The 144,179-nt window shown below is 37.8% G+C and overlaps 6 protein-coding genes across 6 annotated transcripts in view; 4 read left to right on the top strand and 2 right to left on the bottom strand.

Moving 5' to 3' along the window:
* Positions 1-14,885, bottom strand: part of LOC139147764 (uncharacterized) — a 23,144-nt gene extending 8,259 nt beyond the window's left edge. The window contains exons 1-13 of the mRNA XM_070718959.1: positions 14,709-14,885; positions 14,017-14,127; positions 12,600-12,842; positions 11,431-11,569; positions 9,674-9,896; positions 7,690-7,888; positions 6,934-7,109; positions 6,395-6,640; positions 2,141-2,352; positions 1,754-1,874; positions 1,389-1,580; positions 864-1,025; positions 642-692 (exon numbers count right to left, since the gene is read on the bottom strand). Coding sequence (XP_070575060.1) covers positions 642-692; positions 864-1,025; positions 1,389-1,580; positions 1,754-1,874; positions 2,141-2,352; positions 6,395-6,640; positions 6,934-7,109; positions 7,690-7,888; positions 9,674-9,896; positions 11,431-11,569; positions 12,600-12,621 — 1,743 coding nt within the window. The 5' untranslated portion in view covers positions 12,622-12,842; positions 14,017-14,127; positions 14,709-14,885. The remainder of the gene's footprint in view (positions 1-641; positions 693-863; positions 1,026-1,388; positions 1,581-1,753; positions 1,875-2,140; positions 2,353-6,394; positions 6,641-6,933; positions 7,110-7,689; positions 7,889-9,673; positions 9,897-11,430; positions 11,570-12,599; positions 12,843-14,016; positions 14,128-14,708) is intronic.
* Positions 14,886-47,516: 32,631 nt separating this feature from the next.
* On the bottom strand, positions 47,517-77,268 carry LOC139147762 (uncharacterized). The gene is made up of 6 exons (XM_070718957.1): positions 76,912-77,268; positions 75,316-75,385; positions 50,939-51,101; positions 50,176-50,299; positions 49,438-49,722; positions 47,517-49,138 (listed from the first exon to the last, which is right to left on the bottom strand). The coding sequence occupies exons 1-6, from the start codon at positions 76,950-76,952 to the stop codon at positions 48,811-48,813; spliced, it is 1,011 nt and encodes a 336-aa protein (XP_070575058.1). The 5' UTR covers positions 76,953-77,268; the 3' UTR covers positions 47,517-48,810.
* A 134-nt stretch (positions 77,269-77,402) lies between these two features.
* Positions 77,403-86,279, top strand: LOC139147763 (gamma-glutamylcyclotransferase-like). Its single transcript, XM_070718958.1, has 3 exons — positions 77,403-77,743; positions 81,759-81,928; positions 82,381-86,279. The coding sequence occupies exons 1-3, from the start codon at positions 77,636-77,638 to the stop codon at positions 82,658-82,660; spliced, it is 558 nt and encodes a 185-aa protein (XP_070575059.1). The 5' UTR covers positions 77,403-77,635; the 3' UTR covers positions 82,661-86,279.
* A 10,184-nt stretch (positions 86,280-96,463) lies between these two features.
* LOC139147044 (uncharacterized) lies at positions 96,464-104,595 on the top strand. The gene is made up of 4 exons (XM_070717895.1): positions 96,464-96,654; positions 97,102-97,348; positions 102,532-102,689; positions 103,657-104,595. The coding sequence occupies exons 1-4, from the start codon at positions 96,464-96,466 to the stop codon at positions 103,931-103,933; spliced, it is 873 nt and encodes a 290-aa protein (XP_070573996.1). The 3' UTR covers positions 103,934-104,595.
* Positions 104,596-104,694: 99 nt separating this feature from the next.
* LOC139147761 (uncharacterized) lies at positions 104,695-113,340 on the top strand. The gene is made up of 6 exons (XM_070718956.1): positions 104,695-104,808; positions 105,502-105,529; positions 108,034-108,642; positions 109,116-109,721; positions 112,355-112,951; positions 113,139-113,340. Coding segments are annotated over exons 1-6 (1,935 nt in total). The 5' UTR covers positions 104,695-104,715; the 3' UTR covers positions 113,141-113,340.
* A 4,296-nt stretch (positions 113,341-117,636) lies between these two features.
* Positions 117,637-140,381, top strand: LOC139147760 (vitellogenin-like). Its single transcript, XM_070718955.1, has 23 exons — positions 117,637-117,922; positions 122,725-122,888; positions 123,387-123,665; positions 123,999-124,157; positions 125,274-125,449; positions 125,966-126,015; positions 126,645-126,742; positions 127,046-127,212; positions 127,640-127,805; positions 127,987-128,094; positions 129,787-130,014; positions 130,345-130,568; positions 130,988-131,100; positions 131,674-131,786; positions 132,328-132,471; positions 132,942-133,258; positions 133,882-134,058; positions 135,240-135,330; positions 135,999-136,105; positions 137,605-137,750; positions 138,065-138,223; positions 138,821-138,982; positions 139,588-140,381. The coding sequence occupies exons 1-23, from the start codon at positions 117,874-117,876 to the stop codon at positions 139,689-139,691; spliced, it is 3,501 nt and encodes a 1,166-aa protein (XP_070575056.1). The 5' UTR covers positions 117,637-117,873; the 3' UTR covers positions 139,692-140,381.
* The last annotated feature ends 3,798 nt before the right edge of the window (positions 140,382-144,179 follow it).

Raw genomic sequence — 144,179 nt, 5'->3', positions numbered from 1 at the left:
TAAGTATGGTCAATTAATTTTTTAGAAGTCATATTTATTGCGGCTTTGCTGCCTTTCAAGATCTAATTACTAGCATGTGTCCAATGACATGAACAGTTTGAGAAAATTCGGCTAAATTTTCCGTAAAGTAATCAAAGTTCGAAAATCCAGGATTCATACATTATTTGACAAAACAAAGCCAAAAAGGGTCAGATCCTACGAATATATAAGAATCGATGAGTTACTTTGTTGGTAACAATTGAAATTTTTTAAAGTACACTTGAAAGCGCAGCAATCATCCGACTGGTAACCGCCATGAAAACACATCAAAGTAGGCCGCACATATATTGTACCGTATGCCAACTGGACAATTATTTATTTTCGTCGAGTGTTCATTCAACAAGTTCGATTACATATAAATTGCATTTGATACCAGAGTATGTGAGCCCTGCTGTGAAAGGTGTTTCATTGTGGCTTCCATTCTCGGCAAAGTTTGAGGTCATGGGTAGTTATTACAACTTGAAGTTAACTTTCAGCAATTTTAAGTGTATGTAAACGTCCAATCGTATAAAAGGCGAGCTACGATAATTTACGTATCAATTTGAAAACTTCAATAAGCTTTTCTTTTCAATATGTGCGATATGTTGGAGTATCTAACCTACCTTAGCCACACCCGAAAAAGTTATTGGTCCGTCGCTTGCTGCGTTGGAGCGCTGTAAGAGAGTTTCCTTTGTCAGTTTATCATGAATATACAAGTGAAAGTTGCATGTATCATAAAATTATGACATTGGACGTGGCCTCATATTATGTGAATGAAAAAAACACTCCAAGCGGTCATAAATGTTGTTTAAAACCTCAAGCACATGATAAAAATCCTATCTTACCTCTCTGCGCTTTCTTCTTCTCAAGACAACGATCACAATCAGTACAACTACAACGACGATGATGACAATTACAACAGAAGACCCTCCTGCTATACCTCCAACATTCGATCCAGTAGATGCCCCAGCTTGCGCCTTGGGTGCCGCTGTTGATGTTAATAAAATCTGCGAAAACATTCCAATTTTGCAAATTTTAAGGATTTATATTGTTCAAATATGCGATGGAAACATATGTTTACACAAGCGCCGTAAATACGGCATGTACGAAGAATTGACACTTATTTTAAGACACTAAAATTTACGACTTACTGAAGTTAACCATAAAACAAAATTCCTGTTTAACTTTCACATGACTGTTTCCGTACCGATTGTGTAATTACTAAGATATAGAGATGGTTCGATGCACTAATTGAAACAATTTTAGTTACGGAGGAAAATATTTCTTGCTTCTAATCACTAAATTATCTGACTAAGTATGTCTTTAACTTGTTTTTAAAGGTATCAGGGAAGATATATGTAAGAACAAACCTCAACTTGACCGGTCGTTTCCAGCATTGCGTTATTTACCGCTGTTACTTTGACGATGCACTCAGTGTCACCCGTGGGCAAGTCAGGAAGGTCCCTGGAATCGATTTCGATCAGATAATCGAGATAGAAGCAAACGTCTATCTCCGGAAGGCACGTACAGGTCAAAGCTGTGCACGGTTTGTTCGGGTTGCCCTAAAACATAAATAATAAGGTTATGCTCATAGGAGGTATTTGTGGTTTGTGTTTTTGACCATGTGAAAGTTGATTTTTGTTAGATGTCGCAAAAGAACAAGAAAGATATGTTTAGATAAGTTTGATTATTATTTGCAAGTTAGTTACCAGAAGCCTGAGGGATATCAACTCACCATGGGTGTTGTCTCTCCTATCTTTCCTTGACCGTACAGACGTGTTGTTTCCGTTTTATCAAATATCTGCCATTTGACTTCAAGGATACCACTGTCATCATCATGTGTCTTCACCAATACCCTAGAAAACGAATGGCCTTGAATTCATTAACCTCTCCTTCTCCTTCTGTTATATCTCTCCTTTATGTATTTATTAAAAGAAACGTGTCTGTCCAATAATCCGCATAGTTTTATAGATCTTGTAGCAAAACTGATGACATCAAAATGTATCGCAATTATCGCTTCAGCAATGAAATACAGAAGTGGTAATGTGTTTTACCGGCTCAAATTTATTCTCACACACAAATGAGTCAAACTGACATTTTCTGAACAGACAGATAAACTCACCCTGATCCAGAAGGCGCCATCTTCTTTCTTCGAAATGTCGTGTTTCTGGTGTTTGGGTCGCCAACAACTGTCATACTACTGATAGTTGGCTGTGTTTTATCAATGTAGAACGTTGCTTCGTCCTCTATGGTGTTATTCATCACATCAAAAGCTTTCAACCAAACGGTGATGAATTCGTTATCATCATCGGATATCGTGATCACGTGACTTGTCTGAGGATGTCAAAGAGAAGTGGATTTTTACATCACCGACATAATTGAGGTTACCGCTACATCTATTGCCATACAAAATCCTCGTCAACATAAAATAATTTGACGCAATGTATTGCAGAATTAAGAGCCAATGTGAGGCAAATGGCAATTATTTCTCCTTTTGACAAGAAATGGTAGAGTAGAATTTATTCTTACGCGAGTTTTTCTCTGAATCAATTGTCGTTTTCCCTCCTATATATGATGTTCCAAAGCGTATGGAAAGTTTTTTCAAGAAACTTATTTATAATACACAATATTTCAATATTCTAGCCCTTGGCTTGATTGATTATTGGAATATCTCGCGTAGTATCACCGATTCAAGGTAAAAGCATGAGAGCAGCTTTCCTCCATTTGGAGTTTAATCTTCACGTAGCACCACGCAGACTGAAATATTCGCATGGGCCCCCTTCAAATCCGTCTGAGTTGGAGGTGACCCATGTGTGACCACAGGGGCTGTCTACATGTCCGTCCCCAGGGGTGGGTAGGTGTTTCGTTGTATCGCTAATAAAGATATATTCTACCGACCTTTGGTGTTTCGGTCTTAACTTGGCACTGCCCTTGACAATCTTGCGTATACGTTTTGTCAACATGCTGCGTCTATTACCTGATGAGTTTGAGTGCCTAATTAGCCAAAGTAATCAAGGGTGAATTACTAATCTGTGGACGCTCTCACCAGATTATCACCGGATTAAATTTGACAAAGTCAATAACGAACGCACCAGCAAGGTATAACTGAAGAAAGGGCTGAAACTCTCAAAAGCCGTGTCCAGAGGTGGTCCGTAAAACTAGTGGACACTTTATATTCATGTATTCATAAACAAACAGAAGGCAAAACAAACTTGAAATATTCATTTGTAAACGAACAGGTCGGAAAGGAGGACCTCCCAGGAATGCGTGGTATGTGTTCAACACACCTTGGTAACGTATCGGAGATGTGTTTATACTCTTCCTGCTGGCCCGGCAAAAACCACGTTGGTCAACGTGCCTAACACCGCATCGAACTGAATCAGACTTCACGGGTATATTGAAAAATTCCGTGTTAGTCGAGAACAAGAACAGAAAAGACTTTATTAACTCGACGTTCGAGCTCGCCTTCAACTTGTCCAGTTTATCAACTGCGTTCTTGCAATACGAACACTTTTGTATTAGTCTTTTTTTTTCAAATAACAAAAGACATGTTTTACATACGACCGATCATCTGCAGTACAAGCAGTGTTGTGGGTTGGTGACTACGTACTTGCAAATGTTATACACCGCGGTATTTTGCTTTGAATTTTTCAATTGACCCCATGTGCTAAGTTAAAACACAAACAAGAAGGTCGAGTGTTCTCTCTGCAAATCAAGAAGTATTTCGAACACGAACGATTCGGATATCTTGACCTCAACATTACTAGCTACGCAGCTCGAAAGTTATGCTCGGAAACAGGACGGGAACATTAGTCAAAGTCGGATTTTGCATGGAAAGCATGCAATGTACTGCATACTGCTTATGCTCCCTTGGGTCTGAGACTCTCGCCCTCTCGGCCATAAACGTCATTGAGCTGCCAAGAAAATGATTGTGCAGTCGCGTGAATCTGTGTATATTTTGATCATTATTTTATCAACTACTCAACTACCTAACGCATCAAACAAGGGTCATGTCAGGTTCTTAGGACATTCTCCAAAAGACATATAATCGATTAGTGTCGCGGAATGATTTTCACCAGGTTTGAGAACTAATAAATAAACGGTCGTCAGTGTGTCTTCGCATATCAAATCGACAAGTGTATTACTAACTTCGAGGGATCACATCCTTCACTGTAAAGTTGTTTTTATACAAAACACATTTTCGAGAAAGCTGACGTACAAGGGAAAGACACAACGACTGAGTCCGACGGAGGCATAAAAAAACCCAGTGCATTTGTGTCCGATGTACACATCTCTGTTATTCCATTCTATCAGTCGACGAAACCTACGTCAAATTGTAGTGAACTCCGAGCAAAGTCCCACATAACATGTAAAGGCGAGCCAGTGGCCATATGATGATGGATTGCATAAACTTCGAAGTCTAACATCCTTAACTGTAAAGCTGCGGTTTTTATACAAAAACACATTTTTGGTAAAGCGAATGTGCGAGGGAAAGACACCGTGATCGCGCGACTGAGTCCGACAGCGGCGCAAGAAGTGTTTCCCCGACAGTCAGACATATAAAGTACGCTATATCATGCATTTCTAAAGCGTGTCCAAACGTTGACATAAAAAGATATGTCCAAAACTACAAAGGTTTTGTATAGTTATTACATTGTTACGAAAGGTTTCACACGGGTTCAAAACCTGACATAAAGATATGGTGTCCAAAAAATTCTTTTTATTCAGCTGACTGATTTATCGTCTTTGCTATGGCCTAAACATCCCCGTTTTCGTTCGACAAGACTGTGACATCAGTATCTCCCCAACGTATAGATCAACCTGGTTGAGTACTACTATGCTTCCAATGTGTCTTCGCAGCTTTCATCTCGTCTTGAAACGAATAAGCATATATAAGGCATGAAATACTTTTGCCGACTAGTCAGTTTTTATGTTTACAAGCGGCGAGTTTCTTCCGCAAACGATGACTGGCTGTAGTCAAAAATACATGGATTGTCATGTCCGTGTTTATAAACACCGATGAGCTTGACCCTCGATCCCAAAGCATGTTGGCTAATTTGTTTACCTCTATCGATCATGTGGGCTTAAACTAAACATTTCTAAGGTTAAAGGTTTGTAGTTCCGGCTTCCGGTCTGACGGACCACATCGGGACACTGACTCCACCTCTTCGATTAGCGTCCTACAGCTCAAAGAAGCAACCGACGAAGGCATAGATTTGCCTGTCCCCGTTTAAACATGTCAGAAAACTGTTGACGTTCGAAAAATTAGGAAATGTTTATTGTAAAGTAGATTTCTGTGAACACGGCTTTTGAGAGTTTCAGCCCTTTCTTCAGTTATACCTTGCTGGTGCGTTCGTTATTGACTTTGTCAAATTTAATCCGGTGATAATCTAGTGAGAGCGTCCACAGATTAGTAATTTACCCTTGATTACTTTGGCTAATTAGGCACTCAAACTCATCAGATAATAGACGCAGCATGTTGATAAAACGTATACGCAAGATTGTCAAGGGCAGTGCTAAGTTAAGACCGAAACACCAAAGGTTGGTAGAATATATCTTTATTAGCGATACATCGAAACACCTACCCACCCCTGGGGACGGACATGTAGACAGCCCCCTGTGGTGTGACTGAATATTTCGATCGAAGCACCAAGAGACATTTTACGATGTCTATTTTCTAATTTTAGGCATGACTCTAATGATTTTACACATAAGTGTTTCACACATCAGCAGCTGTTATGTTAAGAACGTGATGACTTTGAATGTAAGAAACAAGTGCAAACCCTATCTTCTAATAGTTTGAAGAGAGGACAAACGAGGGAGGAGATTGATTGATGCAAGAAAATAATACACCACGTTATCCTTTGTTACCAATTTGAAACAACTTTGTTGTCTGTTTTTGGTTTCTAAAAAAGTTCCCTTAATGGTGATACCGTGCTGAAGTCTAGTGTGTAGCTTAGGCATATGTTGCTAGACCAGTGACAGATGATCGCAATTAATGTACCAATGTACCCGGATTCTCCACTTGGGTGTCTCACAGGACATCGGGAAAAAAGAGATATGCTTTTACACTCATTGTTAGTCAATATGCGTGTAGTACGTATACAGCACAACTCATACTCACTGTGCGTGATGATTCGCCAGAAGGGGTCAATTTTGCAAATGAAACCACCGCGTTATTCGTTACTATCATATGGTTTGGCTTCATTGCGTTGTATGTAATCTTTGGCTAACATGAAGTGTATAAAATGTGTATTAAAGTATGTAAAGTATGTAACTCTCTACAGATGATTCGATGTAGTACGATAAAGTTTGCCTTTAGCCACATAATGGTAAGAGTCATACAAAGGGTATTATAATTCATTGTGATACCCACACTTGCCTGTCCGAGATCAATCCAATCTTCGGGGTCAGTACTTCCGGAGGTAGACTCAATAAAGCCAAGCTTGTACCGTGTGACGCCATTGTCATTCCGTATTGGTTCACGTGACCGGGACAATGGTGGCTGCCCCGTCTCTTCGTCGTACAGCCAACGGGATGGCTCGCCTTCTTCGATGCCGTTCAAGAATTGCCCATCGCGATAAAATGAGTTGTAAAAGTGCCCTTCCCAAGACACTGTGATCTGATAAATGAAACGTTATTATAAGCTTATTATACGACGTGCCATGTTTCCTATTTTTCCTCTATGATACAAGTTTTGGGAGTTGAGGAACACATGCAATCGAGCTACTAAATATAGACGCCTTCTCACACGTTCCGAATCGATTTGAATTATGGACCACCACAGTGTATTCAGGATGAACAGAAGTGGAGTAAATGTTTTACTATATCTAAAGTACATCAGAAAATTTTTCTCCTTCTGAATTAAGTTGTATTGTGCATTTTTGAAGGATAAACTACACTTTACTTCCATACCTTGCCTTTTGATTTATTCAACCAAACAATACCAGAGTTTTGATGTGCCTCCGGTGCTGCTATGGGATTGTTTTCATCCACTTGGATGACGCTGCTTTCGTCAAATATGAGAAATCGTCTCGCTCTGGCAACATTACCAACAGCATCGTGCACACTCAAAATGATAGCGAAGACGCCTGTAACGGAAATATATCTCGTTCAGTAAGGTAATGCAATAGTGTCATACGCTTTCAAAATGTACCATCTTATCACAGTGGCCAATCATTGTGAAAATTATGGCAAACTGCGGTAGATTAACAGATTTAGCATAATCTATTCATTTATTGATTTGTAAAACGTGGTGTATTGCCCTGAGGGAAAATCATACCCTCTCTGAGAAGAGATCTGTAACTGTATTAACGACATTCCAGAGTGTACACATTTCCACTTATAGTGAACATGTACCATTACACGTCCCTTACTGCTGACGTCACATTGGAAATTGATTATGCCAGGTCGTCTAGCAACATCTGCAAGCTTTCTTTCTTCTTTTGGTTTTATCATAGTCTTTGGTGTGAAATCCATATTGCATGGCTTTACCTCGAGCAAACACAGATTTGTGCTTAGAGACTAAACTTTCTTTGTAATTCCGTTCATATGATCAAGGAAAGCTAGCATGTTTGTCGATTGTCTGTCTGAATTAGTGTATATTGTAATGTTAAGAACTTCGGAGTTTTTATGGGTGTGATTACCAAGTATATACGACAAAGCGTATACCTGTATCAGGCAGTCTGAGCTCTGCACTGGAGACAGAAGCGTCGATATTTAGCGCTGCAGCGTGAGAGGTAGTTGTTCTGATGCCGAGGAGACTTTCTCCAGTATCAACACTCAGTCGAAATGCTTCACAATCATAGTGATGAACACCGGCAGGGACATCAGTCCAGTCAGACGGTTCCCATGTGACGGTGACGTCACGCTTTGATAAGATGATAAGAAAAATGTACAGTCGAGGCGACATTGACTACATGAGGTGAGTCGACCTCTGGACTAAATGATAATTTTATCCTGTTAACACCAATGCAATAATATCAATGAATTGAATGCACATCCAAAGCATACCGTAACATACAGATCATGCAGTGTATGTGAGCTGAGTTGTGAAAGGTGGTTTTTATGGTCCCGCCAGTCACGGCAAAGCTTGAAGCCATCGATGATTGTGCTTTGGCATAAATGTTCAGCAATTTCAAGTATATAAATTGACAAGTCGTCCAAAAGGCGAACTGCATTATTCTGAGAGGTAATGTGTGTTGTACAAGTTACGTATTACGACATAAGTTATATTACTTCACTTGCTTTAAATAGTTGTTGCCATAAAACAAGTGACCCAAAACGTTGATACAATTTGACAGTGAAATTAGAACTATTGGATAAATTTCTCTATAATAGTGTAAGTCACTCCTCATTCAAAATTCCTATTGGACTTTTTAGAAATATATCTCAATAACTGTAACCAACACATAAGAAATTGTGATAATCTTAAAATTAGCATAAAAATAGCAAATGTAAAATGTAAACCTAAAAGGCATGCTGGTAAAGAATAACCCTTCACCAAATAACTTAAAGCCCACTAAATGCACCCATAAACAAAATTTCAGTTGACTCCGAACTGCAGTTTTGAGAAATCGTGTTCACAAACAGAAAGAAAGACAGACATTGTAGTGCTACATTAACTTGCGTGTGTTAATACTTCAGCTGAAAATGATGACTTCCACAGTACTGTAGATTTCCCATAATGCATTATGATTTGTATCCTCGAAGATTCCTGAGTGAAGTCCACCCTGTCTCCTATGTGTAGACAAATTCACAGACTATTTATCAAAATTTTGAAAACGTACTTTTATGCACACCATTCTTCTCAATTCTCATTTTAAATGATTTTGAAAGTTATGCATAATTGAGAGAGGGGATAGCATTTTTGTAAAATTTGCCACAGATTGTGTCCTCAGCCATACAGAATAATGTGACGGAAAGTAGGGAGACTAGTTGCACCTGTTTTATGAAACAAAAGGATATTGATTTTTTGCAATGGAAGTGACAAAAGAAATCTGCATGCTAAGTTTTCTCAGAGAATGACCCCTTCAGTTCATCATAACTTGCTGCCCAAAAAGCAAGGCATTTGTAGTACCTAAAGAATGTGACTTTTATTGTTGTTTAGTGGTTATTTTGAACTTTTCACTGAAATATCTAAACGTACTTTTACTAGATATTATTTAACAATTTTTCTGATGCTTCACATTAGTGCTTACATGCAGAACTGAAAAAGTTTTTAGAAAAGTAACCTTCAAGGATACAAATCATAGAGAATTGTGGGTAATTTATTGTACTGTGACTTCCTTCAAACTTATAAAACTCGCATTTTCATTCAGCACTTAAGTTTTTGCTGATATTTAACTTTTGTAATTTTTTTAATGTTTTTTTTTATTTATTTTTCATTGTGGGCATTTATAGCCTGAAATAAAGATTAAAAATAAACAACAACAACAACAACAACAATAATAATAATAATAATAATAATAATAATAATAAACCAATTCCACAGTCAGTGTTCAAAGAGATGTGCAAGACGTACTGTACTTGTGTTGGTTAAATGTCAATGTTGTCTTGTTTAATATGAATTTCGCCGAAATCTTAATGATGATTGCAAAACCAGCATCTCATGATACAAAAGGTTGATATTTCTTATAAACATATTTGTACTCACATGTCTTTTATAAGGGTTTCCGACGTCCAAGATCCTCGTCCTGCAATCGGATGACGTCACAGAACAGTGTTGTGGAGGTACGAAGTCGAATGAAACCTCCGCCGTCCTTTCAGTTCCCACTTCACCGTAAAATTGTGCGTCGTCGACCGTGACGATATTCAGCAAATCATAGTTGTTTATCTTTATGTATCCGCCATTCCTTGCTGTGAATGTCAGAGATACCCTTGTGGAAACAAAATAAGAGCGACATATTCTTGTACTGAAGTAAACTTAAAATGATATGAGATGTAAAAATTAAGCAATAGATACCACAGACAAATAGTATAGACAGACTGGAAACGCTGCATGCCTTTTGTTCCACGGTCGTCTCGGTAGACTATTGGCTTTTCATATTAAAATGAACTTCAAAGGTGTTAAACTTTTTGGAGGCTTTGTTTGTGATTGATAATTACACGAGATTATGCGAAAAATACGAGATGGCATCGTGCTGCCAGTCGCGTAGCAACCATAGTTACTTTGTGAGCTCTCAGGCCAGAAACACTGCTTCACGCCAATCAAAACATAACACGCCAGCAGTTTCATAAACATGCCCTTCCTTGACGCACGTGTAAAAGACGGTATGACTAACCGTAAACCATTGAGTAAAACCAGACAGTATCGATAAAAGACTTTCAAATTTGGTTCAAACACACTCATTATATATTCATAAAAATATGAGAGGAATTTTTAAAACGGTAAAACTGACTTTCCTGAAGCTCAAAACACTCCCGTTTTCGCCAGCACGTAAATTCCGCTCAGCATCACACGAAAACAACAACACAAACTTTGCCGAATATACTTTCGCTTAAAATTTGGCGAAAATCCGAAAATTACCGAAGGATGCATGGTCGGCACTCTTCGGAAAAGAGAGGCGAGAGCAACCTGAGGCGAGGCGAACATGGATGGGTTACGTAACCGCTTCACGCCTTAAACAATACCCGTTGCGACTCTGTCTATGTTTCTCTGTGTAGATACTTAACAATTCATTGACCATCTAAAGAAGGTAGCAGTTGTTTAATTTGTCCTTCATTGCCACGACAGGAACCCCTTCATTTGAAAACTTAGAAACGAAAAACAGCCATTGATATGTTGGTATCCATATCAAGTGTTTAATATCTCTCCTTTTTTAGTTTGTTTCCATGACTCTAGGTACGGCACTTAGAAACAAAGCAAAATCAATTTAGCTTAAGGTAGAATGCTCCTCAGGGAAAGATATTCGGACTCTCAAACTCTTAAAAAACTGTTTTGGTCTACGATTTGTGGGGGCTCATTTTGAAGCTCCAGGGGTGATTCAAGTCTTCTCCAGTTTAGTTTGTAAATATAGAAAATTTTCCTTCACCCCAGAAAGTTAACATAGTGGTGGCGGCTGCCGTTTTGAATTTCAAGTGAGGCAAACTGTATTGCTAGTACAAAATTTTGCACGGTGGCCCCTGGATTTTTAATTATGGTTTCGAAAGGGTATGGTTCCAAGTCCCTCGAGGAAAGTTTGAGCAAAAGTACAAATTCCTTCGATTTCGAGGCTCATACTAGCTTTACGGTATTGTCCTTCGATCGTTAAAGAACTGACGGTAACGGTACAGAGATGACAGAGAATACCTTTGCACTTCCTATTTTCTAAACTGACCGCAAAAAAAACAACAGATGTACCAACGGCTGGCATTTTCATAGCTTGCATTGTGTCTCAATAAAACGAGATGGGTTAGCTTTTTATTGCTTACTTGTCATTGTGTTTGAACTTAGTAGATACATCGATTGAGTGGTGGCAGATCCTCCTAGGCAATTCTGAACGCGGTATGTTCAAAATATGCGACTCTTCTCCCAAACAAATACCCTCACCACTTTCTGCTTCAGTTTGATCTGTGCAGAAAAACAAGCAAGAAACATTATGTTGACATTATCGGTTTAGACAAATCAAATGAAACCATCGCGAAAATGAATAATGGTCATGACCATTAATTCATTTTCGCGGTGGTTTCATGTATCGTGTCTAAAATTTGGGTCAAATATAGGTATGGTCACCCATTCATTTAGTATCTTTCACATGTCAAACAATATAAGTAGTATCTCGTTTCAAACAAAATTCATGAAAAATGGCAGATTTTGTCCCTTTAATAATGATTGTGTTTTAAGAGATTGTTTCGGAAACGATAACAAACAACAATATATGTTTGAAGTATATCTAAGAACAGGAAGGTACTCTACACCTTGTGAACATGAAAATTTTACGTGAATGGCTTTATTACGTGTCAGTTATGAATTCCTATATGTAAAATGTAAATTGTAGCTTATATGATTATTTCAAGAGCTGCAACATTAATATTCCTGATTTGATGATTTCGTTTATCTGTAATCTTTACATGCCCTCTCGCCTCTTAATATAAGCTACCCCCCTTTCCACCAAACTGAGTTGTAATAGTACTTTCAGATGTAAGGTATCCCAACATTGGAGTTAACTTTTGCTTTCACCATAGAGCCTAGGAGTCCTAGTGTATGTTTTCACTTTTAAACATGAAATTTTAGACAATTCTCTCTCGTAAAACAAAGTATGGTAAATATTAGGGATCGCAGTGAAAAAGTTTTCACCCTATGAACATTACTTCAAATATACCTGATTTGACATCCCATGTACCATCTGTTCTGCATATAATTGCTTTTTGGAAATAATCTTACAAGTCGTTGAGGAAAACCGTGAATTTCTCTCAATCTTTTAAACTCAATTCGACGCGGCAGCTCAGGATTGTAATCTTGTCGGCAGGGCATTATGAAATTCAAACTGTGTGAATGGTTCCCTTCATTGAGTGCAGCAATATAAATGTATTCATTGAGTGCAGCAAAATAATTTTTTTGGAGATAAGCTGTGAAAAGGGAGCGATATGAATTTCATTACCTCGCATCAATTGCCACCGCATTACTGCCGCTACAATGCCAAACCCTGTTTCGTTCACGTAATATGGTCGGTTTATATCTTCAACAGACGGATCGTAGCTCACTGCCCACTCGACTGTAAATGAGTTTGTGTTAACGCCACAATATACAAAGTTGTCACCACTGCAGTCGAGTGCACAACCTACACCCTCAGTTGCTGCTAGAAACGTAGCAGTACATTCTTCAAACGTCGGCTCATCTGTAACTGTGGAGAACATCGCAGCAAACAAAATTGTTATTAAAAATGATTATGTTCATTGCATTGTATACTCTGCAATGCAATAAAGTACAAACCAAACACCAGTTAATGAGGGAGACTGTCCTCTATCATGAAAAAACTTCTGGTATAATTTTGAACATCATATTTTAAAATATATTATAATATATTATAATTTGACGTCGTATCCTTTGCTAAAAAGGTTCATTTTATGTCACTGTAAATTCCCCAAGTCGAATGTGAGGCATGCAGTTGATGCTAGTTTTGCTTAAAATTAATTATCAGAGTGATTGCTGGGAATAGACACACGAGTGCCAGGACACACACACGGATACAGCCCAATCGCTTTGTCCCCTGAGCTTCATATTTCGAAACTTACATGTAATTTTCTATATGGAATGAATTCTTAGCATCCGTGTTTAGTTGTTTTTGTCCACTTGTTCTCCAATAAGTATATGGTAACCCTGAAATGTATTTAATCATTGCAGTTCTCCAATATTTTCATCATGTTTGTGAGATATTTCATTTTTTTCCACGTGAAAATTTAATTATTTGCAACTGGTGAACTTTTCCAGAATGCAAACATCTGTGAAGATGCAAATGCGATATCACTAAATTCGGCACACGGCACTTAAGTGATTACACTCATATCTTAGATGATTTGAAATTCATATATTAATAAGCATTTAATGTGTATGTTTATTGAACTTTTCTATTGAAAGGCAATATCTATGAAAATGAGTCGTACACCCCGAAAACTCTTTAAGATTTTTCGGGGATCATACATTACTAAAACGTTTCAGACTTTAAGCAAACTATGCTTTGGGCTCAGAAAATTATGGGTAATTTTGGAGCGCTGTTGCTTAAGAAAAATCTTCACATTGTGTTTCACGTTAAGTATACCAATGATTTCAGTCTATTACATGTGATATTATTTGATGTTATTAAGAGGTTAATGTTTCACCTGACGTGAGGGCCGTGTCGTTATTCACTTGGTCCATCAATTTGCGTACTGAATGTATACAATTAAATTTAGATCTTAGGTTTTTTAACAATCTCATATCAAGGTTATTTCTGTTAAACTTTCGCACACGCCGTCTTTGTTGTTGACGTCTTTGTCTTTTGTTGCTATTTTAAGGTCCATATAGTTATGCATACATACTTTCCAAGCAATTCGGTCCAGCAAATCCATGTGCACAGGAGCAGGATGACGGTGTGTTTGGACAGTATCCAGGGTAACAGAACTTGCTGTCAGGTCTCCAGGAACAGCGTTCTTTGCAAGGAAAATATTTTTAATAATTGAATAAAGAATTATATAATAAATCTGATTTTCACTAAAATTTCAATATAATTGTATTTTTGGTAGAAAAGAACAAAAATGATATCCGCTTGGATCCTAGTGTTTTCATGGCAACTTTGTGGTTCAAAATATCGAATGCCGTTGAAAATGGCTAGAATGCTGAAAAAATCACAATATGGGTTTGATGGGCCGCAGTAAACAAAACTTAACCTTTATATCCATGAAATGAGTTTCCGTGGTAACCATTTTGTGGCTAGAAATGTTAGTTTTTCGTTACCTTGCCAGAAACAGCTTTTATTTTCGCAAAATATCAAGTATCTATAGTTTAAAAACTTTAAATTCAACGTCCATTTCTATGCCATTTGAAATCAAAATGTACTAAAAATCATCATCATCATCATCATCATCATCGCTGCAACATCACAAACTGTTAATGAAAGCGACATAGTGAACATCTTACAAACCATATGAAAGAATGTTTGTTTTTACAATAACATTGATGAAAACTTTGTAAGTTTATAAAATAGAACATCATTCAAAGAAATTAGACTTACGTTCACAGGCCCTATTTAGAATACCATATCTGTCAACGAGCGAGTACGCTTGTATTTCTCCACCTCTGTCATATTCACATTTGTAGCACTGTTGGTCCGTTGAATTTGAACATCTTGTATTATCACAGTAAGGAATTGAAGCACACACTGCATGGTTGATAAATGAATAAATAAATAAATAAATAAATAAATAAATAAATAAATAAATAAATAAATACATCAATGGATTAATAAATAAATAATGTCGCATTAATAGCATTTCCGATGGATACGTTGTATTATTGTCGAGGAGGAAATCTAGACATGTAACTTATTTGCATGTTTAACGACATTCCTATTAGATAGATTTAGGTCTTGAAAGAGAGAAATTTCATATGACATGAATGATAGCATTACACAAGTGTATACTGCAAATGGGTTGTCACTTTGTCGCTCTTGCTATAATCTAAATTGCTCTGTAGACAATGAATGTCGCCCCAGGGCTGATAAAAATTTGCTAACTTTTCGTGCCATTGCAAACTGTTTTTCTACAAAATATAACATTACAACTTGGATACGTCGATACCAATCATACAAATTGTTACGTTTCCAGTGGATTATGTGCGTACGTTACCTGTACATTGATAGGAGGAACAATACCCAAGGCACGGTGCAGTGTAGTATTCGTATCTATATCCTGTCCTGTAAATTGTTTCTTGTCGATATCGTGTGCTGAATAAGAAATATTGAAATGTTGATACAGAAAAATTCAAACAACACTAGGGTTACTTTAAATCTATAGTTTTTCCGAAGAAGACATACGTTATCATGTTTTAGTGCAATTTCTATTATCTACTCACTGAAGCAAAATATCAGGCCTCGAGAAAAAGATCGTTTGGTGCACCGTTACTTGTGGGCATTTGAATTTCAGTCCTAACTTGGATTAAGTTGTCGACAATAACAATGAACCTCAAACATAAGTACAAGTACGGAAAAGAAATGCTGTATATTTCAATTTACTTGATAAGTGGAACACAAATATTGATAATAATGCCACAAGTTAATTGTTATTGGAATGATAAAAGTCTATCATTTGTACTACCAGTGTGAAGATATAATATTGCCACTGTTACAGAAGTTCGAGGAAACTTCATAAGTTACCTTTTGATCTGCTTGAACTCTGTTTGAGAAGTCATATTCATTAGATTTTATCAGAAAAATAGCCATAATCGAGAAAAAAAAGTCAATCAGTCCAAGAGATCAAATGCAAATTAAATGTTTCATCTCTGGTCAAATTTGATAAAGTATATTTATATGGTCGCTGAATCTAGCAGATCTCACAATCCACAGAATCAATATCGATCGGAAAATGTTGGCATCTAATGGTATTGAGTTAATAAATAATACGAAACATGGTTCAAAATAACACTTCGACTCAAATTGGTTGCCGTCCCTAATACCCAAAAATATATTCTTCACTTAAACACACGAACACGTTGTATAATGTATTCGACCGCATTGAATGCCGATGGTAGTATGTTCCTAGTTTAGAATGAGTGATTACCTGTAACGCGAGCATTGGACAACACAGGTAAAGCAGCAGTATAAAGAACGGTCTGTATATGCTTGATTGTTGGTAGCTGGTTACTGTATAACTCTCCTCGCGCCGATGGTTGCAACTGTTTGGCCTGAATATGAAGACAAGAGGAAATTCAAGTGAATCGATAGAGAACACAAAACTGGAAGGTCACTGATATAAACTTTAAAGCAAATAGTTTATTTTTAAAAGTTGGGTAAACATAATTAAGAACTCCAGTTTTTATAGGCTCGAAGATTCCCTTAAAGGATGTAGCAAACAGCGTCACTGTTCTGACCAATTCATTCGATGCAGGTAGCACAATATACTGTTTAGTGATGGCATTGAAGAACAAACAAACACACAAACAACACCTGATCAATAATTTACCAAGATTGTTCATACATTCACTGAAGTATTCAAGAACCCTTATAATGATTCGCACTCGCAATTAATTGACTTATTCAAACGAATGTCGTTGAAACGAGATTTTACAAATATTTTCGATTACAGACATTTTATTGATATTAACCTGCATTCATGTATATTCTATAAAATATTATTGCATGAAATTTCTTGCAATTTTCACATATAGATCAGTCACAAGGATCGTAGACATGGCAGCGGAAATAAACATACTCTTTAACAAGTGATATTTTCAATTTTAAAGGTTTTTATTTACTAAGAATTGTCTTTTCTCACTTTCATAAACTACTTAATTGCAATCCCTTGCCAAACACATACATAATCAGCCTAAAACATTGCCTAATGACCCAACGTGTTCATCATATAACAAAGTTAAATAACCAGACTAAGTCAAGATTTTTTAATATATGATTAAAGTGAAATCGCGGGATGTCAACTGAAATATTTAATCTCTAATAAGGTAGACAATTTAGGCCATTAGGCACTTTATGCACATGGACTGGCCCGAATCGCCACCTGTGTGACGTAGAACAGGACGGATAAGAAATCCGAATTACCCCTGTTGTACGTCATCAACCGGAACTTTTTTCGTGCATAGTACCGTTCATACATGCAGGCGTCGCGACACAAACAGATTTGTTGTGATCGATACCGTCACTAGCTCGCACTTTATTTTTTCAAAAAGGTGACCCGATAAATAAGGACATGGAAACATAGAAGGCATATTTGTCCAACGAAATTTCGAGTCGCTAAAACTAAAGCTTTTCCTGAGAATCGAATGGAGATACCGATGATCGTTTCACATTATTTATAATGGCTCAGTAACGTCGCGGCTCCAGTCGAGTCGTGTAGGCTCAATGTGGACGTCGTACCTGGCGATCCCGGTTGGCGATAAAACCGAAACCTACACCTCAACGTAAGTTAAACTGAATAAATGAGTACAGTATAATCTTCGGGAAAGCGACATAGGAGGCACAAGCATAAAGTCATTCGACTAACAACGATAAATTTCCTTCATCGCACAAAAAATCCGTAAATTCTCGCTCGGAATCAAACTTGCAGCGCGGCATAAGGCTGTAGCGAAGACAAGCTGTCGAGCTGTGTGCAGCGCTGTGGAATCCCATGTACTTCGAAAGTTGACTCAGACAACACTCAAAACAGAGTTTCCGTCAAGTAACAAAATTAGGATGTATCCACGGGCGAGATATGTGTCACTGCAAACATCAAAGTCCGTAAGACGAAAACATTGACGACCGAGATCGGGATTGACGAGTTGACACCGGCAGACACCGGTGACGGCAACGTTGTGGGCACAAACATGCAATGAGTGTGTCATCGAACGGAATCTTTCGCGCTCGCAAAGGTCGTAAACTTGTGTGATATTTTGAAAGCCACGGCATCTCTGAGAATGAGAATTATTGTTTCGATCGTGTCGTTGCATTTACTTCATAAATCTATTTGTAAATATTCTAAATAACTCTGAATACTATAGCTATCCGTCGCTAGCACGGTGAAAGCTATGTCCGCCGATGGCCAACTTGCCTTGGCATCGGTACAGCGCGAGACAATGATTGACACGTTCACGTGACCGAATCCGTATGTCTGGTTGGTGGAGATACCATTTGATGTATCAAATTTCAGCTTGATGGGATTTATGAATGAAAGTATCTCCTGGGTGACAGGCCGCTTTACTCATTAAATGAAAGTAATCCGCGTAAGTAAAACACAAATCGCGACGAAATTCTTGCAATTTGTTACGATAATTTTGATCCATCTACGTCAAAAGAAAAATGAGAAGACTGTTCATGTGATAAATATATAATGCCATAGTATTTTTCTCTCTTTGACGTCATCGTATACTCGTGTTTTCGCGGAGCCGCACAACTTCTCGTCGAATACCATGGGATTATATATAAGTACGTGGACTGATAATACTACCGTATGGTCAAGTATCACGAATTCAAATGAGAATTTTAAGTTGAGGGAGAAGAGATTGAACAGGAAAAACAGAACAGTCATTTCCCTCTGTGTTTCCAATGATCCTCTGTGGCTCTTCTACACATGACGTTTACTGTTAGTCTTACTAACTTCCACATGTGCGCCACAAGTGGTTATATGTAAGTGAAGATTTATAGTGTACAGACTTACTTTTTGGCTCACATCACCATTTAAATGACTATTCCTGTAAGATCTCATCTGATGATTATTTCAACATTTCGACTGTTACTGGTTACCTTTTGAACAAATTCGCAATAAACCTTATATGCAATATATTTGAATAATGATTCTCGCAATATTACAAGCTTGTTTCTGGTGTGAACTTACCAGTCACAATGCACGGCCACTATGATGCTGAGCAAGATGAACTGCAAACTCTTTCCCATCGGCATCATATCTTACGTCGTACAACCTATTAGAAATATGAGTCTTCATAAGTAATAAGGTATTTGATAATATAATGAGAATATATAAGGCTCTCACATTGACAGACCAGGGGCTCCTCTTTCACCTTATATGTTTCTAGTTGTTTGCGAATTTTATCCGTTGCCATTCGTCTCAACGAATGCAAGTTGGACAAAACGAGTTAGATCTTGCACAATGCGCATGCAGACGACAACTTTAGAATTTCAAGTCTTATCGGATGGGCAATCTGCCAAAGGATTTCTCGAAATAGTAGTCACTTGGCAACATCACCGGCCTGAAAATCATCATGTAAAAGCACTCTGATCATGCAGTAACCGACATTATAAGAGCAAGCCATTAAGAATTTCATGACCCAATCGACCAATTCCGAGGGTCTATGTTTGAATTAACTAATCGCATGAGATGGAAAAGCAGATGAAATGAACTATATTGAGAAGTGGAAGTCTGAAGTCTGCAAAACAGTGTCTCAATCTCTGGAAGATGAGAATTCTTACTATTATGGGAAAAAATTCAAATAGTTAAACTTATACTGTATTTTGTCCCTCACCAATTTGCCTGAAACGTATCTAAAACAGTTAATACACTTAATACTTGAATTTCATTTGGAGCGGATTAAACGAAGTACTCTTGTTGATAGCGTTAGTAAAGGTGGTTTTGCACCTCATTTAAGAATCGTGGTTTTAGTCTCGAGATGAAATGGCTGATTAGGTACTTTCAACCCAATCGAAGTGGATGGAACGCCCGCTCATATGTTTTGGGTTCGCTCATTTAGTTTTTGCCGAGTCATTTGACGTTGAATTTTGATTGAAAGAGCGCAAATAATGTGAAATGACGTTTTAACAGTATATTATTGATAGGTGTATCCGTTCTGCAATATGTTTTTCATTCTTTTTCTCTTATAATCGAATTTAGACTGCGATAGTTCAGCAAAAGCTAAATGAGCGAAACCCAAAGTATATGAGGGGTGTTATGGACAACTTTTATTATAAAGTTATTATCTTAACAGCATCAGCAATGTTCATGAAAACTTTCTCTTTTACTAGCTCCTACCATTTAAATTACTGTATCTCCACCCCATTACTGATGGTTGATAAGCTGGCCACCAAATCCGCCTTGCTTGGCCCTTTTTAATTGTCGCCTTGTGAAGCTATTGCTCATAAAATGTTGTGCAAGTCATAAAATACAGTTTCTCGAACATTTGGCAGTTGTTCATGGAGACATCCGAGAATATCAGCTCAAGTTTCAAATTTTCCCCTGCCGTTGAGTTATAAGTATATCATGCTAGCTGGCATCACAGAGCTCCTTATGAGCTAGAGTAGTTTAACATCTTGTCGTTAGTGATTCGATTTGGTCTAGTCAATTCAGATATATATATATATATATATATATATATATATATATATATATATATATATATATATATATATATATATATATATATATATATAACTAATTAGAAATATTCATCAAATATGCAAATTAGGAATTTGCTGAAGTAAAAATGCCTTAAGACTTTCAATAATGTTATATCATAATATCTTTAATTTACATTTCAAGTTTCATTAACTTTGGTCGAGTCAATTCAGATATATATCCTTAGTTAGCAAAATTCATCAAATATGCAAATTAGGAATTGGCTGAAGTAAAAATGCTTAATGACTTTCATAGTGTTGAATCATAGTATCTTTAATATACATACAAAGTTTTGTCAATTTAATCAAGTCAATTCAGATATATCCCTAATTAGGAAAGTTCATCAAATATGCAAATTAGCAGTACTCTTTCATGATACTGCTTAAGATCTTTCACGACTGATGTATCCTGTTGTTGTGATCAACATTTTTGGCAAATCTCATCAAATAGTTTGCAGTCGTTCTCAATGTATATCCGTTTTTCTAAAATCATTAATCATGCCAATTATCAAAAAGTATGCAAGCCACACCCACCGAAATCTAATGAATTCTTGCCAATTGCAAACTGAATCTATACACCATATTTGATTCTGATCTGGTCAGCCGTTTTTGAGATATTGGCTAACAGACAGACAGATACACGGACACACGGACAGACAGACATCGCTACGACATCAGCTCACATATGTGAACACGTGAATAAAAACAACAAGATTTCCTCTGTTGGAAACTTTACTTTGTGAGTGGAACAAAGACGTACTCACAGACAAGAGACAGACAGAAATACACTTACACAAAGAGATAGACTACAGGAAGAAATAGTCACGACACAAGCTTGTTTAGTTGGCTAAGCCCACGGTGATCGATTACAAAGCTGAAAGTACGGTTAATGCACGGACAGTGAACGTCCAGGGGGTAAAATTTCCGCCCTGTAGCTCTCCAAAATTACCCTCTGAAAATTCCACTCCAAAATTACAACAATGCAAAGCAGTCAACGCCCTATGATATGGCATGGTGCCAAACAAAGTTTCCTGTTTTCTAATGCTTGGTCTAAATTCAAAAAGCGAGTAACAATGGAAAGCACAAACAAATGAAATTTTATTCACCCTAAGTTTGTACTGGTGAAACGTTTCTACAGAGATATATGCTTATCAGTGGATTATATACGTCCCCGATACTTAGTAAATAGTCTCTTCCTTGAAACCTCGAAACTTTCTAAAAGCAAGCAGAGTTTAACAGTTTTAAAGTTTTAAACTGTGATTAAGATTGTTGCTAAATACTAAATAGATTATATAAGCATTGATTTTATGTATCTTATTTTGGGAACGTGTCGGGAGAATCAAATTGTACAACATTGAATTGAACGATTTCCCCATCCTAGCTATAGCAAGTTTATCGTAAAATGATACGTGCCATTAAATATACCCGTGAACAGAGGCGTGTTTCCGTTTTGTTGTGTAAATAATATAGAACCTTTAACAAATTACTTAAGGTGAAGTACTACGAATTACGTCAAAATTAAGTTGTGGTGTCATTTTCTTGAAACTTTGCACAAATATTCTTGGAAGTTGTGCAAGTGCAAAAATAAATAAAAAATGGGGGTCACCATGCTCGTTTCCATGGAAACGGACGTTAAAATGGCGTCGTTAGAAATAAATAAAAATGATATAATTCACTTAAACTAAAGAAAGCAATTATAAAAAGCTTAGCAAATGAGTTAATTTTAATAAATACCAAGACTTAAGATCCATATCAATCGAATGTATAGTTTTCATGATGTTTGTAAAGAAAATTCTACATAAGTATCGATTTCAAAATGACGATATCGAAATTATATCACTACATAATTTTCGAACTTTCTTCCTGTCGCTTTGAATGGTGTCATTTTGACCAAACTTGGCGAATAAAACCCTGACATAATACCATTTAGTTTACACTTTTAATAAAAGGGTGTCACCACGCTACTTTTTACAATATATCCAGGTGAATGAGTAATATGCGCCATGTAAATGGGAGAGAAATGTTAATTTTTCGCTCATGTTGAATAAAAACCAGCTTCCTAGGGGTCAAAATATGACAAGGTTATAGGTCACATGTATTTCTAAGAGACTGGGTCAAAAAATTGGGTAAAAGCGCAATTTCAACAATGACAGGTGATGTTAAATACATGCGCCACAAAGTAAGGCCAAAGTAAGTAAATTCTTTGTTTTGCGTCCACTCAAAATCCTAAAAGGTACGCGGGTAAGCGGCTAAAAAACACACACAGAAAATTTAACACAAAATTTGTTTGCCTTTATTGGACAATTTTTCTCAAACCACATGAATACTCCTGTCACAGTGTGACACACTGTATGATCACTGTATTCATTTTCATAACAAATGGATCAAAATAAACAGTCAGTCTTTGACGTTTGCTTTTCTCTTATTAGTTTTAGATTTCTTTCTTGTGCATTCAAAGTGTCCACATGTCAATACCATTGCCCAGCAATTTGACAGCCTTGACAGTTTGAGGAATGGGTACACTATAACAGTATATAGTAGCAGTCTTTGGTCCTCAAGTTCTTGTACGTTTTTTTCAAGTTTCTTGTAATGCCTATGCTCTGATGGAATGTCATAGTTTTGCTGAAAGGTGTCTGTTTTGAAAGAAAACACAAACAGAAATGGTAACTTGTAGCCCCCGCATTCAATTTTAGAAAGATGGGGCATCAGAGAGAAGAAGAAATTGATGATATAATTGACAAAAGTATTCCCTGTAGCTTCCTCTGGACTATCCGTAAAACCAGCACCTTTCCTTTCCATCAAATAAAAGAAAGCATTTCGCAATTGTCAGTCTCCACTCCAAATTTAGGTGGAAGCTTCACATCTATATTTATTGCACTTTCAAAGTACCACACCCCAGATTGATTGAAAAGATGAAGTAGCATGGCATAAATGGAAATATTCTACAGTGGGTCAAAGCATGATTGACAAATACAAAACAGCGAGTAGTCATAAATGGAGCATCATCTGAATGGAGAATACGTCACAAGTGGTGTCCCAAAGGGTTCAGTTCTTGGACCAATACTCTTTCTAATCTACATCAATCATACTGGCGGTGAAATTAGTTTTGAACTCAAAAATTTACTGACAATAACAAGACATATCATCCCTTGCGAAATTGTAGTGATCCTTAAATTCTATAGGCTGATTTGGACAAGCTACAAAAATGAGTGAACACTGGTGGACGCATATTGGCTACAACAGCCCCTTCAATAAATACTCAATGAACAATATTTCACTGGGACGTACAACTGAAGAAAATGATCTACTTCATTCTAACTTAAAACCTTCATGCAAATGTGATAGGTTTGCAAAAAAGCAAACAGAATGTTGATCTCATCAAACGATCATTGTCGATCAAATAAAAAAATGCCATGATTCTTTGTCTTTACAAGCAACTTGTGAGACCACAGCTCGAACATGCAGTACAAGCTTGGTCACCATGGCTACAAAAGGACATAAAAATCTTAGCACGGCAAATAATACCTAAACTCCAACACTACAATTATCAAAATAGACTTAAACAGCTTGGTTTAATAACACTTGAACAAAGAAGAATTCGCGGCGACATGATTCAACGCTAGAATTAGTTATCAAAGGCCATGCGCGACCACTGTAACCTTTCACTTGAGTTAGCAGCCGACTCGAGATCTTGAAGACACTGTCCCAAACTTCATAAACTAAAAGGACTTTTTTCAGCAAGAGTTGTGGACACCTGGAATAAATTACAAGCCGATGTCATTAATGCAGAAAGTGTGACCTCCTTCAAGAGCAGCTACGACCGCCTACTACAAGTTTGAACTTTCACAGGGGGATTCTAATGTACTTTCCCCATACCCAAACTGAACAAAAAAGTACGTAAAGGCCTTTCGTTTGCAGGACTGATCACTGGTTTATTTTTGCTTCAAGTTAAAATGGACGAATTAACCAAAGTTTTGGCAAACCTGAAAGACCGATAACTAGGATAGGCTTCAACACTTTCCGATTTGTCCGTCTGCCATACTCTCTGAGTCGTGGTACCCAAGTCCAATCGGCCGACTGAATCTCTGTCTGTTCAAGTCCCGATTGCTCGCAATGACCATGCCTTCAAGTTGCCGTGCAAAGGTTTCCTGTTTTTTAACTTCGATTATTTCCCTGCTTTCGTCCATTTTTTATCGTGACGACAAAGCCACAACAGGCCTAGGCAAAGCCACAACAGACAGGGAGAACGTAAGGCACCGGCGTGAGGCTGAAAGTATCGACAGGTGTAAATGTGTAGAGAGTACTGTTTTACGTCACCGTATGGTCCTTTAGTGAAATCTGACTGTCGTAAAGGAGTGTCTCGTTGCAAAGTTAAAAGCCACGACTTGTTTTTGCGATAAAATAGCGCCACCAACGGCGAAATTTTGAAAGGAAAGTTTGTGTTTTTTTCCCGCAAAATCTCCAAAAACCTAGGCGCGCGCGGACGCAAAACAAAGAATTTACTTACTTTGGCCTAACCCATTTGCGACAGGCTGGAGTTAAATCTGCGCAGAAACGTTCTAAAGCGTGTGCGCGTCCGAATTCGTCGCCCTTACCTTAATGATGTTTGCAACCTCTTCACTCTACAAAGGTTTTTTTATACCTATGTTTGATTGTCCATGATTTGTGAAATATCCACATTTGTGAAACACTGATTAAATTGGACAGTCTCTTCCTTGAAGCCTTCTTTACCTTCGGAAAAATCGGACAAGGATTTATTTGTGTTTTTTTCCGGAGTTCAGTAAATTTACTGGTCACAAATAAAATGGCGATGACAAAAACGTGTGCGTGATATCGTAGACGGAAGCCTATAAGTAGTCGCTTGCTGATCTGTACTATTTTCAGGGCAAAAAACTTGTCTTGACTGATTTGATTTTAAAGTTTTCAGAAGGGAAGGTAATTAGGGTGGAATGAGCCCCGGGACAAATATTCGGACTGCTCTTGCGGTAAGAAACATTTCATCATCTTAGTTTTTTTTTTGTTTTTTTTTTTGGTTTTTTTTTGTTTTTGTTTTTGTTTTTTGACAATCGAAAAATTATAGAGTAACCACAAAGTAACGGCCATTTGAAATTTCAAGTATCGGTAAATGTTATGCATATTATTTCTTTAGTACAAACTCTGCACGATTGCATATTATTTCTTTAGTACAAACTCTGCACGATGACCCCTAATTTTTATTCTTGATTGCGCAAGAGTACGGTTGAAAGTTTGCTTGAGTAAAGTTTAAGTAAAATTTTATGTCATTCGCTTTCGAGGCACACACTACCATAAACGCTTTCACTTCAAATCACAATCTCGTAGAATTTAAGACGACAGTATTTTAGGCTTTTTAAAGCTTCGTCGATCACAAGCCTGGACATTTTCCATTCCTTCGAAGTTAACTTACTGACCATGAAAACGACATCATCAGCTACACTTATGCAAAATTCCAGGTAAACTTTTCAAGGTAAACGTGATGATCAAAATTATACTCGAGCGGTCGACCGATATCAAGATCGTTTTGAACGAGAGTTTCATGTGGATTAGAAGAGGCGTGGAGTGGAAATCACTTCAGAATTCAAGCCTTCCTTTCGATGGATTTGGCAAGGAGTATGCAGGGCAACTTGAAATATCCAAATACTTAGAATACGTATATAATTGCTACACCCTCACACATAATTTAACCATAAAGGCATCTACATAACATGGAAGTCACATCCAATTTCTTTTACTAAATTTTCAGGTATCGCAACCTAAAAATCATAAGTTATGTAAATTAGTCATATTTGTGCAAGCTATCATCTCTAAAAAATGAAATAACATTTACAATCAAATTCAAAAAAGTGAAATAACAGCTACAGAATTTCCTCGGCTGTAAACTTTGCTTTATGAGTGGAACAAAAACTTTCTCACAGACACGAAGACAGACAGACACACATAGATACACTTACACAAAGAGATTGACTACATGAAGAAATAGTCACGACACAAGCTTGTTTAGTTGGCCACGCCCACAGTGTTTACAAAACTGAATGCGCGGTTTATGCACGGACAATGAGTGTCCAGGGTAGTAAAATTTCCGCCCTCCAAAATTACCCCTAGAAAATTCCATACCACAATACAAAGCATCCAACGTCCTGTGATATGGCATGGTGCCAAACAAAATTCCTTGTTGTCTTTTGCTTGGCCTAAATTCAAATAGCTAGTAGCAATAAAGACACGAACAAATAACATTGTATTCACCCTAAACTTTGTACTGGTGAACCGTTTCTATAGAGATATATGTTTATCAGTGGATTATAATACGTCCCTGATACTTAAGCAAGATTCTCTTCCTTGAAGTCTCAAACTTTCTAAAAGCAAACAAAGTATATGTAAAATCTCTTTTTAAAGTTCGTGAAACTTTTCTTGTATAGACTGACGGTGCCAAGCAAGCAAGTATTCAATAAAATCACGGCAACTTTGTATCTTTTATTAGGTGAGAGGCAAGGGGAAGAAGTTAAAATTAACTTAATATGCAGATTCGATTTCAAATTCGTCATTTAAAGGCAGACGATTGAGTGCGCACGTTCTCTTTACAGCATCAATCATGAGGGAATATTTTCCCATTCCTTCCAGTGCGGACGAAGATATGCGTTTTCATAATTTCTTACTATAGAGTCTGCAAAGAGTGTGGGGGGCTCGATGCGAAAAGCAGAGCATTGTAAATAATAACACAAATTACTTCAAGTACAAAGTAATAATATCTTTTACTTAAGTTTCATGTATCCTGCAATCTTCAGACAGAACTCAATGTTGAAATATTACACCCATTTTTGGTATTGCGCGTTATATATATTTTCTGTCTTGTTTATATACAATACTTCAAACAAAAAATAGATAAATGAAGAATACACCAATTTCAATATCGATCCTCGATTCCGTGAACATTTGCAAAACATAGACCTTGCTCTAGGTTACATGGATGTGAATCAATGATTCAAAATGTAGGCCCCACCGGCTGTCAACTTTGCAGATTATGTATTATTTCTACTAGTGTATAATGTTTTATTTTTACCAGTTTACGGAAAGTGCGATCTCTAGCTGGATAGCTTCTATCAAAATCTGAGATACCCAACATGTTTATTGAGAACACGATTGGAACTAATTCGGGATAATTGGATGGCGAAGTAATGTCGGTTTAATCTTCAAATGTCATCTCATCTGCTTTTCTTACACACTAATTTGTAATATTGCAAAATTCAGCTGTAGGACATCTAACACTTTTGAGAAATTTTAGAAATATTGAGATCCAATTATCCCAAATTAGTTCCAATTGTTCATGTGCCAGTTGGCGTGCGCAGCACTGAAATGAAGTCTGAGTTTGGAATATTTAAAGTTACCTGCAGCAGAGATTGGTGGGGAGCTCTCTCAACGACTATACCGTCTAGCCTGGTAAGAATTATCCACACCGCACTGCTGCCACACTGCATTTCATTAATACAAGTCATGATCATTTTATAACTTATTACGGGTGTTGCTTACAATGCAATCAAGATGATTACTTTTTTCAGGATATGCAAATCAAAGTCAGACTTACATTAAGTGGTCCTAATCGGAAATCAGCGTATTAAATGCCATTATCTGACGTACACCTGACTTTCATCATAATTAAACCTACCTTTGACCAATATACCTGAGAAGTCCGATAGAAATTTTGCACGTTAGATCTTGATATTATATATTATTTTCTAAATATATGGGTTATGTGCCCGAGAGCAGGTGACAATCTGTCCGACGCAAGGAGGGCAAATTGTCTTATGCGAGGGCACATAAACCCATGTATTCAGGTAATAATATTTTTATTACATGCCTCTTCACAGTTAACGTGTGGAGCGGTCGCAGTCAGAAAAATGTAACAACTTAGCCAGCTATTGAACCACTCTTTTTTGAGAGTGGGGATTTAGCCGTGCGGTTCTGTCTGCTGCCTCTCCGCTAGGCGACTGATGCCGTATGTTGTGGGTTCCAACCCGATTGAAAACTAGCCGTAATAATTACACGCAGGGCATTCTCAAACACTTTTTTTCCATTATCGACCAGCATCAAACAGATTTTAACGAAAGTCAAAAGAACAGTGTGCGCATGGATATTTTACATCTAGCGTTAAGCGTCTACTTTGACACCAAAAACGTCAAAGAGCTTCGCCTGACCGGGTAACTATGGAAACCGGTCAGTACATCGTTCACACAGTAAAAAAGTACCGTAACAGCTATTGCATCCCTATATTTTTTCTGTTAAAATTCCATTTCGTATTCTAGGGAACCCAAGGCTTCTGAAAAATACAGGTTTGTTATCCTATTGGGGGTGCACGTAGACCCCCTCTAGCCACTGCCTAATTTTAGGCCTAAGTGATGACTGGAAGAAAAATTCAGCCACTGACACAGGTATATTCACCTACTCAAAAAACAGCCTAGACAAAGGCCCGTTGTGTTGGCTTCGCCCCATTTTACAATTCCTAGGGTTCTAAAACATCCGATCTCCAGGTCTCCAAAAAGTGACCCCTAGAAAAATTTCATGCCCAAAGTACCACAAAATGGACAATCTACGCCCTATGAGTATGGCATGATGCCAAACTTCCGTGTATCTTACCCTGGGCCTAAATTAAGATTGCAGACATCGACAGCATATACGATATTCTATTCAACGCTGTGCAGTGAACCGCTTCTACAAACGTTTTGAGTGGAATTTGTCTGAACAACACCTAGCTCATAATGCAGAGTCTCTTCCTTGTGTCCTTGACCTCCTCTTATGTCCCTTAAAATGTGATATCTCCCGAAATTCAGTCAAAATCTTCTGGAATGTAATGACGATGGCAAACAAATGTGAGTGATATTTCTCAGTTGGAATCTACTGACTAGTCGATGGTGCTTGTCATCGATAGTTGATGAAATCATGGCAGCGGAATTTTTTTCTTTTTTGGGGGGGCGGAAAAATTACTTTATATGCTGCGGATATACATGAGATTTTGGTTCAATGCACAACATATAGCACGAAGCGTATCAACGTTTGTTTTTTAAGTTGTTTCCTCCGTAATTTTAGCACGAAAAGGACAAAGCACAGGGGTGTAACCTGCAGGGGACAGGTGACCTTGGAATTTTCCACACTGTCAATATGTAGATTACCCAAATACCATCTACGCTGGGTTCTCTCCTCCACCCCCACCCCCAGTAATTTGGTAAGGCTAACGCCATGGAGCGGGATTAAATCTAGAACGATCGACGTCTACTGGAAATCCAGCACCCGGGATCCCGGAACCGAGCATCGTTGACGCGAAGGACACGTAGCATGGGTTTTGGGCCCGATAGTATGGCAGTGGAAGCAACGTATACGAGAAAAAATGACGCCGCTGATTTCGACGAAGCGCCAGCCAAATCCTCTAATAAGGCAATGCTTAGAAAAGTGTTAAATATAAACGTATACACTAATCGTATGATGATCGCCATATACTTAATAATTTGTTTAGTTTTAACATCGATTTCTGCTATCTAAACTCTCTGTCTCCGCGTTAAAGGTAGAATGCGCCTCGGGGACAGATATTCGGGCTCAAACTTTCACAATTCTTTTCCGGTCTACCACTTGTGGGGGCTCATTTTAAAGCTCTTGATGTAGAAAAACTTTCACCGCCTTAGATTTTCAAAAATCGAAAATTTTATTTTTCTCCATAGAGATAACACAGGTATGGCGGCCATTTTGCATTTCAAATGTCGGTAAATTTGGGGTAATTTTTTTTAATAGTACCAAAATTTGCTTGATGACCCCCCGATATAAATTCGTAGTTTGAAAACTTATGGCTTCCTTGAGGAAAGCTTGAGCAAAAGTTTAAGTTTTTCACTGTCGAGGTTGATACTACCTTAAGCTCGTATGGCAGTTGAGGGACGCGTTTCATTACAGGTAAAATAGTTTTCTTTTACCATGGCCGACGTTTATTCTTGTCTAATCAGAACGACACATTTGCTGGACTGACAGGCTGATGTGATACAAGATTTAGGGAACCCTATGCCTGTTCTGAGTGTTCACGTTTTCTTACTGACAATATTAATATGCACTTGCACTTCGGCGTAGAATATTTAAAGCCAAAAGTCAATAAAGAATATCATAGGACTTTTTGACGCACGACGTTTTGTCAGATTAGTTCAGTTAGAAAAATGTTTCAATTTTCCAGTTTCAGGGCATACTATACACAATATCTCATCTATATGGGTGATCCATGGTACGTAAAAGTGCATGCACAACATGGCTATGTCTTGTCAAAACGGCCTATACTGATCTACAAATTCTACGTAGCGGAACACAACGGCGGCTTTACATTTGCTCTGGAATGAAGATCACACTTTTTGGTTCAAATTTAATTCCCATTATTCAAGAATAGAAATCGTTTCTTTTTGGAGCGAGCAAGTTTAAACAAAGAGTTACTGTACTGCTGAGCAATAGATTTGACTTGGGAAAATGACTTCAACGCAATTGCTACAAACTAGATTCAATAATGACAGTGCCCCATTTGACGAGAACAGAAGTATGTTCGACACATAAGATATGGAAACTATCACAGAAGTTACAGAGATGAAGATATTTTGCCATAACTTGAGATATTTGGCGAAAGAGATGGAGTGTGTTGATTGCAAAACCAAGCAATCGAATCTAAGTCAATCAAAGGTCATTAATATGGCAGTAGATCTTGTCTTTTATGAGTATCCTTGGCATGTCACTGAAATCACGACTCACCCATGAACAATGCATGGAAGTCACGAAAACAAGTTGTTTGTTTTCACGCAAACCTGCTCAAGGAATTTCACATTTACATGAGCACAAAACATCATGGAGTGATCACGCAGAAGTTCTCAAAGCTGCATCGCTCTACACCAATCAGACTGTGGCTGTAAGCAAGATATCACGAAGTGATCACGACACAAAAGTATTTACATTGTCGTCACTCTACACCAATCAGACTGCAGCTCTCCCGCTGAAGGGAAAGTGATAAATGTTGCCATATTTCAGTTGAACTTAAATCTGACGAACGGATGAGTTAAGCAATGTTACTTTCTCGTTTCATCAAGAGGTAGTTTTTTTTGGTTTTTTGTAGGGCGTATAAACCGTATTTAAAACATTTTGACGATGTAGAGATACATTTAAAACATTGCATAGTTTTTCAGTAACTGCTTAGTGGGCTGCGATAAAAAGCCATTTGACATAAAACGTTTACCTAAAATTGTTCAAATTTGTTACTTTCTCGTTTTCATCAAGAGGTAGTTTTTTTGGTTTTTTGTAGGGCGTATAAACCGTATTTAAAAACATTTTGACGATGTAGAGATACATTTAAAACATTGCATAGTTTTTCAGTAACTGCTTAGTGGGCTGCGATAAAAAGCCGATTTGACATAAAACCTTTACCTAAAATTTGTTCAACCGCAGAAGCAGAACTCTACGTCAATGGTCAAGCTTTCAAATCTTTTGTCGACACCAGGATCAATTCAGAGCTAACAAACAAAAAAACTATCTGCCATAGCTTTTTAAGTATACGTCACCAATATCGTTCGAAAATACACGAGTCAACGACACGATATCGAGAAACGCGAACTTGCGATTACAAATATATGCATGTTCTCCTAGCGCGCCAAAGCAGTGAGCACAGAGTATTGAAACCGTCAACTAAAGAGGTCTATTTACAAAAAACACCGCTGACATAGTATTGGCCTATAAGTTTGGCTATTTAAATTTAAATGCCCACAAAGTCTACACAATCGAAAATCCTATAAGGACACCAGGAAATAGACTTTGTTCTTGTTTGTCTGAAATCGGAGATTTTGTTCCAGTATTCAAACTGTTCCCTGTCAGAATCCGGTCCGCTATTTTGACATCTGACAGCGAATGCTTCATTGCTCTCATTTATTTCACCGGTATTTGTCTTGAAAGTATTCAGAGGACAGAGTGCAGATCAAAAAAAAAATTTCAGGGTTTTGGCCATGATTCTACCTTAACAATATACCGTAGAAACCAACACCCTGTCAATGCAAGTTGGCTAAATGACAGCGCTAGCTCTTGTGATTAATAGCAGCGTGCGAGGAGTAAGAGAAAAATCCTCATCCTCTTCCGACATATTTTGAAAAATGCCCCCGAAAGCGAAGCGTGACTTGCAATTTCCTTCTACTTATTGCAAAAACTTTGCATGGGAAGTGTCGTGACAACACAATACTAATATTATATCACTATCCATTTCTGAACAAATACCTCAAAAAACAAAGAAGATTCTCAAAACTGCTGCTAGATATCATGCTAACATGATTTTGAACATGGTCAAGTTTATCTGAACACATAAAAAGTTTATAGTGAACGTTACTCACATTCGATCACGTACCACCAACCAATATCTCTCGCTGCTAGCGTTAGATGATGTTAGCACTTTTTTATTTCTCTAGGCCGTGGGGTGGCCTTTAAATTGTTTTGCCTTCATTGGAGAGGCGTCCATCATAGTGATCTTGTTGACATTTTGCAACATGCTTTTGGCCAATCAGCATTATGCATTCTAAATATGGTTGCTAAACGATGATGACTGGCATGTTATTTAGCCAGTTACAAGCTTTCTAGTATAATGTAAACTGGCCCGCCTCTAAAAGTCAAACTTGTGTTAACGTTCGTGTCCACAACATTGTCCAACGACGTAAAACTATTGGCTACTCCTTTGACGTCACAAACGACCGTTTACAAAATAAGTAAGAAAAAAATATCTTAGACCTGGATTTTACTACAGACAATAACGCCTTTTTAACTTAGGATCGAACACTAGACCTAGCGGCTTACGTGACTCGTCAGTTTTCACGTCAGAATTCGAAGAGAATGTTACAGATTTTACTGTTTAGCTTACTTTTAGGGGGAAAAGACTTGATAGTTGTGCAGAAAAACGTTTGATGGGTTTTGCCTACATTTTCGTCCACAATGGTATTGTTTTGATAAGAAGTGTAATCAAGCATTTCAATTGCTGTTAAAACTTTGAGAATCATGTTGATGTCAAGTACTTTGTTTTTCCATTATCAGTGTCCAATTTATGCCAACCATGTGGTAGACAAAATATCGTGTGTATCCATAGGTACTTTACACTTTCATTTCATTGTCAGTTGCAAATTTTGTCTGTTTCGTGGACGGTTGAGGCGGCGCCTGCCAATCATATGTGGACATACAGCAAAGTAGAGATTACAAGCATTGATATTTTTTACGCGTTTAAGACTCTCTGATGAAATCACCAAACCAGTCCTTTTCAAATGTCCATCCTGTTCAAAAACCCATCATATTATGCGTTTTCATACTGCAAAGGCTGCTTCCATTCTGGGCAAGTCTACCAAGGCTTGTCTTACCAAACCTTTTACCAGCATAGATTGAACAACAGATTCCTACGATACAAGGTTGGCTATGAAATTGCACAAAAAATGCTAACAATTTAACTCGGTTTCTGAAAATGCTTTACGAATTAATACAAAATCATCTGGAAATTTGTATTTTTTCATAAAGATACCCTTCATCTCATAAGCATCGATTTGGACTGACATCTCAGGAAACCCCTAAATGGCAAATTTCCACATTATGATTTCATTCAAATTTGGACACTGTTCACAAAGTCTCAAACACAATAGAAAACATTGAGAAATCCATGCTTACCAAGGGCTTTGTGGGTGATATTCAACATTCTGCGTATATTGGAGCGATAAGCGTCGAGATACAGTAAGTCGATCGTTCAGGTTTGAAATAGTGTATACTACAAATCTTCAAGTGCACTAAATTAATATCGCGTTGATTTTAAGTATAAGTTTCGCGCGAGAATATACACTGCTGTCAAGGCTATTCATTTAGTACGGCTTACCCCTTGCCAAGTCCCCGACTGTGGTTTCCAGACGCAGGATCGAGCTTGTGAACGGCGTTCTTTCAGTCGACGCTATCAAAATGCACTGCCCTCGGTGTGATTTTCGCAATTGTCTCCGCTTTTTTATGATACCACGCACACAATATATAGAGAACACATTGGTGGCGTGACTGAAGTAACGCCAAGTAGCAGAAGGCAAATGAGTAATCTATAAATTTCCTTCCAAAGTCATGGAAAACGGGGTGTTTTGTTCCATGTAAGTGTCATTGAAAAACAAGAAAAAGAGGTTGCGTTTGAGTTTCCTACTTTCAGAACTAGTTCAAACCTGGGTTCAAAAATGCAGTAAGCTCGTAAAGATATCATTAATCAAGAATATGCCTCGGGGACAATTACTCCAATTTCTTTACAAACTTTTCTAGTCTTCTGCTTTCAAAGACAAATTTTAATGTTTTTATTTTGACGCAAATGATGTGTTGATTCAGAAGCAAACGAATTTTTTGCTGGCTTTTTTTGTGAAAATGGAAAATATAATTTCCCACGTTAACTCGGAGATGGTGGCCATTAAATTAATTAAACAGTCTGTAAATAATAGAGTATTTGCTTCGGCAGCATCAAAATATGCGGATTTCCAATCTTTGATTTCGAGAAAAGAAAGGTTAAAATTTTCCTTGAGTGAAGAGTGAGCAAAACGTTAACGTTTTCAGTTCAGAATGTACACCTTCCCTCGTGGGTATTTATATTATTTCGTTTTTCTTCCATGAGTCTAAAAAGGCGTCTTTTTTGTTGAAAAGCTCCCGCGGTCCGAATAAGATATTGTTAAATTCTGCCGAAGGGGCATTGATACCCATACCCCTCTGGACTGCCACTACCGGCAGGTAATGGCATCTACACTGTACCTGTATGGACTTTGCGACCGATATCGAAAATATATTCCTTTAGACCGGTACGAAGGGTCATTGACGAATTCGTGGAGATAAAATATACGATAAAATACCACTATAAAGGCATTTTCCATGGAATGATCCTGGCATTTCATGAATATTTAGTCTTCCAAGCACATTCCAGTCGATAACAGAGGCTCATTTTGAACTTGAAATCAACAAAGAGTTTCAATGTCTTACAAAATGTTGCAGGTGGGAAAACTAGCGTGCCGTGCAACTCATCATAAAAGTTCACAAACTTTAAGGGAGACAGACCTCTGCTATTACAATGCCTAATACAATGCAACACATTTTTTTCCATATCGCTTGCATAAGTGTGACATGCCGCTGAAACGGTACATAAGTATATACTTAAGACTGAATTGTAGACTTACCTTTTCACGACAACGTACACCACTCTTGATTCGGCCTTTCATTAACTCTGGAAGTTTTCCGAAGGCCACAGAGCTTTTAAAGACATACCGATATGAATATAGGTTGGATCATGCATCGTGATTTATCGGCGTATTTGAATCGTGTGTTTATTTTAAGGAGCTGTGGATAATTCGTGGGACGGTTTCCGGGAGGGAACAATTCCCGACCTCAAATTGTCACACTCGATCATAAGGAAATGTATCTGTAGTAGCAATTACCACCAAAGTAGGTCATCCATATATGCCTATGCTTGATTTGAAATTTCCGCATCAAGTAAATAGAATAGCCATTGCTATGAGATGACCTTGGGCAAAGTGTCCGAAGAGACATTTCCGTGTATTCCTTTGTAAAAATCTGAGGTCGGGAATGTTATGGCATAATGGCCGTAAAGTAGGTCATCCGTGTGTCAAGAATGTACTTGTGGCTTGACGCGAAATTTCCGCATAGCGTTGGTTTCATGCCTTATTTTCAACGATAATTCAGGTGGAATGCGCCTTAGGGACAGATTGTCGGTTCGTAACATTTTACAGTATTTCACTAGTACGCTGTCAGTGAGTGCTGATTTTGAAACTTGTTAAGTAAATGGAGTTTTGGCCTTCTAGTTTTTGTAAAAATCGAAAGTTTATATTTCCACTCAGAATTAAACACTGTGATAGCGGCCATGTTGAATCGTAAATGTCAGTTAATTTTGCGTAATTTGATTCGCTATTACCGAAATTTCCATGGTGACCCTCCTTTTTATTCGATATCTTGAAAAAGAATGGTTTAAAGTTTCACTAAGGAAATTTTGAGCAAAGTTGCGAGAGCGCAGGCGCATTCTACCATAAAAGTGCATGAACCTTGGGTTCAGTATACACATCTGCCGCAGAGCATTCGTGTGGAACTATTAGGTGACAGGCAGCCGCCCTTTCAAAAGATCAAAACACAACATGAAAAACTTGATGGAAAAATACTATTTTCATGACTTTGAACTCATGAAATTGTCCTTGTGAGAACGAGAACTGTTCTACTATTACCATGAAAAGTGTAAAAATGTATATGCAACTATGAAACACTTTTGAAAACTCCCTGGTTATATCGTGATTTTGTCTGAATGGACTCTGAAAACGTAAATTTGAAATTGGCGATCACGGATTAAATTATAGACAAAGGACCTGAGGATTAATGCTTAGGCTTTTTACAGGATTACGATCACAGTTAAACCGGAAGAAATTATACGCTGCTATAATGTAAACTTGAAATGTATTCATTTTACAAGAAGTGTCAGAGAAGGAATAATGTTTTCATTACGTATGTATAGCTTATGTATAGCTTTACAACGCGTTGTTGTCGTGTTCAACAACTAAAAATGAGTCGCTATGACAAGACTGTTGCCTAGTATTGTGCGTGTTGATTTCTGTGTCGAATTGGTAGCAAAGGTACCCGTATTTATTTATTTATTTATTTATTTATTTATTTATTTATTTATTTATTTATTTATTTATTGGGCGGCCTAGTTACTATACAGTAATTTTCATCTGCGCTCATACAGAAGAAAATGAAAAACAAAACTAGAAATCACAAAAACAAGTACGAGGAAAGAGAAACTACAGGCGAACAGTCCCTTAACTTTCAATTTAAATTTGAACGTATATAGGCTAGAGGCTAGATTCTTGTTTGATTTCTGTAGGAAAGGCATTCCACACTTAGTATCACGGAAGTGAAATCTACGTTGAAATGTGTTGAAATGTAATTACATCTTGGTATATACCAGTAATGGCGATAAGCTGACCGTGTGTTATGAACAATGCGATTGAGGGTAAAGAAATTGGATAGATATTGTGGACAAATACACTTAAATATTAAAATTGTCGAAAAGCTACAAAATACGCCGTTTCATCGACGTGACATTAAGCGAAGGAAAATCAAACGGAAGTTCAAAAAGTGTACGCAACTCTTTGTTTCTGTGAAACTTTGTCAACATTTTTCCTGTAGCATTACCCATATAGGCTATACACAACAATGGTCAAAAACACTCTGGAACAGTCCAAATTATAGTATTTATGTATCTATGCATGCATGCATGCATGCATGCATGTATGTATAGGTATATGTATCTATGTATGTATCTATGTATGTATTGTATCTATCTATGTATCTATGTAGGTATTGATTTTCATGATGTTTAACCTTCATTAATATTTACCATTATTAACATTGAACAATGACGAAGTTTTATACTTCATTGTTCCAAAGACATTTTAGCAGTTAAGGTCAACTCTTTACAAATCTGTATCTCTTCAATTGATTTGATACAGCCTTGGGTTTGTAATGAAAACGAAACATTACCAAACTCATGACGTCATACGTGTATTGCCAACTTGCTGGCTGATCGCGTTAGCCTATATTCCCGATTTAGTTTCCAGCAGACAAAAGATGATACATAAAAAATAGAAACGAGGGGAACTATGTAACGATATTAACATTTTTTGAAGTGTCTAATCTCTTCTAAACATGCTCATTCAAGACTTTCGAAGTTTAGATTGTAGCTTTCTCGGGATGAAGTGTTACGAAACTGACATGGTGGGGAAGGACAACAATCGGACTTTTCGCAATAATAATCTTATTAGTACGCAGAATATTTATGACGGACACATAAAGCCATCGCTACAGAGTAAAATCGGCTTTGGTCCAGTGGTTGCCAGTTTTTTCCTACTAAAAACGTCACACAGTCTCCATTATAAAAGTGCACAAATGAAGTTCACTGCAAGGATTGAGCTTAAATCCCCACCCCCACCAATAAATGTTGATCTCTTGAACTATTTGACAATCGGAGTTGATCCTGTTGAATTCGATGCGATAATGCCCTGGTGAAATATTAATGGATTATGATCAATCAATCCTATGTGAAATTCTGTAAATGTCAATCCTTGAAAAGCACAAAGCCACCTTGCATCACAGCGAAGCAATGAGTAATTCACCATTTAAAAAAAACAGGGAACATTTTGATTTTTTCCTATGTAGGCCTATGCAAAAGTGTACGTAAATAATTAGGAGGAAGAATATGAACGAAGTGTTGGTAATGGACGAGGACACTTCATCAGAAACATAAATACCTTTTTTCTTCCAATATATCCATTTTAATGTAATTTTTGGCGCTACATGATGAACGAAGAATTTACAAGTACTCGACTTATTCTTACCAGTCTCATCGAAACTCAACATCGAAACGTCGCCCCTAAAATTATCACCGTATGAAATTATGTTCGCAGAACTATAATTCACTCAAACTACCATTTTGTTAAACACATTAAATTTTAATCGTTTAAAGACTTGAGTCTAATGATTCGGACATTAATTATACAAGAGAACTATAATATTAACAAGATAATCAGTAATTAGCTCTGTTTTCTGCAATCAGCCTACTGTGATCTAATCCTCTCATCTGAACCCGGAATCTGAACGCTTCATTGATCGACATATCAATTTGACTTTATATTCAGTCTTTCATCCATGAAATCTGATATACATATTTCTTCTGTAGTATTTGGGTTTTTAGCATCGTCGGCCAATGTTCCCGATCTAAAATGACAATCATCTCCCTTGAATTCAACATATAGCACAGACGACTTCTTTAACTGGAAGGCAGCAGCATAATACATCAACAGTAGAAGAGCCGGGCATCCCCTACCGTCTATGGTTGCATGCCGTGCCCTTCTTCAATCACAGGGGGCAGATGAAAGTTCCCTGGGGTGGGGAGGTTTTCTTTGTGCAACGGTTTACCTTTAATATTTGATTTATTAATTTTGACTGTGATATTACAAATAAAGCTTTCGACTTTAAACTGTCTGACTGTGTTTCCAATTCCTTATCTCCTCTTCAACCATAGCACATACCACTCTAATTGCTGCGCAAACACATTGCCAACTTGTTAATGACTGAGCGTATCAGCGGATTAGCTTATTAAGTCAACATCACAGCCGTCCCACACGTAGTGAAATAAGAGGTGGGTTTACACGTGTATTTTTTAAACCTGAGGGAATCTGATTAGTCGTTCTGTAAATATTCTTTATCAGCGATCTAAGCGATCTCACGTTTACATGTCATATACAAGGTATGAATTTAGTTCGGGTCAAGCGCCCTCAGCGATATCTGGGCTAGAGAACAATCGCTTGCTTGCAATGGCGGACCCACACATCATGCAGCTGCTGTCTACGCTCTTTTTGTGTTCTGTCAACCAATCCAGACGCCTTCGGCGAAGAAATTTACTAGGAAAGAATATTGTTGGCCTCGCCCCGTCTGATGTCATTATCTATTTCATGTTAAGATGAAACACCTAGACAGACACCTACAATACAGACTCTTATACGGAAAATTGAGACAATCAAGTTCCGGCCAATGCGACACTAGTAACACTGGATTTCCATGAACACGAATACACCACATTATGAGGCAACTGAATCAGTTGGCAGAGCATTAAATCAGGAAAGATCATCAAACAATTACATAATCAAGTACCCAACAACGAATACATGATAGCTCTGCTAGAAATAATCTTAATAAACAACACATTTGAATTCAACCATGAATTCTACCGGCAAATATGGGGATGCTCTTATACGGAAATAATCTCGATGGGTTGTTCGCCAGAAATAGCAGATATTAGGCCTTCATTTCACGAGACAGAAATGAGAATAATACTGAAACGCAAACAACAAATACCGACCTGGCTGAGGTTCAGGGACGATGTTTTTCTGATTTTCATCGGAACACAACACGAACTCAATGAATTCATATCAAACATCAACAAAATGCATCCTACTTTCAAATTTTCGTTTGAAAGCTCCTCTCAAGAAATCACATATTTAGACCTGACTATCTACAAAGGTCGTCGGTACAACAAAGAGAATATTCTCGACATCAAGACACACACAAAACCAACAGATATTTTCCAGTTCTTACAAAGAAACTCATGCCATCTGGCAGCAACATTCAACGGTCTGATCAAAGGTGAAACATTACCATACATCAGAACACGTAATAACGAAACTGATTTTACACAGAAAGTCACACAATTTAGTGAAAAAAAATTAGTGAAAAATTACAAGATCGACAATATAAAAAAAATGAAATAGAACGCATTATCAGAGAGACAGATCATAAAAGCAGGAAAAGACTGCTTGAACAACAAAAAGAAACCAATAACGCCACCAACAATACAATAGTCTTCATAACAACGTATAGCCCGTACATCGACACGACAAAATCAAGAAGGCCCTGACATAAAACTGGAGTGAACTTGAAAAAGACGAAACACTAAAAAAACTGTTCCAAAACCAACCAATAATCGCATATAGATGGAACAGAAATATAGGCGACACACTTATAAGCGCCAGACTTCATCGGATACTTTCTGTAACCATACTACCGTATACAGGCGACATACGGTTTCTATTCCCACTATATCGTACCCGCCATGGCTAAGCGACATTTTACATAAAACAGCCAAACATGATGTACACTTATATTATACACAATATCATACACAAAACGCAAACAACCAAATATGAACGATGTGTGGAGTTGCTTTCCCTTTACTATCAGTTGCTCTCCCTTTACTAACAACACATCGTAAAATGGCATCGTTTTTCTAGCTCTGCCACTATGACGGTTGTTGTCGGACACGGACTTGAACTGAGCTCGCAACCGTTTGATTTTGTTGTGGCATTGTTCCGCTGTCCTCTCGAGTCCCTTCTCCCTGGCCTTGGCAGCGACGTCTTCATACACTTGCGGTTCCCTCGACGTGCCGTCCATCATACGGATGACGTTTTCGTCTCTCCAGATTGAAATTAGTAGCCTGATCTCTTCCTGTGACCAATTGTTGCCGCGATCGCGAGAGCTTCTTACTTGAACACCGTCCATTGTGGTAATGACCGAACCGAAGACAGGATATAGTTCGGCGTTTAGTTCGGTGTTCTGGTCACACGTGTAAATAGGCCATTGTTTAGTACGGAGCACCGAACCTGGACCAGCCCTCTGACACCGAATTAATTTAGTTCTTTGTTAGTTCGGTGTTGTCTGTTCACACGTCAAACTGACACAGGTTTATATTTATTCCGGTGTCTACTCCGGACTTAACTCCCACGTGTAAACCCCCTAAGGATGCGTGTGGGGCGGCTGTGATGTTGACTCAATCACTTAATCCGCTGATACCGACAGCGGATTAGCAAGTTGGCAATGTTTTCGGAGCAATTACAGAGGTGTATACACAAGTTGGAGAGGAGATAAGGACTTGTCGGTAATATATAAAGCAGTCGACGGTGTGGAGTCGAAATCTGTATTTGAAATACCACAGTCAAAATTAATAAAATTACTTGTAGTAATAAAGAAAGCAGTCAGACGGTTTGGACTTGAACTTTATTTGAAATATCACAGTCAAAATTAATAAAATAAAATAAGGTGAATCGTTGCACAAAAAAAACTCCCTTCCCACCCCAGGGGACTGATTTCTTTCCCCTATGCTTCAATCTACAGGGGGAGTACAAACAAAATTTTCAGATGACTACGCTTACTTGCCATATATAGTGCTAAATCACGATGAGGCCTGATGCAGACTAACTGTACTTTTTATAGGGGCGGACTCCTTATTTTGTCAGGCTTACACAATAGCAAAAGAATGTTTTAGCACGTGACTCTTGTCTACTGAACAGCGATACACCCTCAGACTTTGACAAATATAGCGACGAGACATAAGGCAATGTCCAGAGACACTTCGACGTGACGCATTACTGCTTTGTTAGCTGCAGTGTGAATTTTGATATATTTTCCTGTATTTTTGTCTAACTCAGCTTCTGCTTCTGCCTTAAGGGGCGCTGCACCCAACACAGCGTATTTTGCTCAATATCAACTTCATTGCAAATATTCATTTAATTTTAATAATTTATTATCCAAGATCAAAATATTGGTTGTAAGCGTTCAGCTTTTAGCTTGTCAAGCAGTCGTACGTTGCGTGACAAAAAAAAGTGTTAATTATGCAAATGTATGCACATTACCAAATTTCCAGGCTTCTTTTTTCTCCCAATTTAAAGATACCCGAAGAATTTAACTCCACTCAGGCTGAAATTTCACATTATGTTCTTTAAATGCTCTACAACAAAATCGCTATTTTATTTGGCAATTATTTTTTAAAATTTGAATAAGAGGCAATTTAATTTGCTATCATGTTTTTAATCATTTTTTGAGTGTCAGTCTTTAAACCCATGCCATTTTGGAATGAGGATAGATAATGCAAAATAAAAGTTTTTTGTACAGACACTTTTGCTTCAAGTGAAATATTTATATTTCAGAAAATAGTATCAAGTTTTTTACTTAAATTATTTTTTATTATTAATACCAAAGTTGAGGGTTTTTATTCAAAATATACATCCCTTCATCCTTCGAGTAAACTATTGCTACCATACCAAACTTTAGATTCTCTGCTTTTTAAAAATATATAGTATGAGGGGGTTTCCTATAGTCATCTTAAATGAGAAATATTCCTTTGAAAAAAACAAACTGCGTTGGCAATGTGCAGCTCCACCTTGACCATGTCGAAATGCTACAAATGTGGACAATGCACTGTTTGAAAAACTAATACCTTTATAGTTGAATGTACTTTGGGAATAAAAGACGAAAGTGGAATTTTCCAACGACATGGAAACGATGACAATATTTGCAAAAGTTACTGCTATCGTTATTTTCGTCGCCTTTGACGTAAGACCCGTATCAGCTGTATGCTGCCTGGCAAGAACAACGCTTACGGTGAGCGAGAGTCGTTGTCGGTATCCCATGTTGATTAACTAGTTGACATTTTCCTGATTGATAGCGATGTTAATATTTTCTGTACTGTATACCCGTAAAAACAGAAATTTTGATAGACCGCCCCCAACTTGGAAAATGTAAATATCAATACATTTGTTTGTATGATTTGCGGAACAGCAATAGTAAAGACCTTTCAAATCCTGGTTTACCACTGCCAGATTACCCATCAGTTGTCTCGAGCTCACGACGGTTGAAAAAGGTGGAACAAATAAAATGAAATTCAAAGTCACAACAAAATATAGATAGAAAAACTCACCCTATAACCAGAATCTAACATATACTGTTAATTTGGATAGGTATGGTTAAGTGTCAAAATGGTTATTGAACTATAAGGTAATTAAATATGTATTCTGTGATAATAAAAGGTGAATTCACAACAGTTCAGATGGTGTCTGTTGACAGCACTTCTCTATAACCCAGCGGTCCTTCGACCTCTGGTAACAACTCTCATATACATATATATCAAATTGTACAATGTTTTTATAAAATCTTACCATTTTATTAATCTACAGTATTTTTCATTCTTTTCTATTATTTTTGTATCGATTCATAACTGCACTAAATCCTTCAGTATATTTGCAAAAAAATGAGTAGGCCCCTCTTCCTCTGCACATTTTGAGCAACCGCCCCGCCCCCTGTAGCTTTCAAATTTTTTTAGTGACCCCGCCTCCTGTGATTCCTCTGACCTCATTCACGGCTATATATAATGACAGCTCCAGAAACAATCCTCTAGATGAAAGATTCATCCTTGCGCTGCGCGAACTCTGTCTCTCTGTCTGAGGTCGAGGAGCGCCAAAGCGCCCGCACGCGGCTGAATATTTCCGTCTGGTGACATGGTCTGGTGATATCCTATCTTTCAATCCGATCACTGTTGCTGCCAACAATCAGATGAAGTATCGGAAATTCATTGCGTGTGCTGTATGTGGGAATCATGAAATTATTATTTGTGAACGTGTTCTGCATATAAATACTTACAAATACTGATTTGTATTTCGAGATTGGCTTTATCAAAGCATTCTAAATCTCCGAGAATGATAGCTGTGATATAACAGCTACGAGGATGATAAGCCTTTGGCGTAGAAAAGTTTGTTTTCAAATTTCAACTCCTACTTTGCATATCCGATTATCCTACCAGCTGCTCCCTCCACTTTTAACGAAAAACAAATTTTTCACCTGACGTGGAAAATCAAGCTTGCATCTTAAGCATTATGGGTATTAATATCAGGAGTGTATTGCATAATTACAATTAGGCCAAAAAAAAAAAATTGTGTGTTTCCTGTAACATGCTCTTCAGAAATAGGGTAGGTAGGTCGGAAAAAAATTTTTTTTGGTAATTTTTTTTTCTCTGCAAAAAAGAAAATGTGAAAATTTTAATACCCGTCGACAAGGGTCAAGGCATCGTCACTGTCAACACAAAAGATTACATACACGAATGCAAAAGACAATTACGCAACACTCAGTATTATACACAACTAGACAGTGACGACACAGAACAAACTAAACAAAGTACACGAACTATTAAACAAAATGTACGAGAACAAACACATCGACCATGATACTTATAAGTATCTCGATCCAAAAAACATAAAAATCCGTAACCCCGCATTGGTACTTATTGCCTAAAATTCACAAACCGCCGCCTGAAAACTCAACGTTTGCAGGGAGACCAATATTTAGTGGCTGCTCCAGTCCCACTAACAGAATTTCAGAATTCCTGGATTACTTCATAAAACCACTGGTCCAGCAACAACCGTCAAATATAAAAGACACAACAAACTTCATACAAGAAATAGAAAAAACAAATTTCCCCCAACATGCATTTCTTGTAACACTCGACGTGGTGTCGATGGACACAAACACAATTCACGACGAAGCGATTCGGCTAGTCAGTGAAACATTAAACTCACAAACCTCGCTTCAAACAAATTACGGCATCAAAAAACCACCCACGGAAGACTTAATAGAAATGCTTTCACTAATTCTAAAACACAACAGTTTTGAATTTAACAAGCAATATTTCCGCCAAACCCGTGGCTGCGCATGGGATCGAATGCTTCGCCAGAGATAGCAGACATTGCTTTTCATGAACTTGAAAAGAAAATAATCGTAAACAACCACAACAACATTCACTTCTGGAAAAGATTCAGAGATGATGTCTTTGCAATCTTTCTGGGAACACAAACCGAACTCACTAACTTCATTCAAAAATCCACACAATGCACCCAATGTTTAAGTTTTCATACGAAAACTCAACACAAGAAATTACATTCCTAGATGTAGTAGTTTTCAAAGGTGCAAGATACCACAAAGAAAATATCCTCGACATCAAAACACATACTAAACCAACAGACACATTCCAATTTCTACATAGAGAATCGTGTCACCCGACAGCAACATTTAATGGCTTTATCAAAGGTGAAATCCTTAGATACGCTCGCACTTGAAACAACAATAACGACTTTACTAAAAAAGTCGCTTTCTTTTGAAACAAACTACTCGACAGAGAATATAAAAACAATGAAATCACGAATATAAGAGAAAAAAAATAAACCACAGTATTCGTAATACACTAACAAACTGTACAAGTACACGTAAAGAAGCAACAAACAAACTCATCTTCAGTACAACATACAGCCCTTACATAAAAACAAAAGATCTTAAGGGAAGTCTTTTGAAACATTTGGCTGGACTGGAGAAGGACTCAACACTAAGGAATCTATTCCCAAAATCACCAATCATTGCTTACAAGAGAAACAAAAACCTATAAGACACACTAGTCAAAACAAAATTTACAGAAGTAAAGAAACAAAAACAAACAAACCAGACCACCAAACGGACTCACAACGAGACCCAAACATTGATATTCTTGCTTCGCTATTCGAAGAGAAAGACCACTAAAATACATTAAAATAAATTTTCACAAACACAACTAAGGAAAGAATCTACATTGCGACTGATGAGAAACCACACTCGGGTTTCGAAACGCAAGCGTCAAAGGGCCACTCTATCAACTTTGTAACACCATAGGTCCGGCTGCGTTTCGCCATAAGCTTTCCCCACACCATGGATGTAAAAAATGTATTTTTTACATCCATGCCCACACAATCAAAACATTACAGTTCACACTAATCCAAACTTCCCTACAAATATCCGAGGCGAAACAAACATGTTCATTAACACAAAAAATCGGATAAAAATGTAGGAACACATTTTTGAAACGAATCAAACACAAACTCGACACAAAAACATTTTGGATAGTTAGGTGGGGAGCCTCATACTTTTTACAATCGCCATAAGCTTTCCCCACACAAACAAAACATTACCGTACACACTAATCCAAACTTCCCTACAAATATCCGAGGTGAAACAAACATTTCATTAACACAAAAAATCGGATAAGAATATAGGAACACATTTTTGAAACGAATTAAACACAAACTCGACACAAAAACATTTTGGATAGTTAGGTGGGGAGCCTCTCACACTTTTTACATTTTTTCTTGAACGTGATCGCATTTCTCACATGTTACGGAAAACACGCTTGCACAAGCAGTCGCTATTGTTGTTTGATGACGTCATGAAATCACGCGTGATTTAAAACTTTTCCCAGCCAATCTCGCGGGATTTGTTTTCAAGGTCCAAAAAAAAGTTTAGGGTCGGGGGGTTTGAACTAGGGTAGGTCGGGTTACCGGAAACACACAATTTTTTTTTTTTAGGCCTTAGCGTACAAACTTTTTCACTGCAAGCACAGTAACTATGTGTGACTGAGAACAGTTATCTAAAATTCTATGAACAAATTAACTGTCCATACAAAGTGGTGCGCCATCAAATTGCAAAGTTGGAAACTTTTAACCAAGACACCATAGCTAACACGAAGACACAACAAACGCATTGACTTGTATAATTTTATTGCTAACTTTGCATATTTTACACTGAGATATCCACGTGAAAAGGCATAGTTTGGAGAAAATTAATTCCACTGTTATCCTATTTGATAAACAAAATTTTCTGTGGTGTTAACATGCATACCTAATTACTTCACAGAATATTATCATTATGGATTATTCACACAACATTCAGCTGTTATCTTACTTGATAAACAGAATTTTTTGTTGAGTCACCATGCATACCTAATTAATTACTTCATGACATAGTGTTATTATGCATCATGAACATGGCTGCATTCTTTTACTGATGAAGAAATGTTTTTTCATGAAATGGCCTGACAAAACTGGAGTATCACAACATTGTTTGTCCTGAAAAGGGAGAGTACTATCAGAAAAGAGGATTTTTACTACGTTTACTTAAGATTCTATGGTCTCACATATTTTGCAAACAATTTGCATAGTTCATGTTCTTGTTCTTGTTTTGAGTTTTTTTTTGCAACTAAACAAAAGAGACTGGTCTCGCTATTATACATTTGGCAATACATGATTTAAGGCATGGAACAGACCTGACAAGTTAGCACAGGTCAGAGTTCAAAGGTTTAAATAAACATGGTCAACTGAATTATGGAATTAAAATGAAACAAGCAAATCTATGACAAATCTAGGAATATAAAACAATGTTGATGAAAGTCTATGAGAAAAAAAAACACACTAAATAGATCATCATAAATTAAGGTGTCTGTACTCTGAACAAATTTGAGAAATGATTTCCACAGATTGAATGTGTTGTCTTTATAAAGCAGATCTGCTTTCACACAGCAGTTCTGTGATTTCATTACAACGTAGTCCCAACAAATAAGCAACAAGTATATGACAACTGGCAAAATAGCCATCTTTCACTATTGATAAATTTGATGCAATCTGAAAATAAAATTTCACTTTGCTCCTGCTTATACCCATTGATGTCAGAAGCAATCTTGTGATCGTGTTCATTCAAATTCAAATTACATTCAAACGTAATTTTTAAAGATTAACGTGATACAAGTATTAGGTACGTGTACTGATGTAGATTATGTTTTCCGCAGGGAGGAAAGAACTTAATTAGAATAGCAACAATTCTGTATGTTACAGATGCTAGCTTTTCCCATACAAATAACTTGAAGACAATGAAATTACAGGCTGACCAGAGGATATCCGTATCTAAAGCATTTCACCCTCCGTGCCAGTGGAGGGGTCCTACTTTACAACAGAGAACAGTATATACTTAGGCTGAACCATGTCAGTCAGTAGGGGGGCTGTTATACAAAGTAATAGTCTGACATCAGGATAGGACAGTCATGGAACTCCGTCTGATAATCATAGTAAATGGTGGCCTCCTCCGGCTCCTGGTAGACATCACCTTCAAAGCCACAGTCTTCCAGCGTCATGCTTGGCAAGAGGAGGGCTTCCTTGCTCCGAGATTTGTCACTGAACAGCTTGAGTTTGGAGGTCAAGATGGCGGCTTTCTCAAAAATAATTTGCATTACCCCGTAGATGGTCAGATGAGAGTGCACTCGTTCTTTAAGGTGTCCTGGGTATGATTTGACCTTGTCAAAAGTCACCAACCTTATGTGCAGGAGTACATACCTGAAACCAATTCAAGGAAACACTGTGCGTTAGAACCCATCATGATAATGAATTTGTTTTTTTCACTTCAGCCACTATATATCATATAATGTTTTGGATTTCACTATGGATTGATACATTGAAAGGAAGTATCCAAATATCTTTTCCAGCCGACTACATGCAAATACAAAGATTCTCCAATTTTCACTTTCACTTCCACTATTTTGAAATGACTTCTCTTCATTGTACATGCATACATACCATACACCACTCAGACAAGTCTAAATGTACATCTGCATTGTAGGTTTTTTCTGACTTACTTAGGTGCTCTGTTTTTATAGGGCTGCCACAGTCCAACTTTGCAGCACGCACAATGTTCAATTTCCTCTTTGGTAATTGTCAATTTGATTTCTTCCGTAGGTTCCTCATCTTCTTGCTCCTCTGTTTCTTCTTCCGCTTTCTTACCGAACAGAATCAAGTCCTTGGCCTTGTCAGCGGCAGCCTGTTCATCTTTCTCCTCTTCTTCCTTGGTTTCACCTTCCCCTTCTTCAAGCTCATCTTCAAGGCCCCCCTCCCCATCGTCCCCCTCCTCCTCTTCATCATCCCTGGAAAAGATGGAAAAGTGAACCAGATGCATCAATTATGCATTTTCCTTTCAGATGAAATACTTTGTTAAATTGTAAATCTTCAAATTTGATATTCTGACCAAGTATTAGCCAAAAGCCATCTGTAATACTAGTATTCAGAAAAAAGTGGTCCATGAGACAGCGCCCTCAAACAGACACCGTAAATTCATGATTGGTTTAATTAAATCCAACTGCTTTAGCAGTTCCTCTGCAAGAGCCCTAAATGGTTCTACTCTGGAATTAAAACATACTGGGCAATTTAATGCCACGATACCATACAGACAGTCCTTGATCAAGCCCACTGCGCTTTGGTTACACATGTGGATGTACATGTACATATGCAGAAGTTCATAAGAAGTATGTTCACTGGAGTGTTTACACAGGCACACTTACTCATGTAGTTAAGAAATTAAATTCTCCTTGCTATCTTACCTGTAAAATCTCAGCCCTTTACTGAACTCTAGGTAGTCAATATGGCCAGTCTTACGACGGTCAATTCTCAAGGCCAGTATGTGCAACTCCAGACTGTTACATGGGGCGTCAAGATCAAACATGCCTACAAAGGGAATGAAAATTAACAGTGTGAGTGGCTGGAAAACAGAATGCTTATTTTTTATCAAAGTCGCTGAATTCCTTTTCTCACTAGGGGTAAGAATTTACAATTACATGTACCAGGTTGACAGGATGCAGAATTGTTGATGAACTTGTGAGTAAAAACCTACTGTTATCTCCTATACATTCCCTTTGATTTAACAAATATTCTATTCAATGCCCTTCAATAGTTGCACCTATCAAAATATAACAAAGTTACCGGTATGAGTTTTGACTTTAAAATGTCTATATGTCCTATAAATGTATATTTGTAAGAAACAAAAATTCCACAAAATTCAACTTAGTAAAATGAGGATAAAACTTTGCCATCTGTGTTTGTAACGATACACTGCATGGACAATAATCTGTGTATGATTCACAGATAGACCATTTTCTGTGCTGTTTGAGCCAATCAGATGTGGTATTGTCTTGCAACATGGGCCAATAATATATCAACAATATATCGTGTACTGATTGGGAAGCTTCATAAATATCACTTTATTTAACTCATACAGATACCATTAAAATGCACAATTTGCGCAATCGCGCAGTTGGGAGAAAAACTGCATGTCATGTACTGACAATCTAGATGGATTATTCATACCTGACTTAAATTCTTCATAATTTATGGTATCCACATCATAACTCCGGAACAGCTCTATAATCTTCTGACAGTTCTCGAGGATCCATTTATCCATGCGAGCGATGAAATTATTATAACGATCGAGGTCACCAATGAATCCATCAACAGCTTTCTCTAGTTTCAACTGAAAATTAGAAAGTAACAAAGCATACCATAGTAGGAGAAACTACAGAGCAAGCAATATGCATACAGTGGCAGGATTTTCCACAAGCTAATTTGTAGGGATGGGCCACCCCTTTGTTTTTCCAGCTACATACTTATATCTTAAAATCATACACAGAATGCATATTTACAACAAAAGCATTGTGTGAATTTTGCATTCTTATGTAAATTGAACATCCCCTGATTTTCCAAGCTATATAGACACTCTGACGTGACTGATTTTTACTGTCTTCTACAAGTAATAATGATCAAAGTTATTCACATTAGCATTGTGCTCCCAGTGTACTAATTTGACATGCAATAACTATTCAAAGGGCAGATTATTTATCAGCTGTATCTAAAATCAAATTGACCAACTTGATAAAAATTTCAAAGGAAAAAAAAGATGGACCTCACACCTGCATTCTAATTGAGCACGGATCGGTCGATGGAGACAAATTTTGGCCTGCATAAAACATAGGGCCAAAGTCCCTGAAGCTACTATAGACATGGATACATGACTGTATGAAATTATCTCACTAAGGTCATCCTGGGGACTTGTAAACCAAATATTACAGCTGTCTGACCAGCGGTTTTGAAAAAGCAAGTGACTCAACAGTTGACAGAGCTCTGCTGCGTTATGTAGAGAATAACCTTTTGTGACACATGTATTGATGAAGAAGGTGGATATCTTTGATAGCTCATTTCAGGATGGCCTCACCAAAAATGGAAAAAAAATTCCGTAAAAATACAGATTTGCATATTTCATCACAATTTTAACAAATCTAAGTTGGGTTATCCCTAGGGACCTGTATACCAAATAACAAAGCTGTCTGACCAGTGGTTATCAAGAAGGAGATTTTTTACCAAAAACGCCTTTTTTGGTGCTAATTTGCATATTTTCAACAATATCAAAAAATTAATAAAAATAGTTTCTCAACATCATATATTTTATCCACACAACAAATATCAAATCAGTAAGTATTGCAGTTGTCAAGATATTTGAGTGGACTGACTCTAACAAACGGACAAACATACATACATACATACATACATATACAGACTGACGGTGCAAGCTTGACGGATACCCATTGCAATAGCTTTTATACACTATATTAGTCTATAGTAGCTAATAAACGAGAGTTAATTACATTCTAATTAAAGTAAACAAGACTTGCTTAAATCAAGATTTACGTCATAAAAACAGCATATATGTATCTGTCAGGTTATAAAGAATCTTAAGCTGGTTATCTTTATTAGTATTTCCATCCTATTAACAAAGCACATTGTAACTTTCAAATTAACATTGTAAGTAAGTTCTGTTGAATAAGTTGAGACTGTACGTACTCAGAGAAAGCACACTGAAGAGACAAATGTTTGAAACTTAAGAAGTTCAAGGTCATCAAAAGCATTATAAGGAATCATGTCACACTTTCATTGCACTGTTTACACAGATTGCATAATTGCTATAAATAGCACATGAGGAATCTTACAGCCCAGCTTTACCATAAAAACCCTATCACTTTGAGCACTCTTTTAATTGACCACTTTATTTTTTTCCTCAAAGAGTAATTTTATTTTATCCTTACCAAGTCAACCATAAATGGAAATTAGAACTTTCTCTATCTCTATTTATTTGACCACCCTATCATGACAAACTATTATGAGCAATTTCTTTCAGATAACATACAGGGCACAATAAATGATGGTTCAGAATATGTCAAAGTTGGAATTCAGGAAAGTTGCCTTTACATGTTTTAATCCTCCACTGTCAAAAAAAATTGAACTTTCTGATAATTCTACACTAAAATTATTTTGGCTTTCATGATTTCCCAATTAATTCAATTATTTAAAATCATATTAATTATTTTTTTCTGGGTGAATTTATAGGGTTTATACAGTACAAGAATTACATACAATGTAAGTCAAATTTTGACCAAAAATGACAAAAAAATTCCTTAACAAGTCATCGTTGATGACACAGTCCCCACTTGTTAATGGGAACTTTGATTACAAATCCTCAGAGAGGATAGAGTCCTCTTCATTAATTAGGTCTGTGATAAAAATACTTTGATACAGATGGCGCTCAATGGCCAAGAATGAGTTCCATGGTGATGAAAACATAAAACCAATGTAGGCCACCATCCTAAAGTTCATTAAATGAGTCAACTAGGAATTAATCATCAGGATGTTGCAAAACATTTTTGCATCCTATCATAACACTGATAGATTATCACTGGTACCATATTTTATAAAGTTTGATGCAGTGCTTCTGGACATTCACCCTAAAAACAAAAGTTCATCATGTAAATGCAAATTGGCAATTAATTTGATTTATTGGATCGTATCACAAAACAAATGGACGTGCATATGTATGACATATGTCAATGTCCTTGTACCAACTTTGAATAAAATTGGTTGAGATATGCCTGAGTTACATGTATGCCTTCGTACATAAAAAATCGTAACAAAATGGCCGCACGGCAGCCATATTGGATCGTATCACAAAAGCAATTGACGTGCATATCTATGACATTGGTCAATGTCCTTGTACCAACTTTGAATGAAATCGGTTGAAACATGTCTGAGTTAGGTCTCTGTACATGAAAAAAATCGTAATAAAATGGCCGCCTGGCAGCCATATTGGATCGTATCAGAAAACAAATCGACGTGCATATGTATGACATAGGTCGATGTCCTTGTACCAACTTTGTATAAAATCAGTTGAGATATGCCCGAGTTACGGCCTTGTACATGACAAAATCGTAACAAAATGGCCGCACGGCAGCCATATTGGATAGTATCACAAAACAAATTGACGTGCATATCTATGACATTGGTCAATGTCCTTGTACCAACTTTGAATAAAATGGGTTGAAACATGTCTGAGTTTAATGGCTCCGTACATGAAAAAATAGTAATAAAATGGCCGCCTGGCGGCCATATTGGATCGTATCACGAAACAAATCAACGTGCATATGTATGACATAGGTCAATGTCCTTGTACCAACTTTGAATAAAATGGGTTGAAACATGTCTGAGTTATGGCTCTGTACATGAAAAAATCGTAATAAAATGGCCGCCTGGCGGCCATATTGGATCATATCACAAAACAAATCAACGTGCATATGTATGACATAGGTCAATGTCCTTGTACCAACTTTGAATAAAATCGGTTGAAACATTTCTGAGTTATGGCTCTGTACATGAAAAAATCGTAATAAAATGGCCGCCTGGCGGCCATATTGGATCGTATCACAAATCAAATCGATGTGCATATGTATGACATATGAAGTAATCCTTGTACCAAGTTTGAATGAAATCGCTCCAGGCATCTCTGAGATATCTGCGTGAACGGACGCACGCACACACGCACGGACATGACCAAACCTATAAGTCCCCCCGGACGGTGTCCGTGGGGACTAAAAATACACCTTTGCATATTTCATCACAATTTTAACAAATCTAAGTTGGGTTATCCATAGGGACCTGTATACCAAATAACAAAGCTGTCTGACCGGCGGTTATGAAGAAGAAGATTTTTTACCAAAAACGCCTTTTTTGGCATTAATTTGCCTATTTTCAACAATATAAAAAAATTAAAAAAAATAGTTTCTCAAAATCCTATTTTTCATCTACACAACAAATATCAAATCAGTAAGTACTGCGGTTCTCAAGATATTTGAGTGGACGGACGCCTCACAAACGGACATACATACATACATACATACAGACTGACGACGGACGCCGGACGGATACCCATCCCAATAGCTTCTATAGACTATAGTCTATAGTAGCTAAAAAGTTATATAAACTTTGAAATTTAAAAGCGGAACTTAAATCGCACCATTAATCTGCATCTATTCAAAGGTAACAGTCGTTCATTGTAAAGTTACCAAGTGGCTTTATCGTCGTGATCATGCATGACCGGTAGAAAAAAAATCGGTATTTGTCGACACATTTTTATTCCCACAATGCAGACACGAAGACATTACGCGTGTTCGCGCGTCAACTATTGAGTTTTTTTTACCGAGACTTTCACCATAGACAGTATAGACCGAAACTTTGCATGTAGTAACGTCTGCTAAAATTTTCACACAAAGTGAGCAGAGGGAGAGTGAAAGTGTTACTACCATATCTCTTTACACTTGGCCTTGACGGCGATCGACAACAACCAATGGGTTGCCGCAGACCTTCTTGTGATTACAATCATGATTGTTGACCAAAAACATCATGTTACTGGCCATGCAAGGAACTTCATTGATGAGAATTGTGACACGTGCGTCGGTAGTCGACATAAAAGGCAAAGATGACACTCTAAATTTTGAAGAAACAGCCACGGAACGTACGTTCTCATTCAACTTGAACACAGATGATTCGGAAAGGATATTTTGGTAAGTGAATGAACACCTTTACCTTACCATAGTTGAGATGAAACACTGTTTCTTTAAACTACGAGTATAATTATTAGTACCTAATTCATCGAAAAACTAAGTCTCTTCACGTCAGCCTCTTTCCAGCCCTGGCGATACGTTGCTCTGTTGAATTTTGCAACACTCACACACGTTTTCCATTTTTTTCTGTATTGTCGGTCTTTTTTTGATCAAAAGAAAAAGTGTCTTCGTCATCACCTTTCTGGTTCAAATCGTCGGTTTTTATGATCAAAGGAAACTGATAAACTTGTCTTTGTCATCCATTATCTCATTCACACGTACATAAAACATAATTTGCCCTTATGGATTGATTGCAGATTCTTTTAAGAATGAACAATGAGGTGTAAATGGTCGTGTACCCTCTCACGATTGGATACTTTCGAAAGTTAACAATAACTCTCAGTTTATGAAAGTACATTTCAGCCAATCAAATTCGATCAATACCTATATACGTAGTACATTTTTTGTCGAAGAAACAGTTCTTACGGCGATAAGCTCATCTAAGCCCTTGCTTCGAAACGCTTACACTAAACTGTCGAACTTAACGCTATTTACTATACTAGCCCTGTCACTGTCAGCATCGTCACGAAAATCATCATGGTCAGAAAGTCTTCAAGAGTTGCAAAAGGCAAGTGGCCTTGTGGTTCTGTGGTATCCAGTGCAATGATGGGTCAGTTACTGCGATGGATGCAGAGTTTGGTACCACGCTAGCTGTGAAGACCTGTCAACGGCACACATGAAAGCTTTGGACTGCTTAGACGAAGATTACCATTGCGTATCTTGTACCTACGACGGTGGCCACTTTGACTTCAAGAAATCTCTCAGCCGGCTGAAGACTGCAACTTACAATGGAAAACTGGAAAGTGCTGTCAAGATGGAGGCTATTTTCTTACGAGACAACCATTTCCAGTCAAGGCAGAAGAAAGAGGTAGAGATTGGTGCAAGAACAGTCGACACAACCGCTATGAATATCTTAACAGACTTCGGTGAGTACTCAAACGAAATAATTATTATCATACATGTACATGTAGATGTCATGTGGTTCTTGGTGAAATATTCAAAACAATTTCTTAACCCAACATCGCTATTAAAGCTATCTTCTTTCCCATGGATGTTGCCTCACTGAATTTAGGGACAATTACCGAAACTGTATAACTTAATACAACGCCGAGCCGTTTTTCGTTTTGACATTCAAATCCAAAATTTCAGTATGCTGTCAATGCAATCATTGTTCCTTTAACATGTCCTCCGAAAATAGCCTGGGACGATAGACTTGAAAAAAAATCTTCCGTCGAAAATGAGAGAGGGATGCAAAATTTTCTACTTTTTTTTCTTTTCACCAATCTCGCGAAGTTTACTTTCGGGGACGGATGGAGAACATGTTCCATCAACAACGTGAAATCGAGGATATGGTTTCAAACAATTAACTTGTTAATGTTTCTGGCAACAAAAAATGTGAAAACACCTGTTCGCTAAGTGTTAAACCATGTCTTGAAGTTGCGTACATATTAAGCCGAGGAAATTGAGTATTTGGATGAACGATCAAAGGCACGAAATGACAACCGAGGATGCGTTTTTTTCCCTAAGTCTCTTGCTCCTTTTCATACACTTGTATCAGGGTGGAAACTAGATATATGCTACATTTTTAATAGGTGTTTTTTAGAATACCGGAAAAATTGCCCCAATATTCATGAAGCTGTAGGGCCTACTAGTAAGGTAAGGGATTTTTATTTACATCAGAAAGACGTGACGTTTTGTCACGTTTTGTCACGTTTTGTTTTGTCAGTGGTTAATCCTTGTAAGCGCTTAAGCTTGTTAACTGTAAACGGTTACGCAATCGATGGATCAAATGCTGGCTAGGCTGTTTTTATGAAAAATCGGAGACACTAAAGCTATCCATGGACGTAAATTACGTCCATGATAACAGATATATGACATCGCATTGAAAAATCGCACATCAAATCGCACATCAAAACAATACCTAAATATTGGCCGCATCGGCGCTCGGATCTCACACTGCAGGCCATCGACAGCGCTATGGGACGTGGGACGTCTTCGTCTTAAGGGTTAATATTCTGCCCATTTGCCTATTTAATAAATTTTTGAAATTGGTGACCTGACAGAGATCTGATTGTACCGTGAAGCATTGAGCAGTGTGCAGTTCATTAAAACTCTATCAGCTGTAACTTTTGGCTTTTTGTTCAATATTTTTGTCCTGTGTAACAACTAGTTTCTTATTCAAATTCCTGAAGAATCATGAAATACCCAGTAATTATAAACTTATCACCACAGCCATGGTCGCCCAAAATCTAGCGACTCTGTGAAGAAACTCGCAAAAAATTCACATGTACACCATTTCTGTTGTAAACAAACCCACGGGTCACTTCAAGTTTTACCAGCAATATTTAGGACTTGTATGTAGGTATAAAAGCAGCACAAATCTTGCTTCTATCTTCATTATGTAGTATCCCAAGATGAATGTATGGGAAAAACAGGAAATTTTTGATGATGGAAAAAGGTCAAAAAGGAGAAATACTGGGGGTTTAACTGATTTCGTTCAAACTTGGCACAAAGGCAGTGCATTATGGCATACACATGCACATCAAATGTTTTCATGATACAATCCAATATTACCGCCAGGCAAGTCATAGACTAGACTTGGTTCAAGTCTGTGATTTGTGAATGTTTGAGTGGAGTGAACGCAATGATTTGTATTCTGCTTTCATGTGAAACGCGCGCGTGAGTGGACGCGATGAGTAGCGTGAACGCCATGAGTGGAGTGAACGCTATACAGCCGAGTTTCACCCGGAATCACAGACTTGGCTTTCTTGCACGATCTACGTTGCTATAAATTATTCATGAGATGACGTTTTCTGTACTCATATATTATTCATAGGATGACATCACTAAATTTTACACATTGGGAGGAGTTACCAATTGACCCGAACGGGACGTGCATAAAACTCACATGGCGTTGTTGACAAAATGTCGAGTGCGATCACTCCCACAAAAGTCAGCACGACCTCTGTTGTATCACCGAAAACGCGTGACAATATCTGTGTTGTTCGTGGGGCCCATGTAGGATGGAAAAAGACACCGTCCTTACAGTTGTAGCCTGTTCTCTTACGTGCCCAAAGCGATGGAAATCAAAACAATGTGGGCGATTTCGTATGTCAGTGATTTTCCGCTGCAGGTTGGTGCGCAGACGAACACATCTTTTCCTCAATGTAACTCTAAACAAGCTTTCTTTGGTAATCTCACATGATTAGCGATGGTCGACCGATCAGTTGTAAAACGCAGTTGATGTACGAACTTGATGCCATTAGGGCCTATTCGCCCAGATATAAAACGTACTCGATGTCTAGCTTTGCACGGAGATGACAACAAACTTTTTAATGCATGGCATGCAGAGGTTTATTAGCATGCGTTCTTCTTATTGGCCAGAATAACGGCGGGAGATGTCAATCATTTTGTATTTGCTCTACGTCACTGTGTACACAGTCCGTCTCACCGCCTGTACTTTGCAAGAAGTCCAAGTCGGTGAATCCGGCAGAAACTAACTCACTACTGCGCAGACTCAAACGTGACGCATTCAATCGCTGGGAAAACCTGGCGTGAGCTGCCAAATTCCGGATAGGTTTGTACGAAATAGGAGAGACACAAGAGAAACTATTATAAATGATTTTATTTTTTTAAAATTCACCGACTTGAACCAAGTCTAGTCATAGACCTGACGCAAGTTGCATCAATATCATTATAAAGCAACCAGCTAGTCACCGAAGTTTTTAACAAAATATGCAAGCAGGGACTGTGTCATCAACGATGACTTGTGAATGCAGCCTTAGGTTTTTCCTTAGTTCCACTGTCAGTGGCATGGAGGTTATCAGATAGGTTGATTGTGGTGTCTGGTGTTGTAAGTCCCTCTCTTGATTACCAATTAAATTCCCCCCTTAAAGTACAGTTGAGTTCCATTTGCCAATTTGATTGATATCTCTGACATTTATGTCATCAAGCATGCTTTGTCACTAGAAAACTTTGCCTGTTTGTCTGTGTCTGGAATGACAGGTATTTGTTTCAAAGATTGACAGACATTTCTTTCTGAATTTATTCACCAGCTAAAAGACTGCAGCTACTTACCGGTAAATGAATTGCCAAGATTTCTCATGATTAATAGATTGCATGTCTGTATTTTCTTCAGATGAAAACCACCGAATCACTTGAAATGTCATGGCAAAGCCCAGTTCCTGCAGACCAAAATCATTGTTCAAGAACCAGTTCACCATCAAGCCAGTTATCAATGAAACATCATCACCACCAAGTCTACAAGCTGGCCACTCATTGCAAAATAAAATTTCCAGCAACTCATTAGAGACAATTCCATCACTCCACCAAGTTCCTGGTGCCATCAAAATTCATGGCAGATTTCAGAATGCAGATGAAATCTTCAGGTTAATGAGGAAGTGCCAGCGGCCATCTTCAGAAACAGTATCCAGAGGTATTAAAGAAAATGTACTCTTCGTATTGGACAATAGGCACAACACAGTAACCAAAGAAGATGGGAAACGGGCTGCCTATGCTGATGATTGTGGAACGTGGTCAGAGAAAGCACGTGTAAAACTCATCACTACATTCTGAAGGGAGAGAATCTAGACTTTGTCGACTGGAAGGCTGGGCAGTATTGCAAAATAAAGGTTTGAAAACGAATTCCTGTTAACCCTCAACCAGAAGAAAAGGACATTATAGTATTCAAAAGATATTACACATCATTAAAGTGTGATGCATCTTACAAGAGAAGAGTTTCAACTGTAGCAAGGTGTCCAGACTCTTTCGCTGACATTAAAAATCTTGCTGTGGTTGAATATATTGGCACATATCCTGTAAATTCTGAACCTCATGGCAATGCAAAGAAGTCAAGTGGCGACTACATCAGAACAGCAAATAATGTCAAGAGAAGAATAGATGAAATGGTGAAAACAAAAACACCACGTGAAGTTTATGAAGACATGGTGCTCGATGGTTCACTGAATGCTCCCCGGGACTTAAAACAAGTACAAAACGCCAAACAAGCTCTCATGAAAAAGACAAAACCAGAATCAAGCCACAAGAAAAACACTGCTGACGATATTCAAACTCTGATGTCCAAGATACACAACCATCCATTTATACAAGAGATACATGTAGTGCAGACAAAAGGCAAACCTCCATCCATCATACTCTACCTTGAAGATAATCTAAAAGACATTCAACAGTTTTGCACATCAAGCGCTAGAAATCCAAGTGTTCTTGGAATTGATCGGACATTCAACATTGGTCCATGCTATGTAACCACTCTTGTGTACCACCAAAACAACCTGATCCGGAAAGGAACACTGAACCATCCGATCATGTTGGGTGCAGTTTATTTGCACTGGGATGAGCTGTACTCAACATACCACAGATTCTTTTCCCATCTCCATAGCAAACTATCGGAAGGCATTGGTGGTACCCAAGTATCAAATTTTGTTATTGGCTCCGATGAAGAAGCTGTATTGACAAAGGCCATCAGAACATGTTTTCCAGCGTGCAATCAGATCTTTTGTTCAAGACATTTAGAAGAAAATACTCGCAGATGTTTAACAAATAAAGTCGGGGCTAATAGACAGACACAGAGGAAAGTAATAGAGGATATCTTCGGGGAAAGGGGTCTCATTGCCAGCAAGATGGAGACAGACTTTGAAGTGAATATCATGAAACTTTTAGATGGGTACAGTAAATCTCTTCCCGCTTTTACTGAACATTTCTCAAAAATTTCAGATAAGTTGAGATCGTGTGTGTTCAAGCCAAGGCAGCTGAATAAATGGATTCCAATAGACTGGAAGAATAATGCGTGTGAAAGCATGAACAATATTTTGAAACTGGCTGCGAATTGGAGGAGCCTGAAACTTCCTGACCTGGTGGATAAACTCCACAGAATTGCCAAACTACAGCAAGCAGATTGCTGCCGTGCCTTGTACTGCCATGGCAACTACGAACTTGCACCATGGATGGCAATATTGCGGGTTAAGCCCGTTCACTGGGCCCAGAAAACAGAGGAAGAAAAAGACAAACTCTATAAGAGGTTCATGCAAGGTGTTCCAGCAAAAAAAAGGACAATTATCTCAACAGATGGCCAACTAACAATTCCAAAAACCCCCAAAAGAGCAAAAAAACCAGGGCAGCGGAGAAGAGTTAGGACTGCGAAGACCACAAGTAGACCACGTCAGAAGAGATTGTAGACTATATGTAGACTATATACGCCGCACACAAAAACACATACTGCAGGTGTTCTATGTCAACTATTTTTAGAAATGTGCAGTTTTTTGACGATCCATAGCCCTTTTCCCCAATACACATGTAACATAATGAGGGGCAGTATCAGTCCTACCCATTTATGTAAAAAATAGCGTCAATGACACTGTAGCTCCCATCCTGGACTATTTAGTGTTTGTTCTCTGGTCAGATATTTGAACATGTGTGAAAGGGATAAAGTGCATGAAGTGAAAATACTTAAATGTAATGTACTGGAGACAGTGAAATATGTTTAATGTATTTATTCAGAATATAAAATGGAAAAAATACAGAATTAGATATATCCAATACTGTGATACAACCATTAACTCAACAAGTCATTTACAATGACATAGTCCCCACTTGTAATAGGAGTATTAGTCTTGATGGGGCAGGAAAATGTGGTCATTAAGAAGTATCACTGGAGTGTATATGTTGAGATCTATGGCACATAGGTCTATGTCATTGTTCCCAATTTGAAACACATGAGGCATGTCTAAGTTATGGTTCTAAATCGGGAAAAAAGATCAGACCTCTAGCAGTATTGGCCAGCCAAGAAATACATATGCGCATTATAAATAAGGTACAAGATGTGACATCTTAAGGTCTAATATCCTATCAAAATTGGAGGTATAGAACTTGTGGTTACTGAGATATGCATATATATGTATTATTATTATTATTATTAATCTTTATTTAAACTCGATAACTCCATAGGTGAAACACCTCTTTTCGTGGAGGTCGAATAGACAAAAAAAAGTCATAAAACACTTTACAGCAAAAACATGAAAACATAAAAAAACACACAAGAACAAATAGATATAAAAAACTATGAAAGGCATCAGACAAGTAAGTATTATACAAAAAGTTGTTACAAGATTTCTTAAAACTAGTCAGTGACTCAGTGTTCCTTATTGATTTGGGAGATTGTTATATTCATCCACACCCGCAACTGACAAGGTGTTCTGATAGAGAAGTGTACGTGCCTTGGGAACTTTAAGGAGATTCTGATTGGAAGAACGAAGTGATCTAGAAGGGATATAATTATTGAACAAACTGGTTATGTAGTCGGGGGTTAGATTGTGAGTTGCTCTGTAAATTTGGGCCATACGGTTACAACGGAGTTTCAAGTTAATAGGCAGCCAATGAAGCTGAGTATATTTGAAAAGTGGAAAGAGGCGGAACAATGTCAAGAATAAGTCTCATTGCACGTCTCTGTAGACGCTCCAATGCATAGATATTGCTACTGGAAGTAAAGCTCCAAACATTAGAACAGTATAATCAAGGTCAAAGGTCATCGAGGTCACATGACATTTAAAAAAAAAAATTATATTGCTAATTAATCCCTATATGCCAAAAAATCAGATCTCTAGCTCTATTCGCTTGCCCAGAATTAGATGTGTACATAATTAATGAGGTAAAGCGTGTGTTGTCATAAGGTCTCCCATCCTACTAAATACAAAGGACATAGCACTTGTGGTTACTTATTCATTGACATAATATTTTAGGTAAAAGGTCATCGAGGTCACATGACATTTGGTCAAAAAATTTCTCTCCTATAGTTATCCCTATATACAAAAATCAGACATCCAGCTCTATTGGCTTGCTCAGAATGAGATATGTGCATAATTATTGAGGTACAGTATGTGGTGTCATAAGGTGTCCAATCATACCAAATATGAAGGCTGTAGCACTTGTGGTTACTGAGTTATGGACAAATATGTATATTTGAGGTCAAAGGTCACCGAGGTCCCGTGACATTTTGTCAAAAAAATTGTATTGCTAAGTTATCCCTATATACCAAAAATCAGACCTCTAGCTCTATCGGCTCGCTCAAAATTAGATATGCACATAATTAATGAGGTACAATATGTGGCGTCATAAGGTGTCCCATCATACCATACATGAAGGCTGTAGCACTTGTGGTTACTGAGTTATAGACAAATATGTATATTTGAGGTCAAAGGTCAACGAGGTCACGTGACATTTTGTCAAAAAAATTGTATTGCTAAGTTATCCCTATATACCAAAAATCAGACCTCTAGCTCTATTGGCTCGCTCAAAATTAGATATGCGCATAATAAATGAGGTACAATATGTGGCGTCATAAGGTGTCCCATCATACCATATATGAAGGGTGATAGCACATGTGGTTACTGAGTTATGGACAAATATGTATATTTGAGATCAAAGGTCATCAAGGTCACGTGACATTTTGTCAAAATATCCGAGATATCTGCGTGAACGGATGGACTCACGGATGGACGAACAGACGGACATGACCCAATCTATAAGCCCACTGGACTTCATCCATGGGGACTAAAAATTGTGTCACTGCATCCTTTTTGCAATATGAATACCATGAGAAACTAAATTTTTATTTTTCGTGGCCTTATACATGGGAGTCTATGGAGATCTGCCTTATACATGGGAGTCTATGAACGTGTAAACTAAAAATATGCAAATTTCACCACGATTTGCCCAAATTTGGGAAAGGTCACTCCTATGCACTTCCATACCAAGTTTCAAATCAATCGGACTTGTGGTTTCAGAGAAGATTTTTTGACCAAAATTGGGAGAAAATTACAAAAAAGTTCATGAAAAATAGCAAGTCCAAGATACTGACCCAAGATGTGCACAATCATTTCATGTCAGCCCAAAGTACTTACATGCTAATTTTTCATGTAATCTGCTCAGTGGTTATTGAGTTTTTTCAATTTTGACTGTTTTTACATTTTTTCACTTAATTTGCATATTTTTGGCAATGACAACTTCATTTGAACAAAATCTCATCTACAGCCCATCATCCATGTACACACCAAATATCAAGATGAAATGTACAGCGCTTTTGGAGTTTTTGATGTTGACGGACAGACATACAGACATACAGACATTTCCCTAGCCTATAAGAATAGCTTCCATTGCCATATATACATATGGCTATGGGAGCTAAAAAGTGAAATTTGACAAAAATCGCCTGGTAACATGCATCGCTACCTTAAGTGCCAAGTATTGAGTTTCTCAACAAAGTGTGTATGCCAGTGAAGTGCCCTGTTATTGCTGACATTTGAATATTAGTCTTCATTTTGTAGTATTCCAAGATGATTGTATGGGAAAAATAGGCAATTTTTGATAATGAAAAAATTGTCAAAAATGAGAAATACTTGGGCTTTAAGGATGGGAAATTTGATTAGATTAGTTTGCCTGCTTTAAAAATATGCAAATAAGCTCAAAAAACAGTGAAATTGGTAACTCAGAAATTCCTGATCAGATTGCTTTGATAGTTTGCATGCAGGTAATGTGTGATGGTATAAGTCAGCATTTGCGATATTGTGATGAAATCTGCAATTTTGATTTTTTTTATTTTTTTTTTTGCAATATTTTGAGACTTAAGTCTTTTACTTAGAAACTGCTCATCCTATGGCTTTTAAATTGCGTTGACAGGTTCCTGAGAATGAAGAGAATAAATGCACAAAACAGTATGGTCAATAATTCAGAGATTGTACTTTTGGGACAATTTTTTCCAGTTTTTGATCTAAATGGTTTTCTTTAAAAATACATGTCTCAACAATTTGAGACTGACAATATAGGTCCGTTAGAATGATACAAATTTTGATTAATTTTTTACACCATGATGAAAATTGAGAAAAATTGTAATTTTACTGGCCAATTTTGAGTATTTATTGATAAAACATCCTTTACCTGTGAATTTCCTATCTGCTGTGGATTTCAGTCAACAGGTCCCCAAGTATGATCTGAGTAGGATTTACCAATATTTTACTGTAATAGTAACATTTTACTTTTCAAAAATTACTCTGAGTATTTTTTTATTTTCTGGACTTATATTGAAATGTTAAATTTGTCATGCTTTGGACTTGATGCTGAAAGTCTGTTTACTTTGGCAAAAGTTTGATTGAGTAATAATGAAACAGGGGTGATTCCTGGTGTTAGTTCATAAGCAAGATTATGGCATCCTGGAGAGAGAGGTCAACAAATGATAGTAATTACCAGTGGTCAGATACCTTCTCTTCCATTGCTAAATATTTTGGTAGAAATTTTGTGCATCTTGTTCTGATTAATTCTTTGTCAGGTAGGTTTTAAATTCTGTGGACGGACTGTCAAAGCAAAAAAAAACTGTTCCTGAGATTTCTTTGTAACAGGGTAGTCAGTTTCCAAGAATGATTGGATAACAATTTTGGAAATATTCATGGTTTGATGAAATCTGTTCTTTTTACGGTATATCTTTGTCATATTCTTCTTCAAAAATGTGACAAAGATTGTGCTACACATAGAGTATTGGGGGGGGGGGGTATTTAAGTGGGATAGCTGCTTCAGAATTATCTTTCGAAGGTGACCTCACATGACCTTTATGACAGTGAGCATATCCACAGTAACTTTGAGGATGATAGGTACTGTTTTTAGTCCTGCGGGGACTTATAGATTTGGTCCCGTCCATCCACAGCCGTTCCTCTGACACTGCTTAACCGATTTTGGTCAAACTTTGCACAAAGGCAATGCACTATGGGATACAGATGCACGTCAGTTGTTTCACGATACAATCCAATATGTCCACCAGACAGCCATTTTGTTGCTATTTTTCAACTCTGAAGCATAATTTAAACATCCAACAACCAACTTTGTTTAAATTTGGCACAAGGATGAAGAACCATGAGATACATATGGGTGTAAATTTATTTTACAGTACAATTCACTAAGGCTGCCAGACGGCCATTTTGTTGCAAATTTGTCATGTCCTTGAACCATAACTCAAATATCCCGCAACTGATTTTGTTCAAATTTGGCACAAAGATGAAGTACTATGCCATACTATGCATGATGTCTATTGATTTTGCGATACGAACCAATATGGCCACCAGATTGCCGTTTTGTTGCAATATCTTTGTGTCTTTGAACTATAAATTGTAACTCAAATATACCTGAACCGATTTTGTCCAAACTTAATTAATTATAAAAAAAGTACAATGGCATATATTCTTTTGTTTCATTTTATGATCCTAATAAGGCTGATCAGAACAACATACTTAGCCCCTACTGTATCGGACATTCCACCAAACCATGCATATAGATGTCATCATGACATAAGGGGAACTATAAGGCATTTGCATGTGTGACATCATCAAAAGTTCCTTCAGCGGTTGTGACCAACAGGTCATTTATTAAATGATGTGCACATTACTTTATTTTGCAAGTCCCAGACCTGACGCATTAAGTTCCATCAATGTCATTCTACAGCAACTTAGACACCAAAGATTATAACAAAATATACAAGCAGGGGCTGTGTCATCAGCAATGATTTGTTCTATTTAAAATTGAATAAAGAACAGCAGATTTATATAAAATTAGCTCTTCAGGGGTGTCCATGTGTTAGATTCCCACCACATCATCCAGATCTGTTATAAAGGAGTACAATAACAGAACAAGTGTGGCATTTATAATGTAGCACTTTGCTATTGACATAGTGGCTGTTACAATCGTCAGTGCTACAGCAAGCACCAATACATTTGCCATAATGTGTATATCTACACAAACTATACCTCAAATGGGAGTGTGCCGGTGTCATTGTCACTATTTTTATATTTTGACTGTGCAATCATAAAATAAGCATAATTTTGTAATTTTTGGTGGGGTTTTTTTTTTGTATATAATAAAAATGGTATGAACGTTAAAGAGTTAAAATGTCGTTGATTGCCTTATTTATAAAAAAAAAGAAAATCTCAGGCCAAATAAGAAAACAGCATGGTTCCAGTTACATTGGAAAAAATCGGGTTTATCAGTGGGGATATTGTTTTTTTACAACATATTTTTATTTAATTGTCAATTTACCTCATATGACTTTATAGGAACAATTTAAACCCTTAGTGAATAATTTAAGGGATTTCATGAAGTGTGTTGCCCCATCGCCACCCCTGGGATGAAACCATTATCTTGGAGGGGTGGACGAGGTTGTAAAAAGTTGAACCAAAGATCACTGCGAAACTCTGGTCTTTAATAGTATCCATCTTTCTTGTCGAGTAATAAATAGCCCAAGTTAAAATAATTTTTAGAAGTGTGTATTTATGTCTGAAAGTGTTCTTTGGTGGTAAAATTTGTGAAAAGAATTGGTCCCGTGTATGGCTTCCAACTCCACACCTTGTAATTGTCACATCGAATGTAACTTTCTCGGCTTGCGTTGTTTTGGTACTTATTGCCCATTGAATGCATGTTGAATTAATCGTGAAAGATTGTCTTTTAACACCCCAAACTGCAAACTTTCACTTCTTTATCGGCAAACTAACACAAATTGCTCCTGTTAATTGTCTCAGGTCAATTATTCCTGCGCACTGACCTCTTTTGTTGACCCTCTTTTTCAACCAAGCCTCCCCCCGGCCATCTCTACAACATAATGGTTTCTTCCCAGGAGTGGCGATTGGGCAGCACACTTCATGAGATCCTAATTTAAGATTGGCACAAAAATCACAGACAACAGGTTACTTGAATCATGGGGGGGGGGGGGGGGGGGCTTTTATCTGGTAGGCCATATTTAATAAAGATTCCCTTATTTCTAACATAGAAGAATGTGCACCAAATGATGTGTTGAAATATTGCAGTCAGACACCAGAAACCCACATTTTAATTGCAATATTACATGGTCCTCTTGACATTATACTATCCGGCAAACAGGAAAACTTTGTGTCACTGCGAACCTGACCTATTGCCAACTTTCAATTTTTATGGCTTATTGCCAAAATATTGTGCCCCACCTTTCCACCCTAATCTACAATATCAGGGACATGTTACAGAAAGCAGTGCTGTATTTGGTGCATGCAAGTAAGGTTTATACCTGCTGGTGATGGTTACTTTACACCAATATACCCATGTTAGATTTTATAGTGTACATTACTATAAAACAGCCACAAGACTGCATGAAGTTCACAAACACCTCTAAGGTAGGGGTGGGGATGGATGGAGATTCAAGAATTGTTCCATATTTTCAAAGTGCACGTCCCTCAATCCATAACCACTATAAAAATGGACAGATAGGGATATCACACGTTGGAGGGGGAGGTTTCATGGTTCTTTTACTTATGTTACCTTTTCCTTATAAAGGTTGGAATCCCACTGACTAGAAGTGGGTCCTGTGATTTGCCTACGTCTGTTGGCATAACGTTCAACCAGTTTTGCCTGTATGCTATGACCAAAATGTTGTATATTTTGTTGAAACAACATCTGATGGATATTCAGGGGTTCATTATGGAAAACTTGTGCAAAACATTCCTCTGTCAGTGCATCACCTAGACTTTTTGTGGAGCTCTAGATCTCTTTGCATTCTTTTAACCTTTTCTATTAAAATGAGATAAACATTCATGTTTATACTTAAGCTGCATTCATTTTATACCTGCGATCTGAGTTTAAAAAACAATATAGTGATCCATGGCAAAAACTGTCTAAAAAGAGGGTGCTGTTCATCTCTATAAGGAAAACTGTACAAAATTTTAAAACACGCGAGCAAGGCATTTTAATAGCTACCACCCAGAATTTATTATGGATGAAATCAATTTTACTGCCCATGTCATTTGTAGAAAAAATTTATATTAAAAACTGAGATAACACAGCAATACATTACGTTTTTGTATTTAGCAAGGGGAATTGCAAGACACAGATATTGATGCATATGAATTTTACTCTTTTATCCTACTCCAACCCCCCCCCCACCCCTATTGGGTAGAATACCACTGGGAATAGAGGTTTAGTCACAGAAAACAAACACAAATAAGCTATCAACTACATAATCATTGTATAGATGCATACAGACAGACAGACAAACAAATTCAAAATGCACAAAATATTTCAAAAATAAACAGTAAGTAAACATGTACCAGCAAAATGAAGATAAAACAGCTTCCCCTCGAATATTCATTATGCTATGGAATGATCTCTCTTTAGAGAAGATAGCCTCAAGTACAAATTTGTTTCAAGAACTCCTTGCCCCGCACGCCAACATTAAATTTTGCATTCTTATGTAAATTGAACATCCCCTGATTTTCCAAGCTATATAGACACTCTGACATGACTGATTTTTACTGTCTTCTACAAGTTATAATGATCAAAGTTATTCACATTAGCATTGTGCTCCCAGTGTACTAATTTGACATGCAATAACTATTCAAAGGGCAGGTTATTTATCAGCTGTATCTAAAGTCAAATTGACCAACTTGATAAAAATTTCAAAGGAAAAAAAAGGACTTTTACCATGTGAATACTCGATGCCAACAAGAACTAATGTGGGAACCAGGGATTGCAGGCTGCCCAGAGTTCTTTTGATCAGAGAAATTTTCATACATTGTATGTAGTGTTACTCTACCAAACTGGAGTAATGGTGGTGCAAGACACAAGTACATATTGGGGATGGGGTGGAGACCCTGACAAAATTGAAGTGTTAAGAAGTAATCCACTCTTCCCTTAAAATGAAACTCCTTAAAGGCCAGGGATTTGATCCCTGGGATCAAGTTTGTTCTAGTCTGTAAGAGGATTATGGAGTACCATAGCTTTTTGTTTTCCATTGAAATTGTAATATAAGTACATTTCCCTGCGAGACAATCTGACACCGGCATGTAGGCGAGCGGCCAATTCAAGAAAAGTGGCTTAGTTTTCGAGTTTAATGGACCCACCGTACCCAAAGCTATGCGATACCTCATTTTAAAGCTTATTTTGTCTACTTTTCGAAAATGCCTGCTGTACTGTCAAAATCTGGCAGCGTTACCATGGAAACGGGCCTTAAACAAAGTGCATTAAATTCAACGTTTTTAACCATGTCTGCTATTCTTGATGGAATGGATTTGGTTTGAGTTACCAATTCGCTTTTGTGTGTTATATTATCATCCATACTGTAAAACAGAGTATTAATTATGAAAAATGTTTGCATAATTACTATGTCACGTGACCTTAAAACTGTTAAAATTGATATTAAACTCTAAATGCGCGTGCGTGAGAGCGATATCGTCTTTAAATATGTTGAAACTGACCCATTCTACAGCTTGCAGTTGTAATTACATCTTTATAGTTCTATATTTAACTTCTCGACACCGTATCTCATAACTTTCTGTCACGTGACCATTCATGCACCCAAATATTTAGTGCGCGTATGCTTTGAAGATGCGCGCGTGCTGAACAGCTGAATCACTAATCAAGAAGAAGATGGTGGTCTTGGCGATCTTTTAGTGGACTCTGGCGTTTATGCTGGTTCAACTGTAAATCTCATGCTTGCCGGGAAACAGTTCAAGCGGGCGGTTAGAGGGTTGTCTCTTGCATATGAGGCACTAAACCAGATTTTTTTCTCTGCCTTTTTTGAGTGGTGTGAGCGTGAACGGTATCTGCAAACTATCCTAAACGAAGTTTGACAACAGTTGGCTTGTTTACAAGTAACATTGACTGAAGGTGATCAAAATGACAGTCTTACTGCAGTCAAAACACTCGATGCTTCAGTACTGAAGTATATTGTGCCACTTCTAATTAAGTTTAAAGAATTTGGCGGAGTACATTCTCCAACTTTCAAATACTGGGATATGTTTCTCGATGCCGCACACATCATGCTCTTAAACATAAGAGCAGAACGAGAAGGTAATTGGGTTTTACATTTGCACACAGTGGCAGCAATGTTACCTTATTTCTTCTGTACAAATAGGACAAATTATTCGCGTTGGATGCCAGCATACATTTTAGAAATGCTTGAAATACCAAAGACTATTCAGTCAGCATTTGAAGACGGGCAATTTAGTGTTCGAGAAATTGCTGGCCGATTTAATGGTATTTGGAGTGACATGGGAACCGAAAAAACAGTTATAAGAGATTCAAAAGTGAAGGGGGAATTGTGGGTTTGACACGCAAGAAATCAGCCTTGATGAGATGGTCCTTAACTCGCCATATTACGGCAAGATATTCGATAGCAATAAAATACAGGGCTGGAATGACAATTGTAGAGAACAATGAACATGGGCAGACACAACCAGCTGCTATGAAACAAGATGAAGATCACGTTCAAACGTTGGTCAATCACTTGAAGGATAACATGACAAATCCTTTTGAGATTAGTGATGATGCATGCTCAGATATTCTGATTAATATATCCACGGGTATGCATGCCTCTGAGGATGTAAAAAAATCCCTGCTCAATGCTACTGAAATGGGTAACCGCAGGATGGAGGTATTTATCAATTCTGCATTCTCTGAAAATGAAAATGGTAGTTTTATGCTCCAATAAGTCGGTCACAACTTAAAACATTTAGTGACATGTCAAAGAAAACAAAAATCAAGCAGCAAGGGCATATAAAGAATGCGAACATCAGTTCTGAACTAGTCTTTCGCCGTGCTCTAACAATTGCAAATTGTCGGGATGATGTTACTCTGGATAATATCCTAAGTCATCCTATTGGACCAGTTCCAGTCTCTCTTTTCCACGAAGATGGTACAATGAGAAAATGTACAAAAGCGGAACTTGGTCAGAAGCTCGAAGAGACTGTTATAAGTCAAGAAACGCTTCCAACTATAGAAAAATGTTCAACTATATACATTCGCGATGCAATGGCTATTATTCAAATGATTAAAGGTAATAATTTGGTAACATTTGACGACCTTGGCGCTGCCTATTTGAGGCAGTTAATCACTTGTTTTGATAGGGCTATAACAGTTGTTGATGTCTTTGATAGATACGATGTTCAGGACTCAGTCAAAAGTGGGGAGAGAGCACGCAGGACTTGTGGTGTTGAGGGTGCCAGGCAGTACAATGTAATTGGTGGACGTTCAATTCCCCTTGGAATAAGTTTCTTGCTGTTCCTGAAAATAAACAATCTCTCACCAAATTCCTGTGTGGCTACTTAGTTAACCATGCCCCATTGCAATTTAGTCTCCATCCAAAATGGAAACTTGTACTTGCTGGAGGTTTTGCAGATGGGAAAGAAACAAAATGTGTTACAGCAAATGGTGTTTATGAAATGCACGATATGTATAGCACTCAGGAAGAAGCCGATACACGTATGCTACTACATGCCATAAATACTATTCTCGTAAATGAGACGGTAAATGGTAGAGCGTGTCATAATCAAATCCCCCGATACAGATGTTTTAGTTTTAGCAGTACATTACTTTCCTGAAATCCGACATCTCAAAGAACTATGGATAGAAAAAGGTGTCACCACTTCTGTTCGAAATACACATAGATTCGTACCTGTTCACGAGATTTGTCAGACTGTGCCTGTTACCTTTTCTCAAATCCTGCCTGCAGTGCACTCACTAACAGGCTGTGACTCAACATCCTCTTTTCTGGGTATCGGGAAGAAGTATGTTATTAATGCCATGAAATCAAATGGCTTCAAAGATTTTCAAAACCTCCTTTCGCTACAAGAAAGCGATGTAGAGATTGCAGTAAATGCGTCCCGCACCTTAATAGCTATTCTGTACGACCCAAAACAAAAAGAAAAGATGTCGCATGACAATTTAAACAAGTTGCGAGTGAAATTGGCGACAAAAAGGAGGCTTCACTGTGAAAGTTGCCTCCGTGTGAAGCTAGCTTCAAACAGCACGTACTTAGAGCAATGTGGCAAACTAAAATTTGGACATCCGCACGTGTAAGCATGCCTGATTTAGGAACACCAACTGATTATGGGTGGCAGAGAACTGACCTAAAATTGTCCCCGGTTTATTTTGAAGGTCCAACGGCTTCTGAGATCACCAAAGACTTGATATGCTCATGCCACAGCAGGAACCGGTGCATAGCTGTGTGTGCATGCCACCAAAATAACCTACCTTGCACAGATTTGTGTACCTGCCAGGCTAATGTTGAAACATGTGGCAATACTTTAACACATGAATTTGAGGTCAAAAGTGAAGATTAATATAAAATAAAACCTTAATATTTCACAATGTGTGATTACTGTGCACAATTTACCATTAAAAGTATGTAGATTCTGTCATAATACCTCTGAATTTATTTTTAACTACATAAATTTGTGTTTCTAAATCAGCGCAATAGTTATACTAGCTCAAGCCCATTTGGGCTTAATCGGCCATTTTGGTTTAATTAGCATATCATTTAATTAATTTAATTTACATATTTTGCTGATTTATTTATTTAATATTTAGGTTCGGTATCTTTATATCTGAATGCAACCTATATAGTTACTTAAATGGTTAGTAAGCCGGGGTTATCACCATTGCACGCACGGCCGAAAGACGAAGCCAATGTTGAATAATATTTTCAATCCTTTTGTTACTATTTGTGTATTAAAGTCATGCTGTTTTCAATTTTGTGCGTGCTTTTTATGTTTTAGGAGATGAATTCTGAATTTCAAACTGTTAAACTTGCAAATTGCTGTTTTTAAATTGTAATAGTAAAGGGCTAATGAATCCAGACAATGACGGTTATCGAACGATGTTACTGTTTTGAAATACGGAAGAGTTAAAATCTTCTTATTTCGGCGGGAAAATGTCGCAAACGGTCACGTGACTTGTAGCTTACTGCAGAATGGCACAGTATACATGTAGATAGACTCAAGTCAGTTATTACTTTTAACTTTTAGACGGTGTTTAAGGCGTTATATCGGTCCCTGCCCATAAATCGTAATTATTAGGTGTACTTTGTTTGAAGCCGGTTACCATGGTTACGCTGCCAGATTTTGACAGTACAGCAGGCATTTTCGAAAAGTAGACAAAACAAGCTTTCAAATGAGGTATGACATAGCTTTGGGTACGGTGGGTCTATTAAACCGATTTTTCAGCTGTCCTGGCCGCTCACCTAATGGGCCTATAATGCAAAATTGGTTTTTGGAAAATAGTGCTCTTAAATCATGTACAGAGAATATCAACCCGTCTTTGACGCACACACTAAGAAAAATATTGAACAGTAAGTTATTCAGACATTTTATGGAGCAATGGCTTTTAGATGTTCATCCCACTGTTACACAGGGATTTCAAACTTTGTCTGTAAGACAAGTATATATTCACAAGTACCATTCTATAACATGGAACGGATGATGACATATAAAAGAAGACAAGTAATTTACACCACAGATAACAGGCAGTCTTCCTCTAAAGATCTGTCATTGTTAATATTTAAGTCCATCATTTGATTTGACTGTTTTGGAAAACACTGTCAGATTACTATAAATATCAATCTGTGTACAATATGAGGAATTATATTATAGTTTTGTTAATACCAGTGAATTTCGTGGCATCATGCCAGAGTATTACTTATAATGGATCTGCATAATCCAGCACTGAAGCCCCCGATGTTTTCTACATCTACAAATTCACTGGCATTGCCAAACTGTAAAATAATAACAATGATATTATACCCCCTCCCAGCCCATAACCGCAAGCAAACTTTGCACTCCATAATGTACGAGGTGAAGTAAATGCAACCTGTCATATCTGTCAAACTGAAAACAAGGTATGACGTCTACTCACTGCCGATTTCTCTGCTTTGGTCAACTTCTTCTTAGCGGACTTCTTCTTCTTTTTCCCCTTTCCCCCTGGCCTTTTGTGCAAAAGTAGAAATAAAATATGCATGTTAATTGATTTCTCTCTTCATGCCACCATGGTACATGTACATGTACGAGATGCAAGCTTTGTACAGGTCCTACACCCTCCATCGTGTAGAACCTCTCAATAATTTGTGTACAATACTCAAAAGGGTAGCGTACACTGAAAGGAGGGAGAGGGTCTAAACAACTCCCTCCCTTACACTCTGCACCGTTTTTATTTTCCAGCATTTTATGCAATTAAGGTAGAACACACCTTGGGGACAGATATTTGGACTACCAAATTTTTACAATTCTTTTCTGATCTACCACTTGTGGGGGTTTATTTTAAAGCTCTTGGTGAAAGATAACTTTAAAGATAACTTCAAAAATTTCATTTGTTTGTATAGAGTTAACACAGGAATGGCAGCCATTATGAATTTCAAATATCAGTAAATTTTGGGTTATATGTTTCTCTTGTTCCAAAATTTGCAGGGTGACCTCCGATTTTTAAATTTTGATTTTGAAAGAGAATGGTCGAAAAATTCCGCAAAAGTAAAATATACATGTACCTTAAAACAACAACCATCAGCAGATATTCATGGCCCTACCACTCCCTTGCATCTCCCTTGCTCACAACCATTTAGGTAAAAAAAAGTATATGGCTAAAACCAAGGAAATGATACTGCATTGGTAGAGATACACATTGCAGCCAATTCCTCATCGCAGGCAATGCACCTCATTTTTACCAGGTTACTAATATTGACTGCAATTGCACCACCAGTACCAGTCTATTTGTAATAAGAAGTATCAAAGTCTTCGCATCACTGAAGGACCACAGAAATCTGTTTTTATTGTGATGGATGATGCTTTGGAAAGGAATTTACACATTGTGTGTGAAGGGGGTGCTGTGATCTGAGAGCCCCCCATTGTGCCTGGAAAAAATCAGCGGCTTGGTATTAGTATTACATCAATCCATGGAGGTCTTTTTTCACCTCCACGATCAATCACAATCCGTACAGTACATCAGTACATGTACAGATATGTAGAGGTACTAGTGCACGGAGGGAACTCTACTAGTAGGGCCATGTACTGTTCTGTTTACTGTCAACAACACAGTGGCGATCACCGGGGCACTACGATAGTACGGGAAGCTCTCTTTGTCATGTTATTGATGTTGTCACTACCGTGACATAGAGAACAAGCCACTGTGTTGTGTACTGTACATGTAATGTGTATGTACATTTTACTCGAGAGCGCCTTCGACCCATGGTAACTAGGTCGACCAACAAGCTTTGCGGTTCGGACGTCTTTAACAATAACATCACAATTAAGTTAATCAAAAGCCGTAATAGCTTGAGCAAGGTCTCGGTGGCTTGAGGGGACTATGCTTGAATCGCTGAATCAGGCAATGGCTACTGAGCAGTACTACAGAGTGGTACACTGAGTGAGGCGCGCGCTTTGCATCGTGCAGTGTACAGTCGTCGTACATAATGTTGTATACACGGTTGCGGAAAGTCTCACAGAGCTGAGGCAAACTCACCCTTTCTTCTTTCCTGACTTCTTCTTCTTCCTAAGAGGCATTTCGAAAATGTTCTATTCCATGACATTACCTAGAAATATACAAAATCGCACTGGGAACACTGGTCGTCAGTTTGCAGGACGCCATCTTGAAGGCGTAAAGCTTCCCTGTCGTATCCCTGAGCGACTGGCCTAATCCATTCACGTCTGGGTAGGGCAAAGTCAATCCTGACTGTACTGCATACTGCATGTACTGTGCAATGGCCAAGACATTTTTGCCGGAGGGACTGTTTTTTCTCAGCGCAATTTTTCCCAACCCGTTTTCAAAACTTTGTATTAAATATCTATCTGATTCAAAACTCCTTGGACTGTCAATAATGAATAAAAATGCGCATTTTAGTACGGTTAACTCGGCTTAAACCCGGGGGCTACCCTCTATGTACATGTCGCGAGTGCTCCGCAACGCAACTAAATTGCCGTGTGGATATCCCGGGGGTTACAGATATGACTGATACACTGCTTGGAGGGTCTCAATGAATGGTGTTTTTTTTTCGGTTACACCGCCACGGTTACCTCATAACTGATGACCCCCACAGTATTCTAGGCTTCCTCATACCACCTGCACCTCCGGATAAATCTATAAATCGATATTTGGGAAACCATATCGGGTCATTCATGCGTGGGTTAAAGGTTGATGGGTAAATACTGTTACGTAAAATCCGTGACTTGCCGTATACATACCGGAAATGGCAGCCAAGACATTCAAATATTTCGCTTTCGGCAGCAATCTTTTGCAGGAGAGAATACGTTTGAATTCGCCATCTGCTGTATTTGTTTGTGTGGCGAAGTTGCAGGTGAGTAGTTGTCCAATATGCGAATATGCGAAGGAGTCACACTATCAGCAGGCATTACGGCAAAGAAAAAAGAGCAGGCATGTTGAAGGCGTGTGTGTGTGTGTGTGTGTGTGTATATATATATATATATATATATATATATATATATATATATATATATATATATATATATATATATATATATATATTTACATATATATATGTATATATAAACTGTGACACGCACACACAGATACAGACTACAGTAGCAAAATGACTTGCTAAACCAGATAACTGAGGTCTCCTCCTTTAATGTTATGATAATCTATATCCGACATTATGAAATGGGGAAAGTGCATTTGTGCGTGTAGGATGAACCTATCAATACATATCTTTCCCTCTGGTGGGGGGGGGGGTGCCAGGCAACAAGGGGAATTGATCGCAAATTGTATCTCTGGACAGGGGAATTTGATTGCTACAATATGCCCTGCCAGAGGGAATTTGACAATGATGCACAAGGGCAGTTTTAATTTTGACTGATATTTAAATCCTAACTTATCTACTTATAGCCTCTATTTTCTCCCACCCTTAAGTATTTGACGTTTCTCAGAGCCTGTGTGTGGGGGATATGACATAGCTAGCTTTAGAAAACAAATGAATTCCCCTCTGTGTTACAGCTCTTATCACACCTTGCGGGACACACAATTAATATATAACCTAAACTATGCTGATGAGGACGTTTCTGGTAATTGTACCAGATAATATAATTATGTCCCGGAGGCATATCATCATATCTACAAACTGGGAGGGAGTAAAAATATGACAACAGACAGTTTAGCATGTGTCAATGAGTAGTGCAACATGAACAGTTGCTCACAAGAAACAAAATAAGCAAAATAATTTGAATTGATTGTAACTGTGACCCTAAAATGTTTAAAAGAATTGGGTGTCCAATTGAACAATCTTGAAAGAATACCAAAAGTGTAAGATTGGAAAATTTGGGCTCTTGTCATGTTTCTATAATTTGTACCGGTTACTGTAAATCTTCATTCTAGTAATTCACCAAGGCCCCCAAAGTCTGACTCTCAAATTTACAATACTTTGTCGACAAGAAAACTTGCCAACGCTATAGTTTCACAATGATTAATACGTAGTATGCATGAGACATGTCACAACACCATTGTTTTAAATCCAAGCTGTGAAAATATGAAAAGCGATACTTGACAGCTACAGTTCTTATGAACGTTGGACCATTGTATTTCTATTGTCCAAACTTGCCTCAGACATTTCATGCAAATCACAGGAATTCACGAGACACGCGGTGTCTGGAATGGCGCTGCCATTGAATTAAACAAAAGAGACTTGAAATTGTAATTTGCCGCCAAATTTTGAAGAATTACACCTCCGGTAAATCGTGGGAATTCAAGCCAAAGTGGCGAAATGTTGAAATTTGGTGAATTACTAGAATGAAGATTTACAGTAACCGGTACAAATTATAGAAACATGACACTCTAATGGTGCTGTCATTGTCTACAGGCTGAGGGGTCACTCACGAAATTGAAAGCTACAGGGAGGGGTTGATCAAAATGTGGAGAGGAAGAAGGGGGGCTACTCAGTATTTTGGGAAATATACTGAAGGATTTAGTGCAGTTATGAAATGATACAAAAATTACATACCATCAGTACCATTATTGCTGTTCTAAGTGAATTCAATCTACCGCTAATGAAGCCGAGGAGAGAAGAATCGACAGATGCTGGTCCAGGCGTCCATGTTAATAATACAGAGGTTCACTTTTGTGATGCAAAGTTGGCACATATGTACAACTCTGACAACCCTATTCAATATCACAGGCATATCCTGTGGGGACAGTGGTCAGGGGAAAGCAGAATGCACAAATTTTACAATCCATGATGCTGTGGTCAATAGTTCAAACATTAAATGGAGTATATTTACCTAAGAAATTCAGTGACATTGCTCAAGATGAAATAGATGATATGACAGTGCGAGACTTTGAAGATTATGAAGAGAAGGGAATGGTCAAAAATGCATGGCATATATGTTGCTAGTATTGTCACGGAAAAGATTCCAGATGTCCCTGTTTTAAGTGTCTAGTATAAAGTCCTTTGTCAGTTACCTACCAGAGGAACTTTTCTTCAGTGGCAACAAAATAGATATACATCAATATAGGAAGGTCAAAGGAGTAGTTAAAAGTAAAATACTTTGATCAGCATACATTGAGAAAATCTTCAAATTTATCAGTCAACACTACCACATTGGTGAGCTATACATGGATGGATTCCATGAAGGAGAGCTGCCCAACTAAACTGGTTAAAATACACATTTTGCAAGAATCATGGTTAGGTTGGCCGCAATGAGATGTATATATACCACAGCCAGTACCAGATCATGACCAACCAATGCACTATAAAGATGTGTCTAACACCAGCAATGAAAATAAAGCTGGAAATCAAAGACGAGTAAATGACTTTCAACCAAGAGCTGAAATCACCAGAAAGTTCAACAGTGGAGAAATAAGACGTCCAAAGAGATAGCTGTACAGGAAAAATACACTACATTGTATTCAGAAAAACTCACGCAGACTGCTAAGATCAGACAATTCGATAGAAATATGAAGAAAGCAGAAAAGAAATGCACAAATATGAGATGTACGACTGGTTTCATTGACTACAACTAGAGGAACACCCGAAACTGAAAGTAAATGAAACGGATAAGTATTTAGAACATCATCAAACTGAGCAAGAAAGGAAAGAAGGAAGAGACAAAGAAATAATGGCTGATTACCTTCAGAAATCACAGGTAGACTCTTGTTCAAAACTATTGGTACAAGTGGGTGCCACTATCAGCAATACTTATTGTGAAACAGGTCAATATGAATAATATTGTCATGTCATTCATGACTTTTATTTTGAAAAAATCTGTTGCCATTGAATTTTTATAGAGAAACAACAAGTGAATCTTGTGACAGGGGACAGAAGCAGCAACTGTTGATAAATTTTTTCTATATTTCTTTTCAAAGTATAAACTGCATTTTTTTGCTATCTCCCTACAGCATGCTGAAAAAATGATGCAATGCACAATATACAATAGGCTGTATGGCAAGCTATGTTTATACGGACAGATGAACATGCTATATAGGCAGATAGGGAGTAGAACAAGAACCTAGTTGATATACTGAACAAAAATACCGCAAAAAATATCAAAGTTAGCACATTGCTACTGCCCCTGTCTATGCCACTGGAATGATAATAAATAATAACAACAGCTGAACAGCAACTTTTTATATTATCTCAATACATGCGTGATTGAAAGACAAGATTTGTGTCAGTAACTTTCTATCAAATAAAGATCGGTGTGCCCCAATCGGTGTGCCCAGTGTCTCGTTACTTCTTCCTATAAAAGCACTCCAAAACACTGACCACTACAGTTTCTCTACACCACCCATAGAGAAAGCAATTCTGTAATTGTTGACAAATGAATTTAAAGGCATATCTTCTATAAACCAGGGTTTCTTGTTCTACTTGATAGCATGTATTAAAACACCAAGTATTTACTTTCAACATCAACAACAGCTGTATATTAAAGCAATAAAGCACTCCCAGCGACGGTATGCGACGAGATTTGACCAGTTCTCAACATATGCACGAGCGATAGGGAGTGCATATATGAAGTGAACCGGTCAAAATAGAGCGGTATACCATCGCTGGGTGTGATTTATTGCTATCATATCATAATTATAAATAGTATATTGAAATTCTGGCATGGAATGTCATAAAAGGATTTTTGCTCTTGCCGAAAGCTCATCTGTGTGCCAACCGTGGTATATCATGAATATACCACAGTTCTTTTTGGTATTATAGAATGTAATTCTAACAACTAAATTGCAGTATTAAAGATTGCCATTATAATGATAGTTTTGATTCTTTCATTTCTGGCTGTGAAATGACAAAAAAAACTTTGATTAAACAATGAGATTACAAACCAATAATGTTCACTTTGTATTCCTTTAATACATAGGATTATAAGCTTGCGTTTGCCAGGAACCGCGTTATACAGGAGAGGCAGGAGGCCAAGGGGCCATCAAAGTGGGGTGTTGGTGGTATCGCAACCATCGTTGAATCGCCTGGTGACCATGTGTGGGGAACATTGTGGGAGGTTGGAGAAGAACACTTACCAGCATTAGACAGGTAATAAAGATGAAACGTACTTTATTTCAGTAGTATACTGTAATTCCGACTAATCTGACCAGATACAGATAATTATTATCAAAGATTATCAAAGAAATGGTGTATCAATTTTGTCTTAATAATGTGCAAGTCAAATCTACAAAGGATATTTGAAGGCTTTATGAGACTCATTTCACAGTACTGTACTTGCATTTAGTTTGAATTGTCCCTAGGGTGTGATCCATCTTTTTTGAATGAGGGTCTAGATATTGTGTTTTGTGGGTAGTCTGGACAAATTAAGTACATGTACATGTATTTTTTCAGTATTTCACACTCAGAAGGCTTCTTAAGCTTTAAACTAGTATTGATGTTGATGTCACAGTATGCATCTCAGTGTGGACAACTTGTATATATGCTATAACATGGTTTGCTACTGTGCATAAAACATCCTTGAATTTATGTTTATATTGCAGACAGGAAGGGGTTGATTGGAATTGCTATAGACCCCTCACAGTCAGCGTTTGCAGTCCAGAAAATGAAGTCTTTGAATGCCGAACCTACCAGATGATTGATGTTGTAGAGTTCATAGCTACTACACCTCAATATTTAAGTGTCATTCTTAATGGCGCAAAGCAGAACAGACTCCCAGAAGAATACATGGTGTTCCTCAAGACTTTGAAACACAACGACTATCAAGGCGACTCAGGAATTTTTGACCAGGTACAAGCAGCCATGGATAATAAAGTTGAATGACTCAGGGATTTTCAAACAAAGCCAGAATGTAAATACAAATCAGGGTTTTAATCGAAAGCCTTTTACAATAGCTGCCATATTATATTTTACAGTGAAGTACCTACAAATTAACAACAGCTTGGAATTTGTGACGTTTCCAAATAATTGTAAATCAGCATTGCCAAGCACATACATGCAAAGTACATGCAGCTATCACTGTAATCCCAGGCTTCAACTCTGCACAACCACCCATGGTGATCAGTGACTCCATCAGACAAGGATTCTATACATTCCTGATTGCTAATCCGGCAACATTTTACAAGTGGTATAGCCACAGACTGATGACGTCAAATCACCGTACACAAAACACAGACGCCTAGTAATTATGGCACTGTGTATTGTGTACGGTGATTTGACGTCATCAGTTTGTGGCTATACCACTTGTAAAATAGTGCCACTAATCCAGCATGTAGCGACGTCAGCTGCTCCCCTAAATGTATTTGAACTTGAGCATACATGGAGTTGTTATCACATTATTCACACAAAACAACAGAATATTAAAATCTTTCAGTATTTTACACTCAGAAGCTTCAAACAACCAGTATGATGATAGAATAAACACCAACGAAGATGAAGTCTGTGTGATTTTTTTGTAGGTTGCACTCCCCCAAAGCAGTTTGATCTTATAATTTGTTCTCGAGAGTTTTGAAACTTGTTTAAGTCAATTAGCCAAGATTTTAAAATGTATTTTTAACTTGTGTTTCAAATTATGTCATGTGCCACAGTCCTGGAAAATGTCATGCATTATTCATGTCCCTAAAAAGCTTTCCACAACCACTTGGAATGATTTCAGACCAATTGCTCTTACGTCAGCGGTGATGAAGGTCTGTGAGAGGATTGTTTTAAACCATTTACAAGGACAAGTTTCTCAATTTATTGATCCACTTCAATTTGCATGTAGAACAAAGAGAGGTGTTGATGACGCCATATATTAAATACAGTTTTTCACACTTGGATTGATGTGGAAATTCTGGCTGTGTGATGTTTTTCGATTTTTCTATCGCATTTACCACTATCAATTTCACAACAATTTGAACAAGTCTAACTGAAGTCACCCTAAGTAAACTGCATGTCAAATTTCAAAGCAATCTGACATGCGGTTTCAGAAAAGAAGATTTTAACTCACATTTGGTATACCAATGTGAGGTTATCGTATAAGCTGAATCAGTTCGTGTGCATCCGATTTGCATGTCTGTGTGTATGTCTGTATGTATGTATGTATATATGTCCGTCCACCTCAAAAACACCAAAACAGCAGCACCTACTGTTTTAGTATTTGATGTACGGGCACCTAAGGATGGAGATGTGAATTTGTTCAAATGAACTTGTCAGTGTCAAAAATATGCAAATGAGGGGAAAAAGAAAAAACAACTGCAACTTGCTAAAACTCTGTAACCATTGGTTAGATTTGGTTGGAACTTGGTGTGCAGGTTCCTTTAGGTATTCTAAATTAGGTCTTTAAAATTTGGGATGAAGTTTGCATGTTTCTATTTTTGGGGTAATTTTTTTCAGTTTTTAGTCAAAAAATATTTTTCTCTGAAATCTCTCATCTGATTGCTTTGAAAGTTGGTATACATGTTCATCAGGATTACCTCAGTCAAGTTTGTACAAAATTTTGAGGCAATTTTCCGAATTTTTGGTCAAAAATTTTTTAATTCAAAACCTACTAATCTGATAGTTTTGATATTTCGTATAATGGTTCCTCAGGTTGATCAAAATCAGTTTTATAAATATAGTGAAGATATCTCGAATTTTGTATTTTTGCTGAATTTTTTGGTTATTTTTCTCATTTTAATAAAGTAAAATTTATTCTTCTCTGAAACCGCTAGCCCAATTGCTCTCAAATTTGGATTGGGTGTTTGCATTGGTGTTACCCTTCTAATTGTTGAAATTATGACAAAATTGGAAATATTACTGTTTGGGGGCAATTTTTGTCATTTTTGGTCAAAAAATCTTAAAAAATATTTTCTTTTTAAAGCCCCTGGAGAGACAGCTTTGATATTTGGTGTACAGTGTCCAGGGACGACAATAGTTAGATGTGTGGAAATTGTCCTGAAATATACAAATTTGTATTTTTAAGACAATTTTGTCATTTTTGGTCAAGAAAACTTGTTCTCAAAATTACTTGTCTGATAGCTTTGTAATTTGGTACAAAAGTCCCGAGGGATGTTATAAGATAAATTTCTGCTCAAAGTGTTGGGAAACCCCCAAATTTGTATATTTTAGGTAATTTTCTCAGTTTGTGACCTTAAATGACCTACACCAACCCAGGATATGTTGTGAGAGAGTTTCAAAGGCTGTGAACATAATTTTGTCATATTTAATATCAATTTGTAGTAAAATTTGATCCAGAAAACAAAGTTGAGGTAAATTTTTTCGTTGCGAACCAATTTTTGCAACTTTTGCATGTAAGACACACAAGAACTGATGAGAAATTTGGATCCAGGATAATTCCAGATGTAGTAATCCCCCCACAGTGGAAGGCATTTCACTATCTGTAACTGATTTAAGTGCTGTTTACATTTGAATGATAGCACTCATAGCATTAATTAAAACATCCCAAGGTTGTAAATACATTTCCTGCCAGCTGGTCTTATGTGAGGGGTGGAATTTTTTGATATTCAGGAGGGGCTAAGGGCTAGAAGATTGATGAGGTAGCATTACTTTTACCAAGATCCCTTGTACATTTTTTCCCACTCTTTATTTTTTCCCCACTCTCCCACCTTTTCTTTTTGTCAAGCTTCTCCAGCTAATTTTTTTGTGGACATTTGCTTGATGTATGTAGGATCTGCTTGTCCCATTGCTATAGAAGTTGATATGCATGTTCCTAAAGATGACCTCCAGTACCTAAGTTGCAGACCTTATGTGCTTTTGTTATTCTTGTTTTTCTGATTTAAATATTTCTTGAATTTACCAATTCAAACCGAATGTGAGCACACTGTCCTTGACAGAATTTTTTTACCAAAAACAGCAAAAAATGCCATAAAAATATAAATAGGCAAATTTCACCACAACTTGAACAAACTTAAGGTGAGGACACCCCAAGTGAGTGCATATCAAATTCAAAGCAATTAGACTTGCAGTTTCAGAGGAGAAGGCAACTGTTGACGGACAATGGACGGAAGTCGACAACAATGGACGGACGATGATGGAAAATCAGCCTATTTGATCCTTAAAGTGGAGCTAAAAAGCTAGTAAAGTGATTTGGCGGAAATTATACTCCTTTCATGAAACTTATACAGACAAAATGATTTATAAGAGCAATGCCACCCTCAGGGATACGACACATCCTTTGTACAAAGAATTTTATACTAATAGTCATATCGAAGAAGTGGTAGATTTAGAGTGCCCTTTGCACACATAGCGTTTAAGCATTCTTTCATACCAAGAGCTTTTTTAGACTACAAATTTAAATCAAGCAGAGCAGATTTTTAAGCAAATTTGTTTTCGTCACGTTTTTATGTTTGTGTGTTTACTGGCTTTACTATTTATTGTTTGTTGCCGGATTGATTGAAGCTGACATTGTAATTTTTCCATGGAGATTAATAAAGTGTTGTATTGTATTGTATTGAAAGTAAAACACAGTCACTGTTGCCGTAGAAAGTGATGCATGGAGCCGAGTGAATCAATCCACTTGTATTGCATTCATCATTCGACTTTAGTTTATACCCATTTGTTTTCAGTTTAATTGGTTGACCTATAAACAGTGTAATAGGGTGAAAGGGTACCAGTGCAGTGGGTCATCATGTAATGTATAACAGAAAGCACGAAGTTATCTATCAACCAATTGCCATACAAAGATTTTCTCAGCAAATCTATTAGAGTAGAAAACCAGGTGACCCTGTGAACAAATAAACAGATCGATTGATATACATTAGGACTTGATTATAAAAGTACACAAATGTTATGTCTAAATATCAGGTCCTCACCTAGTTTATCTGATTATGTGGTGGTAACCTTGCCATACTTTTGTGAGTGTGTTCACTATCAAAATGCAACTGCCCAAATCCAAAACGCTAAGAAAATTGAGTCGTACATGTGATACGCATCCCTCCAATCATGTAATGGTCTATTACTAGCATGTGATCTACCTTCAAAGTTCTCCAAAGTACACGTATTTGAGGGGTGAACTTTTTGATTTTTTGGGAGGTGGATGATTTTTTAAAAGTTCACATTGGTTTTTACCAATGTGAGTTTATCGTATAGGCTGAAGTCGATGGCGTCTGTATGTATGTGTGTATGTATGTATGTATGTATGTATGTATGTACAGTATGTCCGTCAACATCAAAAACACGCAAACCGCTGCACGTTTCAGCTTGGTATTTGGTGTGTTGATGCATCCTGGGCTATAGATGGGATTTTGTTCAAATGAAGTCTGCATTGCCAAAATTATGCAAATGAGCTTACAAAATGTGAAAATGGTTAAGAATTAATAACTCAAGAACCGCTTTTTTGATTGCTTTGAAAATTTGTGTGCAAGTAGTTTTGAATGAATATTGTGAAGATATCCTTAATTTTGTATTTTTGCTGAATTTTTTTGTGATTTTTCTCATTTTTAGTAAAAATTCTTCTTCTCTGAAACCGCCGGCCCAATCGCTCTCAAATTTGGGTTGTCTCTTTGCAAGGGTGTTACTCTTCTCATTTGTTGAAATTATGACAAAATTGGGAAAATTACTATTTTTGTGCAATTTTGTCATTTTTGGTCAAAAAAACTTAGACAGTGTTTCCTTTTTAAAACCCTTGGACAGACAGCTTTCATATTTCGTACACAGACGTACAGAGATGACAATAGTTAGATATGTGGAAATTGTCCTGAAATATAAAAAATTGTATTTTTAAGACAATATTGTCATTTTTGGTCAAGAAAACTTTATCTCAACATTACTTGTTTGATAGCTTTGTAATTTGGTATAAAGTCCCGAAAGATGTTATTAGATAAATTTTCTGCTCAAAGTGTTGGGAAACCCCAAAATTTGTATATTTTAGGTACTTTTCTCAGTTTGTGACCTTAATGACCTATACTAACCCAGGATATGTTGTAAGACTATTTTGAAGGCTGTGAACATAATTTTGTCATATTTGATACCAATTTGTAGGAAAATTTGATCCAGAAAACAAAGCTGAGGTGATTTTTTTCATTTTGGACCAATTTTTGCAACTTTTCTATGTAAGACATACAAAAACTGATGAGAAATTTGGATCCAGGATAATTCCAGATGTTGTAATCACCACCCACAGTGGAAGGCATTTCACTATCTGTAACTAACTTAAGTGCTGTTTACATTAGAATGATAACACTCATGGCATTAATTAAAAATCTCCAAGGTTGTAAATGTACTTCCTGTCATTTGGTCGTATGTAATACCACTGAAGGGGTGGAACATTTGATATGCAGGAGGGGGTAGGGTTTAGAAGATCAATGATGTAGCATTACTTTTTACCAGATCCCTTGTGCATTTTTTGCCCACTCCCACCTTTTCTTTTTATCAAGCCTTCTCTGTTTTTTGTTGTTGACATTTGCTTATGTATTTAGGATCTGCTTCTCCCATTGCTATAGAAGTTGATATGCATGTTCCTAAAGATGACCTCCAGTACCTAAGTTGGAGACCTTATTTGCTTTTGTCATTCTTGTTTTTCCTGGTTTAAATATTTTTCGAATGGACCAATTCAAACCGAAACGTGAGACATAGTGTCCTTGACGGTGATTTTAAAAACTTGTTGCTTGTCAGTTTCTAGGAGAAAATTTTCTTTGCAGTAGTGTGGGAAAAATTGCTTCCAAGAAGAGTGAAAAAAATGCAGCCATGTACCCTGGGACAGTACACCCACTGGCTTCAGCGGTCCGTATAGTAACTCAGAGAGTTTCTTATGTCCGTACAAATTCTAATCATCAAATCGTAATATCATCGCTCCAATTCCTATACCAGGGACAGGCAAACAAAGTTAGTTGCAAGGATTAAGTGACCGTCAGTAGTATTTTTAGCTTCCGTAGGGCCATATATATATGTGCCAATGCAAACTATACTTATGGGTTGGAAAAATTTCCGGACTGTATGTATGTGGGTAAGTATGTGTGTCCGTCCACATCAAAAACTCTCGAACTACAGCACTTACAGTAGTATTTGGTGTACAGTTGACCAGGGATGGAGATGTGAATTTGTTCAAATGAACATGTCAGTGTCAAAAATATGCAAATGAGGAGAAAAAAATGAAAAATGCTGCAAATTGTTAGAGTTCTGTAACCCTAGGTCTGATTGGGTTGAAACTTGGTATGCAGGTTCCTTCCTTAGTGTGTACAAATTTGAGTGAAATTTGTATGTTTGCATTTTTGGGTAATTTTTTCAGTTTTCAGTCAAAAAATCTACTGTGAAACGGCTTTGCTTTGAAAGTTGCTATCCGTGTTACTCGGGATGACCTGAGTCAAGTTTTCATATCTGTAATTTTGGGTAATTTTCCCAATTTTTGGTCAAAATGTTTTTTCTCCAAAGACTAGTCATCTTTGATATTTGGTATACAGGTTCATAAGGTCGATCAAAATGTGATGTATCCAAATTCCGATGAAATCTGCAATTTTTTAGCTCATATTTGGTATGTATATAAATACCAAAAAGAGCTTATATGGTGAGTCGGTGGTGTTTGTATGTCTGTATGTATGTATGTGCAGATGTATATCCGTCACACGCAAAAGCTCCCAAACCTCCACACCTACCATCACAGTATTTGGTGTTCAGGTAGACCCAGGGGTTGAGATGTGACGTTGTTCAAATGAACATGTCAGTGTCAAAAATATGCAAATGAGGTAAGAAAAAGGGGAAATCCTGCAAATGTGTAAGAGTGGTGGCATTAACTGAAACAGCCCACACATCTGAGTTGGAGATTCTGTAATCTCTAACCTACCCTATTTGCATGCAGTGTACCCATTATGTGTAGGAGTGATGGCAGTGGCTGAAACAGGCCACTCCACTGACCTTGAGTCATTTCCTGTCATTGTTCATGAACTGATACATATTGGCAGACCTACTGAAACCATGAAGGACTGTGTTGAAACATTCCTCTGCTAAGCCTGTTCCTAAAGTTGCCAGTACCTAAAGTTTCAGACCTTATTAGGGGCCCAAGCCTATGGGCTTGGCCCCTATTGTTTTTACAGGAGTTCAACTTTCTTCTTCTGGTTCTTCTGCTCTTTTTTTGTCGACCTGGAACTCAAACACCGCTCACCACAAAGTTCTAAAATTTGCAGGGCTAATAGGTACCTATGAGATCTCGTGCACCTGGGTATACAAATTTCGATTGGTCACGTGGCCTGGCGGCCATATTGGATTTTCCAAAAACATAAAAACGGCTTCTTCTGGTGATCCAGGGGTCTGGTCAATTTGAATTTTTTCATAGAGCAAACATGACCTAAGGTCTTTGGAATTTGCAAATAAAATCGCGTGCGATTACGTGATTTTAGCCACCATATTGGATTTTCTAAAAAAACTAATTTAATCTTTAAAAACTTCTTCTTCAGAACCAACATACCGATTGAGCTGAGAATTTACTCATGTCATCCCAAGTGTGATCTCTTTCAAGTTTGCAAAAGACATTTTGATCGGTCACGTGATTTGGCCGCCATATTGGATTTTCGAAAAATACCAATTTAATCTTCAAAAATCTTCTTCTCCAGAACTAAAACACCGATTGAGCTGAAATTTTACTCATGTCATCCTTAGAGTGATCTCTTTCAAGTTTGCAAAAGACATTTGGATCGGTCACGTGATTTGGCCGCCACATTGGATTTTCGAAAAATACCAATTTAATCTTACAAAATCTTCCTCTCCAGAACTTAAACACCGATTGAGCTGATATTTTACTCATATCATCCTTAGAGTGATCTCTTCAAGTTTGCAAGAAAACATTTTGATCGGTCACGTGATTTGACCGCCATATTGGATTTTCGAAAAATTCCGATTTAATCTTTAAAAATCTTCTTCTCCAGAACTAAAACACTGATTGAAGTAAAATTTTACTCATGTCATCCTTAGAGTGATCTCTTTCAAGTTTTTAAAATACATTTGGATCGATCAAGTGATTTGGCCGCCATTTGGATTTTCGAAAAATACCAATTTAATGTTTAAAAATCTTCTTCTTCAGGACCAAAACACCAATTGAGCTGTAATTTTCCTCATGTCATCCTTAGAGTGATCTCTTTAAAGTTTGCAAAAAGCATTTCTATCGGTCAAGTAGTTTGGCCGCCATATTTGATTTTGCATAAAAGATATGCTTACCAATGAAATCTACAGTAACTATGAGATGATGTTCAAAATCCTTCTTTTGGTAAAAGATACAAAAGACTTTCCCAAGCTCAAATTTTGCACATAATATCATCAGTGCAAGAACTTGAAACAATGTTAACCGCTTGGCCCCATCAATGCTGCTTGCAGCTTTAATTTACTTTTGTCATTCTTGTTTCTATGGTTTAAATATTTCTTGATGAACCAATTCAAACCAAATATGAGCAAACTGTCCTTGACAGTATTTTTTTATTTTGGGAGGAATTTTTGTTATTTTTGGTCAAAAAAATTTGTTTCTCAAAAAGTACTCGTTTGATAGCTTTGATATTTGGTATACAGGTTCTTAGGGTGAAATCTGCAATTTTGTGTTTTTGGGGCAATGTATTTTTGCCATTTTTGGTCAAAACATGTTTCTCAAAATTTACTTGTGTGATACCTTTGATATTTAGTAGACATGGATGATCTTAATTTAATATGTTCAAATTGTGATGACATTTTCAATTACGTTATTGTTTTTCTGGTCAAGCTCTTGCAAGCTTTTCTGAGTGGGGCCCAGTATCATCGTGTACCCCATGGTCACTACTTGGTCCACTGTTATTCAGTATTTATGTATATAATTTAAAGATCCATTAGCTGTAACTTTGGTCATTTTGTAAATTTTGTTTGTTCTTTGTATCATCTGCAGTTTCTGGTTTGAATCCCTGAACCATGGAGAAATTCCTAATATTTAGCTCATAAATATACCCTATATGAGTATTATCTGCATTGTTATTGTTTAAATTTTGTATTCAGGTCCGGACTAGAATACATTTATCAACAATTACAATGGTCATTTCATATACACAGGCTGTGTTGGCAAGCAGGACACTGGGCATTGGTCATGATGATCGGATTATAGTAAAATTCTGTAGTTGATACATTGAAACAGAGTAGTGAAAATGTCCCTTTAACAGGTGATTGTATAGATTCACAATGTCTTTTATATGCTGATGATGCGAAAATCTTTAGACCTATTAAAACTATTTCAGATTGTTTAAAATTTCAAGAAGATGTTAATAGAGTTGTCTTTTGATGTCGATGTGGGAGTTCTTTTAACCTCAAAATTAAAGATTTTCAGATCAATTTATTTTACTGTAAATCAATCTCTCAGAATGTTGGATTTTATAAAACGAAACTCAAAATTTTACTTAGGTTCAAACTTGTAAATCTCTTTATACTTCCCTTGTGAGGAGCTGTCTGCAGTATAGTTCTGTTGTCTGGAACCCTTGGCAACCATCAGATATGGAATCACTTGAAAATGTCCAACGTAATTCATTAAATGTTTGTTTCAAGGCTCATATTTTATATCATGCTGACCAGTATGAAGCTCTGTGTACTATGTTTAACTTACCGACTTTTGAGCACCATCGCTCTTATCTTGACATGATGTTTCACACAAGCGTGTAAATGGGTTTTGTAACTTATCAGATGTTTTATCAAAGCTTTACTTTAATGCACCTGGCAAAATTTTGCACACCTGTCCTACATTTTGATTATCCAATAGCCAAATCAGTGTTTTTAAATTTTCTCCACTCAACAGATGTATGAGCAGTTTTAATGAATTGGTTCGTAACAATTACGATATTGATGTTTTTAGTGATTCATTTAAAACTGACATTAGACATGTTATTACGGTGGCCCAAAACTACCTGTTCTCCGCATTCAAAGTCTGCGTCGCATTCAATTGCAGACTTTGAATGCGGAGAACAGGTAGTTTTGGGCCACCGTCATTAGACATGTTATATTTTGACAACTGTAACGTTCTTGCTGATTTGTTTGCTTTGTTCTAATTTTCTGTTTGTATCCTACAACTCGATTTCAGTTTTTGTAAATATTTTTGTTACTTTTTGTTTGGTGCTGGCTTGTTCACTTTTACGCAGTTTTTTACCATTTTCTTTCGAGTTTTTGAGGAACCTGTAAATGGGACTTGATCCCGTACGATTTCCAAATAAATAGATGAATAAATAAATAACGTATTTTGGGGCAATTTTTTACCATTTTGGTCAGGTCGACCTGAAGTGGGCTATCAAAGATTTCCTCCATCAACGTATGAGTCACAAAAAGTTATTCTCTACATAACACAAACTTATCGACTGTTAGGTCGCTTGTTTTAAACTTCCAGAGAAACATCTTCAATTTTGTACTTTTGTGAAGTTTCTTCCTAATTATTGGCAGGAATATTCCACTGTATTGATTTTGAAACTTGATTTGTAAACCCATATTGCCATGTCAGAATGAGATGAACAAATGTAATATTTTTTTTAATTTTTCTTTGTAGTTCTTGGCAAAAAAATATCTCTACAACAACCCTTCCAATGCTTGTTTGCAATTTGGCATGAAGGGTCCATTGAGTGGTAGTACCATAACTTATTCAGAGTGTGTTGATATGAACAAAATTAATAAATATTGTGAAAAAAATTCTTATTTTTTGCGATTTTATACCTGGAGGAACGAAGAGTACAAAATGTGGCCATTTAGGAAGTATTTTCTATGGTAAACGGTATTGGTGTTAAAATGTAGTAAAAAATCATTAGAAAGCAAAGCTGAAGGTGATTTTTCCCTGATACTTGCATCAAGTTTTTTGTACATTGGCTTATTCTTTTGTGTGTTCTGTACAGCGTACTGTGACGTGTAGTGCGTTTCTTAAGAAATTTTAATAATAATGATAATAATAATAATAATAATAAAAATAATAATGGTTGGACTGGAAGAAAACAACGTTTACTTTTCCTTCTGCGTTAATTGTTGTATGTTGAAATCTCTCTATGTATCTGGTATATGAGCAAAATGTAAACATTGGTTGCATTTTATGTATTTCAGTCAATGTCATCTATTGTTCATGAAATATCAACAAGGGTTTTGCTGTGTGCCTGTAAAAGATAACGTAAGCTTATATCTCAACACATAAACTGCCTAAGCTGCAGGTTGATTGTCTAAAAAATTATAATCCGGGCGGTAGCTGCAGTACTATAACTCGAGGTTTTCCTGGGTATTTGAGTCGGTTAAAAATTATAACCAATGGGCTAAATCGGGGGGGGGGGGGTATCTGCAGTACTGCAACTCGAGATTTTACTGGGTATTTGGGTCGGGCGTCCCAAATACCAAGGTAAAACCTCGAGCTACAGTATTGCAGGTAACCCGAGGGGTCACAGATATGAATGATACACTGTTTGGAGGGTCTAGATGGTGGTATTTCCATAAAGTGGATGGTTATATAACACTATGTCAAGCCGCGCCGGTACCTAACAACTGATGACCCTGTAGAATAATGCAGGCTGCTTCACTCAAAACCGACCGATATCGGGGTATTCATATGTGGGTCAAAGGTTGATGGGTAAATACCGTCATTTCGTGACTCGCCTTACATACCGGAAATGGCAGCCAAGACATTCAAATATTTCGCCTTCGGCAGCAATCTTTTGCAGGAGAGAATACGTTTGAATTCGCCGTCTGCTGTATTTGTTTGTGTGGCAAAATTGCAGGTGAGTTTTCCAATACGGACGCTATTGTAAGGTAGCGCTGAAGGTGTTATACATATGGCAGGCATGTTGATGGCGTATTATACATACATGCATACATACATACATACATACATACATACATACGCTTACATATATATATATATATATATATATATATATATATATATATATATATATATATATATATATATATATATCACAGGCGCTCCTCAGCTGGGTAGTCTGCTAAGGAGATCAATTTTCCGATCGATCTATTGATCCCCTAGTCGATATGCCCGCCACTGCAACCTAAATACTCCAAGGTATGCTACAGAATCACTCAAAAAACACACCACCCGATTTGTCAACTGGCCGTGCGCTCACACAAAACATTCAGAACTGCACTCCCATATACCTAGTTGGATCACAATTTTAACCATCTCCTCGAAAATCACGCCGATGAACGTGTTACTCGCGTCATCTTGAAGAAAAATCGGCCGTGTTTTTAGACCAAGCGCAGTGAAATGTGGCCTGCAGAACGATTCTACCATATGACGTAATTTTTTCCACTGCTGATTGGTTCAAATGTACTTCACCAGTGACGTATTGCAATGACCTTCGTTTTGGCCGTTGATTAGCCGATTTCTTCAATGCTTAATCTATACTTATGTTCTGTGTATACACCTAGAGTTTCTTGTTCCACTTGCCATAGTATGTATTGAAACACCATATATATACTTTCAACATCAACAGCAGATGTATATTGTAATTTTAACAACTAAATTGCAGTCTAGGCTAGTGCTTGACTGTATATAATACCAATTGTCGACGAGCCAAATGCTTGTTTTTAGGGAGTCAAACAAGAAACTGTCGACGCACAAAAATATAGAAAAATATATTTTAAAAAATCAGCTACTGCCACTTTCACATGTCACTAATGAAAAGAAACATGTTGTACATGAAAACGATTGGAACTAATTTGGGATAATTGGATGGTGAAGTAAATTGAATGTCTTTAAAATCTACAAATGTAAGCTCATCTGCTTTTCTTTTTACATTACACACGTGTTCTTATGAGTAATTTGTAATATTGAGACATTCAGCTATAGGGCGCCTTACATTTTTGAGAAATTTGAAAAATATGAAGATCCAGTTATCCCAATTTAGTTCCAATCGTGTTCATGATGTCTCTGACAAGTTAAATATATGGCATTCAGCATGTTTTGTGAGTAGAATGCTTTTAAAGAACATGTAACTGTTGCAAAGAACAGACTCTTATCTATCACAATCCCCCTTACCAAATAGGGAAAACTAAACCAGTTTTAAAAAATCTGATTGGTAGATTTTAAGACGTCTGATAAATACACTGTTGGGTATCTTTGAAAAATTCTCCAATAAATAAATTTTCACACTCCCTGGGTAATTGCCTCATATCACGCAAGCATGAACAATCTGTCAGACAAATGACTTAATTTTTTTTAAAATCAGGTTGAACTGCTTTTCGCTTGTTAACACAGTCTGAGTTTGAATATGCGGCAATGGTATATTGACATGTCAAATTATGGCTGGACTGAAATGTAACCGCCAGCAATGTAATATAAGTGTACATAACATGTATGCAGACTGTATTGATAAACTGAATGTATCAAATAAAACACGAGATTGGAGTTTATACAAAGAGCATAAACACTGGAAAAAAGATATCAAAACTTTAGTTTAATATTGTCCGCTTTAATATATTTGGGCATATAATAGGGAGGGGGATTAAAAAATTGTTGATCATATAGAGGGGGAATTTGAAATGTTTTAGCTAAGGTGTATTGAGGGGGTGATCTAAAACAGAATTAAGATTTTTGATTGCGATTCCTTAAGCTCCAATGACTGTGAAACAGACCTGTATTAAAGATTGTCATGTAACGATAGTTTTGATTTCTTCATTAACAGCAGTGAAATGATAAAAAAAACTTTGATTAAACAATGAGATTACAAATCAATAATGTTTACTTTGTATTCATGGGATTACAAGCTTGCGTTTGCCAGGAATATCATCATACAGGAGAGGCAGAAGGTCATGGGGACATCGAATTGGGGTATTGGTGGTATGGCTACCATCATTGAATCGCCTGGTGAACATGTGTGGGGAACATTGTGGGAGATTGGAGAAGAACATCTACCAGCTTTAGACAGGTAACAAAGATTAAACGAACTTTATTTCACTAGTATAGTGTAATTCCGCCTAATCTAACCAGTAAAAACATAATTATTATCCAAGATCATCAAAGAAATAGAGTATTAACTTTTTTGAAGTAATGTGGTAGTCAAACCTACAAAGGATGAAGGCTTTATGAGACTCATTTATACAGTGCTTGCATTCAGTTTGAGTTCTCTCATGGGTAGGATCTGTCAATTTTGGATGAGGGTTTAAGATATTGTGTAATTTCTGTAGTCTGGACCATGTATTCTTTCAGTATTTTACACCCAGGGGTTTTTTAAGCTACATTTAATTCCTGTAAACTACTAGTATTAATGTTAATGTAACACTATGCATCCCAATGTGGACAACTTGTATGTGGTATATGGTAACAAGGTTCACTACTGTGCATAAATACTTCTGAATACATGTTTATCTTGCAGACAGGAAGGGGTTCATAGGAATTCCTACAGGCCTCTCACAGTCACCGTTTGCAGTCAAGAAAATGAAGTGTTTGAATGCCGAACCTACCAGATCATTGATGTTGCAGAGTTCATAGCTCCTACACCTCAATATTTAGGTGTCATTCTTAACGGCGCAAAGCAGAGCAGACTCCCTAAAGAATACATGGTGTTCCTCGGGAAGGTGGAACACAACGACTATCAAGGTGACTCAGGAATTTTTGACCAGGTACAAGCAGCCATGGACTGAATACAGTTGAATGACTCAGGGATATTTAAACAAAGCCAGAATGTACATACACATCAGGGTATTAATCGAAAGCATTTTACAATAGCTGCCACATCACATTGTACACTGAAGTGCGCACAAAGTGACAACAGCTTGGAATTTGTGATTTTTCCAAATAACTGCCAATCAGTATTGCCAAGCACATACAAGCAAAGTAAATGCAGCCATCAACGTAATCCCAAGTTTCATCTCTACAAAAGCCACCCATGGTGATCAGGGACTGCATCAGACCATAGACCCTCGAGGGTCTATGATCAGACACACGATTCTCTACTTTCCTTTTTACTAATCCAGCATGTAACTTTCTCAGCTGCTTCCCTAAATATACTCGAACTTGGACATACATTCAGTTATTATCACATTGGTCGTGAAACAACAAAATATTAAAATCGTGAAAGTAAATACGCTTGCAGTACAAAGCGACGCATAGTGCTGAGCGAATCAATCCACCTGTACTGCATTCATCACTCGACGTTAGTTTATACCTAGTGTTTTCAGTTTCATGGGTTGACCTATGGGGTGAAAGGGTACAAGTGGGTCATCATATAATGTATATCAGAAAGCAACATGTTATATATCGGCCAGTTGGCATACCCATATGTTCTCAGCAAATCCATTGGAGTAGAAAACCAGGTGAATCTGTGAACAAATGAATAGATTGATTGATATACATTAGGATCGACTTGATTACGAAGTGCACAAATGTTATGTCTAAATATCAGGTCCTAATCCTTCCACTCAGTTTCATTATGTGGTGGTCACCGTGCCACACTTTTGTGAGTGTGTTCACTATCAAAATGCACCTGCCCTACTCGTTTACAAATAGGTAGTCAAATCCAAAACGCGTCAAAAATTGAGTCGTCGTACATGTGATACGCACTCCTTCGAATGATGTATTGGTCCGTCCCTAACATGTGGTACACTTCAAAAATTCTCCAAAGAGTACATGTGTATTAGGGGTTAACCATTTGATTTCTGGGGGAGCTGGATAATTCAAAAATGTTGTTGGTCAGTTACTGGGAGAAAAATTTTCTGTGCAGTGGCGTGGGGAAAAACCACGGTATACTAGTAGTATAAGAATAGCTGCTGCTGACAATTATTTTATTGTTTATTGTTTTTAGTCCATTTCCTTATATTGAAGTTTACTAAGGGGCCGTCGATAATAAAAGCTGACGCATGACAAACGTAATTCTTTCGTTTAGGGGGGGGGGGGGGGTAAAAGCTCATTTCGTTTTGTGTGCGTCAAAATCGCATAAGGATTTTCTATTGTTTTCGAAGTGCGACTTTGCAGCGAGAACGCAAAACTACCTTCGCGTTCATCGAGAACAGAATGACCACAAAATACGGAGACAGAAAAGACAACGAAATACATGAATGTGAAATAAAAACTTGTATGCTTTTTCAACGTGAAACATGTATGTGAAACATTTTCCTACGTGCGAAATACATTAAACTGTTCTGTCTAAAAAAGTGAAACGCGTAAAGTGGAGTTTTATAATTACTGTGCCCTTCCGGTATTTTTCATGGGCGTGCGGATCGGAGAGGTGCGTGTGGGTTTGTCAGAAACGGCATCATAATAACTTTCGTTTGAGGGGAGAGGGAGGGGGTTTCAAGTAAAACGAAGGAATTACGTTTCTTGTGCGTCAGCTTTTATTATCGACGGTTACTAACATTGTAAGTGACGACGTTGGATGGTTATTGACATCGTGTAAAGCATAGCTGATTCAGTTTCTTTATTTCTTCATTTCGCTATTTCACCGTTTCGCGATTTCGTCGATTACAATTAGCCCCTATTTGTGCACATTCGTATACAAGGGCAAGCCAAATAAGGCTTAAAGTTGGTCGCAAGGATTTCGTGGCCGACGTTTTCTCTTATCGACTGGCGAGGATTGAACCTATAGGTTACAATTTTATTTATTTATTTATTTATTTATTTATTTATTTATTTTCGCCACAGCGGGCGGTGAAATCTCCTTCTATGTCTCAGCGGATAGCTTCAAAAAAGCCCGGCGAGTGGGCAGTGTGCGAGTATTGTTCGGCTTGTTTCGTTTGTGCCGGTTGGGAGTGCGAAAAACATGTGACAAAACGAGGGCATCGGGGAACTTTTCAGTGTGGAGAGGCGGCGAGGTTGTTTCCTTTGGGAAATGAGAGAGGGGTAAACATCTAAAGTGGGTGGGATGGGGAATTTCTCTTATCACAACGGGATGGCGCACACAAAAATGTTTTAATTTCTCTTCCAAATTGTTAATTTTGTTCACAAATACGGTTACTCTACCCCAATCGTGACTTAGTAGAATTTTTTATCATATTTTACATGTGAAACAATCCGTTTTACAACTTCCAAAATCCCTGGCTGGCTGCTTCGGCACACTCGAAGTCTATTCAGTTCGAGGTCAAACGCCAGCCTTATTATACAGGTCGATGTACTGTCAAGGTTGCGAGACTCTTCGTCAAAGACCCTGTACAACCATTCCATGGGTCAGCTGTCAGCATCTAACCCAGCTCTGGCACTGTACCGCTCGCCACGGGAGGGTCGTAAACGCTTTCTGTCCCGAGAAACTTGTCATCAAACTAGAATGTCTTCGAGTACTTTCCGGTATTTCGCCTTCGGTAGTAACCTCCTCAAAGAGAGGATACACTAATTCGCCCTCAGCCAAGTATGTGTGCATTGCCAAACTAGAGGTGAGTTTGCAGGCTACTGAAGGGGAATTGAGCTCATCCATATGTCACGTCCTGTCACATCCTGTTAATGCACTCAAGGTGAAGTATATCAGTAGCAATAGCACGGGGTACGCCGGGAACTGGGTATTTGTAATAGTGTAGAGTTTATGCTACGTTCCGACGTTCTGACATGTACAGTAGACTATCTTCGTATGAGAACGTCGGAACATAGCATAAACTCTACACTATTAAAATTACCCAGTTCCCAGTGCGCCTGTGAGGAGCGGCCTCATAAGATCACATCTGAAGAGTTGGTTTCGAAACGTCCAATCTATAGTGGAATAGGTGTTATTTTTATCCTTTAATTTTCTAACGAGCAATATGAAACTTTAACCAGCTTATATACGTAACTGCTAAATCAAGGCCCATTGAGTTTCTAGGTCAACCTGGCGTGAAAATATGGCACCCTTTCACTCTGTGTGACCTAGCTTACAAAATCCGATCTCTGGTGCAATCACCTGAAGGCTACACACCTTTCACGATAAAATTTTATGGGACTTCCGTTCGCCACGCTACCGTCGTCAGTGTTCCCAAATGAAAATTTAATCATTTTATGTCGTTAGATCTACCATACCAAGGGAGGTTATTACACATGGTGTTTATGTTCACTCGCAATCTTTTCCTGAGCGAAAATTTGACAGACAGATAGAGATTTTAGAGTATACATGCATGTTTTGGCGGAGACGTACACACAAACAACACCTGCGGAGGAAACATTTGTAATTCCTCGAAAACACAGCGTCCAGAATGTAACATGCAAGGATGGTGGTACCTTACAGCTTTTGTGACGTCGCAATAGTTGATAAAGACGCGACTCATTGCCGACGAATGGATTCTAAAACCTCGACTAGACTCTTTTACCAACGAATGTTTTCCTTAATTGAAGAGAAAAACTAGTTCCTTTGAACCCGAATGCACAAGGTTGCTATTTTGAGCGTCCTTACCGCTTTTGTTAACTTTAGCTTCTACACAACAAACTGCAATGAAACTTTGCATCAATACGCACTTCATTCACAGGAGGATGATTGTTTCACAAACGGAAAAATTATTTATCATCTAGGCAACAGGTATAATGAAATATGAATATTACTAATAAAATCCGATTGTATTTGATCAGGGTTTAGTGTTCTTTCCATTCTGCTTAACTTGAAAAATTACTAAACGGGTACAAAAGGGTTAACTTTCCTTTCCGCTCTGCAGTACATGGAAAATTGTCCCAATGTTTATGGATTTTTCAAGTAATGCTGAACGGAAAGGAAGCTCAACCTTGATCAAATTCCAATCTGATTTTATAGTAATATTAATATTTCACAACTATTTATCTATGATGATAAATAGATCATAAATACCTTTACCGCCTGTGGTTGTTTAGATATGTACGCTTGCCAAATTTGACAAGTTTAAACGGCGGGTATTTTTTTTTCAGAATTAGAATCTTCAAGTAGGCTACACTGTAATGTGTGGGTATGTGTGGATGTGGGTGACAGAAAGAGAGAGCGAAACCACTAGGAAAAATACACACAATGTTTTACAATTTAGCTTCCGTAACGTTCTCTCTCAAAACCTCAACAATATCGCATTGTTATTATACAAATATTGAGTATATTTCACAGAATATTTATTTATTTATTTATTTATTTATTTATTTATGCCATTGGAACACTTACGATTAATATCCCTTTCAGAGTCGATTGTTAGACTTTTGGGATTTCGTTTGTCCTCTTAGTTTTTTCGGCATTGTACGCAGAATTACAGAGAGACCACTGTTTACTTCTGAAAACACGTGTTTAATGTTAGTGACGTCGATGGCCAATTTTCTTCCGGCACACTCAGTCAAATTCTTCATTTAATTTGGGAGATGTGAATTAGTTGGTTTGTTTGTTTGTTTGTTTTAGTCTGTTTTTAAGACATTTAACGTGGAAAAAACTATTACACTCCTTTGTTCTGTAAAGCTACAACATTTTAAAGTTACAGTTGAGTTTCGTGTGGAATCTGTAATCGTAAAACCATCGTTAGAATTGAGTGTATTATCCATATGTGTTACTAAGGCTAGCTCATACGAATAAAACTAGCAAAAATGGAACACCATGGGTGTTAGATGCGTATACCTCCACCTTAATGCGCTGAAATAAAATTATGATTTAACCCCTCCTGTTTACTAATTTCCACGTGGCACACTTGATATGATAATTAGGAGCATTATCACTGTTTGAGGAAAACCTTGATCCTTGTTAATCTATTACATCTTTCAATGAGTGTTCTCTGTTATCCTTCATTTCTTGTAGTTTAGAATCAATCTGGTCACTTTGTTGTTCAGCGAAGCCGAAGAAAATATGCTTTGGACATGTCAAAGCCACAAAGAGATCTGCTAGATTGTAGACTAGATTTCCTGCATTTTTTAGGGTTACAAATTGGCATTTTCCGTCAACGTGCGCTACAAGAATCAAGAGAACCCAAGATGGGGACCTGGCGGCGTCGCCACCATCGTTGAATCACCCGGTGACTGTGTTTGGGGAACACTGTGGGAGATACGAGAAGACGATTTACCAGCATTAGATAGGTACGCTCAGACCGGCACACCTAAAGAACACTTAGGGGGTCTTTCCCCCCACAATGATGTTAGGCAACTGGGCCCCATAAGATTGTGTTGATTTGTAATATTTTTCAGTGCGGGCCCTGTATACATTTATACGATTCCTAGCTTATTGTGTTGATAACGCCTTTATTGTGATCGTTGTTCATTAATTTCGGACTAAACAACAAATGTTATGATGATACAAACATATGTTTATTTAAATCAGATCTACTATACAACAGTTATAATGCATCTATGATATGACATTTGGTCAAGGGTATGACGATCAGAAATAAACGCGAATTCATTCGACTCGCTAATTTTTCACTTTTAGACTTCAAAATGCTCAAAACCTCTGTCAAGCCTACACGCTGTCAGTTCGCGTGCACTTTGTCTCCATAGTTCATGTTGGTTTCATACTTACTACGTTCTTCCATTGAGAAATCTTGAGAAAGTTACAACAAAACAACAGGTTCACTTTGATGATTGAACATTTCAAATGTTGTCAGATAAATAATGGATTTCGTTTATAAATTTGGGTCCGTACATGTAGTTTACCTTTTCTTCATGAGGTTAACCCTCTGAGCGCCAAAGTTAATTTTTCTTATCTTATAAAATATACCCCAGTCACTTTTTTTAGATTTTTGCCAAAGTTTTGATGAAACACTGTAGCCAATGAAACATGATGTCCATTTGGTCCAAAATTATCCAAGTAATTACAGAAATATCTATAAAAATTGGTAAAATGTTGCACTAAAAGTTTGGCGGGAAAAATTACAGCACTCAAAGAGTTAACCATAGGATTCATTTTCACCCAAAAGTCAGTTAAGTGACAGGCAGATTTTAATAAACATATGTTTTGTGATCTAACTACACAGCTTTCATGTTGTGACAACTGAGAAACAATCGGTATTACTTTCTGAGAAATCAGTCGTTATCTTCTTTTTTTCAGGCAAGAAGGCGTTGATCATAATTATTACCAATCTCTGACAGTTAATGTGTCCAGCCCAGAAAAAGAGGTCTTCAAATGCCGAACCTACCAGATGCCTGACGTGGCAGAATTTCTGGAGCCGTCACCCCAGTACCTAAACGTGGTCCTGGAAGGAGCTTGTCAGAGTGGGCTTCCAGAAGAATACATAGCGTTTCTGAAAACAATAAAACACAATGACTACCATGGTAACGTGAATGTATTGACAAGAATACACCCGGAGGCATATGAAAAAAAGTAGGCCTAACAGACGGTCTTCCGTGTCATGAAAAAGTGTAACATAAATATTCTGCATTTACTGGAAAGTTAGATGAAAATTTCAGTGAAATATGGCACCCTGTCTCGTTTATTCATATTTTCTGTTCCGAAATGTACATCTATTTGGGTGGTGGGAATTTGACATGTTTTCGCAGTCATTACAGATTGATATATGTCTTTCAATGTTTTTTTTATAAATACAGTATGACTCAAATGTATAACCTGCAGTCACTTTATACAAACAGAAAACATGTGTTCAGTGTTTCTATGTACATGTATCTATGTATCTACGTTAAGTAAGTTATCTTGAAAACTAATCTACCCATGATCTTGAAATTGGGTATGAAGGTGTATCAATGTTTAGCTTTTTCGTTTGTTTGATTGTTTTTGGGTTTTGTTTTTTTCCCCCCATTTTAACAAAGAAATCTTTAGAAATACTTTGCATAAAAAATTCACATGTGGATTTGATATAGCATTTTACTTGACAGATGGCATAGGCCTATTTCGATCACGTATGTAAAAGTTCTTTGATGTTTTAAGCATCTATTTCAGTATGACAGACATCGTTATCCTTGCTGTGTATATTTTTTAAAAGTGAGGTTGTTTTTATTTATCGCAACACGAATAAAAATAGGATCTAGGTGACACCGTTTTTGTGTTGTTCAGTTCCGGATATCGCCTAACAAGCCGGCGTGAAGGAAGTATTCCGAGAAGAGAACATAAAAGCGACTGATCTCACAGCAAATCCTACATTGTGCAAACTACATGGCGAGTAACAGCAGAGAAAGTCAACCAAGAACAGCGGGGAAAATGAAGATTTCGCCGTTTTTCGAACAAGTAGTATTTCTGTTTTGCCAGGTATGATGCTCATAAGTGATTTTGCCGAATAGATCCTTTTTCTATCAGTCCCAATGCACATTATCGGATCTTTCACGTTTTGTGTTTGCTTGCACGTTGATAACAGTTCTTTACCGTTTCTGAAAGGTTGTCGGAATTTTCATTGATGGATGAGAGCTTCGGAAAAGAACAAAAGTGGTTGACTTTCTGAATACGATTTTTATTTCCTACATTCTTTCATCGAATACTGATTGTGTTCAGCACTCATCTGAGATTTTTGGGTTCCGGAGACGCCGGCAGAATATGTGGTCTATGGTTTACTTGTGCAGAAGACTCTTTCGAAGTATTAAAGAATCTATACGCATGTGAAAGTGAGCCGAACGAGTTTAATCGAATTGCTAACGAAAGTGGTAGAAAAGCCGTCCGGTTGTGTCGTACCTCTGTGAATGAAAGTTCATATCTTTTTCGGGTATAGTACGTACATTTTGTCTTTGCTGCTAGACTTCCCAGATCTACACGGGAAGAAATACATATTTTAGGTGAATGCTATTCTCCAGAGATAATAACCCGATTCAAAGTATGTGATACAGAAGTTTGGTAAAACTTGAATGGTTTTGGTGAAGTAGTCCATGACTGGTTTGCAACGTATTGATAATACGACCTGAACTAAAGCGATTTTCTCATTTTATATTATTCTTCCGGCATCATCCACAGAAGACTGTCGTTGAGGGAACATATGAAGGTTAGTGGGTGATTTATTGATTGTTTGTGCTGTCTAAATGCTCTCTGTTTTTGCATTAAGGTAGTGTATGTCTTAAACTGAAGGACTTACACCAGTCTGCACAAACTTTCCTCAATCGTTCTCTTACCAAATCAATAATAGAAATCAGGTATCACCGTAAGTTTGGTACAAGAGAAACAAATTACCTAACATTTATCGACATTTGAAATTCAAAATGGCCGCCATGCTTTGTCAACTCTATGGAGAAAAAGAAAATTTCCTATTTTCGAAATACTGGGCCGGTGATTTTTTTCCATGCTCAAAGAATCTTAAAATGAGCCCCACAAGTAGAAGACCATAAAAGTACCGTTAAAATTAGACAGTCCGAATATCTGTCCACGATGAGCATTCTACCTGCAGCTTCTATGCTCTATGAAGGTCCCGTTACAGCAACGGTAAAACCGCTTTTTTACCGTAGTCGGCAAGCGTGAGCCCTCGTCCAATCAGAACGACGTGTTGACGTGACTGACACACCGATATAATTATAACACGAAACATGTTAATTCCGTATTGATATTTTCCAGAATACGTCGCGTGACGAGAGAATAGATATGTCTGGTCCTACCTGAATCGACAAAAGTGATGTCAGAAGGTATTTTGAAAGACTATTTGAAAGATTCAAGTGCAACCAAGGATGTTGCTAGGTATGCTTAGGATATTTTTTGTGAAGAAATTGGTACTCCTGTTATCGCTCTGGATAAATAGTCTTTCAAAAATACCCTCTGACGTCACCTGTCCATTCAGTGGGACTGGACTTGACGTATCTATTTTCTCGGCACGTGATGTATTGTGGCTAATAGCAACACGGAATGATGTGTGGCGTGCCATAATAACATTTATTCAGGTTTATGCTTTTCGGTTCGGACTTAACGCGGATCTTTTATTAGCTTCTCTGATAACATATCTGTTGCCACAAATGAGAGAGGGGGACCATTAAATCCCCGTTAGCTGTATCTTTCTGTAGTTTGTTTAGGTATGATGGTTTGAAACCAACAGCAACTTACGTAACGAATGCCTACTGAAGCTGTGACCACGGAACGTTTCTTGTCAAACAATGACGACGAAAGCACAACTTGAAATTTAAAGTTTAACAACAAATTAATGTTCAAATTACGAGTCAACTACAGCACAGTACTGTAGATTTCCCATAATTCATTGCGATTTGTATCCTCGGAGGATACCTGAGTGAAGTCTACTATGTCTCCCATGTGTAGACAATTCACAGACTATTTATCAAAATTTTGAAAACGTACTTTTATGCACACCATTCTTCTCAATTCTCATCTTAAATAATTTGGAAAATTATGCATAATTGAGAGAGGAGATAGCATTCTTTGTGAAATTTGCCAGAGATTGTGTCCTCAGTCATACAGAATAATGTGATGGAAAGTAGGGAGACTAGTTGCACCTGTTTTATGAAGCAAAAGGATATTGATTTTTTGCAATGGAAGTGACAAAAGAAATTTGCATGCTAAGTTTTCTCAGAGAATGAACCCTTCAGTTGAGGAGGTACCGTGGACCAGTGGTTAGGGTAACGGACTCACTATCGGAGGATGGTGAGTTAGAGACCCGGTTCAAGTCCTGGTAGATCCAGAGTAGCGGATTCACTGTCGGAGGATGGTGAATTCGAGACTCTAGCTGGGTGTTGTGCCCTTGAGCAAGGCACTTTACTCCTCAGTGCTCCATTGGGGTAGTGGGTTATGGGTACCTCATCCTGTAAATGGGCTAGCACCCGTTGGATGATGGACTATAAAAAGTTAAAAGTTAAAAGTTAAAAAGTTAAAAGTCATAACTTGCTGCCTAAAAAGTATGGCATTTGTAGTACCTGCAGAATGTGACTGTTATGGTTGTTTAGTGGTTATTTTCAAACTTTCACTGAAATATCTAAAAGTACTTTTACTAGATATTATTTAAAAATTATTCTGATGCTGCACACTAGTGCTTACATGCAGAACTGAAAAAGTTTTTAGAAAAGTAACCTTCAAGGATACAAATCAAAGAGTATTGTGGGTAATTTATTGTACTGTGTACAGCCGCCTCAAATATACCGTAAGAATTGAAATAGTGACATTTTTGACGACAACATGGAGTAATAATGAATCCAAAACATATCTCCGACGATTGGGTTGTATTGTTTGGTATGTCAAATACAAACATATCAGCTCACAGGGCTTTAAGATAGAACGCGTCTCGGGGGCAGATATTCAGACTCTCAAACTTTCACAGTTCTTTTCTTATATACCACTTGTGGGGTTCATTTTAAAGCTCTTGATGTATGAAAACTTTTCACCGGCTTAGTTTTTCAAAAATCAAAAAAGTTTATTTTTCTCCGTAGAGTTAACACAGGGATGGCGGCCAATATGAATGTCAAATATCGCAAAATGTTGGTTCATATATTATATAATTTTATCTATGTATACCTACAAACCATTGAGTTTCGGAGTTCTTGCAATGATATCCATCAGGTCCGCCATTGGTAGGGGTCACTGCTGAACAGAAGCTGGTGACACGATACATCGGCTTTGGTGGAGAGTGGCAAGAAGTACCTGACAGCTGCTGCGTCATCAGAACCGAGATTATGAATGATGGCACCGTACTCGGTGTGGGCGAAGACGGCCTACTTTACACGAAATCGGGTCTGTACGAAGGTCAGTGGACGGCAGTCGAAGACAGCTGTTGCATTCAAGATGTCGCCGTAACTGCGAATGGCACAATCGTCGCTATCAGCAGTAACAAACGACTGAAGTACCGTAGCGACCTCAACGTTGGATGGGCACGAGCTCCCAGGAGTTGGGTAATACTTCGTGTGGATACTTTCGGCGATGGTAGGCTAGCTGGTGTCTCACAAAGGGGCAATCTAAAATTTCGTGATGGCCTCAATGGAAGGTGGAAAACTCAAGATAAGCGTTTCAAACTTCTGGATATCGCCATACAGCCGGATGATACTTTGTTAGGCATCAACAATGACACCTGTGGCGTTCACCTCCGAGACTCAGTAACAGGGGATTGGGGACCAGAACTGTGGGACAGCAGTGATCTGTGTGTGATATCCATCGCTGCCCCCGGGGTCCTCGGTATGTACTACTTAACACGGTTCCTCGATCGTTTGCATAACATTCACTGAATGGCGTTACGATTCGGAAAGAATTATCGACAGAGAATGTCATGATCAGAGCTATATTGTCACTTACACGATTTCTATTCACAGAATCTTTTCCATATACGAACACCTTAGGACACAGCAACTTAAACATCTGGGGATAACCAATGCTCTTGGATACAGCAATGTACTTGAAATGATATCTAAATTATAGATAATACTATGACTTAAGTTAGTACATTTTCATTTTCATGAATAACTGTTTTCATTACTTCGTATTATTACCCAAGAGATTGTCTAAGAATAATTTAGAAAACAATAAAAGTCAACGAACGTTTGAAACTCAAAACTTATGTTTATATATATATATATATATATATATATATATATATATATATATATATATATATATATAATAAAATTACTTATCTCCCTACCCTTTTTTAGGCCAAGGCGATACTCTCCATTTCATGACGCCATACACAGATGTTGCAGTCCAGGCAAGCGTCCCTGAAATGACCGACATGACTATGTGTCTCTGGGAAAAGGCAACTGCTGAGTCACCAGATTATGCTGCACTCGTGTCTTACAGCATCGAAGGCGAAGCCAATGAAATTCTCCTCTCAAACACCGTTTCGTTGGACCTCTTCATTGAGTCGGAGAGCTCTAGATCAGACCTGTTCTGCACTGATGGTTCATGGCATCATGTGTGTGTCACATGGTCGTCAGGAGCTGGAGCCTGGGCGCTGTATGATAATGGTCAGTTGTACGAGAGTGGTAGTGATTTGGAAGCCGGCCACATCATAGGAGCAGGAGGCGTTTTGATTCTGGGACAAGACCAGGATGAAACCAGGGGCGGATACGATGAAGAGCAAGCATTCATCGGATGCATTACTGGCTTCAATATGTGGTCCAGGGTTCTCAGCGCTCAGGAGATCACCCAAGTGACATCTGACTGCTCGATTGGTGGCGATGTATTCACATGGGATGTGATGGCTTTAGACTTTGTGCCCAACATGAATGCCTTCATCAGAAGTGCAACAGAATTTTCCCGTGAGTTCATCCAATTACTTATTGAATTCATCCCTGATTTCACTTAAAATACGTCTTACAATGTGTGTTATTGGTTTTAAATTGGAGATGATAACAGTGACGATAATAATGACGATAACAATGGCGATGATAAAAGATCGTGAATATTACAGTGATCAATTTGAACTTTACCGACTATTTTTCTAGTATTCTTTCGATGATTTTTTTCACCTATATCAACCATAATTTCTTGTTCTACTCCCCAATGCGTGTTGATATATACACTGTTACGCTTGTCAACTAAGTGTAAACTGCATATTATTGTTGACAAGTGAATTCTGGTCCGGACTAGGATTGTAAACAGTATTAGTGCATTTTGCACCTATAGACGCTGTGCTGAAAAAAGCGCACCCAAAAAGGTTGGTATTTGAACATTCTTTTGGGAGAAGAATAAGAATTTGTAACACACAAAATAAAAAGAATTAAAAAAAATCATTAAAAGTTACCAATCTGGGTGGTCATTTTGGACTTTCATGTGATCTCCACGCGCGCTTTAGTCAAAAAGACGTGAGGAAAATGATTTTCTCCGGCGCACACGGTGAGGAATTTGCCTCGCGAGCGAAAAATTATCAAACACGTTGGATATTTTGCTCAACGCCTCGCGAGGACAAAAACTCAAGAAAAATTGACCGCACACGAGAGTAAACTAGCTGAGCAAACAGCCTCGAATGAAATTTTGCTCAGCTACTTTCTCTCGTGTGCGGCAGGCTCTAATGTAGTATGCACCTCGAAAGTGAAAGACTTAAGCTTTTGCTCAAACTTTCCTCAATTAAGTTTTCGACGATTCTCTTACCAAAGCAAAAAAAAATTGGGGGTCACCGTGCAAAATTTGGTACTAGAGAGACATATTACCTGCGATTTCCCGATATTTGAAATTAAAAATGGCTGACTTCCCTATGTTAACTCTATGGGGAAAATAAAATTTTTCAATTTTCAAAAAGTAAGACGTTGAAAAGTTTTCTTACACCACGAGCTTTAAAACGAGCCCTACAGTGTTAGATCGGAAAAGAATTGGAAAAGTTTGAGAGTCCGAATATCTGTCCCCGAGGCGCGTTCTACTTTTGGTGCAGAGTTAGGAGATCCTTGTTATGGTGGCGAGTACACCTGTCTTATCGGGAATATCAGAATTTCAAAGCTATGGAAAACTCGACGGGTCTTGCGAAAAAGAAATTGTTGAATGATTTTGAATTTTGAAAGTAGGAGATATTCAAAGTTTTGCCAACTTTGAACGTGAACTTGTAAAGTAAAGCAGAGACCAACCATTCCGTTTTATATCACAACAGTTGAGGTTCCGCGTAGCTTACAGATAGGTCATTTTAGTCCGTGGGCTAGAGGGGGTCTACGTGCACCCCCCCCCCCACAGGATAACAAACCTGTATTTTTCAGAAGCCTTGGGATCCCTAGAATACGAAATGGAATTTTAACAGAAAAAAATATAGGGATGGGATAGCTGTTATGGTCATGTTTTGAAGGGTACCGCAAAATCACGATTTTGCAACCCAATTGCATTTTCCGTGTCAAATCTGTCTTCTTGTAAGTCATCTGCTGAGCTTATTTTGTAACATAACCTCACTTGTTTGGTACCATTAGAAAGGCAATTTATTCGTCTTTAAGATGACATATTGCAACATGCAATATATTCTACAGTTTTTGTGAAATATGACCAAAACTTACCCCATACCCCAAAGTTTAACATTGCAAATTACAGTAAATCTCAAATTCTACCAATTTTTTAGCTAGGCAGAATAAAAAATGCAATTCTTTGTATGAAATTGGTTTTATTTGGTACAGGGACATGTCGGAAATATGAAATAGACTTTTAACAGAAAAAATATTGGGTCTCTACAGCTGTAATGGTACCAAACAAGTGAGGTTATGTTAAAAAATAAGCTCAGCAGATGACTTACAAGAAGACAGATTTGACGAAAATGCAATTGGGTTGCAAAATCCTGATTTTGCGGTACCCTTCAAAACATGACCATGACAGCTATTCCATCCCTATATTTTTTCTGTTAAAATTCCATTTCGTATTCTAGGGATCCCAAGGCTTCTGAAAAATACAGGTTTGTTATCCTGTGAGGGGTGCACGTAGACCCCCTCTAGCCCACGTCCTATTTATGGTAGAATGTTCTTCTGAGATAATTATTCGGACTCTCAAACTTTTATAATATTATTTTGCCTACCAGTTGTGAAGATTCATTTTGAAGCCTACGGTGTTAAAAAAGTTTCCACAGGCTTAGTTTTGTTCAAATCGGGAATTTTATTTTCTGCCATATAGATTACAAGGTTTGGCGGCAATTTTGAATTTCAAATATGGGTTATTAATGTTTGGTAATTAATTTCTCTAATATCAAAATTTCCAAGATTTTGATTTTTGATTTTGAAAGAGAATGGTTTAAAGTATGCTCGACAAAAGTTTGAGCAATAGTTTATGTCTTTCATTTTCGAAGCGCGAACTACCTTAATTCACAATGATTGCTATAAATGTACCTGAAATTTCACCCTTTGAATGATCAGGTTGAGATGATCCTACATATGACTGCTCAAACTCGTTATATTCCACCAAGTTTCATCCATTCCTTCTCTTGATTTAGCCACCGTCAGGAGTCTCGAATTGGCCACAGCATATTCAAATGTTGCAGTTCAGGCAAGCGTCCCTGAAATGACCGACATGACTATGTGTCTCTGGGAAAAGGCAACTGCTGAGTCACCAGATTATGCTGCACTCGTGTCTTACAGCATCGAAGGCGAAGCCAATGAAGTTCTCCTCTCAAACACCGTTTCGTTGGACCTCTACATTGAGTCGGAGAGCTCCAGATCAGACCTGTTCTGCACTGATGGTTCATGGCATCATGTGTGTGTCACATGGTCGTCTGCAGCTGGAACCTGGGCGCTGTATGATAATGGTCAGTTGTACGAGAGTGGTAGTGGTTTGAATCCCGGTCACGTCATAGGAGCAGGAGGCGTTTTGGTTCTGGGACAAGACCAAGATGAAACCAGGGGTGGATATGATGCAGAGCAAGCATTCATCGGAAGCATTACTGGCTTCAATATGTGGTCCAGGGTTCTCAGCGCTCAAGAGGTTTCTCAAGTGAACGGTGATTGTTCCGTTGGGGGCGATGTTTTCAGTTGGAACACTGAATACCTGGACATACCAACCGAGGTGGGATTAGTAAAGGGCGACGTTTGCTGTGAGTTGTATTATGACCTTATTTAATTATTGTCAGATGAAAGAGCCCCTGTGTTCCATGGACAGCCGTTCTTTTTTCTTACAGCACTTCGAGTAGCTAACGTGCATGAGCAATATTATGAGATTGGCAAATCAATAAATTTCACCTGATCCAAAGATTTATCTCAAATCTTTCTTTTCCTTTGCAGGAATGGATCAAATTGAGGGCACCATTTGACCTTGCCACTCTACAAGATATTTTCTGTCCTTACCTTTCAAAAACAGCAGTGCGATGGTGGTGGGCTCGATTATGAATCTTCAACAGACTTGCTACATAACCATAGTTCAAATAAATATAAGAATGACCTTCTAATTTGTTTCTTTTTAATGTACTAATTATGAGGAAACTTTCACCTAACTTTCTTGTTACAAGGGCAGGAACTGTATTTTTTGATGATTTTTTTTCATTTTTTTTTGTGTTTTGTGTGTCATTGGCGAGGTCATGTTCTATTCCTCAATTTGTTGAAACACCAACTATTTAGCTTTTCAAAATGCACTTCTATTGTTTACCTTTCAATTTTAGTCCGGTCCAGAAAATCACACTGACTTGTCACGAACAATGACAACGTAGTCTACAGAATGAACAGGCTGAGTCGACAAGCTTAACACCGTGCGCCTCAACATGCTTCGAGCACTAGGACGAGAAACTGCAATTGACATTAAAAACAAAATTAGCCAAAATATCAAAGTTACAGCTGCTAGCCCTAACACATCGTTGAGATTTGATGTAGGACGAGTGCGCTTAGTTGATCCTAAGCACCTTCCCGGTATATCCGACGACCTGTCTCCCTGAACGGTCCAAACGTCACATTTGTTATTTATTTATTTACTTATGTATGTATGTATGTATGTATGTATGTATGTATGTATGTATGTATGTATGTATGTATGTATGTATGTATGTATGTATGTATGTATGTATGTATGTATGTATGTATGTATGTATGTATGTATGTATGTAGTATGTATGTATGCATGTATGTATGTATGTATGTATGTATGATGATGCATCGTGTGTATGTATGTATGTATGTATGTATGTATGTATGTATGTATGTATGTATGTATGTATTATGTATGTATGTATGTATACATGCATGCATGCATGTATTTATGTATGTATGTATACATGCATGCATGCATGCATGTATGTATATATTTATTTATTTGTTTGTTGTTTGCTTTTTTCATTCATACAATTATGCATTTTTATACGTTTATTTATTCGTTTGTTTGATTGATTGATTGATTGTCTGTTTGTTTGTTTGTTTATTCCACAATCAGGGAATATATCCGCACAGACTTCAAGTTGACTGAAGTTGGTGAAACTTCCGATCTATATTGAAGGTACAAAAATGTCACCTGATTGGTAGTTTATTTTGCATATGTAACCATAGACCCTCGAACGTTATTTTTCAGTTAACGTCTGGAGTCAGGGCATCCTTTCAAACTCATCTCAGCCTGTTTCTTTTAAAGTTGTCCAAGGACGATCGAATTATGCCGCAGAGAAATGAAAAACATGAGGTAGCCGGCAAATTGGGGGTAGTACTCTTTCCACAAATTATATAGAAGGGACATATTTTGCCGCAATATGACTAGAAACCGCTGATACGAGTTACATGTATTTTTGATGACCCGTTTGTCACAAAGCTTGATAACGTACCCGCAATCTGAATAGGGGCTTCATTTTCAATCCTTAAATAAAATAGTGCATATGTTCCAAAATATCACTCAGCCGGGTTACTCCTAAGTCCTGCAAACCTCGTCTGGATAAGATTAGTCCATTGAATAAAGCGTATGGAGCGGTATCTCTCTGTGGATTCTGTAAATTTTTTATTCTTTGGGGGCGTTCAAAAATATGGCCGGATGGGCTCACCTAATTGTCAAACATGGCAACGGAATTGAAAAGCCTTGTACAACAATATTTCGGAAAACATGTTTCCTTCTCTGAAGTCATTTCATTGTAGTCTAGTATAATCTGTCTCAAGTTGTTAATACTTTGCCTTTGCACGCCTATATAAGGGCTTTTCTTGCAAAAAATATTGCCAGCAGAAATGACAAAATCTTGAGAGGCAGTGACTGCGGAAAGGCAAGAGATGGGCGCAAGCTAGATGTTAAATAAAAAGGGCAAAATTTCCTTGAGTGCCCAAGTTTAAATCTAATGACTTGCCTTAATCAGAAACGTGGCATGTCTACCCGAAAAAGGAGAAGATCCGGACGGAGACTAGAGCAGATCTAGACTTTCTAAATGAAGCCATAGTTTCCGAAACAAGCTCACCAAGATATGTTTACAATACATATAATAGCAATCAAGCATCAAGTACTAATATACTTCTCGGATATGACCTGTTTACGCCATATATATATATATATATATATATATATATATATATATATATATATATATATATATATATATATATATATATATATATATATATATATATATATATATTGCATACATGTTTAGGTCAAACGAGTTCTTGGAGCTCACTTTGTACCGTCGGATAGGTGTACATATGTTGTCGATATATAACCCTCAAACACATATATATATGTATTGAAAATTATATGATACTAGCATACAATAATCGGACACACAGCAACCTGAATGGTCGAGACGACGTGGAAATAATAATACTCTTTTTGCAATATGGTATCATTGGAACAGGGGCGAGCTCTCAGTCAGAGAAAAATCCGTATTTTAACGTTTCATGCAAGAATTTCAATGTACTATTATAATATAATAGCAATAAATCAACACAGTAATGGTTTTACCACTCGACTTTTACCTGTACACTGCCTATACGCACTCGCTATTGCTCTTGCACAAAATTATGTTGTTAAATGATTGAAAGCTCGCGGTATACCCATCTTTTGGCGTGGTTCATTGCTTAAACATATTTCACGTAGCATCACGTTGCAGAGGCTAGAGTAACCCCAACCCAACTGTGAGGGCAGTAGGGGGATTGATACATGGACGTGGCAGAAACATTCTGTTCTTGAGCAAGATACTTTAAAGGAAAACCGTCGTCGGAACTGCTCCTGTGCGAGTTTCTTGTTTACAAACAATGTATTTTGTGCACGATATCTAGATGCATCTCATCGTCATAGCTGTAACATTTAAATTATACGATGTAGATATATGACAGAAATGTTTTAACTTTCATCAATCACCATTATGGTACTTGTTTACATTGGTCTATGGGTCCCATGCGACCTTTGAGCAGTGTATATGCCTAGCCCTGTCTCATAGCCGATCTTTATGACCTCTATAAGAGCATACATACTGGCATCTTTGGTGGTACGACGATATTGAAAGTGGCACATGTTTCAACGGGAAAAATTTTGCTTGAATGTGAGCACAAGTTAGAGCTGGAGCTTGAGTCAGATGGAGATTATCATGATACTCCAATATATGAAATCGTAAGTGATGATAAACTGTATATACTACATGTGAAACGGCATGATCTTGGGAGAAAAAAACTATTTTCTGCTTGTATATATTATTGTCAAAATAGCTCACATATAAGTACCGTTTGTGACCATTTTAATGTCGAAAATTAGATTTAATTCCATAATTATTGTTTCATACATCTTCGGACGGTGATGCAAAGCCAAATACTTCTCATTTTAATGGAACCGTCAATGTGAAAAATAACCAAAAAGCAATCGATGAAATCAACCCAATTTACTGCAGCATTGGTGCGCGTGGGTGTCATAAACATGTTCAATAAAGACAGTCTTTGATTTTAGTGGATCTGTGGAGTTCACTAATTCTTACAAAGGACAAGAAGAGTTTCAACCCAAGACAAAGATACTGAATGCTCCAACACGGGAAAGGAAAGGTTTTAGTTGGTCCCCATTGTTTAATGTGATTTGTCAGATGAAAAATAAGGATAAATTGCCACCTACACAGAATATATTTGTATTTCTCGTCATGGAGCGAATACCTGGGTCATGTTCAGTGTAAACATCCATCGTAGTTGTTTGCTACGAAGCAGCACAAGTTCAAAGGATATACTTCCGGTGATTGTTCAGGATATGGTCGGTTAGCCAAAAATACACTCATCGCTTCGAATGAACATGTAAACAGGGACACAGAAAAAGCACAGGCAAGGTCGTCTACCCGGAATCTTGCCAACTTTAACCTTACAGTCAGATATGATGTTGTTGTTGTTGCCAAGCTTTTCATCTATTCTCAGCTAGGGTATACTGGTTGTTCTGACTTTCAACAGGCATAGCCACTTTCTGTACACTTTCTGTAAGTGTTTGGGTAAATCTATGCAGTAAACATCGGAGACTGCAAGTTCTCTCGATAGTAGATTGTATTTTTCATTTAATTTCATGCAACCATTAATAACAGACTGAGGTCCTACTATGACAACCTATGACCGTATGACCACGAAATCAATATTGGTGGCTGTTGCCGATCCAATCCCAGGTAGCTCCGTAGACTGACAATTTTGTAAAAAACGTCCCACTGTTCAATGATCATGAAGAAATTTTGGAAAACATTGAGAAGAGATATAAAATACTGTTGTTGTCGTATTTGTTTGTTTCAGAAAGCATAAACAAAATGAACACTGGTCTGTAAATTTCAAATACAATGCATCTGTGTAAAACCTTGGGTCGTATACATGTCCCTATACACGAATGTCCCCTTCATATGTAATATAACAAGTTGCGCTCAATAGTTCAGTCGCCTGTTTAAGCGACAAGCTCCCTGTGACCAAGTGAGTCATTCTCCGTCGCCTTTTGAGGTCAAAGTTTGAGGTCTCCTTCTCGTGCCAATAACAATAACAGACATGCTGGTGTTCGGTCAAACTTCAGTCGGAAGAAAGGAGCGAAACGACGGCTAAGGCACCTAGAAGCTGTGGCGCTATGCGAATACTACTGGCGTTTGGACTATGCGTTACTCTGGTGCTAGCAGGTGAGGTGTAGATTCTGCCTGTTTGGTATTATGTGATGGACAATTTTTTTACATTAAACTTGACATTTTCCTTTTCTAAATACAACGGTAGGACAGTTGTTTTGTTTTGTGTTGTTTCAATGCAAGTCACAGTTGTCTTAGCGCGTACTTGAATTAAATTGACGTCAAACTGATTGGAGCAAAGGTTTATCAAACGGAAATACATTCATTCAAATCATTACTTCAATGATTTGCAATCAAAAATACTGATGACTGCGGCTTCGGTGACATATTTCCTAAACTGCGAAAGGTTAAGATTCGGCTATTGCGCGACGGCTAGAGCAAAGCGTCTAACTTACAACTTCTATTAAGTTAAAATGTCATACCAGGTATGTACGACAGCAAAGATAGCAGATAATGGATTTATAGATCGCAGACCGAGTCCTTAACCGAATGGGTTGCCATCACAAATCTACCAATATTCCTTTTCTTTTGAAACTTTGTCCAAGGTATAGACAGCGCCTCCGGGACAGATATTCGGACTCTCAAAATTTTACAATAATCTTCTCGGATAACGCTTGTTTGGGCTCATTTTGAAGCCCTTGTAGCAGATTTAGTGTCCGCCTTCTTATTTGTGTCAAAATCGAAACTTTTGTTTCCTCCTCCAATAGAGATAACACGGGGATGGCGGCCATTTTGTATTTCCAATATCGGTAAATTTTAGGTAATTTACTTCAAGTTCCAACTTTTGCCTCCGGCTTTTATTGTTGGTTAGGATAGAAAATTTGATCGAGGAAAGTTTGAGAAAAAGTTTGTCTTTCGTCGTCGAGGTGCATGCTACCTTAATCGGCGAAAACATTCTCAAACACGCAATTTTAAGCACCTGGGTCCTCTGTATCAAAACATGTATCTTACAGAAATGATAGGTGACTTCCTCACAGCACAAAGAAAATATTCATTTATCATCGTTTAGCCGATCATATTTCTCTTTTGCCGGTTCTAATTACGTTTTGACCGCAATTGGCCGTTGATTCGGTCGCATTCCTTTCTGTTTACGCATAGTGCGTGGTTGCTGTCAATCAAATCTTTCACTTTGTCTCACACTGGGTCGTGATCAGCAGTCATGCGTATGCATATGCTACGTCAGCAAGTCATGCAATGAATCTCCACAGTGACAAAGAAATTTGATACAATAAAGTAATTCATTTCAAGCAATATCAAGTGTTCATCTCGTTGTCTTGACAACACAAATATCTTTTTTGTTTTGTTTGGGGGTTTTTGTATTTGTGGATTTTTTCTGTTTTAAATTACTGTGAGTCGGAAAGAAAATTGTTGTTACGTTACCGAAAACCACGATAGAGATGGCAGACTTTCAAAATATTGTTGATATCAATTATCAATAATTGACTCTTTCAATAGGAAGTTAAACATAGAACAGATCAAGCGAATTGTTCCGCGTGGCATGATCGATGCCAAAGGTTGCAATTTGCATACAAAGGCCCTGTCATCTGCCCAATAGTCATTATCAGGTGAGGTTCGTTAACCCGAACACTGCATTGTCCCGTAAAGAAATACAAAACGCGGTAGCGAGGAACGTTGTAAAACAACCAGCGACACCATGCGTGCTCAGTCGGCCACAATAAATTTCCTCGCCGAATAGTACATGATCGAAAAAGACCGAAGGGTTTCTGACTGGATCGCAAAAACATTCGACAACAACCCGGCGCAACATTGTCTTGAATGCCGTGTTTTACGATCGACCGTATTAATATTTTGCCGGAAATATGGAGCTTAGCACACAAGTCTTCCCACTCAGTCTTCTATCTTTGAATCGAGTTAAAATCACTGAGTTTCCAGAATTATTTGAGCTCTTTAATTCTAGTGAGATTTCCATTTGCTCATGTATATGTGTATCAGCTGTGGTATCAGGTTGGAGAAAAGGGCGAAGATTGAGTCGCAAAAAGGCGATAGGAATTTCGCCAACTCGGTGCCACATTTACTGTTTATGTTTTCAAATGATTGATTAGTTTTCGCAGAGAGGCTCGCCAATGACTTTTTCCCACTGATATACCCATGCAATACTTTATCTATTGTTTTATCTGAACTCTGACGCGTGTGAGGACAGAGTTGCAAAACATAAACATTCATACAATCTCAGAGTACTACTAGTGCAGATAAACTGTGATAACCTGTGTGGCGCGGCATATATCGGTAATCGTAGTCCAGTCCCAAGAGTAGCGGCGCACTCACCTATCTCACACCACTAACTCAGCCAAAATGTCAAGATATGAAACGTTTTCTCGCCACAAAACGAAAATTGTGAGCAAATGGTAATGTAATATACAATATGAAAACGCCTGTATCCAATTAACAATAATTTTAAAATGAGCATAGGTCGCAATCGGTTGACGTCATGTTTCAGAAAAACTATGTGGATGTATCACAATAATAGTTAGCGATGTGGATGGAATAAATCGAGGTGACGTACATTTTTAATAAAGGTTTCCAGATTTTTTGTTCAATCATTTCCGTCTAAATAAGAAGATCAAACAAGATAGTGATCGCAATCATGTGAAAGAATACGTAAAGGTACGATATTTGTCCATTATAGACTGGTCAGTTTCTTCGGCCGGGGGGGGGGGGCGGTGGATTATTTTTTGCCGACGTCAAAAAGTGGCTGACCCCCCCTATTCCAAATTTTGAAAACAGGGTGACCCCCCCTATTCCAAATTTCTAAAACAGGGTGACCCCCCCCCCGGGCGCGACAAAGGTAAAACAAAAGATGGACATAACTTATATATATATATATATATATATATATATATATATATATATATATTTTACATTTACATATATTTATATTTTAAATAGTCATTCTATGTTTTAGTGAAATTGTTGACATGTCAGTTGTAAGATAGGAATTTTAAAGTGTCAATCTTAAAGTTTAAATACAGTACATTTTGAATGAGCTGTATTTTGAATGAGCTGTGAATGTATTTCACACTTTCTCTGCGTAACCAGATGTCCTGAACTGTTGTACAGAAATGGATGTCAATCATTAATATCAAAGAGGAAAAAGCAGTGAATCAAAAACTTTGATGGGTGTTAAGACTTGCCAACCATCCAATTAAATCTACTGAGGAGCCATAGAGAGCTTTTTTAGCCAAATCTGATGTGTACAGTGTCTGAGAGGACCTTTTCTTGTGTAACATTGAAACCATAAAAGCACAGCTAATAATGACAAAAACTGCCTTTTTTAACTGTTATTTTGTTCATAAAAAAGCATCTTTCTACAGAAAACCTATGAAACAAAGGAAAATAATTGCATCAATGAGAAGGAAAGATATCTTGTCATTTTTCTATCTCTAAAATAAGTCACTGTATCAAATATATATTGTGAAATATTTGTGCATGTTGCTTTCTCATACTGAATTCTCACTGAGAGAACAGAAAAGTATCAGGAATTTGTCATCCTTTTCATATGAAATGCAGATTTCATAATGGTACACTTTCACTTAGCAAACATCAAGATATCTCTGAAAGTATGGCGCCCGAAGGGCGCGCCAAAAAATATGAAACATCCTGATATCTCTGATATATATGCCTTGTATATTAAAGTCATGCACCTGAAGGGCATGCTGAAAGATGTATGATATATTAAAGTAATGAGCTTGAAGAGCACGCTGAAAAATATTGAACATACAGATATCTCTGATGTATGTATGCTTGATATGTTAAAGTTGGGCGTGCTGAAAAATATGACTGATTATTAAAGTTACGCGCCCGAAGGGCGCGCCGAAAAATACAACTGAATGATGAATTTTGTGGCTGACACTAGCATTTTAGGCAATGATGAGCCTGTGTCAAAATTCAAAAACACACTGACCCCCCCCCTATTGGGCATTTCAAAAACATGGTGACCCCCCCTATCACCAAAGTCAAAAACAGGGTGACCCCCCCCCCCATGAATCCACCGCCCCCCCCCCCGGCTGAAGAAACTGACCAGTCCATTATAGACGTTGGATAATTGATATAAATGTACTTAATTAGAATAAGGTGATTACAAGTGCATATGTGTAACAATAAATTTGACTTTGGCATTTCACCGAAAATGCGGATCCTGCATACATTGAAGGCTATGAGAAAGCTACGAATATTTTCTTCCAATATAAAACTAACAATAACTCTGCATTTATAGACGTTTGATAATTGATATAGATGTACTTGATTAGAATAGCGTGCTTACAAGTGCATATGTACAAGGAATTTGATTTTGGAATTTCACCGAAAATGTTGATTTACCATACATGGCAGTCTAGGGGAAAACAATGAATAATATTTTTACAATACTAAACTTACTAAACCTGCGCTTTTATAGTTGTACAGTCAACACTTTCAAATAGGAGCGATTGACACTTCTATGATGTTCTAATATTCATTTCTACATTCCAACCGAAGCACAAGGATATTGTCTAAACCTTTATCATCCCCAGAGGACACACTACAACCCATCCCACCCCTTGATCGGTTCCAGGTCACTCGATCCCGTAGCCTTCCTATCTTTCGAAACGTTTCTTTTCAGATTTTAGCAATATTAGTGTATAGTATAACATAACAATTGAACAAAAATTCCAAATAAATAAAGTAATAGTAGTAATATACACCTTTCTTATATGACGCAAGCAATGCTAGGGCAGCGCCAACAGTGTCAGTGTCACTGAATTTTAACAGACATAAAATGAGCATGCAATAATGAAACACAACCACACCACTACGATAATATAATATAATCATAATGATTATTTCCTCTGTGTTCTGCCCAGGACCAGAGTCGCATAAACGCATCACATATGAGTATGTTGGTGAAACAACCACAACGTCACGGATCAAGTTAAACTTAGAGACTTCTGAACCTGAAACTTCTGCATTCAGGATAAAGAGCCATGTAATCTTGACAATACTGCCTTATGAAAGGCGGCAACTTGAGGTGAGAAAAATGCATGATATTTCCCCCGACAGTTATGAAATCAAGAAAAGGAGAAAATTTGAAGATTACCACGACATGAATAACTTCTATGTCTTTTGGATTTAGTACTTCACATTTTGCTTGCATGTTGAAGCGAACTTTTAGTGGATATTCTTCTAATTGCAGGTATTATTTTTTAACGTGGGGTTGTTTCGTTTGACTTGCCGTTGCACCGTTAGCACTGGACGTAAAGTATTAAAGGGACATAAATGGGAGTCGCTGTCTTGGTGTAAACATGACCAAGTCAGTTTCGTATCATTTTTACTAGACATTTACACAGTTCCGCATCTAGAAACAAGCTGAAAGAGTGTTGAACAAAGTATACCCCCGACTTCAGACACGAAAATTGTGGAAATCATAAACTTTCTGATTACGTGGAAATGAATTCAAGCAGATCTCATGAGTTCGAAAGTTTAAAAGTAAGGCTTATCACATCGTTGTTCATTCCCCTATCATCAGATGAAGAATGTTAAAGTATATGAAAAGTCTCCACAAGACAGGGACTTCAGAGAATCTGCATCAGAAAGCGAGATGAAGGCCGCCCTTGAAAAACATCACGTCGAATTCAGCGACCTCAACGGTCATGTGGCAAAAGTGATAGCGCCACCTGACGAGCCGCGGTGGGTTATAGATATAAAGAGGGGTGTCATCAGTGCCTTTCAAGTCCACTACCAAGACGATTACTCAAAAGGCTCCGAGGATGGAAAGAAAGATGTTTATGTATACAAAATACCCGAGGTAATGGGAATCTAGTCTGTACCTTTGAAGTATTGAAACGCATTAAATATGCGTCTTTTACGAAGTTTGTGAAATCTATCCATTTTGTTCGGAAACGAGTAAGAAACATAAGCTTAAGCTTACATAGATAAGTTATTGCCTATTAGTGCAAGATGCGAGGTATAATGATATTCAAATATGCAGATTACGTTAATGAGCATTGTTTCGGTATTAAAATTCTATGCTAATGACCCTTAATCAATATGGAATATTCATGTACCTCGGCTCTTGCATTGTATAGTTATTTCGAGTCACAATTTGACCTCGTGCGGTTACGTTGCATTTCATCACAAGGTTGACGTTACTGGTGACTGTTTGATCAACTACACCGTGACACCTAACGAAAAGGACAAGAATGAAATAACATTGGTGAAATCCAAGGATCCTAAAGACTGCAGTAGGCACACTGCCGTCGTAAATTGCACACTCCCTGGTAGAGGATGCCATGCTATGGTAATGATAATTGATTATTTAATTTAGAGTACGCACACACACACACACACACACACACACACACACACACACACACATATATATATATATATATATATATATATATATATATATATATATATATATCATATGTATATTTGTTTGTGTGTGTATATATATATATATATATATATATATATATATATATCATATGCATATTTGTTTGTGTGTGAATAGATATATGTTATGCACTTGATGTGTTTAACGATATGTAAATAGCTTAGATTGATAGATGGATATTATAGACAGACATTCATAGACCGTTATTAATATATATATATATATATATATATATATATATATATATATATATATATATATATATATATATATATATATATATACCATTCCATCGTATTGAAAATTACTTTAATTCATAATACTTTTCTGATATATCACTCGTAGGTACTCATTTTGATTATCGTGGAGAAAATAAATGTGCTTTCCGCTGTTACGTCTTATTTTAGTGAAAATTGATTTTTCTCCATGACGGCCATTTTGAATTTCAGGTGACGTTGAAAATTTGGTAGTTTTTTCCGTCAGGGACGTCATGTACTTTATTAGCCGTTCGCTCATCTTCATTCGATCAAGGTGAATTTAGTACTGATTTTCGCAAGTCTCAACCCTCAAATACGCTCTCACTTTGATTGTGAGAGCCCTCACTTCAAGCCCTCACATTCGCTCGCACTTTGATTGTGCTAGCCCTCACTTTGGCCCCGCACTTGTCGATTTCCGGCACCCTTACATACCTGTTTCTCTAGTACTAAATTGTGCACGGCGACACTTTGTTTTTATTCTTGATATAGAAAGGGAATGGTTGAGGAAAGTTTGAACAAAAGTTCTTGATATAGAAAGGGAATGATTGAGGAAAGTTTTAACAAAAGCTTGGGTTTCAGTTTGGAGGCAGGAACAAAATCAATGACAAAAAGGCAAAATACTGGGTTTTGCTGTCTGCGATGCAAATTTACAATGGTCAATCCGACGCGAAACTTGAATATTTTCTGGTATGACCGCTCAGCACTAAGATATTAATGTTAGGGGAATGAAAACATTACACATTTTTTTTCTTTTTTTCAGCCAGATAAGTTTACATCTGCGAGTCAAACCAGCATCAAATTGAGAATACTTGGATCAAACGATGACGTTTACACCAACAAGGTAGTTGAGGAGGTAAAACTGGAGGAATATGTCCTATTCGATGGCGAAATGGACAAGGACTCTGACCTTTACCTGGTTTCAAACACTACTGTGAGGTAGGTCTGTTGTCATTTATTGTGGTAACATTGATTTCAATCTTGAAAGGTCACCACTTCACGCTATCACTCCCCTGCTTTGTTAATGTGAGGCGAGTTGAAGGTCATGGGAGAATTGGCCTGCTGTGCCTTTGGACTGCGACAGGGAGAAATGAGAAAATATCAAGGAGGTCAACGAGCGATGACAAACGTTGTGCAAACGTTATATGCTTCTGTTTTGCTCTACGACACAGAATAAGTCGTTAATTTTAGGTGACGATGGCAATATTAATTTTTGCAAGACTTGATCCCTACTACGCTGGTTTTTATTTTTACACTATACTGTACCAGTCTGGCATAACAACCAGGATTTATATCTGTTTCGGCATAACAATCCACTGCATGATAAACATCAGTTCGGTTATAACATGGAGATAGTATTATATTTGTACATTAAGCAATTTGCATGCCTGAAATGATGTGGTTGTCTAGTGTGTTTACAGATGTTTACTTACAAATGATATTGTGTCTCTGTAGACAAAGTTTGAAACTGGTGGCAGCAGAGCCTACTATATCGACACTATCAGGTAAAGAATCATGTGAAAACGTTTTACATCAAGGTGGAGTCCTGTTAAATTGAATGTGAAGTGTCATCAACTATTGACAAATGATCGAGCAAATCGTTCGGTTGGCAAACGAGGCTAGACAGTCTGTGACAATACACAAGTTATCCGCTTGATTCTGTTCTCTATGTCCAGTAACAGAACGCGAAGTGTGAAACCATCGCTAAAAACAACTCGTTGCGCAGCTCGTAGAGTGACAGGCATAGAATAGCTTTCTGTGAAAGATCCAAGATCAAAAGTCATAGTTATTACATCAGAAAATCGATGAGAATGTTCGATGGCTAATTGTCAAAGAGGCGTCCATCCTCATGACGTTTACAGTGCAACTACATATTCACCCTACAGTTTAGGCTTAGTCAAGTGTACGGTGTAGGTGCATGTCCGGGGATGGGGGGGGGGTAAAAATCATAGAATTGTTCCTAGCTGTGTCTTAAAATCGACCCATCATATGGTGGTGGTGGTATATAGTTATGTGGTTTAGTTTTCCGGTCAGTTGGGTTTTACAATGCTCTGTGCCTGTGTGTGTAACCCATAACAACTACATGATTACGGTCTTGAACTGTGAAAAGAGGAATTGTCAAATTTCTCTTCAGCTAAACCTGACTGGCGTACATATAGTATAACAGCGGAACCAGTAGATGCTCCAAAGCCAGGGAACATTGTGGACCCCGAGCAAGTATCTTTCCCAAAGGTAACTCGCAGCCTGTGATTTTCTTTTACAAAACTTGGATACGAATCAGGCAAGTTCTTTACCAAATGACTCGGTATTGGGCAACGGTATGAAACTGTTTATGGCATTGATATGTGTTCAGGGACGGGTTACCACGAATGAAACGTCTTGCAATGACTGCGTGGCTGTCTATTCTTCGTTTTCGCAAGAAAGACAAAGCTGACTTCGTACATAACTATAAACAGAGCATTTTTCGCCGTTGCCGTTCTGTGTAACAAATCAATCATTCTTGCCATTTTTTTAATAATTCTATATGTATCAAAGTTCGACGAGTTGATGACAGAGTACATAGGGGAGATTCAACGCGGTGGATATCCGACTGCGAGGGAACCTGCCTTGTTCATGAACCTGGTGAAAACACTCCGTCAGTCGTCTGCAAGCAAACTCTTGCATATCTATGAGAAGTATACATCTTCTGACAAGACATCCAGGTAATTATAGTGTGGCTTGGCGATGGTGATTGGGATTACAGTGGTAATGATGATGATGATAATGATGGCGACGACGATGATAATGATGATGGTGGTGGTGGTAGTGGTTGTAGTGATGATGATGATGATGATGACGACGACGACGACGACGACGACGCAGAAGACGCTAATGATGATGATGATGATGATGGTGGTGGTGGTGGTGGTGGTGGTGGTGGTGGTGGTGGTGGTGGTGGTGGTGGTGGTGGTGGTGGTGGTGGTGGTGGTTTTGTGGTGGTGGTGGTTATGATGTCGATGTTTTTTTGTTTCAGAATGTTTATTGTTTCAGAATGTTGCCAGTATGCTACTCTTGGCTGGTCTCACTTTATGTCAGCGTACTCTCGTGTATTCGGCATTGCCGTGACATGCCATGTGCTCTGTTTTCCAGGGACACGTTCAGCGAAGTCTTGTCTAGCCTGGACACATCTGTAGCAGTTAAACTGATGGCCGACCAGATCGTGTCGGGTATGGTTGATGACAGCCAGGCCAAGCGTTATCTTCGTGGTATCGCCATCGCTACAAACCCAACAGGCGAAATGATCAACGATGTACTGGTAAGAGATCATTGCTCAGAAGGGTCGCCGGCAGATGCACATGCCGGCACTGGGCTGAAGTGTTTCGTGAAAGGTTGGCAGCAGTTAAATCAGATGAAATACTTCAGTCTAGCAATAATTTATAATTAAGAGTCGCTGAATATGTCGCTAAATACACCTTTTATCTTTACATGTACATTAGGTCATCGCTCGTACCAAACCCTTCCTGAGAGATCAAAGTTTGCTGACCTTGGGTTCAATGATCTCCAACTTCATCACAAATCACGAAGTCGATGAAGCTGCTATGCCGGTGAGATTATACAAGTCTTTTCCTAAATGAATTTAAAAGTGGCTTCGAACTGTGTAAACTGAGTCATTGCCTAGCAGAAAGTTGGTTTCATTTCTTGCATAATAGAGTTGTTGCCGTAATAAGACAGAACACGCTCGGGGACAGATATTCGGATTCTCAAACTTAAAGTGGCACTCACATTTGGTAACATTTTTAAAGCATACTTTTTTTAATACCAACGGTCGATATTTGACGAGGCGACTGCGCGCAGATCGCGAGATATCTATAAAAACATGTCTTCAAAAAAGTAAAAGTTTGAATTCCGGTGGCCCACCTAAATTCAGCTTCCGAACATCGAACGTTCGGCACTGGTATCATTGTCAACTAAGCTATGGAGTACGAGTCTACGCTGACGCTGCTGTACGCCTCAGTACCACTTGCGTCGGTGATCGGTCATGGCCTGTGGGAGAAAGCTGAGTCTTACTGACTAGGCGTATAAACGAAAAACAATTTTTGCTGATTCCACCAGAATTGGCAAAGGTGACTAGCACAGTTACGTGCGGTTGATACATAGCGGCCGCCGCGTGATATGCATAGACGCATGCCACGCGCGCATACCACGCGCGCGGCGTACTGTGTGGCAGACGACAAAATGTAGTCATCGGAGGCGGCTAATATTTGACATGTAAAACTGATGTTTATGTGGTTTGGTTGGAAATATAATACAACCGATTTAAAATAATGAAAACGACAAAAACTAAGGAGAATTTTTTAAAAACTTACCAGAGGTAAAGGCATAATGCTGTATATAAAGTCTTTGCAGTGGGAAGTAAATTAATTGCGTCGTTCGAACTTATTGTAGACTCCCTAGAATATCGTCAATCAGCACAACAACAAACCTACGGGGGATTTCGAGTCAAAATTAGAACGATCGTAAAACTCCGGGATGTGAAAAATACGCTCGGGAAATGACATGTTTTTATCGATATCTCGCGATCCGCGCGCAGTCGCCAAGTCAAATATCGACCGTTGGCATTAAAAAAATGTGTTTTAAAAATGTTACAAAGTGGGAGTGCCTCTTTAACAATACCTTTCTGGTCTACCACTTGCGGAGGTTCATTTTAAAGCTCTTGGAGTAAGAGCACTTAACATCGTCGTATTTTTTTTGAAAATTGAAATTTGTATTTTTCCCTTTAGAGTTAACACTGGGGTTGTGGCAATTTTGAATTTGTAAAAAATTGGCAAATGTTAAGGCATTTGTTTCTCTTGTACCAAACTTTGCAGGGTGACCATGGTTTTTACTTGATTTGGTGAGAGAGTGGTTGAAAGTTTCATTGAGAAGAGTTTGAGCAAAAGTTTAAGTATTTCATTTTCGGGGCGCATACAACCTTCACTGCAAAAAGACTTTTGAGTAACTTGCTGTTCTGTAACGTCACCACAATGGTGAGGAGTGAAATTCAGACCGCCTTTTTATTCAACTTGCTGACTATCTATTTGTCCCTGACTTTCTTAAACATGGCCCGCATTTATCTGCACTTTGCCGTTGCTTGTGACCCTGTTGTTGAGTGAACTCATCAAACTCAGGCCGTCAAAGCATCCATTCTTTGAGCGCTCAGTACTATTGAAAGTTTGACTTCCCTTTCCTGACATACTCACGATTTGATGCTAATCTGATAGTTTCCCATACAATATTTCGTTGTGTTTGCCCCGTAGGACGCGGTAGAAGGTGCCAAGAATTTCCTGGTGTCCTTCTTCACAAAGTCATGGAAGGAAAACAATGAAGTGAATACCTTGATGGGAATAAAGGGTTTGATGAACACCGGCCTGTCTTCTATTCTTCCCTTGATGATGAAATGTGCCAGAGAATGCCCAACATTGGAGACCAGATCCACTGCCATATACAGTCCGTGGAAAGTACCAGCTGACAAAATAACAGTCGAGGTACATGCAATTGTATTACCCATAGTTCCATAGTTACGTGGAAGACAAATACAACAAACACAAATAAAATTCAACAGCCATCTCCCTCTCTCTCTCTCTCTCTCTCTCTCTCTCTCTCTCTCTCTCTCTCTCTCTCTCTCTCTCTCTCTCTCCTCTCTCACAACACACACACACATATAATCTATAATTTTTCTGTTTCAGTTTGTCTCTGTATTTCCCTTTCTGTCTATCTGTCTGTCTGTCTGTCTGTCTGGCGCGCTGTCTGCCTGCCCACCGAACTCAGAGGGCGCCTCCATCTATCATTTATCATTCTTCTATTCCCACCGTTAGGTCATGAACGAGATGAGTTTCCTGTTCGAAAACGACACAAATCCGATTGAGATAAGAGTAGCAGCATTTGTGATGTTGATGGAATTGAAACCGTCGATCGAAGTCGTCAACAGAATCAGTCCAACCCTGAAGAGAGAGGCGAGCGTCGACATGACAAACTATATCTGCACATACCTGGACACAGCGAAGAAATCTTACTCCCATTTTCCTGGTCAGGAACGCAGGTACATGGAGGGAAAAATTTAACCATATTTCAAACTTCTATCTAAGATCCTGTATCCTAATCTTGTTTAACCAAGCCTCGCCAAATTAGATGCAAGCTTACAAATGAGTGTGCAAGGAAGTTACGTACTGAGTGAATAAACTCTCGGGTTGCCATTTCGAACGTAAGGTTAATAATGGCAATTACGCAGTTGACGTTGAGGTATAGTGGTCGTTAATGCCAATCGTCCAATCATTGATAATCTACAGTAAATTACCTAATGTCATGATACAAATGAGTCGACAACCCGAAGTTTTTTTGAAATTAATTTCTTCAAGTACCCAGCAGTAATTCCAAATTCTCTTCACTTTCTGTTTTCGGACGAGTTATGTTTTACATGTATTTGATTGTCTTCATTTTCATGTTTTTACACTCTTCCAGGTTGAATGTCTATGATGAAGTTCTCCATCGTCTCGGTGACGAATGCCCACGTGACACGCGAGCGATCAAGTTCAACACGTCATCCGCGTCCTCCACGCCCTTTGGCAATGAAGGTGTGCAATTTTACCCTCTGTTAAATATGAATGTTTTTTTGATAGTGCTTGCGTTTAATATCGAAGTGGGATTGTATTCTATTGTTGACCATTGTAATAATCAACGCTATGTATAACATCAACTTGATATGTAATTCTCTTGGGTTCAATATTTGTTAGTATTGCAGGTTAGTTCAGGTTTTACGTATTCGGGTAGTACATGTGAGGTACAACAACCCTGCCATGTAAGTGAAAATGAAATGTCAACCTTCGCCACTTTCGCTACAACTTCCAAAACCTGAGATTGAGCCCTCCTATAAGTGTTTACAGTCGTCAGCCTTGTATACTTAACTGACTTTTCAATCTTTGCTAAGAAGTGCTGATGATTAAATTTACTTTTTGAATTACTCATTCAAGATTAGGCCTATGAATGAAGCTAAGTCCCCCCCGCCTCGTTTTCCTTTATTTAGGTCCAGCAACCCTTTTGTGAACCACTGTGATATACGAAAATCTTGCGAAGAAAGGGTTAATACACATGGTTGTCGTATGTTTCAATATTCGGGACTTTCGTGACTTTTCCACTTTCTCTTACAGCTGTCCTGGATAGTCACATGATCTATGACGTAAACAGTCCACTGCCACGTGAAATCAAACTCAACCTGATGGACATGAATGATGTCATGGGATTCGAATCAAATCTCGTCGAGGTAATTTGATCAGATTTGCAGAACCCGATATTTGCATGACGTTCTACTCCATGTTGGTTTTTCGAGACAAAACAACAAATAAAATTCTTTGCATTCTAATTATTTTCAGTGAGATGTAAGATTACTTGAAGAATTATTTTTCACCGCATCTTTTTTTTAAATCAATCAGTATTTATGTGAAGTGACGTATGTCACGTCGATTTATTTAACAAATAAGATATGTTTGTGTTTTATAATGTGAAATATATGTAAACAAAATAGCTATATAAATTGTTGTATTCCGTGAACACTTACTGAGGGATTGCTCAAACGATTTTTTGATAGGGTGGTCAAAATACAGACTTTTTTCCGGATTTTGCAGGGCATGACATAATTGATTATTTCTTTCCCTGGAATTCTAGTAAAAGTGGCAAGGCTGCAAATGTTGTTATGTTGATGAACTCTTTTAGCCATTTTAGCTTTCGAGATTTTTCAAATGTTTTGACCAGTGATCAGCCCTTGAGAGACCTAATGGTCGATCTCTGATGTCAATGACCTCTAGGTAGGACTTCGCCTCGAGGGAGTTGATCCTCTCCTCCGAGCGTACAAGAACGGAGCCAACAATCGTGATAAATATAGTTCGCCCTCTGGCGACGACTCACTCGAAATGCTGATATCATCAGAACAAGACGAGGTCTCCGAGGAGGTAAGTCTTAGGGCATTTGTCGTAATAACTATTCTGCCATGAAATCTTGATTTTTCATTTGCTGTATTTCGAAGGCTTGAAATCCATGTTTTAAATCACATTGTTTAATTTTGTTAAAGAGAAACAGTCGTAGCATTTTATCTAAAATTCGCAGCCGTCTAACTGTGTATCAATTAAAAATGGGTTATTATTATCTGTTGCACTTAAATTTATGATATTTTCATGTAGTTGTTCAAAGTGTTTGAAAAAAATGTCATTATTGAAACTGTTGTTTACCATCCTTTTCATCGGTCAAAACTTTGCGTCACACTGAGAGAGTAACTGACAAAACGAAATAGGTCCTCAACAATCACCCCGCCGCCCCTGCTACGCCCAGTGTTCATTACAACAGACGCGTATCATTCATCGCAATGTCTTATTCGCATTAAATAATGTCATCACTGCCAAACTTTTCCTCCGCACTTTGACAGGTGGGCAGATCAAGTTCGCAGTGCAAGAGGCAAATTTTGAAGCCGAAGATGTCTTTCTACGTGGTGCTTCTCGGTCAGGAAGTGTACTTCTCTCACAAAGACATCAAGGAGATGTCGAAGTTGTTGAGCAGACTCCAGGCTGGCGAATCGCTGGTTTACAACGAAACGACGCAGATGTACTACACCGCGTTGGCCATGCCAACCAGTTTAGGACTGCCGTTCACAGCTCGAGTCGACAGGGGGTCAAGGTTCATGGTCAGTATGACCGGGCAGTTGAACGTGAAGGACTCCGAGATGACCATGCAGCTGAATTCTAGGTCAGTTATTTTGTAAATGAGAGATGAAGGGAGTATATCAAGAATCGTTTATCGTGAATAATTAATTTATTTGTCTTTGTCACGCATTTCGCTTGACGAAGAAAAAAAATACTGCATGTATCGCTGATCTTTACAGTTTAAAAATTTTCAAAGGTACTTTGCAAGCATTGTCCGTAACGTTCTGGGTTGTATAACTCTAACAGAATTTGTAATCTTTCACGATTCCAACAGATATGCAGACGCAGAGATCATAATAACGCAATTAAGTGTTGAAACCGTTTTTATCACAAACACCGAAATATACTGTGGATGTACAATAAAATCTTAAGGGGGTCGTCGGGCTGCGGACATTCTATGTTTTGCGTTTCAAAATTCGACAATTTGTCACAAGCACGTGGAGGGACCGTTTTACAAGGCATATTTTCAAAAAATCGCTTTTTCATCCCCCTAACAAATAAATACCCTTTTGCAAAAACAGCTTCGCAGCAGTTTCGGTGGCAATATTTTGTTCTATGTTCCGAAGATTTCCCCCCCCCCCCCCCCCCCAATATTAACCCTCTCCACCAACAGACCTAGTGGTCCTACTCAGTAAACTTCACCGCCTCTTCTCATTTGTGTTCAAGTTTCTGGGCTCACGCTGATGGAGAGATAGGCGTGAATGGCTATCTGGTATCGTCGGGAGTCAAGTTCAACGCCTCCAACGGTTTCCATCACTCCTCCGTCAACACCAGCGTGTCGTATAAGCCACTGAAGTTTGACATGAAGGTCAACTTCAACGACGTCAGTGGTTACAGCAAAAGGTTGGTGTTAAAAAAGAAAAACTCAAAAACTATAACCTTCTGGCCAGACCAAAAGTGACTCTTCCAATATGAACAAAATTTCATGTCAAGAGGCGACGAGGCTTGCAATGTTTTTTTTTCAAAATTAGTACACGATTAGTAGATATCGAGAAAAATAAATTTCTGAAGCCTCCGACCAGATTCACAAGAGAAATTGATTGCAAAAACGTATCAAGTTCCCATATCTATAAACGAGGCTACTATCAAGGACAGGATTAATTTACCTACAGACATTGCGATTGCAGAAACACTTGATATTTTTAGAGCCTCAGTGCCAAACTTCTTGGAATGAATTGTCTCTGCACCAAGTTTTCCACACCTTTGGAGTTAAGTCTTGTAAGGCTAACAATATCTTCAATTTGGTGAAGGTGACTAGGTTACGAAGAAGAAAAAAGGGGAAACGACGCCATGCACGAGTCCTACTACCACGTGTCAGAATACTTGAAACGTCAAGAATTAATATGTCTGTTTCATATGTATTGGTTGTTAATAAACTTTTACTGAGGGCGCTATATCAACCCCCTTTCCCCGATTTCAGTGGTTTCATGACTCGCGTGTGCCAACAATTTTTTTTCAAACGTGACACTAGTTTATTTTAAAGATCCGCTGATTACATTTCAATATTGCCAAGCAAAGACTCAAGGAAATGTAGTTTATATGATTGATTTTCTGTACAATTGAAAGCCACGGCACAGATGTCCAGGTGTTTCGCTGGGGGAAAATGTAGAATGAAGGGCTTCGGATTGCATACTTCGATAGGATTTTTTGGTAGTGCTGCAGGACAGGACCACGACCATAAGTTTGGCAATAGTATGCAAACAGTATCGCACACAGGGGATATTTGAGGAACCATTATTGCCAAAAGCACCAAGTAAACACATATAATCGAACAACAACAACAACGGCTGAACATTGTATTTTACTGACTTCCGGCGACTTAACAGATTCACAGATTCAAAGACGTACCCGCTCAGTGAACTCAAAGCAACATGGCCGCCGTCCTTGCATAGAGTTCATCGTGTTGGTCGCAGTGTCATTCGTGTGTCACCAAAAGAGTGTCAACACAAACTACGATTATTTTCATTGTGATAATTATTATATTGCTTATCCGTTCTCGTTTTGGTTTTATGTTTGTTTGTTAGATTCAACTTTTCTTCTTTCCTCCGATGGAAGAAGGGAGAAGACGAAGATGAAGTTGCGAAGAATGTTGACTTTGGAAGTCTTCACCAAGAAGTAAGATGTATGATCGTGTCGCATTCCAAGATGAAATAGCATGTCGTCACAGTTCAAGTACAGAGCACACTAATTTGAAAGGAAAACAATAATTATATCTATTTATCATTTATCTAGGGCTTTTCATGTTTTTAAACCCTTAAAAAAACTTAAATTGTCGCAAAATTCTGCCAGGCTAGACAGCGATGGTGTATACATCACACTACTTTGAACTATACAACGCCAGAAGAAAATTATCGCCCGTTGGCTTTGGAGTGTTTTGGCAAGAGCAGATCTAGAGATATCGATGGCGAGCAATTTTCTTTTTTATTATTATATACCAGGAAATTTCAATAATAATTTTATGACGTTGGAGGCATAGTCATTCAAAGAATATACTTGAATACTGACTAACGCTAAATGAGTTTGAATGCATTCTCAACAAATGAAACGGTAAATATGATGTCACTGAGTTAGCAGGGAAATTAATTGTCATGTAGAAATATTTCGGAAGATGGAATATATTTTTAAAGAAATTTAATCAAAAATTATAAGATCTGGTGAACTGTGTAACCTTCAACTAATGTGGTCTGGTATACAAGTTACGAACTTTGCCGATTGAAAGCAAATTTTAACTTTAATATCTCGTTTACAGCCAATAGAGCTAAAGGCATGTTCATTTCTTTCAGACCTGCATCGACGTACAAGGTTATCCCGACTTCGATGGTGTTTGTAGAGAGATCGACGGCAGTAATGGTTTGAATATCACATACCGACTGAGAACCGGGGCTTCCAGGTAAATCATCATGTTACTGTGCTTTGAAATCCACTTATGAATCTGCTCAGTATGAAATTGAAACCAAACAGTTACTGATGACTAATAACATATCACATTTACTTATGTCAAAATTGTCCATTTTCTTTGAGTTGTTTTGTTCTTGTACACAATCTATTGTAGCTTTTAGGATATGGATTCTATGTTCGACGGAGTGCAGCCAGGCTAGATTTGACTCGGGTCTGAGATTTTGCTAAATCTTCGTTAAAGTGACAATCTGTGAATAGGGTGAATTTGATTGAGTAAAGTTAGCCTTGAAATTATATGACGCCGGTAGATGTAAGGATATAGATATACGGTAGAATGTTTCAAGCACATTATTTTTCTTCATTTCCTTGAACGAGGTCCAAGCGCAGCCACACAGTTAACGATAGCCAAGCGGAAAGACGGCATGAGGGCTTGAATCCATCCAAATTAAGTGCTCGTTTGTTGGTCACCGAAACTTTGAGTATATACATTTACAGTAAAACGAGACGTGCCGGTCGTACTTTCTAATATTACGTCAGTAGAACGTCAGTGGCACGGGCCTGTTTTGAGCGACATAAACGGAACACCAATCATATAATAGTGACCCAAAATCGTTTGCCGCTTATCAATGAAAGAGCGCACGTTTTCACCATCATTCATCGTTACAAAGAGCTGATTTTTCGCTCATCCCCGGCAAAGCCTCAAATAGAATATATGTCATTAGAAGCAGTTATCTTACTTCATCATATCGGTAATTAGTTGAAACACTTCATTAAAAATTGGCTCCGGAATATTTTTTTTAAATTAAACATTAAAACTTCATTACTTAATTCCCTAGAGTAACCAACACTAGTACAGAAATTTGCGAGAAATTTGCGAGAAATGGACAATTTCTCGCTGTTTTGCGAGAAGTAAGCGAGAATATATACTTTCTCGCAATAACTTAGCGAGAATATAATTTTCTCGCACTCAGCTGGCGAGAACTGTGTTTTCTCGCTCAGCATCTGCGAGAAACTGAATTCTCGCAATCAACCAGCGAGAACTATGTTTTCTCGCTCTGCATCTGCGAGAAATTGTATTCTTCTGTGTAAGCATTTCACAAAAAATCCACAATTTCTCGCAGATGCAGAGCGAGAAAGCATAGTTCTCGCTGATTGATTGCGAGAATTCAATTTCTCGCAGATGCATGCGAGAAAGCACAGTTCTCGCAGCTTGATCGCGAGAAAGTATGTATTCTCGCTTACTTCTCGCAATACAGCGAGAAAGTGTCCATTTCTCGCAAATTTCTCGCAAAGTTCTGTACTAGTGCAATCGTATTGATTCAAGTCATAAGCAAGTACTGAAATGTAAGGAAGCTTTGCTGGTACATTACGTCAAACTCGACAAACAGTGATGCAAAGTTTTGTTGTTTACTTCCCAAAGAAAAAGGTCGTATTGCAATAGAAGTATCCGATTCCATGTGTAATTATAGTGTCATATTTTATGTCACACAGAGCAAGACTTGTCGAGGAACCTTTTCGACGACTACAACTGAAACTCACGAATAGTGACCTCGACACTTTGCTGAGTAAATGGGACGAGACGGAAAACAGTTCAATGGACGAAAAAGAACGGCTTCCGGACGCCGAGTACAACGATGGTGAGAATCAAAATAGCAATATGACGTAATACAAGCAAATCCATGTCTCCTTGCATCCACTCGTATAAGATGCTATAAAATCTACCAATCATGCCATATTTTTTATCAGTCTTTCTGAATCAGAGCATAATTTGTGAGTTGTCGAGTTAAATCTCTCTTAAAAATGGAATAAGAGCAAATAGAGGAAATATTCGATCAGATATGGTACGGTCCGTCACAACGCGAGGCAAGGTGACTTTGCGAACAAATTCATTGAAGTGAAACTATCTTAACCTGTTAACGTAGCGGGAGCCTTGTTTCTCATTTGCCGACAGAATGTGTCGCTATCGGTGCGTCTGAGTGGGGCCGTTGTCAATCGAAATCTCAGTGTGGCGGTGGATATCAACGGCGAACGCTTCAAGTTTGGTGTGACCAGCGCCATAGCGACTGTCGTCAAGGCAGTGTCATTGAAAGTAAACCGTGTCAAAGCTGTGGTATGTGTTAAATGTCTCAGATTTTTCAAAACCTTTCATAATTCCCTATTTTGGGGAAGAGGGATACAGAAAGGGAGGGAATGGAAGGATGGAAGTATACCTCACGAACAGGAGAGAGGGGGAGGGGCGGGCAGCCAGACATACACTCACCAAGATAAAAGCTGACAGAGAGACAAACGTAGCGAAATATCTTGCGTGAGAGATGGGATGACAGGCGTCGGCCGATCGTCGGGGGTTGCGGTGGGGTAGGAAGGTAGAGAGGAATGGGGAATTTACTACTTAAAAACTCTAAATCATAGACTCTTGCGAACATGTATAAATCTACCATCAATTAGCGTATTTCTATTATGGGGACAACCCATTGCATTTGTGCACAGCACAATGCAAGAATTTTTGCAATTTTTCTATGCAAACGTTTCTTGCAAAATCATGTGTTTAGATTCTCTAAAACCATAGTGCTTTGACGAGTCGATGCAATATTTCCAAACATTTATGAAATTCCCATTATGAAATTTCCAAACAAATATGTCTGCGCATTGCGTCGGAAACATTAAACCAATTAATTCATATTTGCATCGTTCGTTCTGTGAATTACAGCATGCAAGGGGAGGGCTGAATACCTGACGAAAACTCATGATGGAATGAACTGCAAAAGTACACAAAAGTATCTCACCTGTCCTAAACTCTGCAAATCTTCCAGCTTCCGAACGGTAGATGTCGCCTTTAAGTGCTCACCGCCTGAGGTCTCCCTTGGACGAGGTAACATCAGTTCTTGTGACTTGTATACACATACATGTACAATACTTCGTTCGTTAAAGTCTAACACATTCCGGACGAAATTGTTAAAATTCTCGACGAGTGGAATGATCGTGTGTAATTAGAACATGGGTTTCACTCAATTAAACGTGGTCCCCGTTTTTCAGTGTTTAAGAAAGTGCAAAGGTTACGGTAAAAAGTTTCCTGTCCATGCAAACAAGAACTACATTGTCGTATTTTTCCCGTAGGTTTCGGAGAAAAGAAAGCTAAACTTGAGGAAATACCGGAACAAATATGAATATCCTTATCAATACTTTTACCATAACTTGTTCTCCTTAAGTAAAACAAATATGACAAGGAAAGCGCAATACAAAATGTGTTCTTTACATGTAAAATTATTTGAATGAATGTACAGAAGATTGCACGCATAGTACTTCACCGAAGTTTGTTTACATGTAAGTGTTAGTTGTTCGGTGTTGATTCAATTATTTGCTCCATGACGTTACTGTCATGACAAAAGATCTCGTTGCTTTTTATTGTTTTTTTAACACCTCCCCTGCTAAAAAAGTCTGCTGTCTATATTAAACGATTTTACGATTGTTTTACAGACAACGCCTCAACTATTGCCCTGACCAAGGCCACAGCTATCCCAGAGGGCTGTGTGTGCGATCACGAAGATTGTGACCGTGAGACCAAGTATGACGGCATTTAATGAACACGAGAGGATACTTTCCTGGGACAAATCCAATATGAAATTCATGTTCAGCATTTAAAGGGACATAAGCTGTAACTTGTGGCAAGTTTTTCAGTATTCTGCTTCTGTATATCAACTACCGTGTCTGACCCTAATCCGTTTGTCATGCTGAAATTTCGAGTATTCTTTTTGTCAATACAACTTGTATGTGTGTAGTGATCATTGTTTATTGTTTACAAATGAATTCTAGTCCGGACTTGAATACAATTTTCAACAATAACAATGTAGATTATACTCATATAGGTTGTCCTGATATGCTAAATACTTGGCATTAAATTACAGTTAGGGATTCAATGCAGAAAGTGTAGGGAAACCACAAAACAAAAGTTCTGAAAAAATAGCCAAAAGATAAAGCTTATGGAGCTTTAATTTAAATTTTGTGTTCGTTTTGTATTCAACGGGAACTGTGGTGGCGGTATTGTGGCGGCTCCCTTACGCCAATGAATCATTAATGTTTTGATGGTTTACCAGACGATTTGACCCACTAGTAATTTGCATATATCAATCATTACTATTGAAAATCGAAGAAGAGTAACTTAAATGACTTCCTCAATATTCATTTCAGTTTCAAATAATCACGGTTACGTAGTTTTTTCCTTGAGTCTTTGTTCTCATTTTACGGCAATCAAAATAAACATTTGAACAACTTCTCTCTCGTATGAGTGTTTCATTACCTATTGTCAACCTATCTGCAAGTCGCTGAAAACGCCTTTTCACTAAAGATCATAGTCATATACCTTTATAACACTGGAATGAACAAATCCAGGGATTCGGGAATACCAAGTTTTTAGTTTGTCTTTCTTTCTTCTATTATTTTTCTTTCTCTCTCCTCTTCCTTGTTCCTTCCTCTTCCTTCCTTCGTTCCTGCTTTTCTTTCTTTCTTTCCTTCTTTTTGTTCGCCCTCCTTCTTTCCTTTTCTTGTCCAGTCGGTCTTTAACTAACTTCTGTGTGTGCCATTTATGTCCAACCCCTCAGCAAAAACTATTAAAATGCAGCCCAGTATTAGCAATAAGTGAAAATTACAGTCGATTGCCTATCTGTTAACTTGTAGAAGGACTAGTGGTGATAGTGATCTGTCTCTGCCTAGACCAGCGCCCCCATTAAGTTTTTCCGACAATTTTTATCGACTGGATCACCTAGTAAAATACAATAATCTTCTACAATTACGGGCGTCACGATAACAGATTCTGCGCTTACGGCTAGCTTTCTTTCGCTGTACTTTCTGAACGACATTAAAATCCATTGTCAAAATATTAATACACATTTCAAAGTTCACAACAAGTTCTGAAATGAGTATTTCTCGAAAGATTACCAATGATCTTTACATCTGTTTTATGATGGCTGCCAACGTCTTTACTTTGATCAATCAAAGATTGGTAATCCACATGAACCGCCCTCGTGTTATCACATGGTCACTCTAGTAGCCGTTTGTTAGTGAATTAGCCTCTTTGCCATCACCTAATTTTAATAGAAAATTACCAACTGCCAGTAGATTAATTATCTAATTAATTAATTGATTAAGTAAGTAAGTGAGTAAGAACAAATTCTAGTTATTTCTAATGGTGTATTTTATACAATTACACGATTGTGTTGTGTCGTCGTATAGTGCAGTGCATTTCTCCGATTATAACGGGCACCAACCTGAGAGAATGATGGACCAGCTGGTGCCATCGTCGAGTATCGTTTGAAAATAATTCTTACGTGAAATATTTAAATTAATTCGACTGAATAGGCTAATGGCCTAATCCTCACAGCAAGCTCTCCCTATGTAGGTACATCTGTTGAGTTGTGTCACCCAATTTTTCACTCGATGGTCAAATGCTGTCGTCCATGAGAATACGAAGCGTTGGGAAACAGTAACACAGTGTCATATCAGAAGTCTGTTAAGGTAGAATGCACCTCGAGTGATAGATATTCGAACTCTCAAACTTTTACAATTCTTTTCAGATCTATCACTTGATTGGGTTCATTTTAAAACTCTTGGTGCATGAAAACTTTTTACCGTCACGGTCTTAGTTTTTCGAAAATAGAAAATTTTATTTTCTCCATAGAGTTAACACAGGGACGGCGGTCATTTCGAATTTCGAATATAGGTAAATTTTGAGTAATTTGTTTCTCTAATACCAGAATTGCAGGGTAACCCCCGATTTTTATTCTTAGTGTTGAAAGATGCTGGTTGAAAGATTACCTAAGAAAGGTTTGAGCAAAAGTTTGAGCAAAAGTGGAAGTCTTTCACGTTTGAGGCGCATACTACCTTAAAGAGGACTGCGTCTCGGGGACAGATATTTGGACTATAATTTTTTTTACAATTCTTCTCAGTTCAAAGCTGTGGGAGTGAGAAACATTTTCACCATCTTAATTTTTCGAAAACCAAAAATTGTATGTTTCCCCATACAGCTAACAAAAAGATGGCGGCCAAAATCGTTTCATCGGTAAAAGTTACTAGCTAATTTTTATCTCCATTACGAAAATTTGCCAGTGACTCCTGATTTTCATTGTCGAGTTGGTAAAAGAAAGGCTGAAAGTTTCATCAAGGTCAGTTTAAGCAAACGTTTAAGTGTTTCACTTTCGACGCGCTTATTACTTTAACTTGCCTGACTGTCATCACTAAATTAGCAGTTTTGAGGCAGTATACGCCTCGGGGACGGACGTTAGGGCTTCCAAAAACCGCGCAGTTTTTCACTGAGATACATCAGTGCTACTTGCATGTATAGACTCAGTTTTCACCTTCTGAGTATGATTCTCTAGCCGCGGTCAATTTTGTGAAAATTGAAAATGCTATTTTTCCACTGAGATAAAACGGATAATGGTGGTTATTCTCAATTTTTTTTGTTGGTAAATTTTCGTTAATTTCCTTTACTTCGCCAAATGCGTACGGTCGCATCCGAATCAGTGCTTGATCACACGAGGGAATACTTGAAAGAGTGTATTTTCGGACCTTGCACAGGATGCGTCCGTTTCGAGAATACGCTAGTCGTTTTTGGCTAACAGTGAAGTAAGCTATTCGTCTTGCAAACAAAATATCTCTGCGGTAATTTATTTTTGCTACAGGACCTCACTAGAGCTAACAGTTGATCCCCCATGAAGTATGTTGTTTCAATCGTGTTTGCAGCGAGTGGAAAGAACTAGCTATCGCAGGCTGGCATAACAGACACAACGGAGACTGAACTAAAGTAATCGCGTTACAAAGTAAGCTCACATCGCAAGCTGGTTTCTGGTTTTTCAACCAGCTGTAGGAGTGTACGTCAGAGAAATATACAGCTTGTTAAACAAACTGAACAGTATTTTATCGACACGCGTCCAAACGATTCTATGATATAAAGAATTGCATGCGTGGACGAAGTGTTTACCATTTTCAAAATTATGTCACCTTAACGCCGGGGTCTAACTGCTTTGCTAACAAGAATCGAAAGCAGTTGTGGACCTGATCGTATACAACTGTGTTCTACCATATCACGAACATATTCAACGATACATCTGTTATCCATTAGACCTACATGTCATTACTGCTACACGAGTTGCTCAAGTAAGGTACGTAATACTATCAAAAATTGAAGTGTGGCAAACTTTAATCTCCATAAACAGAAAGTTTTTTCTGTAATGTTTGTACAACGCGGTTTCTTGTCAAAAGCATGTCGAAAAGCAGTTCAACTTTGTAACACAGCCATGCGTCTCTCGCGTCCGATGTTATTGTTCTGTTATTCTCATATATTTTATTTTGTCCTTGTTTGCTACATGTGGACTTGACTGCCACAGCCTGCCCAATTTGAAATTTTGCTTATTGTCCGGACTAGAATTTTTATTTCAAACAATGTTACATAATGTACAAAATGCGATCTATTAGCAAAGTATACTCTTTGTATTTCAACAAACTTTCTCTAGAGAATTCTTCATTTAAGTTCTTCATTTTTGAAATAGAAATAAGTGAAATGTAATCAAAAGTAACTCTTATTTTCCCTTTTAGATAAAATGCCATTTACAGCTCTGTGCATATAAATGAGCTTATCGAGATTAAACCTCACTTGTACGTGCCAATGGGAGAGTGTCAAAATCTATCGAATGTTTGCTATGTGTATTCGATGTTGGAAACGTATCGATGGCTGGATGTAGTTGGATTAAAACAGCATTAAAACAGGAACAAATTTGATTTATCTATTCTTTCAACAAAACACATTTTCCTCCACAAAGCCAGACTCCCTCACGGCAAGTATAGACAGCACTTCACTGATAACAGAGATACTAATTGTTTACTTTGAACTTGATCGGCCGATTTGTAGATTGTTTCATTTCACGAAAAGTAGCTGTTCGACCGACAAGCTACGTTTACGATTTTTAGTGTTGGTATAGTAGTTTACCACGGAGCTGCTCATTTGAAATGCCAATTCAAATATGGCGTATTTCTAGGCCACAGGTCCTTGCCAAAGGTGAAATTTTAGTACTGGAAGA

Source organism: Ptychodera flava, chromosome 13 (genome assembly GCF_041260155.1).
Source record: "Ptychodera flava strain L36383 chromosome 13, AS_Pfla_20210202, whole genome shotgun sequence".
Classification (NCBI taxonomy): domain Eukaryota; kingdom Metazoa; phylum Hemichordata; class Enteropneusta; family Ptychoderidae; genus Ptychodera; species Ptychodera flava.
Note: the sequence above shows the minus strand (reverse complement) of the source record. Positions and strands in the feature narration are given on the sequence as shown.

Coding starts and splice junctions, on each gene's coding strand:
- LOC139147762 (XM_070718957.1), bottom strand. CDS start 76,952: ATGCCTCTTAGGAAGAAGAAGAAGTCAGGAAAGAAGAAAGG. Junction 75,386..76,911: donor AAGTCAGGAAAGAAGAAAGG/GTGAGTTTGCCT, acceptor TTTGCACAAAAG/GCCAGGGGGAAAGGGGAAAA. Junction 51,102..75,315: donor CCAAAGCAGAGAAATCGGCA/GTGAGTAGACGT, acceptor TCTAATTTTCAG/TTGAAACTAGAGAAAGCTGT.
- LOC139147763 (XM_070718958.1), top strand. CDS start 77,636: ATGGCAGCCAAGACATTCAAATATTTCGCTTTCGGCAGCAATCTTTTG. Junction 77,744..81,758: donor TTTGTGTGGCGAAGTTGCAG/GTGAGTAGTTGT, acceptor TTTAATACATAG/GATTATAAGCTTGCGTTTGC. Junction 81,929..82,380: donor CACTTACCAGCATTAGACAG/GTAATAAAGATG, acceptor TTTATATTGCAG/ACAGGAAGGGGTTGATTGGA.
- LOC139147044 (XM_070717895.1), top strand. CDS start 96,464: ATGTTTACTTTGTATTCATGGGATTACAAGCTTGCGTTTGCCAGGAAT. Junction 96,655..97,101: donor CATCTACCAGCTTTAGACAG/GTAACAAAGATT, acceptor TTTATCTTGCAG/ACAGGAAGGGGTTCATAGGA. Junction 97,349..102,531: donor ACTCAGGAATTTTTGACCAG/GTACAAGCAGCC, acceptor TGCATTTTTTAG/GGTTACAAATTGGCATTTTC.
- LOC139147761 (XM_070718956.1), top strand. CDS start 104,716: ATGGCGAGTAACAGCAGAGAAAGTCAACCAAGAACAGCGGGGAAAATG. Junction 104,809..105,501: donor TAGTATTTCTGTTTTGCCAG/GTATGATGCTCA, acceptor CATCATCCACAG/AAGACTGTCGTTGAGGGAAC. Junction 108,643..109,115: donor CGCTGCCCCCGGGGTCCTCG/GTATGTACTACT, acceptor ACCCTTTTTTAG/GCCAAGGCGATACTCTCCAT.
- LOC139147760 (XM_070718955.1), top strand. CDS start 117,874: ATGCGAATACTACTGGCGTTTGGACTATGCGTTACTCTGGTGCTAGCA. Junction 122,889..123,386: donor ATGAAAGGCGGCAACTTGAG/GTGAGAAAAATG, acceptor CCCTATCATCAG/ATGAAGAATGTTAAAGTATA. Junction 133,259..133,881: donor ACCATGCAGCTGAATTCTAG/GTCAGTTATTTT, acceptor TTTGTGTTCAAG/TTTCTGGGCTCACGCTGATG.